General features: G+C 37.0%; 1 protein-coding gene across 2 annotated transcripts; it reads right to left on the bottom strand.

Annotated features, from left to right (window-relative positions):
* Positions 1 to 10,830: 10,830 nt before the first annotated feature.
* SLC13A1 (solute carrier family 13 member 1) lies at positions 10,831 to 118,293 on the bottom strand. 2 transcript variants are annotated; one of them, XM_036863693.1, is made up of 16 exons: positions 118,169 to 118,293; positions 98,391 to 98,519; positions 96,317 to 96,453; positions 93,944 to 94,131; positions 93,274 to 93,331; positions 93,147 to 93,195; positions 72,061 to 72,212; positions 61,312 to 61,431; positions 56,958 to 57,056; positions 56,440 to 56,541; positions 53,209 to 53,315; positions 51,023 to 51,132; positions 45,519 to 45,680; positions 43,873 to 44,010; positions 41,958 to 42,123; positions 10,831 to 11,206 (listed from the first exon to the last, which is right to left on the bottom strand). In XM_036863693.1, the coding sequence occupies exons 1-15, from the start codon at positions 118,265 to 118,267 to the stop codon at positions 41,986 to 41,988; spliced, it is 1,788 nt and encodes a 595-aa protein (XP_036719588.1). In that variant the 5' UTR covers positions 118,268 to 118,293; the 3' UTR covers positions 10,831 to 11,206; positions 41,958 to 41,985. The 2 variants fall into 2 exon arrangements, with proteins under 2 accessions (XP_036719588.1, XP_036719589.1); XM_036863694.1 differs by lacking the exon at positions 10,831 to 11,206 and having other exon boundaries at positions 41,639 to 42,123; positions 118,169 to 118,274.
* Positions 118,294 to 129,024: the final 10,731 nt, after the last annotated feature.

Here is a 129,024-nt window from a genome sequence, read left to right as displayed (position 1 = left end):
TGGTTCTAAACACACAAGTACACACACACTCAAATATAGACTGTCTATACCTGTATTCATACCTATGTGTGTTGTGCATCTGCACTGTAATAAACATTTGTATACTTTGCTATATATAATAATATATTATATAATATATATCTAAACTGGATAATTTTCAAGGTAATAGAAGATAATTTATTCATTTTTTTCAACAAATGTTCACTGAACACTCACAGTGATTCAGATACTGTGTTGGGTGCCAGGAATATAAGTCAGACAAGGTCCTTCCTCACATGGAATCTATTTTTCAAGTTTGGGGAGGCACAAAATAAATAACAATACAAATTAATTCCAAGTAATAATAATTGCTATGAAGAAATTAAAACAGAGCAATATAATTGGGAATGTCTGGAGTGAACTGAGCAGGTTAGGCAAGACCTTGCACAGCAAACTTTTATTGAAATCTGAATAGTAAGAGTCCAACCATACAAGTGTCTGGAGGAGACAGATGTGCAAAAAGTCTGAGGCAGCATTGAGCTTGGCCTTTTTCAGGAACTGAGAGAAGCCTCCGGAGAGGAAGAAATTAGTGAGAAAGTTGAGGAGTTGAGGTTAAAGAGGTAGGAAAAGTCAAGCCACTCACATTTTGCAGACAGTTACAAGGAGGAAGGATTCTATTTTCACAGCCATTAGAAGCTACTGGAGAGTTTGAAGCAGGGGAGTGATACATTCTTATTTATGTTTTAACAAGTAAGTCCTTCTAGGTGTTGCCCAGATAGGGTAGAAAGAGTGGAATCAGGGAGATAGCCTTTGGAGTTTGACTCACCAAATTAGAGGGGCTTGGGAAATATTTTGAGCATTCTATATATACACCAAACAAAGCATAAGAGCAAGCCTTTTCAAGTTCAAGGTGATCATCCTATAATTGAACTGTCTATTCACAGGAAGATAACAGAATCCAGAGTCTCTACAGTCTATCATCCTCAAAGACCAGTACATAATAAAAAATTATTAAGCATGCAAAGAAAAACAGGAAGCCATGACTCATAGTCAAGGGAAAAAAGTCATTAATACCACCACCCACACCCCCCGCCAACAGCCCACATATTGGATTTAAAGTAAGATTACCAAAAAAAAAAAAAAAAAAAAGAAATTATGTTCAGATAACTAAAGAAAAATATTTTTTTCATAAGGGAACAAATAAGAAATCTCAGCAGAGAAATGGAATCTATAAAATATTGCAAATTCTAGAACTGAAAAGTGGTAGGGTAACTATCAATACAATGGAAAATTCACTGACTGGGCTTAACAGAAGATTTAGGGGGGGGGGAAGAATGAGTTAGTGATCTTGAAGATATATCAATAAACATTTTCCAGTCAGAAGAATACAGAGAAAAAGATTGGAGAAAAATAAACTGTGCTTCAGAGATATGTGGGACAATAGCCAACAGTCTGAATGTTACTGAAGTCCCAGGATAAGAAAATGAGAATAGGTAGGAGAAAATATTTGAAGACAATGACCAAAAGTTCTCAAACTTGATGAAAACCTAAAAATGGATCAAGCCCAGTGATGTAAAGCAAGATATTCTTCCAGCTGCTGATTCAACAGTATTTATTGAGTGCTTATTCATTTACTATTTATCGAGTAGTTGCTGTGTTGGGCAAGAGGGAATATACATCTAAATATGGCACACTGTCTGCCATAGATCTATAATACCCAGTTCCCTAACCACTAGTCACCTGTGACTACTGAGCACATACTTGAAATGTGATAGGAGGATAGTATAACGTGATGAAATGACAATGTTTTCAATTAAATAATATATATAAATTAATTTCATCTGTTTCTTTCTATTTCTTTAAACTGTCTTAATAGAAAATTAAAAATTACACGTGTAGCTTGCACTATATTTGTATTAGAACTGATCCAGGCAATCATAACCTAGTTGGTAAAGTAGGGGTCATACATATAAATACAAAGTAGCTAAGTCTCAACTCAGATACATTGGGACTAGATACTTTTTGTTAGTATTTGTTATTTTATTATCATTTTGATTAGTATAGTTTTGTTTCCTTTTGAACTTGTTAATTTGTGTTTCTGGAGAGGAAGCAGAAACATAGTAGGTATCAGAAAATATCTGTCCTTAATCATTAACAACAGATTATTCTGAACTCACTATAAGACACTTGGGGTTTTAAGGTTATCAGTTTGGACAACTTCAGCTCTTTATCTCATGAGCCACATCAGTAAAAGGAGGTATAACTTGGTCTGCTTAGTACGTATTTCACATGGTTCTCTCAAATATAAAATGAGGAACATTAAAAATGTTTTAAAAACTCAAGTGTTATGTACAATAGAACTTAATATACAATTTGAAATAGACTTCATTTTTATGTTATACTCTTTGACATCCTTTTTTACTTTTATTTGGTAGACATTAAATTAAGGGAAAACATTTTACCTCTAGTCATTAAAAACTGTCCAATAAAACATTTGAGTTAGGTTTCATAGGTATTATTACACTATTAAAGAGAAAATATTGAAGTGATTGATTCATTCATTTGAGCATGTGCTGTATGCCAAATAGTACATTAGACACTGGGACACCACAGTGACACAATCTGTGTGAGTCTTCCCCTGAAGGAACTAATAGTCCTGGGCATGTTATTTCCTTTGCAGAGTTAGGTTTTCTCCTCCTCAAATGCTGTGCTAAAGTTTGGTCTTTGATCTTATAGATTTCAACTTTTAAAAAGTGAGTAGCATGAAGTTCTCTCTTTGGGAGCTTCCTCTTTTGCCCCATCAAATATGACTCTCTCTCCCCAGATGCAGCTGTGGGTTTGCAAGTTAGAGCGCCCAAAGGGCAGTGGGGCTGGGGAAGCTAGCAGGTGGTGAGATGGCTCAGAGAAAGAGGGTTCCTAAAATCGATCAGAATTAGCAGGGGCTCAAAGGTTCATGCTGACAGTTTGCGTAATGACTAAGATTTCCTTGTAGTTTGCCAAACTGAGATATTCAGGAAACCACCACTGCAGGTCTTGCTGTCCCTGGTAAGATAACAAGGTCATACTTTCACTAATATACCTTTGCTGGGGATATTTTGTTCAAACAGACTTTCTCTTTCCAGCTCCGCAGCATGCTGTGGCCCAAACAGTGTCTATTTCCAGCAATACACATATTTAAAGGACATTGCAAATCTGCTGCTGTAGTACCCAGAACTATCAAATGTGTTCCCACAGGTGCACAAAGGTAGGAAAAATCTATAAGGAAAGTATCTAAATAGGATTAGAATTTGAGTTGCTCTAGGAATCAAAGTGTTATATATAAGACATTCCTGTAAATTTGGGTGGAAAAAATAAGCAAAGGCATCTTTCTCTTACATTCCTAAATTTCCCTCAAAAACACCAAGGGGATGTAAAATAGTATTAAAGCCAATAACTGTTAGAAACTAAGAAGAGATATCATCTGTGTGACAGAAACATCCAAGGAATTCTGCTGGGTATAAATGCTACATCTACGCGGTTATTCTGAGAAACAGTGGCGTCAATGGAAAGAAATAAAGGAGACTCTGTAAGGAAACACCCACACTCCCTGAGGAGCAGACACTATATGGACCCTAATTAGCCAGTATTCAACACTGATATTTGAAAACAAAAGGCACCGAAGGCCCAAGTTTAATTATTCCAAGCAGGAAGTTTGGGTATTGGTAACATCAAGCAGAGAGTTAGTGTGGGCTAAGGGATCGCAAAATAACTGAAGAAAAAGCCTGTTGTATATCCATACAATGGAATATTATTCAGCAACAAAAGGGGATGAATTACTGATACATAACACAACATGGATGGAAAGCAAAAACATTGTCTGAAGTGAAAGAAGCCAAAGGCAAGACACTACATATTGTATGATTCCATTTATGTGAATCTACATATTATATGATTCCATTTATATGAAATGTCCAGAAAAGTCAAATCTACAGAGACAGAAAGCAGATGAATGGCTGCCTCGAGTGGCATTTGAGATGAAGATTGGCTGGAAACCTGCAAAAGTGATCTTTTTGGGGTGATGGAATGTTTAAAAGCTGGATTGTGATTATGGTTGTACAGTTCTGTAAATTAACTAAAAATCATTTAGTTGTACAGTTAAAACAGGTGAACTTTATGATCTATGTAATATATCTCAATAAAGCTGTATTGGAACAGCTTTTAAAAATGGAATGCAAATGTCAAAAATTATCACTAATAATATGCATGGTTTAAAAATTCAAATAAGTATCAACTGGCTCTGAATTAGTAGAGTTTAGGTGGATAACGGAGGGTAAGAGATGCTGACACATGTATAGATTTCCTCATTTTACACTGAATGATAGAATAATCCTGTTTTTATTGTTAGATTTTAAAAAATAGGTAACAGCTGTTAACGTTTAAACATTGTTTTAATTATGTAAGTAGTATTTGAAATCAGTCTGTTTGTCAACATAATTATGCTTTACACATGAGGCTAATGTGCCCTGTGCCCACCGCTCCAATCCTTGTCCCCTTTGCTACTGTCACCACTTTGCTGTGTATTTTTCTAAGAACTTTTTTACATTTACGAATGTAACCATATGATATATAATTAGTCTGTTTTCTTCTTATGTTACTATAAAATGTGTGTATCGAGATAATGTTGGATTCATTAAATGAGTTGAAAAACCTTCCCTCCTTTTCAAGTCTGTGGAATGATTTATAAGATATGGAAAATAACCATTCCTGAAAAGCACAAAGTCACCCAAAATACTCTTCTTGCCTAAGGAGTTAAAAATATCACCCATCTATTATTTTTTTTCCTAATTCTTCCCTCTATTTATGTTCTCCCCTTCATCATCAATCAACCATGAATGCTGAGAGGGTAGACTAGGGCAGGAGGCCAGAGTTTTGCCATATCATACTGCGGGAACTGCAAAGCTTGCACCTAAGGGAAGGGAATGGACTGGGGCTTCCCAGTCATGGCCTTGAAACTCCACGGGGCTTCTCTGTGGTACTGCTTTATCCTAGAGCACTGGCTCTAGGTGTGACGGGCAATAGGAGCTGTGCACCTGCTACTGATGACCCCTGTCTGGGCTAGTTTTCTCCAATAAGTGCTGTACTGGGTCTGGTACATATACTGCTGGGTCATAGTACTTGTTTTTTATTTAAATGCATAGTAAGGTTTATTTATGAATGTTTATTGCAGAAGTTTTTTAATAAAAAAATAAATATTATAAATGTCCAACAGTTGAATATGATTAAATGAGTTACTTATATATAGGATAAAATATGACAAAATGAATATAAATCATGTTTTTCTGAGGGAAAAAACTGCATTTTACTAATTCTATAACTCATGTACCTTTTGATCCTTCTTTCCTTCCTTCCTTCTTTCTGACCAATTTTGTTATTAACATTCAGTAAGTTATTTTTCCCATGAAGTATGTGTCATGTTACTTTAAGGAATTGATAATAATATCTAATCTTATTAAAGTGACTCTATTTCATGATTTTTCACCGTATCTAAAACCTTCAGTGGTCTCTCTCATTTAAGATTTTGATCTCGTAGACTGAATAAGACTGCAAATGATTTGGTATTAACCAAAACAGCCCCAGACATCTGCTCTGCAGAGGTGAAGTTGAAGTATTTCCTTCTGAATAGATGGCCATTATCCTAATTATTCTGGAAATGTTAAGACTTGAGTTAAGAGTAAATGTGGGCAATCAGAGTTTTTAAAACGTTGCAGTCTGGGTTCACCTAACTCAATTGAGTAACCAAACATGTGCCAAAGGAATAGAATCTCCTCTCAAGAAAATACATGGGGTGTGGGGGAAATAGGGAGACATCAGTCAGTCAAAGGGTACAAACTTTCAGTTGTAAGATAAGTTCTGGTGATCTAAGGTGCAGCATGATGACTGCGGTTAACAATACTGTATTGTGTACTCAAAAGTTGAGAGAGGAAATCTTAAATGTTCTCAACACACACACACACACACACACACACACACAAAGGTAACTATATGACGTGATGGAGATGTTAACTAATATTATGTGGTAATCATTTCACAATATATACATATATCAAATCATCACCTTGGATACCTTAAAGTTACACAATGTTACATGTCAAGTGTATCTCAATAAAGCTGGGAAAAGAAAAAAGAAAACACATAGGAATTCTAAGAAACCACACCCCTTAGAAAAAAGCAGTTCTGTGAGTGCTTGGCTCTGAGCAATCCCTAGAGAAGTAGCAATTACAGCAATATTCTAGCCTTGAGATTGGGTTGTTTTTGATGGCGGCTGATAGTAGCAGAAATATTACAGGGCACAATTTGTGCAGGTATGGGTGATTAATCCGAGCAGCGGCCTTGTGGGTGAGTGTTAGGAAATCAAGATCCGACTATTGGGGAGTGAGCTTCATTCTAACTTATACTTTGCTTGTATGATGATAAGTATGATTAGAAGTACACAGAGAGATTTATATACAGAAAATTATTCTTTTATTTGTTGGGACTGATGTTCCAATTGCAGGGATGAGAGTTGATTTCCATTCATAAGCAATTCATTTCAGTTTCCATTAACCAGCCTAGAGCCTTGTTCAAAATGCGGTTAATTTTATTTATGTGATGCTTTCTGGCTTCTAGGTGCCTAAAGAAGCATAACTTAAATCATGTTTAAGAGCAAGATGTTAAATAAACTTCTCAACTTCAAAAAAAATGCCAGGGGTGTGAGTTGGGAATGAAAACAAAAGTCCTTAATTTTTATAAGAAAGTTGATTCTGTGGTGTATTCTGTGGGGAGAAACTAAGAGCTTCATCATTGCACATCATTAAAAAGAAGAACAGGGTCTAAGGATTTCTCCTCTATGTTTGAGCATAAAGCAAGTGCCCAGAAACTAGCTACTATTTCTTCAGGTCACTTAAGCCATATGGTGACTTGACTTTTTGAAAATGAGTTTTGTGCTTTAATCGCAATAGTCAGGAAGGCTCTGGAAAACCATGCTGACATCATGTAGTTTTCAACAGTTACTTGGGTGGAGATCTGACTTACAGGAGAAACTTCCCTCAGTGAGGTCATTCTTTGGCCAAACCTTCTTTTTTTTTAATTAATTAATTAATTTTTATTTTATTTTTTTAACATCTTTATTGGAGTATAATTGCTTTACAATGGTGTGTTAGTTTCTGCTGTATAACAAAGTGAATCAGCTATATGTATACATATATCCCCGTATCTCCTCCCTCTTGCGTCTCCCTCCCATCCTCCCTATCCCACCCCTGGCCAAACCCTCTTGTATGGAGTTAAAAGAAGTCCATTTTCCACCAAGTTTTGTTTTGTCAAAAATCATACCGTGGAGGCACTCTAGTTCAGCAGTACCTAAAATATCTTTAACATTCCCCTAAACTGGCCTGACTTTAGACAGGCTTCTTCCTAACTCCAGGCTCCTCACCTCCTTTTTGCTTTAGAAAACATGTAAATTCTTTCTCTGCTCCTTTGAGATATAAAACTTTTAGAAGCTTCTTGCCAGTTTTACAACCCAGGGAGGCCTTTCTCCAGGACCTGGGAGTCATCCCTTTGAAATGCAGTCACCACGGAGATCAAGCCCCTATCTCTCATTTTCCGTTGGAGAGTGGGAGCCTGACTTCTAACATCTATGGGTGCCTGATGGTGGCGTCATCACAGAGAAAAACATATATTTGCAAACTGAGGAATAACTCAGTGGCTTCAGACATCTCGTTAACCATCCTTCTCCTTGGTTAATTGGGGACCTTCCCCCAGTGTCCTCCAGTACTCTTCCACAAGTTCACCCCATTGCTTAAAAACTCTCCTGCCTTTTGCTTCAGTAGTGATGAATTCAAACCCAGTTCTGGCCTTGCTCCCTTATTTCAATAGCTCGGAATAAAATCGTCCTTACTTGTTTAACTTTGGTGGGATTTTTGCTTTGACACCCAAATGTGAATGTCTGTGGTGGGCATGAAAGCCTCTGATGTCCCTATAAGCTGCCTCACAGAACGAGTGTGGTTAACAGGTTTTTTGGTGGAGGATGGGGAACAGGCTGAGTTAAGGGAAAAATTTATTTGCATGTAGTGATTGGTTTCTACCACTTCTTCATCTATTCAGTGTTACTGAAAATAACAATAAAACCATGGATTACATTTGTGTAGCTATCTTATCACAAGTAGTTTGACAGTTTCTGGTATGAGTAATTTATTCTGTTTTGTTTTAGTTTCTTTCAGGAATATTATTGTCTGGAGCCTAGAAGAGTGTTTGTACCCCCATATCCTATTGATTGTTGGAGAGAGATTGAAAGAGAGAGCGAGCAAGCTGTGTTGGTGCACCCTCATTCTTGCATGCTTAAAAGAAATCAGGCCAGACTCATGGGGAACCCTGAAAGCAAAAATCAGGGACCAGAGCAAAGAAAGTTGCAAACCAGGGGGCACTTCCTGCCCTTGTGTTAATGCAGACTTAAGGTAGTGACCCTAGGGAGTGTTATTTTTGGAAAACATCTTTGGGCTTAGAGAAGATCGTCGTACACATTTGTAGGTATCTGGTAGCTGTCCATTATGAATTCAGCTCCTTGAAATTTTTAAAACTCTAAATTAAAGATTTTAAAAGTGTTAAATACATCAATAATTGAACTTTCTGTTTTGAGATTTTAAAGTATTGTTTATCTTACAAACCATCCCCTGTCGAACGTGCTTATACCAAAGAAAAAGGAGTTTGGTTGTGGCGATAGAGGCACTGGTGTTAGGAGAGGAGTGGAGTGTAGAATAATACAAAGAAAAAAAATGGTATAACTGTAATCCCCAGTCATTGCCTAATTAGGCCGTCCTACTCTCTTGGAAATGATGATAGCATGATTTAATAACTTTATTTGAATGTCGAAGATCCATTTCACAGATAACTAGGAAATTACCTACATCTCTACTGTTCTAAGTAAAGCTCCTGAGTTAAAGCCAGTTTTTCTTGGTGATGAAATACTTTCAGACTTCTGGAAAGAACAGAGGGAGGCTATAAAGTGGGTTTGGGGGGGAATAAGATACCAGAGACTCTTGTTTATGACAAAAGCAAACTTTGATCCCCCCCCAAACTAAACTGTTTTCCCTAAATCAATAGCAAAGCAGAATCAGATGCACACTGATCTTTTGCAGAACTCATAGATGTCAGAGCTGTAACTGTTTTGAAGGACTTCAGCTTAAACTCAGTCAGAGGCTTTCTCTGAAGATCTGGTTTGAAGCAGTTGCTTCCCCTTTTGGAGGTTCCTGTGATTTCAAGACCCTAAACTGTATCACAGATTAAACCTAATCCCTGGCACATCTTCAAGGTCAAAAGTCTTTCACACGTATTCATTGTCTTGGAGAAAGATCTCCAGGAGCCCCACAGGACTGGGAATTTTCAAGGTAATGTAGCTTCTCTGAGAGGTGAGGGTAGAAGGTTGAGGTTTACAGACATCCTTCCTCTGGTCCCACTCAAACTTCTTTTGATTCATTATTTTTAAAAAGACCAACCTTTATCTTCCTAGTGCAGACACCCCAACTCCATTGCGAAGTTCAAACATGTTGTGAACGTGCATCGCCAGGGATAGGTGTGGGTGGGGCCTGGGAGCCCCTGTTGCTCAGGTTGCTACAGAAGGGAATTCCCCAACTTCTGAGCAGATTCACTAAATGCTTATAGGATTCGTTAAGAATTCTTCTACATTGTTAACCCATCTGTTTTTAGACTCATATCCAACAAGTGTTAAAAATATTGTTTTCAAAACACTTTATTTACTGATAATACCTTATATCTCTACAGCACTTAATCACTTAGAAAATATTTTATACAAACATTATTTCAACCTTATTTCACAACCACCACCCACCCATGCATTTTTGTATTTCTTCAATCAATATATAATTTTGAGTAATTATTAAGGGCCAGATGAAACCATATAACTACATATTTATAAATGTCTTTTGGGATTGAGGAAATTGAAGGTGAGGGAGATTAAATGACTAGTTCAGCATCACAAAAGAATAATTTTTAGATGCAAGGCTTGCACCCAGAGAGTAAGATGAATCCAGCACCCTTCTCATTACTCTTCAGTTTGGGAAGGTGGTTTATTCCGGCAGTGCAAATGACTAAGACCTTTTGTTGCTAGGTTAGGTTTCAGCTTTACAGTGTGTTTCCGCCCCCCCCCACACCCCGCCCCGAGAAGTAAATCTTCCTTCCATGTAGGTGGCAAGGCTAGCTCAGGAACTAGAGAAATATTGTGATATCTGTGTTTTATCATTTCTAGAAGGAGAGGAAGTAGAAGAAAGATAAGTCAGGTATGTAATGTCAATTTGTGTCACCTTGTGGTACATTTATGGGTCTAAAATATGTAACCACTACTTCTTTATTTGTATGTGCCCTGGAAGATCAGCCTCAAATAAAACTTGTGATGTTATTTGCTAAGTACTTTCTTTTGAGAAGCTTACGCTGTTCAAAAACTTATCTTCCTAATTTTTACACCATTGTGGTAAGAAAATAGTGGCACAGGGAATTAAAATTACTTGGACAATGTCAGAAAAAGTGTGAAACAGAAGAGTTGTGTCTGTACTCAGAAACTGACTTAAATACATTTGAATTCAGTCAAAGCATCAAATAACAGTGGTAATATTAATATTAGAACTTTATTATATTATTTATTATATTAATTCTGTATTCAACTTATTGTTCTTTTAGAGAATCCAACCATGTTTCATTAGGATATAGTTGCAATCAACTTTCCTTGCAGTATTTATGTAATGCCAGCAAGGAAGCACTGGCATATATATTAGTCAGGATAAACTAGGTTATGCTGTGGTAAAACATTAGCCATGAATTCTGGTGGTTTAATACAATAAAGGTTTATTCTGTATCAAGTTATATGTTCAAAGCTGGACAGAGGCAGGATCTGCTCCACTGAGTCACTCAAAAACTCTGATTAAGGGGGGCATTGACAGTTCAACATGAGGTTTCAGGGTTTGCTGCAGTAGAGGAAGGGGGAGACTGGAGAATTGCACAGGGAGGTTTTCACTCCCTCACCCTGGAAGTGACATAGTCCTCTCCATTCGCATTTCTTCGTCCAAGACTTAGTCACACTGGCCTGCCTAACTGCAAGAACTCCTAGGAAGTTTAGTTTCCCATGTGTCCGGGAAGGAAGGAGAGCTGAATATGTAGTATTTATCTCAGCATGTTTGTGATACTCACAGCACATATTTGGGATCTGAGAGTAGTGAAGATGAAAAATTGTGTAAAATAATAGTCTGAATAAAAGAAAACACAACTGGCTACTCAACACTGTGTATAATTCTGCTTAGATCAAGGTATATGTTTATCAATCCATCTTTCTACATATTGTTGATACATCATATATCATTTCTTTACATGCTGTATTATTCAGGGTTCTCCAGAGGAATGGAACCAATAGGATGTGTGAATGTAATTTAGAAAGAAATTTATTGTAAAGAATTGGCTCATGTGATTATTGAGGTTGGCAAATCCGAAATCTGTGGGGTGGGCTGGCAGGCTAGAGACCCAGAGAAGAGTCGATTTTGCAGTTCTAATGCACAGATCATCTGCTGTAGAATTCCCTCTTGCTCAAAAGAGGTCAGTCTTTTGTTCTATTCAGGACATTACCTGATTGGACAAGGCCCACCCACATAATGGAAGGCAATCTTCTTTATTCAGAGTTCCAGTTTAAATGTTACTCTCATCCAAAAGCACCTTATAGACATATCCAGAAAAATATTTGTCCACTTATCTGGACACTATGGCCCAGCCAAGTTGACATATAAAATTAACCATGACACATTCTCAAGTAGAACTCCACCCACCAGCTATGAGAGAAAGGATGATGGACTTGCCCTTATGACCAATAACCTCAGCATGAAATATTCTTTAATAGCCACATCCAGATATACGATTCCTTGAGAATCATCAAATGCTTTCATAATAATCCCTTCAGAATTACTGCACAATGTTTTGCTTTCAAACATTAAGCTTAGAAATGAAGTCTAGTGAAGTCTAAAGCCTAATGGCATTGTTTTATCCTGATTAGTTTAGTGATTCCTTTACAGCATCAGTTTTTTTTGGAGGATTCTAAATTACTAAACCACTACAGTTTTTTTAATAAAAGTTTTCCTTAGAGTTTCATTAAAGCATGAACATATTTCTACCTGCCCAAATAAAATTTTAAAATGTATATTAAAACTAGATTCCTTTCTGTTGCTAAGAATTAGGTACTTAGAATTCAATAGCATGTTAAAAAGAAGGAAGAGTATTTTTGCCTGAAAAAAAAGTCCAACTTTTATAAGCAGAAGAAAGGAAGAAACGATCAACTACCCCAAAATAGCTGAAACACAGAACTTCGTGAAATATGTTTTTCACTACTTTTTCTTTTGTAATGAACACTGATAAAACACATAATCTATCTCTGAATTAAAAAAACAAGCATAATCAAGTTGTCACCTATTTCTAGAGCATTGGATCAGGATTAACAAGATAATATTGGGGGAGATTTGGATTGATATATATACACTAATATATATAAAATAGATAACTAATAAGAACCTGCTGTATAAAAAAATAAAATAAAATTCAAAATTTGGGTAGAGTCACCCTTTAAAAAAAACCAGGATAACGTTGGTAAATTGTTTTGAGATTCTCAGATAAAGGTCATTGAGTAAGAAAGTAGCTAGCTAAGTACTGATTATAATACATTCATACGCACAAACACATGCATACATTTGTGTGTGTGTGTGTGTGTGTGTGTCATAATGGGCGCTACATGTCCCTGTGTTATGTGGAGCAAAGATTCACAGCCTGGGCACTACTGACATTTTGGGTCAAACCGACTGTTGTGGAGGGCTGTTCTGTGCACTGTGGAATGTCTACCGGCATCCCTGGCCTGTATCCAATAGACGCTAGCGACACCCCTCACTCTAGCTGTGATAGCCAAAAGTGTCTCCAGACATTGCCAGATGTCCCCTGGAGGGCAGAATCGCCTCTGGTCTAAAACCACTGACTTACAGGTTATGACAGAACTAAAGTGAGGGAGTTTGAATATGATAAAATTCATAAATTTGGCTAAAAGGAAGCTTTCACATTTAAAAGAATAAAAGTTATTTTTTAAGGTGATAGCTTAAAGGAGACTTTTTTTTGAACTTTACAGGCTGACCCCCAAATTCATATTGGTGAACAAAAAGACAAGAATAAGATAATTTTGAACAAAATTGGTAGAGGAATCGCTCTTTTGACTAGTTGTTATTTTGATTAAGGCAGTGTGCTATTGGAATAAGAACAGACAAATAGACCAATGAAACATGATAGAAAGCCTAGAAACACACACAAGACACACCTAACATTTGTGGGACCTAGGACAAGGGTGCAAATGGAGGTCCATATATCACATGTTTAAATATTTAATCAAGCTAGCAAACAATTAAAGAAAAAATGTTCTATATTTTTACCTTGACATGTAAAGCTTCATAATGACCTGAAAGGCAAGTTTAAATTTATGGTTCTTGGATCCCTGGAGTTCTCTGAAAGAAGGTGATGGCGCAGGAAAAGCAGGCCTCAGACTCCAGCTCCTAAGCCTTTGCCCAGCCCTGTTCTCTTCCCATTCCCAAAGGTCTCATGCACTTATCTGTGTGGACAGCAAGGCTTTAGCCTGTACATCCAAGATCTTTCCACAAATCCTTCAAGACAGCTTCCACTTGGCCAGCCTCATGCTTATTGGTGGTATGGTCTGCCTTTGAGGGAAGCAGACTGTGCAGGCCCCATAAGCAGGCTCAGAATTGTTGGGCAGAAAATTCTGGGATCCAAAATATCTACCACTAGATAGGCTTAAACTTGGAACATGGGCTCTGGGTGAGCAGATCCTTTGCCTGGCCACCTCCTCTCACCATCGAAAGGGATATGGCTGGATGGGAACCAGAAAAGACCCTTTGAAACATGGATCCTAAGCTAGAGGCAATTCTTCTTGGAGTCCGTGGGTGGTATTGCACCAGTGTATATGGAAATATTTTTATATGACAGAGTTTCAAACCAGTGGGGAAAGACAGGAACATTCAGTATTGGATTGAATTAATTGGTTATCCATATAGAAAAAAAATAAAATATCTTTTCCTTACAGCAGCACAAGATAAATTCAAGCTACATTGAATACCAAGATACTAAAAGCAAAGCTGTGATCTCAGGGAGAGTATCATGTTAGACCATAGGGGAAAGCCAGACAGGTAAAACACAAAAACTATCAGCACAGGCTCATAATTGATATCCTGTTGAGAAATTTGAAGGAATATTAAGTTATTCTGTAAACATTCACTGGAGTGCAGTTTAGAACCTCAATTCAAAGTCTAAATTTGTTTCAATGAACAATATAATTGTGGTGACCACCCCACTGAGGCAGGATTAATTCTTTCCTCACCCCTTTCCCTCCCAAATCTGGTTCAGATATCTGGCTGATAATCCACAGAAGCACCAATGGGGTATGAAAAGTTGTATTACTCACACAATGAAGCTTTCTGGGGAGAGTAAGACAGGCACCCAAGTAGATAAAAAAGTCTGTGGAGCCCCAGTCTAATCATGAGAAAAACATTAGACAAATCTCAGTAGAGTTACATTCTACCAAATACCTGACCAATACTCCTCAAAACTGTCACGATCATTAAAACAAAGAAAATCTGAGAAACTGTTAACTAGAGGAGCCTAAGGAGAGATGACAACTTAATGTAATGTGGTCCTCCCTATGGGATCCTGGAACAGAAAACGGACATTAAATAAAAACTAAGGAAATCTGACTAAAGAATGAACTTCAGTAAATAATGTATCAATATTCATTCATTAATTGTAACAAATGTATCATACTAATGAAGGTGTTAATAACAAGAAATTATGTGCAGACCATATGGGAACTCTATATACTATTTTTGCGTTTTCTGAAATCTAAAACTATTCTAAAAATAAAGCTTATTTAAACTTTATTAAAGCTTTATTTTAAACAACTAGGACCAATGGATCAATGAAAGAGAATACAGTCCCCACACAGGGATTATTCTCATAACGGAATTTGGCATGTGAAAAAGGTAGCTTTACCAATCACTGGGGGAAATGTTAGATCTTTTAAGTAATATTCCTGGGGCAACAGGTTTACACATACTGAAATGTTAAAAATAGATTCCTAGTCTCAGTATTTACAATTTCATAATAAAATGTTGGGGGGAAATTCTAAATATTTATGTCATCAGTTTTTCTCAAGTCTTGGAAGAAAGACCATCCATACCTAAGATAAATGATTCCAGAGAATAGAAGAAGTAGAAAAGATACTCAACTCACATAATCAGGCTAATATAACCTTAGTAATAAGATTGGACAAATGCAAAAATAAGAAAAAAATTTATAAACTAATTGTATGTATGAGCATTGCTGCAAAACATAAGAGAATAGCTTTATGACATTGTGGGCAGGGACATGCTTCTGAAGTAAGTTGCATAGAGTATATCCATAAGGGGCAAAAAAGGCAAAAAGCACAAATGCTAAAGGAAAAAACACATTTTACTATATTAAAATTAACAATTGATTCAAAGATAATACGTCATGAAAAGATTAAAAATAAAAACAATCTGCCAACCAGAAGAAGGATTATTATCTAAAGAATTACTATAAATAAATACTAAAAAGAAATAGAAGAAAATTAGGGAAAATATATTTACAGACAATTAAAAGAATATGAAATTCCAAGGGCTAATAAATATATGAAAAGATGCTCAGCCTCACAACACATTAGGGAAGTGTTAAAGTAATATCAAGATAAAATTTCTATGGGAATAGCAAGCACTGAAATGTCTAACAATATATGTTGACATTGGATGTGGACAAATGGAAACTTTCATACATTGCTGTCAGGAGTATAAATGACTGCAGCCACTACTGAAAGCAGCTAGGCGATATCTAGTAAAATTGGACGTGTCCGTACTCTAGAACTGAGCAATATCAATTACAATCATCTCCTCTAGAAAAACTCATCCATGTGCACAACAAGCTATGTACAAGGTTATTACTAGGAAAAAATATATTGTCCATCATTAGGAGAATTGATAATGTTGTCCTTTAAAATAAAACCTAATGCTTTAGAGAAATTAAAATGAATAAACTAGATCTACATATATTAATACCGGTACTAAGAAAAATATATTGTAAAAATATACCCAGAGAATAATAATTTTATAAAACTTTTTTTAAAATTTATGCTTTCATTTTATTTTTTTATACAGCAGGTTCTTATTAGTCATCAGTTTTATACACATCAATGTATACATGTCAATCCAATCGCCCAATTAATCACACGACCACAACCCACCCCACCGCCGCTTTCCCCCCTTGGTGTCCATACGTTTGTTCTCTACATCTGTGTCTCAATTTCTGCCCTGCAAACTGGTTCATCTGTACCATTTTTCTAGGTTCCACATATATGCATTAATATACAATATTTGTTTTTATCTTTCTGACTTACTTCACTCTGTATGACAGTCTCTAGATCCATCCACGTCTCAACAAATGACCCAATTTCGTTCCTTTTTATGGCTGAGTAATATTCCATTGTATATATGTACCACATATATACAATGGAATATTCATTCATCTGTCGATGGGCATTTAGGTTGCTTCCGTGACCTGGCTATTGTAAATAGTGCTGCAATGAACATTGGGGTACATGTGCCTTTTTGAATTATGGTTTTCTCTGGGTATATGCCCAGTAGTGTGATTGTTGGGTCATATGGTAATTCTATTTTAAGTTTCTTAAGGAACCTCCATACTGTTCTCCATAGTGGCTGTGTCAATTTACATTCCCACCAACAGTGCAAGACGGTTCCCTTTTCTCCACACCCTCTCCAGCATTTGTTGTTTGTAGATTTTCTGATAATGCCCATTCTAACTGGTGTGAGGTGATACCTCATTGTAGTTTTGATTTGCATTTCTCTAATAATTAGTGATGTTGAGCAACTTTTCATGTGCTTCTTGGCCATCTGTATGTCTTCTTTGGAGAAATGTCTATTTAGGTCTTCTGCCCATTTTTGGATTGGGTTGTTTGTTTTTTTAATATTGAGCTGCATGAGCTGTTTATATATTTTGGAGATTAATCCTTTGTCCGTTGATTCGTTTGCAAATATTTTCTCCCATTCTGAAGGTTGTCTTTTCATCTTGTTTATGGTTTCCTTTGCTGTGCAAAAGCTTTGAAGTTTCATTAGGTCCCATTTGTTTATTTGTGTTTTTATTTCCATTACTCTAGGAGGTGGATCAAAAAAGATCTTGCTATGATTTATGTCAAAGAGTGTTCTTCCTATGTTTTCCTCTAAGAGTTTTATAGTGTCCGGTCTTACATTTAGTTCTCTAATCCATTTTGAGTTTACTTTTGTGTATGGTGTTAGGGAGTGTTCTAATTTCATTCTTTTACATGTAGCTGTCCAGTTTTCCCAGCACCACTTATTGAAGAGACTGTCTTTTCTCCATTGTATATCCTTGCCTCCTTTGTCATAGATTAGTTGACCATAGGTGCGTGGGTTTATCTCTGGGCTTTCTATCTTGTTCCATTGATCTATATTTCTGTTTTTGTGCCAGTACCATATTTTCTGGATTACTGTAGCTTTGTAGTATAGTCTGAAGTCAGGGAGTCTGATTCCTCCAGCTCCGTTTTTTTCCCTCAAGACTGCTTTGGCTATTCAGGGTCTTTTGTCTCTAAATACAAATTTTAAGATTTTTTGTTCTAGTTCTGTAAAAAATGCCATTGGTAATTTGATAGGGATTGCATTGAATCTGTAGATTGCTTTGGGTAATATAGTCATTTTCACAATATTGATTCTTCCAATCCAAGAATATGGTATATCTCTCCATCTGTTGGTATCATCTTTAATTTCTTTCATCAGTGTCTTATAGTTTTCTGCATACGGGTCTTTTGTCTCCCTAGGCAGGTTTATTCCTAGCTATTCTTTTTGTTGCAATGATAAATGGGAGTGTTTCCTTAATTTCTCTTTCAGATTTTTTATCATTAGTGTATAGGAATGCAAGAGATTTCTGTGCATTAATTTTGTATACTGCAACTTTACCAAATTCATTGATTAGCTCTAGTGCTTTTCGGGTGGCATTTTTAGGATTCTCTATGTATAGTATCATGTCATCTGCAGACAGTGACAGTTTTACTTCTTCTTTTCCAATTTGTATTCCTTTTATTTCTTTTTCTTCTCTGATTGCCGTGGCTAGGACTTCCAAAACTATGTTGAATAATAGTGGTAAGAGTGGACATCCTTGTCTTGTTCCTGATCTTAGAGGAAGTGCTTTCAGTTTTTTTCCATTGAGAATGATGTTTGCTGTGGGTTTGTCGTATATGGCCTTTATTATGTTGAGGTAGGTTCCCTCTATGCCCACTTTCTGGAGACTTTTTATCATAAATGGGTGTTGAATTTTGTCAAAAGCTTTTTCTGCATCTATTGAGATGATCATATGGTTTTTCTTCTTCAATTTGTTAATATGGTGTATCACATTGATTGATTTACGTATATTGAAGAATCCTTGCATCCCTGGGATAAATCCCACTTGATCATGGTGTATGATCCTTTTAATGAGTTGTTGGATTCTGTTTGCTAGTATTTTGTTGAGGATTTTTGTATGTATATTCATCAGTGATATTGGTCTGTAATTTTCTTTTTTTGTAGTATCTTTGTCTGGTTATGGTATCAGGGTGATGGTGGCCTCATAGAATGAGTTTGGGAGTGTTCCTTCCTCTGCAGTTTTTTGGAAGAGTTTGACAAGGATGGGTGTTAGCTCTTCTCTAAATGTTTGATGGAATTCACCTGTGAAGCCATCTGGTCCTGGACTTTTGTTTGTTGTAAGATAATTACCTGTGATTGGTCTGTTCATATTTTCTATTTCTTCCTGGTTCAGTCTTGGGAGGTTATACCTTTCTAAGAATTTGTCCATTTCTTCCAGGTTGTCCAATTTATTGCCATAGAGTTGCTTGTAGTAGTCTCTTAGGATGCTTTGTATTTCTGCGGTGTCTGTTGTAACTTCTCCTTTTTCATTTCTAATTTTATTGATTTGAGTCCTCTCCCTATTTTTCTTGATGAATCTGGCTAATGGTTTATCAATTTTGTTTATCTTCTCAAAGAACCAGCTTTTAGTTTTATTGATCTTTGCTATTGTTTTCTTTGTTTCTATTTCATTTATTTCTGATCTGATCTTTATGATTTCTTTCCTTCTGCTAACTTTGGGTTTTGTTTGTTGTTCTTTCTCTAGTTCCTTTAGGTGTAAGGTTAGATTGTTTATTTGAGATTTTTCTTATTTCTTGAGGTAGGCTTGTATTGCTATAAACTTCCCTCTTAGAACTTCTTTTGCTGCATCCCATAGGTTTTGGATCATCGTGTTTTCATTGTCATTTGTCTCTAGGTATTTTTAGATTTCCTCTTTGATTTCTTCAGTGATCTCTTGGTTATTTAGTAACATATAGTATAGCCTCCATGTGTTTGTGTTTTTACATTTTTTTCCTTGTAATTGATTTCTAATCTCATAGCGTTGTGGTCAGAAAAGATGCTTGATATGATTTCAATTTTCTTAAATTTACTGAGGCTTGATTTGTGACCCAAGATGTGATCTATCCTGGAGACTCTTCTGTGCGCACTTGAGAAGAAAGTGTAATCTTCTGTTTTTGGATGGAATGTCCTATAAATATCAATTAAATCTACCTGGTCTATTGTGTCATTTAAAGCTTCTGTTTCCTTATTTATTTTCATTTTGGATGATCTGTCCATTGGTGTAAGTGAGGTGTTAAAGTCCCCCAGTATTATTGTATTACTGTCGATTTCCTCTTTTATAGCTGCTAGCAGTTGCCTTATGTATTGAGGTGCTCCTATGTTGGGTGCATATATATTTATAATTGTTATATCTTCTTCTTGGATTGATCCCTTGATCATTATGTAGTGTCCTCCCTTGTCTCTTGTAACATTCTTTATTTTAAAGTCTATTTTATCTGATATGAGTATTGCTACTCCAGCTTTCTTTTGATTTCCATTTGCATGGAATATCTTTTTCCATCCCCTCACTTTCAGTCTGTATGTGTCCCTAGGTCTGAAGTCGGTCTCTTGTAGACAGCATATATATGGGTCTTGTTTTTGTATCCATTCAGCAAGCCTGTGTCTTTTGGTTGGAACATTTAATCCATTCACGTTTAAGGTAATTATCGATATGTATGTTCCTATGACCATTTTCTTAATTGTTTTGGGTTTGTTTTTATAGGTCCTTTTCTTCTCTTGTGTTTCCCACTTAGAGAAGTTCTTTTAGCATTTGTTTTAGAGCTGGTTTCGTGATGTTGAATTCTCTTAGCTTTTGCTTGTCTGTAAAGCTTTTGATTTCGCCATCGAATCTGAATGAGATCCTTGCCGGGTAGAGTAATCTTGGTTGTAGATTCTTCCCTTTCATCACTTTAAGTATATCATGCCACTCCCTTCTGGCTTGTAGAGTTTCTGCTGCGAAATCAGCTGTTAACCTTATGGGAGTTCCCCTGTATGTTATTTGTCATTTTTCCCTTGCTGCTTTCAATAATTTTTCTTTGTCTTTAATTTTTGCCAATTTGATTACTATGTGTCTCGGCATGTTTCTCCTTGGGTTTATCCTGCCTGGGACTCTCTGTACTTCCTGGACTTGGGTGGCTATTTCCTTTCCCATGTTAGTGAAGTTTTCGACTATAATCTCTTCAAATATTTTCTCTGGTCCTTTCTCTCTCTCTTCTCCTTCTGGGACCCCTATAATGCGAATGTTGTTGCGTTTAATGTTGTTCCAGAGGTCTCTTAGGCTGTCTTCATTTCTTTTCATTCTTTTTTCTTTAGTCTGTTCCGCAGCAGTGAATTCCACCATTCTGTCTTCCAGGTCACTTATCCGTTCTTCTGCCTCAGTTATTCTGCTATTGATTCCTTCTAGTGTAGTTTTCATTTCAGTTATTGTATTGTTCATCTCTGTTTGTTTTTTTTTTTAATTCTTGTAGGTCTTTGTTAAACATTTCTTGCATCTTCTCGATCTTTGCCTCCATTCTTTTTCCAAGGTCCTGGATCATCTTCACTATCATTATTCTGAATTTTTTTTCTGGAAGGTTGTCTATCTCCACTTCATTTAATTGTTTTTCTGGGGTTTTATCTTGTTCCTTCCTCTGGTACATAGCCTTTTCATCTTTTCTGTCTTTCTGTCAATGGTTGAACATGGTTCAACCATTCTGAACATGGTTTTTGTTCCACAGGCTGCAGAATTGTATTTCTTCTTGCTTCTGCTGTCTGCCCTCTGGTGGATGAGGCTATCTAAGAGGCTTGTGCAAGTTTCCTGATGGGAGGGACTGGTGGTGGGTAGAGTTGGCTGTTGCTCTGGTGGGCAGAGCTCAGTAAAACTTTAATCCGCTTGACTGCTGATGGGTGGGGCTGGGTTCCCTCCCTGTTGGTTGTTTGGCCTGAGGCAACCCAACACTGGAGCCCACCTAGACTCCCTGGTGGGGCCAATGGTGGACTCGGGGAGGGCCCACGCCAAGGAGCACCCCCCAGAACCCCTGCTGCCAGTGTCCTTGTCCTCACGGTGAGCCACAGCCACCCCCTGCCTCTGCAGGAGACCCTCCAACACTAACAGGTAGGTCTGGTTCAGTCTCCCATGGGGTCACTGCTCCTTCCCCTGGGTCCTAATGCGCACACTACTTTGTGTGTGCCCTCCAAGAATGGAGTCTCTGTTTCCCCCAGTCCTGTTGAAGTCCTGCAATCAAATCCCGCTAGCCTTCAATTCTGATTCTTTAGGAATTCCTCCTCCCATTGCCGGACCAGGTTCGGGAGCCTGACGTGGGGCTCAGAACCCTCACTCCATTGGGTGGACTTCTGTGGTGTAGGTGTTCTCCAGTCTGTGAGTCACCCTCCCAACAGTTATGGGATTTGATTTTACTGTGATTGTGCCCCTCCTACTGTGTCATTGTGGCCTCTCCTTTTTCTTTGGATTTGGGGTATCTTTTTTGGTGAGTTCCAGTGTCTTCCTATTGATGATTGTCCAGCAGCTAGTTGTGATTCTGGTGTTCTCGCAAGAGGGAGTCTAAAACTTTTAAAACACTCTAAACACAGTATTATAAATTGCTTTTACATACATACAAATGTAGAAAAACTATGAAATCATGCATAGATGGGGTGATACATACCACATTGTGTGTTGTGATTACCTCTGGGGGCAGTAATGATTTGGGAGGGTTTAGTTGTTTATTTCTTTTGGGAAAATATATGGAACAAATACTTAAATTTATTAATTTAAAATTATTAATTAATTAATTTTTTAAGTTATTAAGTTTTAAAATTTGCACAATGGGTCCATGGGATGGTGAATACACTGGTGATGTTAATATTATGTTCTTTAGCTTTCTGTATGTTTTGAGTATTTCCTAATTAAAAATTAAAAATAGATAAAAAGGATTGATATACATGGAATATATTCCTAAGACTATGATGTTCATTCTCTAGATAAAACATTCAGAGTCAAGCCTGTCAGATATCAGACACCTGAAACGCAACTGTGGCATTTCTCCCCCACTCTACCCTTACTGCATGTCAACTCACCTCCCCTACCCCTCTCCTCCACCCCAGCTCATAACAAGACCTGCTTTCATAAATGATGTTTTGTCCTTATTCTATGGGCTTTTATTATAGGACATTCTAAGAAACAGTTCAGGAGCTTAATTATTATATTAATATCATTAAGGATGGGATCTTCTATATCACCAAGGTAGAAAGGCACATGACAATATGGAGAGTATCATAAATATACTGTAATATATTTAGCTTAGACTGATTTTCCCACATTTCTCTATGCTGTTTCTTCCTCTGTTTTCTTTTAAAATTTTTCTCTTTATTTTAATAGCTATAATCCAATTGAAATCCTTCTTGAGATAAGTCCCGACAAAAGTTTCGGAATAAAGAGATTAACAGAAATTATCAAGAGGGTTCAAAAAAGGATTTGAATCTCTAATCCTTCTCTTGAGTAAAAGCAATTATTCATACAGGCAAAAACTCATTTTATGAACAATACTAAAATTGTAAGGACTCTTTATTTAAAAGTGCTTCCTAAAAACTAAATATATGCATTATATCTTGTAATCCTAATAGTTAAGTACTATTATTATGACATTTTACAGGCAGGAAAACTTAAAGAGTTAAATAACTGGGCCAAAATAATGCAACTAGAAAATGGTAATATTCAAGCTCTGATATTTCTTACTCCAAAACCAGGCTGTTAACTGGTTTTTCTTTATTATATTACCTTACTGAAAAAAAAAGATTTAAATTGAGGTGACATTGGTTTATAACATTATATCATTACATAAGTTTCATGTGTACAACACTGTATTTTGACTTCTATATACACTACAGCGTGCTCACCACCAAAAATTTAGTTTCCATCCATCACCATACAGTTGACTTCCTTTGCTCATTTTGCCCCTGCCTCTTCCCATCTGGTAATCACTACTCTATTCTCTGTGTTTTTTTGTGTTTTTGTGGTTTGGTTTTTGTTTTTCAATTCATTTTGTGTTGTTCGGTTTTTATATTCCAAATATGAGTAAGATCATACAGTATATTTGGTTTTCTCCGTCTGACTTATTTCACTTCACATGATACCCTCAAGTTCCATCCATGTTGTCACAGATGGCAAGATTTCATTCTTTTTTAATGGCTGAGTAGAATTTCATCATACGCATGTACATATGTGTATACATTCATTTGTCGATGGGTATTTAGGTTGCTTCCATATTGTCCCTATTGTAAATGATGCTGCAATGAACAAAGGGGTGCATATATCTTTTTGAAATAGTTTAACTCTTATTCTTTACTTTTCTAATCTTAAATTAGACAATGCTACTCTGACAATTAACCTAAATACAAAGGCATTTTAATAATATTTTGATAAGATTGTACAAAAATCTTCCAACTGTACTCTTTAAATAAGTCTCTCTTCACCTTACTTCCCCACCCCCAGGCTTCCACAACTCTACTCATACAATCAAAACATCAGCCTGGTATATCTTCCTTAAAATCAACTGATTAATGAATGAGCTTTTCATATCAGATCTTTATGAGCTCATATTTATCCAAAAAGTGAAAATGTGGACTAAATGGTCTTTTTCAGAATAGCATGGTTGATTTTAATATTTCTTCCTAAGAGGGATAGGAATATATATTACAGTGACGCATTTTCATGAAGAAATCCTAGAACCCCTCACAAGGTCTTGCTTTGGAATTAAGCTTTGTATTGATACAATGGGCTGAATCAGCCCACAGCTAATTCTAACCTCTGAATAAGGGGAAATAGCTGGTTTTCCAACTCTTCCGATAATTCTTGTACTTTTGTAGGAATTCAGAACAATACTTGAGAGACAGAGGGCACTATTAAATCATCATTTGTTATATTTTTTAAAGAGAATTTTTTAAAGGGATTAGAAAATGTCAACAAGAAATTTTTGGAAAATCTCCTAATTCACAAGCTGATATTTCTTCATGGAGAAGAGTTAGAAGATATACTGGAGATGACTGCCTTGATAATTCTGATATTGTTGCTTTGCCTCTGAGGGAGCACTTAATCAGACTCTAATAAAAGTGAACAATCTGAAAATTCCTTGAGAACATGCAATTATGGTGTGATGCATCTTTCAATTCACTCACTGACATTCCGAGTGCTTTAAAAAGGTACTCCATCAGCCATTCAGATAGTAGAAATTAAAAGTAGATGGATTGTGAAGAATAAAAATTGGAAGAGAAAAATGAGGCTCAATATCTCTCCTGCATGTGCAGAGTATTGCTTCCATCTCTTCAGTTTACCAAAGCTCAGGTGTAGCTGGAAAGTTATATCTGTACCTCAAAGAGCCAATCTGTCTGGAACAGAGATCTTAAAAGGACCCAACTCAGTGAAAAGCAAAGATGGAAGGCTATAATTTCTAATTAGCAATTAATAAATAAGGTTGAATGTCCAGGAAAATTTCTGCAAACCTTCAAGCTTTCTACAGTCTTCTTTATGTTTTCTCCATTGATGCAGACAAAGTACAAGGGTACACAAAATATGCAGCCTGAGTTGAAGATATTTTAAAGACATTAGACATCCTATTGCCTCAGGAATAACTGGAAGTAACATTTTAAGTACTCTCAATAGGTATGAGTTTTTCCTGTCTTGACACTCAAAAATGTATATTTTTATTACTTTTTAAAAAGCATTCTCACCACACACACACACACACACACACACATGTGCGCACATGCACAGGCAAAGTTAACTATGTGAGGTGATAAATGTGTTAATTATCTTGATCTTGGTAATCATTCCACGAAGTATATAAAAATCAAATCATCACATTGTACACTTTAAAAATGTATTTTTTAAGTTAAGCTTTTTTACTTTGACATAATTACAGATTCACATGCTTAATACAAAGAAGTCTCCTGTACTTTTTACCCAGTTTTCCCCATCTTGTAAAACTGTAGAACATATCACAACCAAGATATTGACATTGATACAGTCAAGATACAGAACAGTTCCATCCCCATGAAGATTGCTCTTGTTGCCCTGTTATAACCACACCAACTTCCATGCTGTCCTCACCTCCTCCTTAATCTCTGGCAACCACTAGTCTGTTTTCCATTTCTATAATTTTCTAGTTTCTAGAATGTTCTGTAAATGGAATCATACAGGTTGTAACCTTGTGAGATTGGATTTTTTTCACTCATCATAATTCTCTGGAGGTTCATTTTAGTTTGTAATGTATCAAAAGTTTGTTCTTTTTTAATACTGAGTAATATTCTATGGTATGAATATATCACAGTTTCCTTAATGATTCACACTTTGAAGGACATGTGGGGTGGGTTGTTTCCAATTTTTGACTTTACTAATAAGCTGCTATAAACATTTGTATGTAGGTTTTTGTATGAATAACATTTTACATTTTCATTTCTTGGGATAAATGCCCAGGATTGCAGTTGGTGGGTCAGATGGTAGTTTCATGTCCAGTTTTTTTGTCAAGAAATTGCCAGTCTGTTTTCCAGACTAGTTTGTACCACTTACATTCCCACCAGCACTGTCTGAGTGATTGTTTCTTCACACCCTCACCAGCATTTGGTGTTGTCATTATTCTTTATTTGGGCCATTCTGACAGTTGTGTAGTAATATCTCATTGTGGTTTTAATTTGTATTTACCTAATGGATAGTAATGTTGAGCATCTTTTCATGTATTTATTTAACATCTGTATATGCTCCTCTGTGAAGTATATCTTCATATCTTTTGCCCATTTTCTAATTGGATTGTTTATTTATTGTTTTAAGAGTTCTTTGTGTATTATCAATATTAGTCTCTGCGGTTCGCAAAAATGTTCTCTCATTCTGTTGTTTGTTTTTTCATTCACTTAATGGGGTCTTTTGCTGAGAAAAAGTTTAAAATTTTGATGTCCAATTTATTAGTTTTTGCTTTTGTGGACTATGCTTTTCATGTCAAGTCTATTAACTCTTTGCCAAGGCTTAGATACTGAAGATTTTCTTCTATACTTTTTTCTAAAAGTTTCATAATATTATGTTTTACATTAAAGTATTTAAGTCCATGATCTATATTGAGTTAATTTTTGTATAAGGTATGAAACTTAAAGGTCAAAGTTTTGTTTTGTTTTGTTTTCTTGTTTTTATCTGTGGATGTCCACCTCTCTTGCATCATTCATTAAAAATCCAACTTTCCTCCATGAATTGCTTTTTTACCCTAGTCAAAGTTCAGTTAGGTATATTTATGTGGTACTACTTCTGGGTTCTCTATCCTGTGTCAATTATATGTGTCTATTCCTTTGCCAATACCGTACAGTCTTGATTACTGTATCTATATTATAAGTCTCAAAGTTGGGTACACTAGTCTGGCTCTGTCTTGTCACTGAAAAAAAAAAAATTAAAGCCTACTTTAAATGTCTTTGAATGCTCTTATTGTATCCACAGAATCACCTAAGTACTGATTCAATATCCATAATGTTTGGTGAATAGATTCAGAGGAGGTTGCACAAGATGCAATAGCACATTATAGCAACTAGTACTTCAGTGTTTAGTTATCATGTCTGCTTTCCATATAAGTTCTTCCAGGAGAAATACCAAGGATTACTAGTTTAAAATACTCTTTCTTGAAAACTTGCTTTACATTTTGTAGAGTACTTGACTATTATCAGATTTTAAAAGGTAAGCTACTAGAAATGCTCAAAAGCGCTTTAGGAAATCGTATAGAGTTTTGTTTCTTTGCTTACATTATTTAGTCAAGTGAATATATGGAGATAAAGAAAACAGATGTAGGAGATGGAATGTAAATAGTGGCCAATGAGACTTCCTTCCCCATGGGAAGACTGAGGTTCTTTATGACCTCACAGTTCTGGCTTTCAAAAAAAATAGGGAAGTAAATATAAGTGACACTAGCCTTCAGAAGTATATTAACTATAAAGCTGGCCTTAACTCAAAGTATAAATTATCTAGCACATTAAATCTCACATATAGTCTCAACTACAGTTGCAATAATAGAGAATGTCAACTTCCAGTTCTGAGGATGGATTCTGGCCCTTTTCAAATTCTAAGGAGGACCCATGAGTAGGTTCTATATGGAGGAAGATCAGGGCATCCCAAAGCAACCTACCAGATTCCCTGAGGACAGGACTGTTCACACCCAATAGACCCCCAACTCTGACTGGAAAACAGTCGGTAGACCCCCAGTTCTGACCAGAAGTAATTACTTTCCCAGCTGAGATGGAGATTAAAAGTTTATGGAGAGGAAAGTCAAGGACTGTAGTAAAAATGACTTCCCAGATCCTGAGGAATAACCTGCCATTAGTTATTATTCATTTAACATTTGTTAGATGAACCACAAAAAGCCCTGTGACTGTGAAAATAAAATATTCCTGTCAGACTGTAGCTTCTGTCAGAGACCTGCCTCCTCAGGTTGAACTGACTTTGAGGTTGAATTATTTTCTAAACAATTTTTCCAAGATTTAAACCTCTACATCCCCTAATTCTTTTTAGATAAAACAAGAAAGTATAAGTTATATCTGTCCCAACATACTTTCAAATATGGCCATGAAATCTTGAGTTCTGAATTAAAATAATAATTTAAAATTATATCTTTCATTCATCTGTCAATGGACATTTAGGTTGCTTGAATGTGTTGACTGTTATAAATAGTGCTGCAATGAACATTGGGGTGTGTGTATCTTTTCAAATTATGGTTTTCTCTGAATGTATAAAGATGTGGTATATTTATACAATAGAATATTACTCAGCCATAAAAAAGAATGAAATAATGCCTTTTGCAGCAGCATGGATGGACCTAGAGACAATCATACTAAGTGAAGTAAGCCAGGCAGAGAAAGACAGATATCATATGATATTGCTTATATGTGGAATCTAAAAAAATGATACAAATGAACTTATATACAAAACAGAAATAGATTCACAGACATAGAAGACAAACTTATGGTTACCAGAGGAGAGAGGTGGAGGAGGGATAAATTTGGGATTTGAGTTTGGGATTACCATATACACACTACTATATATAAAATAGATAAACAGCAAGGACCTACTGTATTGTAAGCACCTCCTTGGCCTTAGAACTTAGTTTTACTTTAAACTCTAAGCCTTTACACAAGACAAAATAATAATAGTCATTAAACAAAGTCAAGGACCTTTAGTTACTCCTCAAGGGCTATAGATAATATTCTGAGCCATATCCTGTGAGATGTTTTGCAGATAATGAAGCTCCTACCAGGTGGAGGAAGATGACCAAATTGTAGCCATGATAGAAGCAACTCCATTTCATAGAATTCCTAGAACTGGCCTCAGAGAAATGGGAACAAACCCTGGAACTGAAGATTAACTGTACTTAAAACAACCAAGATGATGCTGATCAGACCACCACATTACTGATTTTGAGATTACCCTCAGAGCTGGCTGTGCTCCTCTGCCTCCTCCCTCTGCCAATACACCCCTGAAAATCCCCTTGCCACCTGAGTGTCAGTTGGGAGTTGGTTCTTGGACATGAGACTACCTTATCCCCTGGCTGCTGGCTTCCACAACAATGCAACCTTTCCTTTCCTACCAATACTCGTCTCTCGAGTATTGGCTTTTGAGCGGTGAGCAACTGGACCTGGGTTTGGTAATAGTGTTGCACAGGGAACTATACTCAATATTTTGTAATAACCTATAAGGGAAAAGAATCTAAAAAAATATATATGTATATATAACTGAATCACTTTGCTGTACACCTGAAACTAACACCTTGTAAATCAACTATACTTCAAATAAAATAAATATCAAACAATTTAGGATATGAATATTATGTAGCTATCATAGTGTTGAAGTTGAAAAAACAGTTTCTTACACATTTTTTTGTATGTTCTGGACTCACTTCAACTTATAGAAATATTATATTTTAAGCTAAAAATGAAGGTCTGACCACTGTCCTCAGCTTCACATTTGGATCATTCAAGTGAGTTTAGTCAGTTCTTCTTGACTCTCTCATAAGTGCTGAGTAAATCTCAAGGTCAACAAATTCAAAATTGCATTCACAGAAGAACCTTTTCTACTTCCCAATACCACCAGAAAGGCTCCTTATCCACTCTTTACTCTCTTATTTAAGATCTGCACTACACACCAGTGATTAAAATTGGAGACTTCAGAACCATCCAATTAACTCAGCTTGTCCTGATTCTAAGTTTACTAGGGGGAGAAAAGGATGATGATTAAATTTGACTCTTCTAGAGACCTCCACTCTTGGCAAGATGCAGCATTAGGAAAAGGATTTACTCTTCTGTCTGAAACAATTTTTAAAAAAGGAAAAATCTTATGAAATAACAGTTTTCAGACATTGGATATCAGGCAAAACAGGACAGTGGTCTCTGAAAGGGAGGAAATAGTTGAGGCTTATGATTGCTCCAACTCATAGCATGGGGAGAGTTTCCAGGCAGCAGCTCAAAAAAGGGGGAATCCAGGCAGAGTCTGGTGATAACCTAAGTTGAACAGATGGAGTTGGAAGTCTGGGAGAAGACAGGTGGCTAGAGTTTGCAGGGCAGAGTACCAGAGAGGAGAGACATGCACAGACAGAAAGAGCTCCAGAAATTCTGTCCCCTGTTCTCCTGAATACTGATCAACACATATCTGTCAGAAAACTACCTCAGGGTAAGGAAATAATCACTCAAAATTATTAGATGAGATGATCACAAGGGCTCACACAGGGCTGAGAATAATTCCTGTTCCAATCAGAGTGGAAAACCTCAATATTAATGGAACATCAAGTACAATACTCAGAAAAATATTGCAGCAGTGAGGCAAATGCAGTCCTAAATTAAAGGTTGTTTTAGTCTTACCCAATAAATCTTAAGAGCAAACTGTTTGCAAATAACTGTGCCCCAGAATAACACTCAATAATATTTATAGAAATAAAAATATAGATAGTATTAAACAAAGTAAAATCAGCAATACCTGGCCCTCAATTGAAAAAAATTACCGGACAGAAAAAGAACAAAAATATGGCTCCTAAAAGAGAGGAAAATCAAGCAATAGGAATGGAGGCAGAAATGACAGAGATGATAAAATTAGTAGACAAGAGCAGCAAAAGTTATGAAACCTATACTACATATGTTCAAGAAGGGAGAGGAAAAAATGAGTATGCTGAGTAGCAACAGGAAAAATATATAAGACCCAAATCAAATTTCTAGAGTTGAAAATTACAATGTTTGAGATGAAAAAATATGCTTGATAGAATTAACAGAATTAAGTTAATATAGATACTGCAAAAGAGGGAATTAGTGAACTTAAACATTTAGCAATAGAAACTATCCAAAATGAAATACAGACAAAGAAATGGGTAAAATTCCCCAGAGGTTCAGTGTACTCTGGGACAATTTCAAGTAACCAAATATGTGTGTAGTTGTGGTCCCTGAAGAAAGGGAGGTGAGAGAGAGTATTTTAAGGAATAATGGATGAAGGTTTTCCAAATTTGCTTAAAAAATCTACAAATACACAGAAACTTAATGAATGTCAAACACATAGACACATAAAGAAAATGACTTCAAGTTACCTCACAATTAAATTGCATAAAATCATGTAAGGAAAATCTTAAAAGCAGCTAGAGGGGAAAAGATACACATTACATACAGAAGAACAAAGTTAAGAATAAAAGCACATTTTTTGAACAAAAAGAATATAAGCCAGAAGTCTTGCAACATCTTTAAATTCCTGAGTAAAAAAACACTGTCAATCTAGAATTGTATTCCCAGTGGAAATATCTTTCAAAAATGAAGGCAAAATAGATATATTTTCAAACTTACAAAGCTAAAAGAAAAAAAGTTATAACAGGTATTAATTGAAATAACAAGCCTATATGAAAGGAAAGAAGAATATGGGAAGATATAAGACACTTTTTGATCTTTTATATTTTTTAATCTTTTAAAAGACAATGTACTGTTTAAACAAAAAATAATAGCAATGCATTTTGAGGTTTATGACATATGTAGAAATAAAACACATGACAGAAGAACACAAAGATGTGAAGGGAGCTATAGGTATGAACTCTTGTGAGTCTTATAATACACATGAAGTGATATAATATTACTTAAAGTAACTGTGATAAGTTAAAATGTATACTGTAAATTCTTAGACAACCACAAAAAATTATGGTAAATAAGTCAACAAACGAAATAAAATTAAATCACAAAAATGGTAAATTAATCCAGAAGAAGGTAGTACAAGAGGAAAACAAAAAAGAGAACAAATAAAACAAATAGAAAGATGGTAGAATTAAGTTCAATCATACCAAAATCACATTAAATATAAATGGCTTAAACACATAAATCAAAAGACAGAATCTGTCATATTTGACTAAAACCTAAGAAAACAAAATTCAATTATATTGGACTTCCCTGGTGGCGCAGTGGTTAAGAATCCACCTGCCAATGCAGGGGACACACGTTCGAGCCCTGGTCCGGGAAGATCCCACAGGCCGCGAAGCAACTGAGCCTGCACTCTAGAGCCCGCGAGCCACAACTACCGAGCCCACGTGCCACAACTACTGAAGCCCGCGTGCCTAGAGCCCATGCTCTGCAACAAGAGAAGCCACTGCCATGAGAAGCCCTCATACTGTAACGAAGAGTAGCCCCCGCTCGCTGCAACTAGAGAAAGCCCGCACACAGCAATGAAGATGCAATGCAGCCAAAAATAAATAAATAAATGAATAAAATTTTTTAAAAATCAATTATACTTTACCTACAAGAAACCCACTTTAAATATAATATAAAGACACAAGTAGTTTAAAAATAAAAGGATGGAAAAAGATACACCATGATAAAATTTTAAAAAGTTGTAATAGTTACATTAATATCAGTGTATTTCAGAATGAAGAATATCAACACTGATGAAAAGAGCACTGTATTGTGATAAAGGCATATACTCACAATGAATATATAGCAACCTTAAATGTTTACAAACTAATCAAATACCAGAGCTTCAAAAAACATAAAGCAAAACCAGATAAAAATGCAAGGATAATTGACAAATCCACAACTACAGGCAAAGATTTCAACATTCCTCTCTCAGTAGTTGATAGAACAAGTAGAAAGCCAATAAGGATATAGAATAATTGAAAATTCTATCAACCAACTTGATTGAGTGACACTCTAGAACACACCACGCAACAACAGCAGAATATATATTCTTTTCAAGGGCACGTGTAATATATACCAAGATATTCTTTCATAAACAAATCTCAATAAATTTAAAAGGAATCAAATTCTACAGACTCTCCCAGATAATTGAAGAGAAGAGACTGCTAACTCATTCTCTGAGGCCAGCATTACTCTAGTACCAAAACCTGACAACAAACAAACAAAAGACCTATAGGAAAGCTAAAGACCAATGTCCCTCCTGATCACTGATGTGAAAATTTTAAATAAAATTTTAGTAAATAAAATTTAACAATATATAAAAAGTATAATATATTATGCTCAAAGTTAGTTTAATTCAATGTAATTTAGCAAGTTAACAGACTAAAAAAGAAAACCATAAGATCATCTTGAAAGACACAGCAAAAACATTTAACAAATTCCAACATCTATTCCTGATAAAAACTATCAGCAAACTAGCAATAGAAGAGTTTCCTCAATCTGAAAATTCTACAGCTAACAAACACTGATAACTAATGGTAAGAAAAAAGAGGCTTTACTGCTAACAGAAGAAAAAAGATAAGGATATCTTAAGGCAGAATAAGAAATAAAAGTATCCAGATTGAAAAGCAAGAAATATAAGTGACTTTATTCACATAAGACATTATTGTTTATGTTAGAAAATCCTATGAAGTCCACAAAAAAGCAGGTAGAACTAATAAGTAAGCTTAGCAAGGGTACAGAATTTAAAAAATCAATGTATTACTAAATCCTAGCAACTATCAATCAGAAATTGAAGCTGAAAAATAGAGACTTCCCTGGCGGTCCAGTGGTTTAAGACTTTGCCTTCCAATGCAAGGGATGCGGGTTCGATCCCTGGTCGGGAGCTAAGAACCCGCATGCCTCGTGGCCAAAAAACCAAAAACATAACACAGAAGCAATATGGTAATAAATTCAATAAAGACTTTAAAAACGGTCCACATCAAAAAAATCTTTAAAAAAAAAAGAATCTGAAGCTAAAAAATAATACAATTTACAATAGCATCAAAAAATGAAATACAAAAAAAGAAATACAATAGCATCAAAAATATGAAATACTTAGGAATAAATCTGTTTAAAGATGAGCAGGACTGTATACTGAAAACTATATAGCATTGCTCAGAGAAAGTAAAGAATACTAAGTAGAGAGATACAGTGTTCATGGGTCAAGAGAATCAAGATTTTTAAGGTGTCAACTCTTCCCAAGTTGATTTATTGTTTATGACTAGAGTTTATTGAGTCCCTGTTGTAATCTCAAATTTTTTCACTTTTGGTATACACTTTAAATTGTCTAAGGTGATAAAATCCATAAACTCCCTCAAGAAGTGTGAAGGAAGGAAGGATCCTGGAAGCTAGTCTGGAAATCCAACATCTAAAAAATATAATATTGTTTGAAGAAGGGGAGTCTTCACACTTGAAACGGATTTTGTGGCAGTCAGGTTTAGATGGATCAAACATGCTGTCTTTAGAACATCTCTTCTGCCCTAAGCTTTTCCACCAAAACTCTCTCCCACTCTCTTTCAGGATCACTTGGAGTTTGAAAACCATTGCATAAAATAGAAGGCATGTCATTTTCAAGCTTTATTTGAAAATGTATTCCAAGGCCATAGAAGATGAAGTAAATGGAGAAAGCTATGTCATTTCTTTATGTAGGAGCACTATAAGAGGCCACTATTCTTAGAGGCTCTAACAAACACAGTCTCTGACTCTTCTGAAGAGTCCAAGCATATCTGCGTCTCTTAAAAAAAGATATTGTGTCAAGAAAAAAAGTTGCACTAAATAAAAAAAGATAGAATTAAGCATTAGAATAAATAAGGAAAATAATGGAAATGTCAGCTATAACATGGATGCAAGAGCACACCACTTTTCTTTGAATGGAGAGGCTATCTGACTTTTCTGGCATTTTGGTGATCTTCAGTACATACTTTTTACAGAATAATAACCACAAAGGCATAGAGTCTGATTCAGTGGCCCAGCCATAGACTTGCCACTGAGGAGAGGTCAAAGGGTAGGCTCAGCTCAGCAGGTGTGCAGAACTACAGTTGTCCAGATTCATCCACAACCCTGCAAACAATGCTCCAGGGAGCCCTGACAATCTGGGGTGGGAGGGGATTGAACTATCTAAAAATCCCTGAAGTGAAAACTAATAATGAGAATAGTTTAATTGAGTTAGAGGCTCATTTGATACCAACATACCACATTATTCCAATAAGGTATTGAACTTGTTTTTTAGTATTGTATACAGTGTCTAAATTGTCCTGTATTTTCTTTGTGTGCTGAATTCTGTAAAGTGAAAATGCATTTTTAAAAATGCACACTTTGTTCACTGTTTTACCTTCAGTGTGCTCTCTCAACCAAAGAGTAATTGGGTAAAAATTAAATGATTCTTTGGAAATGTCTGTTTAGGTGTTATTACTAAGGGAAACCTTTTACATTTAAACAAAATTAGCTTACCTAAGGTTTCAATGAGATTCTGGCTAAGAGTCTTTTGAAGAAGGAGTTTGACCAAGCCTGGTGACTGTGTGTGAGCAATTACTTCTGGTGATGTGCTAAGGAATGATAAGAAAATAACAGTAATAAGAATACAACCTAATATTGAGCTTTTATTATGGCCAGTCACTGCCCTAAGTGTTTTTTTCAACAGTTTTTTTTTTTAAACAATCCAATTTATTTATTTATTTATTTATTTATTTATTTATTTATTTATTTATTTATTTATTTATTTATTTATGGCTGTGTTGGGTCTTCGTTTCTGTGCGAGGGCTTTCTCTAGTTGCGGCGAGCGGGGGCCACTCTTCATCGTGGTGCGCGGGCCTCTCACTATCGCGGCCTCTTGTTGCGGAGCACAGGCTCCAGATGCGCAGGCACAGTAGTTGTGGCTCACGGGCCTAGTTGCTCCGCAGCATGTGGGATCCTCCCAGACCAGGGCTCGAACCCGTGTCCCCTGCATTGGCAGGCAGATTCTCAACCACTGCACCACCAGGGAAGCCTGCCCTAAGTGTTTTATGTGTATTAATTCATTTAATTCTCATAACCCTATGAAGATATTCTTGTGTCATCAGTGGTCCATTTTCAGATGAGGAAACTGCAGCATATAGAGGTCAAATTACACATCTGAGGATGGTATGGTGAGTTGTGGAGCAAGCATTCAATCCTGGAAGTCAGCCTCCAGATTCTATGCTCATAAGCACTGCTCTAGACACAATGGTTTTGGTCTTCATTTGAGCTAGGCTGATTTGCTCTGTTCTGTGGCTATGGGTTACATCAGTTATTTTTGCCATGAATTTATTAATATACTGACTCTTCTAGGTGAAAGATGTGAGCTTCAGGCTCCGTCTCTCTTGCACTTAACACGGAGCTCTGCAGTAGAGTTGGTTATTGGCAAGGAGTGTCTAATACAGGTGGGCCTGAGATATACTTTCCTCCCAGAGGATCCCAGAGAGGTTCAGAGGGCATCCAAATTTCCCTACACCCTTGAAGTGGTGGGTCAGTGGGGCTTGTGGCTCTGTTGAAGAGATGTTGATTTTAGGCATGACATGAGAGATACATGAGCCAGGGAGCATGAATAGATCTTGGAATCAGAAGTGAAAGATAAAACCGATAGGAATCATACATTTCAGAGGATTGTACATCTCAGTGGAAGCCAACACGGACAATTGCTGATCACAAAGACCAGATGCATCTCACTCATCCAGTGCAAGTTTCATATGTAAGGTTCACAGAACTTAGATAAAAACCTGAAGAAGAAAGGAACAAGAGAGGGGATCTAAAAAGCAAAAACCTAAGTTGACTAAGTTAAACTCTGAAATCAGAAAAAACACTGAAATGACTAAATTGACTTTGATTTAAAGTGTTCCGCTGTTGAGAAAAGTGGAAGCTTGAGAGCTAAATTAGAATACTTTTCTTTGAACTTATTTTATGCTTTTTCAGTATTAATTCTAGTTTTTCTTAACCCATATGTTTACCAATTTGGTTACTCACCATTTCTTGTCATGTCACGGAACTCCTGTCTTGAATTGTTTTTCTCTTTTCCTTTGTTACATACGTTAGACGTACCTTTATGAGCTTCGGTTATTGGTAAACTCTCTTAGTTTTTATTGGTTTGAAAACTCCTTAGTTTTCTTTCATTCTTGAAACATAGACTTTCTAGATGTACAATTTTAGGTTGATAGCTCTTTGTTTTAGCACTTGGAGATTCTTCACTGTTTCCAATTGTTCTTGAGAAGGTAGCCTTAGTCTAATTATAGTTCCTTGTATGTAGTCTTTCTTCTCTCTCTCTCTTTATTACCTTTTCTTTCTTTTGAGTGTTCTACTATTTCACTCTCATGTAGGTGAGGGCAAATTTCCCTTTTAAAAATCCTGCTTTGGATTCATTATGCTTCCTGAAAATCTTGATTGTTTTTTTTCACTAATACTGGAAAATTGTTACCCATTGTATCTTCAATGATTGTGTCTCCCTCATTCTTTTTACTATATACTCTTGGAATTCTGATTAAATATATGCCACATTTCTCATTCTAGCTTGCATTTTTCTTAACTTCCCCTTCAGAGTTCTGTCTATCTCTGTGTTGTATTCTAAATAATTTTTTAAATGTGTCTTCAAGTTCACACACTTTCTTTTCCAGTTTGTATAGTGCTATTTAACCTATTCATTAAGTTTTTAATTTAAATCATTATACTTTTTCTACTTAAAATTTCTATTTGACACCTTTTCATATCTTTTTTTTAACATCTTTATTAGAGTATAATTGCTTTACAATGGTGTGTTAGTTTCTGCTTTATAACAAAGTGAATCAGCTATACATATACATATATCCCCATATCTCCTCCCTCTTGCATCTCCCTCCCACCGTCCCTATCCTTTTCATATCTTTCTAGTCACTTTTCAGGGTGTCTAGTTCCTCATTGTATTTGTTTTCTATTGTTGCCATAACAAACTACCACAATACTTATTATTATCTCAAAGCTCTGTAGATTAGCAGATTTGTCCAATACAAGTCTCAGTGGACTAAAATCAAGGTGTCTTCAGGGTTGCGTTGAGGACAGTCTGTTTCTAGGCTTATCATGTTGTTGGCTGAATTCAGTTCCATGCAGCTGTAGGACTGAGGCCTCTGTTTCCTTGCTGGGTTTCAACCAGGGTCATTCTCAGTTTCTAAAGGCTGCCTGCATTCTCTGGCTTGTGACCCTTTTCATCATCAAACCCAGCAACACTGGGGGGTCCAGTTCTCATGTTTCAAATCTCTCTGACTTCCCATTCTGTCTGATCTCACCCACCTGACTCTTCTGCCTTTCTCTTCTGCTTTTAAGAGCTCATATAATCACATTGGTTCCACCTGAATAATCCAGGATAATCTCCCTATTTTAAGGTCATCTGATTAATAATCTTAACTACATCTGCAAAATCCCTTCATAGTAGTATCTAGATTAGTGTTTGAATAATTAGGAGACAGAAATCTTAGGAGGACATTTTTAGAATTCTGCCTGCCATACTTATTATGTATTTCCAAGACCCTCTTTTATATTTTCTAACATTATGAGTCTTCACTTTATATTCTTTATTTAATAATTAGAGTATCTGTTGTCTCTGCACTTTGGATTCTATTTCTTCTGTTTATGTTGTCTCTTGCACAAAATGCTTTATGTCTTGGCAGAATTTATGGGTTTTGATTATAATCTTAGAAATTCTTTGAGCCCCGACTTGAAGAAAGTGTTCCTTTGTTTTGGCCAGGTAGTTGGGGATATTCTCAGCCTAGGACTGTTTTAAAATTACGTTTCAGATTGAGGTCCCTACACACATTGATATTGAGACTTTAGGCCCCTAACCTGCATGGTTATGAATTTTCAAAGTAGATTTTATCCCTCCACCAAGTGCATAGGCCAAAACATGAAAATTCCCTCAATGTTTCCGTCCACAAGGTGGGTTTTTTTTTTTTTTTTTCTCATTTTCACTGAGAGTATAGCCCTTGGAGATCCTAACTCTATGTCATTTTCCATTCAACCTCTAACTTGCTTGTGTCCTAGCTTGGTCTCCCATCCTTCGTACCCTGTGTACTTATTAAAAGAAAATTTCAGTATCTCTAGGGACTAGCAGTTTCTATCTTCAGTCCTTGCTTAACTCTCTGGACATTTGCTGGTCCTTCTATATATTTCTCTTCTTAAGGACTTCTTTTTTTTTTTTTTTTTTTGCCTACATGGTAATGTATGTTATACAATATTTATTATTATTTGGCCTTAAGAAGATCTCCCCCACCTCTAGCCTCCAATGTCTATACCACCATACTGTCATTAAGAAAAGCCCTTTTATTTCTTTTTTCAAACCCCACATCTTTTTGTTCCTAAACAAATGAAGGTCCTCATATTTGGAAAACCTTTTAATTTTTACTTTATTTATGTGCTGTTTTTACTATTTACTCCTGGACTAATCTGATCTTACTCTGCACTTGGGACATTCCCAGTGCATTCCCAAAACTTACCTAGTATATTGTTATTTTGACTAAAATACTTCGTTTGGGAATAACATGGCTGATGCTGCCCTGGGGTAACAATTTAAACTATTTTTATTTTTATATTACATTACAGTAATAAAACTGAACGTTTGTTTGGGTTTACTGTTTCATTGCTAGTACAGTCCTCTCCCTCCTGAAAATAAAAATATTTAATTGGGAAAAATCCACACACAAGTAAAGATAATAATCATTCAATAACTAAACCAAGAAAACTTTGGAACAAAAGTATCATCACAAAGATTCTTATCAAACATTTAGCCATGGCAAAGATATAATAAAATATCTAATAATAAACTTTGACATATAATAATATGTAGTACACATGTCCAGACACAATTAATGTGTCACGATATTGTTTTATCAAATTTTGCTAATAAATTTAGTTAGTAATACTGGCTAAAAGTGTACCTTCCCACCTCCCAGGCTGAAAAAGGAGAGAGCAAAGCCTTGGAGACCAGGTAGGGTGAAAACAGTGCACACATTTGCAAGGAAGGAAATCTGAATTCTAGAGGTGCTGACATGTACAGTGGCAGTTGTGGTGAGTGAAGGATACACATATGCTGCGGAGCCCTCTAAGCACTTGCAAGGAACAGACAGTAAATAGGCACTTAGTGAAATTGCTCCTATTATCTAGACAAGATCCAACCCTAAGCAAGATACAGGGATTTAAAGTGACAAAGCCTTCTAGTTAACTTCTAAGTAAGGGTCAATATAAGAACAAAAACACTGTCTACCCTAGAGTGGGAAGACAAAGATTTGTCTGATCATCTGTTTAGCCTGTCTTTTGGAAACTTTCAAAGACAGCGGTGCACCCCTCAAACTAAAAGAGCTTGAGAACTTTGATGTAAATGGGACAAATGTGAAATGGATGAGTTAAGTCATTTTTGATACATCAACTAAACATCAAGATGTAACAAGAGAACCATATGGCTCACTTAAACAAATTTTAACAAAGTATCATTTTTCCTGCACTCAGCTGGCAGCTGTTGGAAGTAATTCTGTTAAAATGATTCAAGCTGAAATGTTTATATTATTTTCTTGAGAGCAAAACTTACTCATTATAATCTGAAAAGTCATTTCATTTTTTCATAATGAAAATATATTCATCATATAATTCAGCACTGATAAATTGAATGACTAGAAAAAAGCAGAAATGTAATAAATACTATGGATCATAAATAAATGTGTAACATATGATAGGGAAGGGAACAAGTGAATAGGGTGAACATAGATGATATACACAAAGCAGCAATATTATATTGTCAGGCTTAAATAGACACATTTTTTTTCATGAAAAAGTGGTTAATTTTGCATTGAGTAATTAATAAACAGACAAATAATAAACATGGGCTATCTATTATATATAATTTTTTAAAGAAATGTATAACTTTAAAAAACCCTCTTTACCATATTTAATTTTCAAGAATAACTTTATAAATAATGTCATTTGCACAAAAAAACCAAACCAGGTCTGATGAGCTCTATGAAAATTAAAGCTATTAAAGGGGTTTTTTAACCTTGTCTTCCATTTTATTTTTAGCATGAGAATTGCTCTGTTTTAACTTCTCCATATTTTCCTAACTGTACACATTTTTTTGTCTTTGTCAATTTTTTCCCTTTAGTCTAATTTTGGAATGCCAGTAGACCTTACAGTTTAACATCCTGAATGCTAGGAGACTATTTTCTTCCTACTTTTGTTTGAATGTTCAGTTCTTTTTTCTTTTTGGTTTGCACATAAATAATTTATTTTTTTCTTTTGCATATATATCAACAGTTTCAATTTTTTATTCTTTATTTTCCCTCTGGTATTCCATTTCAATGTTGATGCAATGGAGTTACATGACTTTTTTCTGTATCTGCATACACAGTGATAATTCATTTAAATTTTGGAATTTCTTGTTTTTATATATTATGTAGTTCTGAAATAAAATAAACATTTAAGCAAAACTGTTATAAAAATCCACAAATGTGTTAATAATTTTATACTGTTTAGCTTTCTTTCCTAACTATACTGTGCTAATAGTGCAAGTCATAGCAAGCCTTATCCATAGCTCTACAAAGTGCATTTCTCAGTGCACCGAGATCATAAAAGTATGAATTATATTATCAATACTTTAACCATAGGGTCAAATAGAAATTAATCCTTATCTATTTTCTGTTGTTTAGTGGATTCAGCTATAATTTTGCAACTACTACTTTCAATTTTTATACTATATGGATATTTCAAGAGTAATCTGATTGGAATATTTTTTAAATGAGGGAATGTATATTTTATTTAGATTAAACTTTTCTTTTGCACCACCAGATGACCACAGCTTTGATTTTTCAGAAAATTCCCTTGGACAACACTACACAAATGATTTATACAAGTAGCTAATTAACTTGTATATTTTATTATCTATTTCTACCTTCATGGAAAGTTTCTGAAATAACAAATTGACATTTGAAATGTTACACTGAACCCAAAGTGTTAAGATGAAGCAAATGACCTAATCTCTTGAAGGTCAAGTTATAAATTATTCTTATGATGAAGCAGGATGCATATGGTCCATGAGCAAAATCTCAACTGAGGGCTTCTTCATGAAGGCACATAGATGGTCTTGGTTGCATCTCAAAGCAGGTTTGGGGTGTTTTACAGCAGCTACGCCAGGACTAATTTAAGTGTCATCAGTTTTCTGGAGCCAAATTTTGTAGTGAGTTCTTAGTGGTTCCCAAAACCCACCACAGGATAGTCAGAGCATTCATGCTTGTCATGGTATGGTCTCATTACTAACTGCAGGAGCCCAGGAAGGGTAAGTGTGGAGGTCAAACATGGGTACAATCCAGGTAAACATGCCAAGCATCACCACAGCAACACCCACAATATTAACGCCAAGTCCAGCTTTAACCTTGAATACGAAAGAGCATGAATGTCAGTCTCAAAAACAAACAAACAAACAAAAAAACCCAAAAACAACCTATGGGAGAATTGGAATACTGTTGAAGAAGGCATGTCAGATTTACATGCATCCTAAATGATTAGTATCAATGATTGGTTTCATAAGACAAGGGGTCCTTCCATTCATGTCAAAAAAGAATCTATTCCCAACTAAATGCCATTTAGGTGGAGAGTCTCAGAGAGGTTCCTCTTAGAATATACTGAAGTCATTCTGATTAGAGAAAAATCCCTTTAAAAATCTGCCATTTCATGTCAAATCAGGATTTGAGTTTTGCGGTTTTGTATTTCAGTGAAAATAAGGTTCAGGTCACTATATGAAAACTGAATCCTTCATGTTCACTCCATATTATTTCTAGTTTAGCCTTCAGTATTCTCTTATTGAGATTTAATACCTCTTCTATTCATCTTTCTTAGACCTCCCATTTTTCTAGTTCTGATGTCATTATTCTGGTGGCATTAAACAATCTCAAATTGCTTTCTAGCTATTAAGACAGAGGTTGGCAAACTACTGCTCATAAACTGTTTTTGTAAAGAAAGTTTTGCGGGACCACAATTCTGCCCATTTGTTTACATGTTGTTGTTGGCTGCTTTCATGATTCAGTAGTTGTGACAGAGACCATATAGCCCACAGAGTCTCAAATATTTACTCTCTGGCTCTTTACAGAGAAAGCTTGCTTATCTCTGCATTCTCTGTATTAAAACATGGAGCCCCAAGGCAAAATAAACATTATAGAGGCCTCCTGTTCTGTCCATGCAAGCCTCTCATTTATTTTAGAATCCTGTTTTTTTTTAACATTCACATACCTAGCACACTGTTTATATTGTCTATTATGCTCATTTTCTTTACCCAAAGGAGATTATACGACTTCTGCATGGAGGCATTTCCAGAATTTTTACATTACAGGGGTTTAGGGACAGCAATCTGTCTGGAAGAAAAGAACCTGGAGCTTAACTTGGAACTACATTTGCACAGCAAACTCACTGAATTGCCTTTAGTTATAGTCTTGCTTGGTTTGTTTCGGAAGCTGGTGATCAAGATTGAGAGAAGAGCAGGATATTCTCAAGCTAGTCCTTCTCTACCACTCCTTTTGTAATTGGCCAAATGTGCACGTTTTGTCACTTAAATTTTCTATTATTACTTGCTTGTGCTAATTTCATTTCATTTCACTTCATTTCATTTCGTTTTATTTCAGGTGCCACTGTTAGAATCAGAACAAGAAAGATGACTTTTCATCAGTCAAGCACTGAGCCCAACATCTTATTCAGAGCAAATGTCAGTTCTGTAAATATTCATGATAGTAAACCACAGTGCTTGATTGCTGAATTTCATTAACCCTCTTTCCTCCTTTTGCCTAGGTCAGGTTGGGTCCTGATGTTGACATGTAAGCTTAAGCCATTGTGTTGAGCATATTCTTTGCTCTCTTCCTCTGCCAGCATGTTACTGATGCATTCAGTATCTCTGTATTTGTGACTGTAAATATTAATGGCATGTTTGCTTCTGGTTATCATGCTTAAAAACAATTCTATGGCCAGTATCACTCTTAAAAACAATTCTATGGCCAGTCATGCGCTCACCTTCAGAAGTAGTACTCAGGCTATGCATTTCCTAGCAGTTGACTAGTGTATAAAAGGATAGACAACCCAAGATATCACAAAATAATGTCTATTGGTCCTGATAACATTCTTTCAGCTCACTTACCATGTCAGTAACTTTTAGATGGCCATATGAAAAAACAATAGCATTGGGTGGATTTGCTACTGGTAGGAGGAATGCAAATGAAGTACACAGAGTAGAAGGTAACAAAATATAAAGAGGGTTGACTTGAATGGCTTCAGCCTGTTGGAAAAGATAAAAAGGAGTCTAAGTAAAATTTTGAGATAGGCATCAAAATGAGCAAAATTATTATAATAAACTTTCCCAGAAGCAGATTGAAATATAAAGACATAAAATTATATATACATAAATGCAGTTATAACTGGAAGAATATTTTTTAGAAAACGTATCTTCCTCTTATCATTGTTTATATGGTGATTGGCGTCCATTTAAGCATTATAGCTCAGTTCATTTAGAAAATAAAGTATCATTTATTCCAGAAACAAAATTAAAACAGCAGCTGCTTATTACTGATCTAGTGCTAAGTACTGTGCTAAGTGTATATATATATATATATATGTTATATATGTTATATATATAATATATATAAGATATATGTAAAATTTAACATATATATAACGTATAACATAATAACTTTGTATATTTATATATATAATTTAAATTTCACTACAACCTTAAAAGATCATAACTATAGCCCCAAATAGCAGATGAAGAAACTGAGGTCCATAAAGGTTAAAGTAACTGATCCAAACACATAGCTGGCAAGCAGTAGAGCTTACGTAGGTCTCAGGTCCCTCTGGCTCCAAAGCTTCTCATCATTCCATTAACTTTACTACCTCTGTGACATATATAATTTAAAATTTTCTTAGGGATCATCACAGAAGAGTTACTACTATTCTTAATTTATCACATGATTTTTTAACTGCTCCATGTTGAGAAATAAAAACCAGAAAAAACCCAAAATTGTATTTTACCAACATAACCTGCCTGCATTTCTTTTCTAATTTGAAGCAGCTCAAGAATGCCAACATCTGCCCCTTGAGCTGGTAGCAGAACAATTCCAGAAGGGCAATCCTTCTTCATCCAAAGTGCTTTCCTTTCACCAAACTCATCTGTCCCAATAAGAAAAACATTTTACTTGAAGCTGTTTCTTGTAATTGCCAGCTAGTGGTGGAGAGGAAGAGAGACAGTCTTTCCCTCTCTCTCCTTGCAAATCTGCTTCTTACTTATCTTTTTAAATTCTTCCCTGGGCTGTAGAGAACTGCATCTAAGACATTTAAGCTTGAAGCCAGAAGTGTAAACATAGCTTTTTATTCCCTTGCAAATTACTTATATGAAGCACTTCTCAAAAATTCAAGACATCTTCTGGAGGGAGAAGTATCAGTGTTAGAGATCTAAATACTAAAGTTGCCAGGAAGCACTGAATCCCAAAGTCTTCTAGAGCTGGAAAGGATCTGGGCTGACCCTCCCGTTTATCTGCAAATGAAAAATATGGGCAGAAAGAAGGTAGAGGGTTCACTTAAGATCATGCTGCTTGAACATGGAAGAAAAGAGTTCTCCTGAGTTGAGGTCTCCTAAGAAAGCATGAATGCAAATAAGGACCACTCTGTAAGTTACGTACAGGGGGACCATTTAGGACCCAAATGATTCCACACTGCAATATGAGAACACACAAAGTAGAACGCTATTCTTTCAATGAATCGTGTAAATAGGATAAATGAGATACTCACCAATGGAGACAGTATTGGAAGAAGGAGGGTAATGGTAGCTGGATTGCTGGCTACCTCTGTTAAAGATGTGACGAGCAAAGAAGATATCAGAATTATTAGCCAGACTGGTAATGAACCTAGAGGAGATAATTTATTTCCTATCCATTTAGATAGTCCTGACTCCTAAAAGAACAAATTTGCGATATTTAGTATTCATTAATAAGTCATTTAATCAGACATTTAAATATATTAAAAAGCATTATTTGATCTAAGAACTCAGTTTCTAAAGTATAATTTTAATCTTTCATGTTTTTCTGTGGTTTGTTAGATCTAGGTGGGTTTGACATGGAAAAGTTCTCAATTATTCTCATTTTAATATACCAATATGCTTTAGGAAGTTTGAATTGTCTTCCTACATCTTCGCAATTAAATTTTAATTATATCTAATTAATATATGTGGGTATAACAAGCCATGTAGTACTAGAGGGCTTTAAGAAAAGAGCAGCCTTTCTGGTCTACCTCTGTCCACATTTGTGTTCCCCAGAGGCAACAACTTTCATCTATATTAGCTATTTATAACCATGTTTATGTGTTGATAGCTATTTTACAAAATTCTACTTTTTCATCTTTCTAAATTTTCAAATGTAGACATTATTTACTGATTTCCTAATACGTGCATGAGAATTCAGCTTTCTAACACCTTCCACCATACATATATTCCCTGTCCCCACCCCCCATTCCCTTACACTCATATATCAACATTTTTGGTTAAATCAATATTTAAAGTTTGCCATTATGATTATATGGATATCGTTCACAACTGAGCCACTTAGTGTACTGTGATTGCTTTCACTTTTTTGTTTTACTTTTTGTTTATTCGTTTTTCCAGGAAATAACTTCCCTGTTCTTTTGTTTGCTTAGTTTTCTAAGTATCTATCACTAATTCTCCAGTACACTCTCCAGTAAAAATGGAAAACTCCTCACAAGTAGATAAAAATTTCAGTTAATTGTTCTTTTTCATTTTCCCTAATGGAGGTGTCAATTTTGTAGTATTCCCTTCTCCTGCTCCATTGGGACTAGTTGCTCTTTAGATCTACTTTACTGTTATAAAGAGACTTCTCTTCACTAGCATACTATGGATTCTCTTCACCTCTCTCTGATGTGGGAATCCTTTCTTCTTAACTTCTTTGTGTTGGTGGGCCACAGGACCACATCTTCTGTAGCTTCCTGTTAATTGGTGCATGGGAAGTAAATTTTTTTAGTCTCTGCATGTCTGAAAACCTCTTTCTTTTCTTTTCACATTGCTTTGATAGTTTAGCTTTTGTAGAATTCTAGACTTGAAAAAATTACCACTCCAGATAATTATTGCTCCACTTCCTGTGGCTTCCAGTTGGGTTCTTTAGAAGCCGGATAATGTTCAGATCTTGGATTCATTGTACATAATACAGAAAAATCAGCCGCAGTCAAATTAATAGGTATATTATTCTATTTTTCTCCCACAAATGGAAGGGAAAATCCTCCATTTGTGAGATTTCAGTGAGCTGCTGCATGTGTGACTCTGTATGCTCATGACAAAGTAGGATGGACATCAGAAATGCTCTAATTACAAGCAGAATACCCTCAGATCAGAAGTTGACAAAAACATTGCCAGATGTGATAGCCGGATATTATGTATATTATTTGCAGTTCTGACTTACGTTTTTGTTTGTTTTGGGTTTTTATTTTATTTTTTATTATTTTATTTTTTATTTATTTATTTTTTTGGTCACACTGCGAGGCATGTGGGATCTTAGTCCCCTGACCAGGGATGGAACCCATGCCCCCTGCAGTGGAAGCGCAGAGTCCCAACCACTGGACCACCAGGGAATTCCCTGGGTTTTGTTTTTTAGATGGAAAAAGGCTATTTACCATTTAAATCAAATTCATCTTTAAATATATTTTAAGAATGGATTTTATCTACATCTGATTAGATACAGCTGGAAAAGATTACACCACATATTGTCCCTCGTCTCTGGAAGCCACTGGGATCATATCAAAATCCTGCATGAGGTGGTTTGGTACTAGGTTCTCAGTAGCTCTCTCTGTCCAGAATCTCTAAGTCCTCGGTTCTGTGAAATTTCTTATGTTATTTTTGGGAAATGGCCTTCTATTTCTATTTTCTTTCTTCTTTTTTTCCCCTTCTCTTTCTGAAGCTATTATTGATCAGATGTTGGACTGATACTCTAATTTTCTTATTGTTTTTTAATAATATTATTTTCTCTTCATCTTTCTGTTCTATTTTCTGGGATAAGTTCAAACTTCAATTTCTAACCCTGCTACTGAATTTAAAAATTCCTGTTATTCTATTTCTTATTTTCAGTGGCTCTTTCTTATTTTCTGTCTAGTCCATTAAAAAAAAAAAATTACATTCTGGTGGGGGGGTGGTGGTGGTGGGATGAATTGGGAGATTGGGATTGACATATATACACCAATATGCATAAAATAGATAACTAATAAGAACCCTCTGTATAAAAAAATTAAATTAAATTAAATTTAAAAAAAAGTTTCCAATGCATCCCCTGTGGAAATAAAATAGCCTATGTTCACAGAATTTTTCCAAAAAAAAAAAAAATTACATTGTTTTACTTTCGTGACTTTAATGTTTCTGATATCTCTTTGAAGCATCAATGAAAAATTCTGAAAGTTTTCTTTTACTTTATACATTTTCCTTGTCCTTTTGGTATTCTTTTTCTTTTTGCTTATTTTGTGTTACTGGTTGTTGTATCAGAGGCTTTCCCAACTGTCTGGTGATCCTGGACTACCTATTTATGTTTAAAAGGGAGGCGATAAAATCACGATTGGAAGCTCTTTGTGTCTCAGTGAAGACTGTTGACAGGAAGACGTTACTATAGGTGACTGAACTGTAAGCCAGTGTCTCAATGATTCGATTTTTTACAGAGTAAATCTAAATTTTCTACCAGGGAGGAGAGAGGGCAGTTGTCTCTCTGTTCAGGACTGGAGGGAGTGTCTGGAGGCTTACACCTCCCTACACACTTTTTAGACAATCTTCCATTTTTAGTGCTGGTTTGCCAATTTATTGGCAATTTGCCAATTGCTGCTTCCAATTCCTAAACTCTTCCAGAATCTTGTGGATGCATGTTAGTTTCTTTTTGGCTCTTTTTTTTTTTTTTTTGCAGGCCGTAGATTGAATCTTTTTCTACTTCTTTACTGTACAAAGTCATTGACCCCTCATGTATCTTCTTTCCATCTTCTAAATTTTATCAGTATCTCTTGTTATGTTATTGTTCCTGTCATTTATTCTTTGTCTTTAGAGATTGATACTTTTTTGTTATGCTATTTCCATTTTAGTGGAGACCTGAGTCAAAGTGTTAAGTCCTCCATATTTAACTTAATAGAAAAATTTTGAGGAATGTGTGAAAATGGGAGAGGAGGAGTTGTCCACTGATAAGATTTTGAAGGTGACTATCAGTTCGTGAGAGTTCAATCATGTTGAACCAAAATCAAGGGGCATTTAAGAGAGAGGAAATAGCAATGAGGTGAATGCTTTAGGAGCTGCAATCTCACAGTTCCCGACTAGAAGGGTTATCTAGTTCTAGGCATTTGCCAAACTAATTACAGTTTGGAACAAAATTTTTAAAAAGTAACTGTCTCCAAATCTTTGTAAAACCAGTTTCTAGTGGAATAATTGTCCACAGCTATATTTTTGAATCTCATGGCTTCGAGCTGACCACTCAGAAATAGGGTGATTTGGGGTATCCCACAGAAACCTGATTCTTTGTACTAGGATTTTCACAGCAGAGTCCCTCCATGGTTTCCCTCATTCTTCCAGTGAGAGAGCCTAGTGCATCAGACTAAGTCCACACCTTTTCATTGCCTTCGATTTTGCTATTCTAGGGTCTGGCCAATGCTTTTTTTTTTTTTTTTTAATTAATTAATTAATTAATTAATTTTTGGCTGCGTTGGGTCTTTGTTTCTGTGCGAGGGCTTTCTCTAGTTGCGGCAAGTGGTGGCCACTCTTCATCGCTGTGCGCGGGCCTCTCACTGTCGTGGCTCTCTTGTTGCGGAGCACAGGCTCCAGACGCGCAGGCTCAGTAGTTGTGGCTCATGGGCCTAGTTGCTCCGCGGCATGTGGGATCTTCCCAGACCAGGGCACGAACCCGTGTCCCCTGCATTGGCAGGCAGATTCTCAACCACTGCGCCACCAGGGAAGCCCTGGCCAATGCTTTTAAAACCACTTTGAGTGACAGATATTCTGGGAAGGAGAGATGAACAAATTCACGTCAATGCTAGAATTGCTGATTCTGATTTCCTCACAATTCAAATTAGCAGACATAGGAATAGAAGTTATTTATTCTGAGAAACCTGATCTCATTACTACTGAGCTAGTAGAAAAGTGTATTTGTCTTCTATTTCTATCATTTATATTTGAACAGTCTATGAGGCAAGCCAAATCTAGACCTAAAATGACATTGTAAGGGGCACTCAGAACTGAGACAATTTCTAAGACTTTCACCTATTACTAAATTGCTGAAAACTCAGTATCCAAATATCATACAGAAGAATTGACAATGAAGTCAGAAGTAAAAACCCAGTCTTCCCTTAGATTGTCAAGAATAGAACAGAACAGATAGTTATTTGTCTTGAAAAGTATAAAAATATAACTTTTCAGAAACTGAAGGGCGTGACATGATATCTCTCTCACCATCGTTTTTACTTTGATGACTGAATAAGGAAATGGAATGTCCATGAGTTTTGAGTGTTTCACAGAAGGCTACTAAGTCCCAAATAATTAGTTAAAGAGGAGAGGATTTCCATGGACTTTTTGGAGAAGATACTTTTCTTCTAGCAACCCTATAATGACCAGGGCAATTTCAAGGGACAAAGGCTTCCCCAGACTTCTACTTTATATCAACTGCATAGATGACAGGCCAAAGAAATAGCCAACTTTATTTCTCATGGTGATTTTGTTTCTTCCTACAATTAGACATAATACAATATTAAACATGGTTATGTGAAATTCTTTCTGGACTTCATTCAATAAGCATGTATTAAGTACCTTTAATGTATTTAATATGTAATAAATAATGTAATAAAGTACTATTGTTTCTCATTCTTCTTTGGCAACATTAGGACCATGATATACTGCAGAGACATCTGAGAGCTACTTAAATTCATCATGAAATAAGGTGAAGGTATAAACAAAAAAAATATGTACATATGATTTTTATATAAGATATTTTTCTTACTAAGCTGGTCTTCTAATATTATTTCATGGATTAAGAATTCTAATTTTCTTTTTTTCTTTTGATATGCTGGGACATCATAAACAATGATGTTTTATGCTTATAAAAATTCTTGAATTCTGAACTTACCTCATCTGTGTGGTACAGTTACTGCATGGCTACTGAAATCTGCATCATTACAATGAAAGGATGAAGTCGAGCATACCAAAAGCTTGACTGTCTTTGCGTTCTTCTTTCGAACAGTCTAGTTAATTGCTAACTATCTTAGACACAGAGTATTACCTCACAGCCATCTGCCAAGGCAAACCCTCCACCAACAAGAATGGCTATATCCCAGGGCATGAATGACTGGAATTCTTTCCAAGTAATCAGTGGAGAGTAATCAGAAGCAACTGAAAAACAAAAGTCCTACAGTTACACATTGCTTAAAATATGGCAATATGACATTGCTTATTATCCTAAATAGCCATCTCACAAGAAGTGTTTAATATTCTTGTATTGTTCTTAGATAGGAAACTTGATCTGGACTTTGAGTAATTTCCATCTGGCCTAGGTATAACATTATATTATAAAAAAAGAAAAATATCCATAACTTGTAAAAATCCTTTCTATTTTATTATAGAATAAATTTAGATAAATAACATTGTCATATATAATACTATTCATTCATTCATTTGTTCATTCATTCCACTAACATCTTTGCCTACTGTGAGTCACAAGTGCATTGGGCTGTACTGTCCTTTGCTATGTGAGATGTCTGTAATACGCCATTGGTTCAACAGCATCAGTGGAACATTATAATTATTATTCACTCATATCTATTTGAATATTTTATTGTTTTTTCAAATCATGAGGAGGGTCATGATAGATTCACCAGAGTTTCTGTTTAAAATAATTCGAAGTTCAGATTTTAAAATTTATGTATTATTCATGAGACCCTTAAAATGCTCATAAAGCAATAATCATAAGGATTTCTCTTGATATTTGGGTCCTGATAGCTCCATTGATTTGCTTAGAAATAACATCATCCACGAACACATTATGCCCATTTAACATTTGTGTGTAACAGGCAAGCTTCTACATGGTGAGGTTTTAAGGTTACTAATAAGTCCCCTTCCTGTCTCCTTATCCCAAACCTAAACCAAACCTACCCTCACTGTTGATGGAAATTTTGCTATTTCCTGCTCGAATTAAAGCCATATATCCTGTCAAAATGCAAACATCTCTGAATGTACCTCTCATCTAAAACTGAACATTTTATGTCTTATTTGGCATTTAAAAACCTAGTGTGAATGAGTTTATCAGGGAGAAGAGGAGCTGAAGAATGAGAAGGGAGAGGATGGTGGGTAGGGCAAGGCTCTTTCTGAGAAGGGCACCCAGATGTGGGAGCCAGAGGAGTTAAGCCAAGCATAGCACTTGCCACTGCAAGGCCTTAGGGCTTTGATTGCAATGGTCAGAGTCCTCAGAGTCTCACAGGAATCATTGCTCTATATTACAACACCTCCTTATAACACATTTGAGATATTCTAGTCTCAAGTGAAGAACAAAAGGCATGTATTCCTACACTATACTGTTTACGTATATCATGTCCTGGAAATGTGACCCATTAGTCATTTATCTATTCTGACTCAAGGAGGCAGGTGGGCCAACCCAACTGCATGACTCCCAGTTCCATTCCAGCAGATAAATAAAAAATAAATAAATAAATAAATAAAGGATGAATGAAAAACCAACAAAAACCTACAACTCTGCTAGGCCATTTCCAAACAATCTTAAACCATTTTCCCATATTGACAACATATGAATCTGACTACCCAAAATATGCTGTGCTAGTATAAAGCGCAGGCATGGATGGATCCTGTGTTTAAGAAGTGTGTGTGTGTTGGGGACAGGATGGGTATACGCACATAAACACACACACTTTGTTGTCCATGTGTTATAAAGACAATGAATGCTCCCACTGAATGTGGTTTGTTTCAACTGTGACACTAGGTTATGGCTAAGTGTGGGCTTGATTTGCATTTTCTCCAAGGCTACTTATGAGGCTGTAAATACTCTTTCCCTTGAAACTCCTCACCTTTTTAGATCCTAAGTATTTATTACCAAGGGCCCATCTCGAAGTATGCCTTCCAAGTTCTTTTTCCTACGTTTGCCAATAGTAAGATTAATTCCGATTATGACCGGGGAAGTGGGTACATGGCAGACCAAATAGTATCACCCATAGCAGAATCCTAAATAACCATGGTGCATAAGGAAATCTACTTCTAGCTTCTGCAAAATAAGATAATCCTTCGTATAAGGAGAGGATGTGTGCCGTCTGTAGGGGTTGCAGTGTATAAACAGGAGATGTAAGCCAGGGGGCTGTGTCCATGTCCATTCCTTCTGTTCTACGTGTTAACTGAAACCAAGGGAATTTTGTATTTTTGCCCTTCTGTCAAATTCATTCAGAATTATAAATAATACTCAACCAGTTTCTCCTGTAGGTATAGTTTTGGTCAATCTCTTAGCTGGGATAAGAAAGAACAGGAGTCCTACAAGTAAGGCAACAGTTGAATCTGTAGCAAAACCGGGATACCTGAAAAAAGACACGTGTGTGCATTAAAAAATGCCATCAAGAATTTGTATGAACTAAGCACCAACTGATTATGCTGATAGCATACAAGTAGAAGTGGTGGTATTGCTAATTTATTCTGGATAATCTGCTCTAAAATCTATAATTCCTAACTAAATATGTAACTTAGTGGGACTGAAAATCTCAGATCACATTCCCATTGTTTTCATATATATCTCCTTATTTTTAAAACCATGTATACATATGTTGATATACTAGGCCAAGAGTTCACTTTTAGGTAAAGCTGACAGATCTGGTAAATAACTTCTTTGAATTATTTCTTTAATTTTATTGGTAAAGCATTGAGGTTGAAACAATAGGCCAAATCCTGTATAACTGATTTATAAAAGACTACTATTGAATCGTGGCACGGCATGGATATTTTGAGTGTCCTTTAAAACTCTTCTGTAAATTGTGAAAAGGAATTGATCTGTTTTTCTAAGATATAACATCTGCTTCTGTGTTTATAAGCCCTGGCCATATCTTACAAATGAAATCACCCATTTAATGCTTTGCACCCTGTGAAACTCAATCAAGGATATTAATTATTAGAATGGCTTTGAGGTACTCATAAATGATCACTGAACAAATTAAGAGTTATTCAGGAACAGATGGGGTCTCAGAATCACCAGGCCATTCCAGCAAGTAAAACAGGTTCCCAGAAGCCCCAACAGTTAAGAAGTACCTGGAGACCAAATATGAATGAAACAGGCATAAATAATTAGAAATCAGTTTAAAAGTTAGCATATTAACTAGTGAATCTTTGTAGTCTGAAAAGAAGTACGTACACCCTAAAAATTATTTTGCTACCTTGTAACTCAGCAATGCATACATAGTATAGAGACTCTTTATTCCTGTAATTTATTTGAACAATTTACATAATCAAGGAAATGCATTATTTTATTCAGTCTGACAATTTTATAAAGCAGTCTGTTTTCCCCAAATACAGATTTTCTTTATTTCATCGTGGAGTAAAAAGCTGCCTTGGTGTAATTTATTCAGCAAACTTAACCCATACTTATTATTTTATTGTTCCTTATTTCTCTTATTTCAGTTATAATTTTGGTTGAATTTTTGCCAAATTAGGTCAGGCATCATGTAATCTGATTTTGCTTTATATGAAAAGACATATTGAATTCCTTCCAGGTTCAAACAGATGGAATGAAAACATGAGGTGGTAGCTATAAATCTAGATTTATCATTCTAGCTTTGGAAACTCTAAATGCCTAAAACCTCTACATTACAAACGTATTCTACAGAATATATACTTTAAATAAAATCAAGCCATAAATACAGAAATAACTGCTTTTTAAAAGACTTTTAAAACTACTATCATTTTATTTATTATTAGTTTATTTTATTTTGGTTTATAATGAACTAAGTTTGTCTCAGTATTACAAAATATTAAGCTTATGCAAATTTTATTTGCTTTGGCAATTTATACATCTGTATATCTTCAAATCCCTTCCTCTTTCAAAGCTTTGTTTCTTTTCTTATTGTTTTCTCTCAGAATTCTAGATAACATGAGCACCTCCCCAAAGCAAGTACGCCTTGTTTTCCTGCTACAAAAAAAAGTCTCCTGAATTACATTTTCCTCCCATAAGGAGTAGAAATTAGAAGCTGATTATATTAAATTTCCTATTGGGATTTCTGCCTGGTTTTTATTACCCATTGTCTGATTTCATTTGGTTTTTACATACTGGTGTTTAGAGAAGACTCTCCCTCTCTAGAATGATAGGAGTGGGATTTTTAAAAGGAGGAAGAATTATTTTTTCTGTTGGTCTAGGTCCAATTCCAAAACTGTAAAGTTCGAATCAAACTATTAAACAATAGTTTGCTTTGAATAGCTTGCTTTGAATGATTGGATACTGCCTTTTGTTTGGACTTCTTGAGATGAAACGTTTTTGTCCTAATGGAAATAAAAAGTTTATAAAGCTGCAGCTGATCCTTTGAAACATGTACCACACTGCATTGCTGCACTTGTGTGCTCACTAGGAATTGGGACGCCGACTTGGCAGCTTTAAAAAAATGTTGGCAATGCCTACATAAGCAGAAGGCTCTGATGCAAGAATTTCTTCATTCCATGTGGGCAGAATAGATCTGACTCAAATGTTTTTGGTTTCTACCCCCACTACATGGATTTTTGCTGGGGGATGTGAGACAGGAAGTTCAAATCAGAGATCTGCTGAATTTAGGATCCAGAGGACTTCAGTGAAAGACAGATTTGGGAATGTAAATCTCAAAACCGAAGTATTTATATTGACATGTAGGATGGTCCTTAATTTAGAAAATTATGCTACAATCTTCCCCCTCACTTCACATGACTCAGCAATGTCTGCTGGGATATTAGACACTGAGAGATAAAATTAACTCTGACCCAGCTTCTAACATTAGTTTGTAAACTCAGTCTTATTGCTTACTCAGGAATTCCTTATTTATAAAATAGGGGCAGGGATGGATTTATAGTGAATTAATACAAAAATGGACATCAATAGAGGAAAAGACAAAATATGAACCAAATAAATAACCCTCCATAGAAATAAAAAAATTAAGCCAGCAAAAATCACAGAATATGAATTCATATCAGGTTACTAAGAAGCATTGAGTGGCATTGAGTTCACATAATAAACATTTATATTGCACTTCCTGTGGGGAGAAGCGCAGCACTATTCTAATTAGCGCCATTTTACAGATGGAGAAACTGAGAGGTAAGTGACTTGCCCAAAGTAAGTCGAAGAGCCAGGAATGGAACCCAAGCAGTGTGGCTCCAAGGTCTATACTCCTGACCATTTTAAAACATAGCTTTCCTGCAAATCATATTTCTAATTTTGTAAAGATGAAAATAGCCTTGTCTGAAGGAGACTTATCTTTAGTTACAGGGTAGTTTGGTTACCTTGTTTGCTGCCTTACCCTAGATTTCATTCCTTATCTTTTTTTTTTTCCTGAAAAGATTAGAATTAAAAAAATCTTTTTGATGGAAAGGAAGAAAAAAAAATCTTATACAGTTTTTCAGAGTTATAGGAACCACTTAGGAGAAAAGCATAATATAAAACAGGAAGGGTTGACAAACATAACATGTAATGCTTACTCTGAAAAAAGCACGGACCAACCAGGCATAAACCCAGGATCTCGGCTGAACCATAGCAGGGCCATTACAATGAAGAGGACTAAGGTCACAATTTCTTGATACCTGTGGGAAAATTCCAATCCTTTCATTTATTTTTCTCAGTCAGGACATTTGTAGAAACTCCCTGAACTATTGTCAGAAGTAGTCTTAGCAGAACACTAAGCACTGTAAAAACCTGATGTATCAAGTATTTAAGGGAATTTGCAGTTAGAAAGGGGCTTTACTCCTCTGTGGGCCTTTCAGCTTCTTGTCCTAACACCTGGTAAGTTTTAGTTAGACAAGGTATGTATTTTATCATGTTGAGTTATATTCACAAAGGTTAGAACATTCAGGGCCCTTATCAAGTGTAATAAATACACTAAGACAATTATGCACATATTTGCCTTTAAACAAATACTTGCAGTATAAGCAGCATCTCTCTGTGTGTTTGTTTGCTTGCGTGTGTGTGTGTGTGGTGTGTGTGTGTGTATGTAACTTACCTTATTGGTCCAAGTTTTTGGTATTGTTGTTTAATAACCTCAGCACAAGCTTTTTGTTTGGCTGTTGCGGTTTTGCCACACCGTGCCATCTCCTTAAAGCTGAAAAGAATAATTAAGCCTGTTAAGCAAAGAATTCTCCCTTTATAGAAGATACTTGTGTCAAAGCGTCAGAAAATACACATCTCCCCGCTAATAACAAAAAGCTGTGCTTTTTGCCTATACCCCTATCTCCTTTGAATTTCTTCTCCCCTTTTTTTCTGTTTTTTCCTGGTTTGCTTAATTTTCAATGCTTAACTTTCATTCCATATCTTCCATGACATCATCCACTGATCTCTTCCAAGTCCTTTTGTACCACTGGAATTTTGCTATGTACCACTCATCTCTAAGTTAATACTTCATTATATACCTGATTGTTATATATTTTAATATATTTCTTAAGTATCTTGATTGTTAATTTTCACACATGTATAAGTTTTATCTCACTAGTGAGGAAACAAATTATTAGGGGGCAGGGGCAGTATCATGGATTTTTTTTTTGGCCCAGTATCTCTAAACACTGACATACACAGTAAATAGTTGATTCATTAACTCAGTACCTCTGTCAAATTTATGAGATAGTTGGTTGTTAGATCCATCAGTTTTCACAAAATATGCTAAACTCCAGTTATACACTAGGGCACAGAAGTCACATACACTGAAGATGAACAGAGTTCAAACTAGGTCTATTCTCAGAACTAAAACCGATTCTATTAGATTTTTATTTTTTGAGTTTCTTTACTCCTTATGTCCTAATAGCATCAACCAGATAATTTTCCAATTTACTTCTAATAGTAACTGTCAGTCTCTATTTCTTTTAGCTGCTTAATTTAGTGACCTCTTTCTCCTGTGACTAATTTTCCTATCCTGAAGTCCAGGGTCTTCAAAACCTTGAACAGTTTTTTGTGAAGTGCTGCTCTAAACCTTGATTTAAAAAAAAAAAAAAAAATCCCTCCAGAGGAAGAAACAAATGGGAAAATGGCCAGATTCTTACAGATTATCTCTTGGAATGTATATGAGTAGCTCAGTTAGATTATATGCTGGTATAGAAAGGACTTCCGGGTATATATCTAAAGACATTGACATCTAGATCTTGAAGAGATATCTGCATTCAAATATCCATTGCAGCATCATTCACAACAGCCAAAATATGGAAACAACTCAAATGTCCATGGATGGACAAACGGATAAAGAAAAAGTGGTGGTATATACATATAATGGAATATTATTTACTTATAAAAAGCAATAAAGCACTGATACATGCCACAATATGGATGGACCTGGAAGACATGATGCTGAATGAAATAAGTCAGACACAGAAAAACAAATACTGCATGATCTCACTTATATGTGGAATCTAAAACAGTTAAACACATAGAAGTAAAGAGTAAAATGGTGATTGCCAGGGGCTGGGGTAAGGGGAAAATGGGCAGGTGTTGGCCAAAGGGTACAAAGTTTCAGTTATGCAAAATAAGTAAGTTCTGGAGATCTCTGTACAAAATAAAGCCTATGAAGAATAATACTGTATTATATACTTAAAAATTTGCTAAGAGGGTAGATGTTATATGAAGGGCTTTTACTACAAAAGGAAAAATGAAAAAAACCCAAAAAGCAAAGGAGGTGGGAGGAAACTTTTGGAAGTGATGGATAAGTTTATGGCATTGATATTGATGATGGTTTCATGGGTGTATGTTTATCTCCAAATACAGTAAGTTTTGTGTACATTTAATATCTACAGCTCTTTGTATGTCAATCATACCTCAATAAAGCAGTTTTTTAAAAAAAGAAATCAGGGACATTTTCTTCTGTAAAATTGCTGGGGTAAACATTGATATTTTGGGGAAGGCAGCTATCACACAAAGACACATTTCATTTATTTATTTTTCTGTAACTCTGCTACTCAGATTTGTTTGGACTGTTACTCCCTGTGAAGGATCAGAGTTTCCTCAATTCGTAAGTCATCCATCCTACATATTCATAATCACCCTCATGCACACACAACCCCCAGTGAACATGATTGGTTGTTGTGTTTAAGTTCAATGAGGTAATACTTAATTTTTATAGCCTCAATTCAATTATGACTAGTGCCAGTCTTGAAGTTTTTCCCTTTGTCACAATATAAATCCTACCATTAAAAAAGAAACTGATCCATGGACCGCCTTGAGAACCATCTGTAGAATTAAAAAGTAGAGTTAAAGAAAAAGATGAGTCTCCTTAGAAACTGTTTTCTACCCAGTAGACTGCTATGTATTTTGTCACTTTGGTTGGGGATAATCAATAGTTAAGTCAAAAGCCATACTGGCTTTGCTACAAATGAAGGTTAATGCCTTCACAAAGGAACAGATGAAGCATATGACAATGCATCAACCTCTCCTTTTAAATGAATTCCGTGGCACTGATAGATGAACTTCACTTCCCGAGTAGGTTGGGGTCATTTATGATGGGTGAGTTAACTGTGTTAACAGCCAACACGCTAATCAGAATGTATGGTGGCCTGCCAGGGGAGGGGCTGATAGTTTCTGTTTGTCAATCTAAAACCTCTGGAGGTGAACAGCCTGGCAGACTGAAAAGGACACTGAAGAATTAGCTGGAGCATGAAACTGTGCCATGTCTAACCAACAGTGGACTGCCAGGGGACGGTTTCAACATGCTCCTGATCATGATTTATGGACTTGGCCTAATATATGCACTTCACAGGATGTTTTTCCTCATAGGGAAACACATTTCAGTACATCTGCCCTTTATCTTCTTGATTTCTCCTTTTTAAGTGGTGGACGACTTCAGAATAATGACAAGGGTTGCATACATATTTTATAAAGTCATTATATGCAGCAAAAAAAGAACGAAACAGCTGTGGGTCTGAGACCGGATGCTTTCTCTCTTGGTTTGGGATTCCTGTCCCCTGCATTCTGCTTTGCTACCTGTACGATTGAATAGACCCCCAAAGGCTTGGATTTCCAGGAAAGGGCATTTAGTATGCAGCTAGCCTCTCCCCACTAATGCCCACCTGCGGAAGGCGGTGACATTTCACACATTTGCTTCATCAGGAGGATGACCTCACACTGCTCCCACAATCTGGACAAATAGATTTTTCAAAAAATCATCAGTACCATCTCCCCACTACTAACAGAATTGTGGCAGTTCTGGAGAAAAACCAGGAAGAGGAACGGAGAGAGAAGAGTATCAGTCCTTACATGACTAAGCTTGGAAAATTTGGGCACAGGCATGGAATACGACCTGATTGCAGTATTTTGCTGTTCAAAGGAAGTACAAAAAGCTGACTGCAGTCTCCCCTGCTTGGTGGATAACACGTTTTTTCATTCATAGGTCCTTGAAATTATTTAAATAAAACCCTATGAAAATGAAGTTGAATTTTTTTGGTTTTTTTTTTTTTAGAAAAAGGAATACTCAAGGTTTGATATACAGCCCTTTCCCCTTTCTTTTTGGAGTATTGTTATATATGTTGAATCTGTGATGCAGCATTTTAGATTTTGCTGTGGAGCCCTGTATAATTTTAAATGCTGGCTGTCATTTAAGTCATGTAACTCATTGGTACTTATGAACCACTGACTTCAGTCCCAGCCGAAGAAACACTTGCAAATTCTCCTTGAATGCATATATTTGACATTTTCCAGCTCTTGATTGATCAGTGTTTCCTACCTTGACTTCTCTGTATTCAACTAGGGCCCATCCGTGTTAGAATTACAGCATTGGAAGTGATCTTGCTGATCTTCCAGTTAAATTCTATGGTATTTAGTTGAAGATACTGAGACTGAGAATGGATCAGGACTTGCAAAGATCACTCATCCGGCTCGTGAGCAGCCACAGCTTTGTCCCTGATCTCCCGATTCCCAATCCAATATTCTTTCGTTTTTCAAGGGCAAATCAATGTTGGTACTAGGATGAAGCAGGAAGCCCTGCGTATTACAGTTTAAAGTAACTCGATAACCTGAGGAAATCCCCACATTAAACCAAGAGGAGGGACAAAACTTCTTAAAATAACACTTTAACAGGTTGGACTGGGTCCTCACCATAATGAGCTTCATATGCCCTTCTGGTCTATTAATGTCTTAATGGGTTGGGATCAAAGGAGACCAAGATGGATTTTCTGTCTACAAACTCTCTTCCACAGTCAACACTGGTTAGGTGATATTCTAGAGGGTCCTTAATGTACGTGTTCATACGTGTCAGTTTTGTGGACAAGAGAAATGCAGAAATGCAGCACTCGTGAAATAGGTGTAAAAGCCTTGGATGAGGGGCTGAGAACATGGAACCCAGACACCTTTATTTATCTGATTAACATGGAATATGTACTCACTTGAATCCTAAGAAAAGCCACTGAAGCCAGATCCATGACAAGAGGAGAATAATAATAGCAGCCGGGAAGGACATCAGAAACCATGATCCAAAGTTGATGCAGTGACAATCAGGGTAGCGCCTGTGTGAAAATATGGAAACATGTTCACAGAAGGAGTACAAGTGGAATCCTTTCTGATGGTCAGTGGGAAGCAGCACTTCCCATCTTTCCTGTGCCACCAGCCAAGAAGGAAGATGTGGGAGGTATTCACCATTAAATATAGAAGTTAGTTTTACTCCTCATCTCTTGAGTCTGTAACTGCATAGTTATTGCTGCTTCCCACAAAAACAAGAGTGGGCATGGTATGACTTTTGCTCCCTTTATTCAATCTGTAAGGAAGTGTTTGTGAAGGAACCTACCACGGTACCTGCTACTCATGGAAATGCACAAGAAATGGGTATGCATGGGTGTGTGCGTTTTGTTGTTCGTACTCAAATCATCAGTATATGAGTGAGGAAAGACAAATAAGCAGACTTGGGAACAGATGAGAATTAACTTAACAAAACTGAATGTGTCCATTACCATTTCGTCTTGGGAGCTGACATCCCAGACTCGGAAGGAACTCAGACCCCACCCGCCTTGTCTCTCAAAGCTGTTTCCCTCTCTGTTTCTTCTGCCCCAGAGCAACTGCAACCATCTTACCAGACATATTCTAGCCCTTTCTTCCTAGAATTAAACAGTGCTTTGGGGCTCAGTCAAACAGAATAAATCAGATAAAAATAATTAAAAGACCTGTGGAAAACATCAATTTTTTCCTTTCTCTCTCCTACTTATTTTCAGCTTTTTAGCTCACATAATAAGAAGACAATAGCAACAAAAAAAGGTCAGGTACAAGCACGGTTTCTTTGGTAACCTCACATTCATTGTTTCAAAATGTAGTCTAAATTTCATATAGTTATCTATTTTATGACTGTGTGGGAAAAAAAAAGAAAATTTGAGAAACAGTTGTCTTTAAATTTTCTTCTTGAAGCAGTAACACAGAGTCAGAAATTGGAAAAGTACAGAATATAATACAGAAGTAATAAAAACACTGTTAACATTTTTAAAAATTATTTTTGAAATCACAAAATATAGAGAACTTTATAGAAATGACAGATTTTCAATATTTTTTTTCTATTTAAATCGTACCTTGTATTTTGCCACTTAAAAAAGATCATGTAAATAAATGAGAAGATTCATGCTACATGCCTCAACATAAGCCAAATTTATTTATTTTAGAGCACTCCTTCTATTTTAGAATGGTTCCTAAAAAATGCAAAGGCTGTTTTTAAAAAAACAAAATTAAGCTTTCAAAACTGCAGATTTCTAATGTTGTCTACAGTTTCTTTGAGCTGATCTCCCTGGGTCCTAGAGTTATCATTGGCAACTTGAGTATGATTCTATCTACTTTGAAGAGATCCTAGGATTAGCTTATATATTTATGCCATTAGAAAGTGACAAATGATAAGTAAAAAAATGCTACAGAATACAGAGAATTGATGAATGGAAAAAAATGCTTTACCATGTCCATGAGGTTCTACTGAGAATTGCCTGCTTAAAAAAAAAATGTTGTTTTCAGTTGGAAAATAAATTAAGTGGGAAAAGGCTTAAGCTTTTCTCCCATCAATTTATTAGACTTGGATTACAGGTCAGTGGCCTATGTTATTTTGTTCAGCCTGAAGACATTGAGAAATGCTGCTTGGATTAGGTTCAAAACAATGCCCCAAACCCAATTTCATTTTTCACCATCTGTAGCTCATACCTTGAAATCAGGCTGCATTGTTCTCCCCACCCACTGCAGAGAGTCCTGTGAGATTTGACTGAAGAGGGGCTTTTCAAAATTTTTGCCTGGAGGGATAGGTCATTTAGAAAAATGAAAGCTTAAAAAAGCTGAACTCTGGGGGTTGTTTTGTTTGTTTTGTCTTTGTTTTTTAACTCAGTAGTCAGAAAGTAAACACCACGCAGGTGTAAATATTTTGAATGAAAGTGGAATGAGTGGCATACTCGGGATTAGTTTCACTGTGGTAGTTCTTTTCCCACTTCCTCATATCCTATAAGTGAAGGGACTGCAAGTATCTGCCTAAAGCAGATATAGATTTCTTCTATCATAAACTATGTTAAGTACATTTAATTCTAATAGAATCCTTTTCTTTCACCCAACACTGTGTTTTGGGTGTCTACCATGTGCCGGATAGTCTCCTAGTTTTGGGGATGTAGTAGTGAATTAGATGGACATAGTCCAGGCTCTCAGAGTTTACATTAAATGAAGAACACAGGCAATAAACAAACAGGTAAGCATATAATGAATCAGAAAATAAAATAGAATAATATGATAAAAAGTTATTAGGTGGAGGGAGAAATTTTACATAGTGTGACCAACAAAAGAGATAGTTGAGATGAGATCTAAGTGGCAAGAAGGAGCCAGTCATGTAAATAACTGGGAAATAGCATTCCAGACAGAGGAAGTAGCAAGTACAAAGGCCCTGGGGTAGCAATGAGTTTGGAAGACCAGTGTGGCTGTGGGTAGTGAGCTAAGTTTACAGTCACATGAAATAAAGTCCAAGAAGTAGCCAACAGGGGTCAGATCATATATAACCTTGTAGGCCATCAGAAGGAATTTGGATTTTAATACTAATGCAATTAGGAGTAATTGGAACATAGTAAGTAAGCTAGTGACGTGATCTAATTTAAAATCTATGTAAAATTATGAATTTCATAAAACATGTTATCTAGGTGGATTGTCAAGATTGACCGTAACAAGAGTGGAAGTCAAGTGTGGTAGGCAGAGTTCCAAGATGAACCCCAAGAATCCTGCCCCTGGTATATATGCTTAGTATATTCCTTTCTCCTTCTGTGTGGACAGAACTTGTAAACAGGGCGAGATGTTATTCCTGGGATTAGGTTCTTTTATGGCTAAAGTGAAAGGATTTTGCAGAGGTTCCCACAAATGGACTCTGAGTTAATCAAAAGGGAGATTATCTTGGGTGGGCCTGACTTACTCAAGGGAGCCCTTAAAAGAGAGATTTTCCTGCTGGCCTAAAGAAGTGAGCTTCCATGTTGCCGAAGGAAGGGGCCATACGGCAAGGATCTAGGGGTGGCCTCTAGTTGATGAGAGTGACCTTACGCCAATAGTCAGCTATAAAATGGGCACCTCAGTAATTCAAACACAACGAACTGAATTCTCTCAACAGCCTGAATGAAGACCCTGAGCTTCTGTGGAGCTTGCAGGCCCAGCTGACACCTTGATTTCAGCTCAGCAGAGGACCTGGCTGAACTGTGCCTAGATGCCTGACCCACAGAAATTACGAGGTAATAAATTCATGCTGGGTTTTTTTTCTTATTTATTTATTTTTAAATTTTTATTTTTCAGCTTTTAAAAACATTTAAAAAACAGCGGAGTTGAGTAGATTTTAGCTTAATTTACATGAGTCGCAGTGAAGATGAAGAGAAGGCAATAAATTTTACAAATGTTTGGCATGAAATATACGAAACTGGGAAAAGGTGCTATTCATTGAAATGAAGTCTGAGGGAAGAACAGGTTGGCAGAAGGAATGATGGATTAGGAAGCTGCTGTGGGCATGTTAATGTGAGGTGTCCCTTAGTTTCCCCAAGTGGCCATGGTGGATAGGCAGTTAGACAAATGAGTCTGGAATTGAGAGGGCAGGTTAGAGATGTAAAATTGGTGGTTACCCACATCCAGGTGGATTTATAAACCATGGAAATGGGTGTGATAATTTCGGAAGTAAATGGAGGTGAGCGGAAGAGGAAATGCACCTGGGACCCCCTATGTCTTAGAGGAATGAGCTAAGTGCATTTAATTCTAACAAAAATCCTGTGGGCAAAGCATTATATTTTCATTTTACACCGAAAACACTGAGTCTCAGAAGGTTAAGTGGATCGCTCAAGGTCACAGAATGCAGTCAAGCTGGATATTTACACCCAGGATGAATGTTGAAAACACAACCTCTCTTCATTAAAGCCTAGTGTCCTCAACACCAGCTCCCAGGTGAAAAGAGAAAATTCCATATATATTGCAAAACATCCATAAGCTAGAGTACAAACTTGATGTTTTAAGGACATTTTAGAACACCATATAGGCGTGATGGCACCATAGGAGAGACATGCCTTGACCTAAAGCATATATGTGCGTCACTGTTGATATTTAGGAAGATGGTGTTGTCGATGCAGTTCTTATGCCCATGTACAAAATCACAAATCATACTAACGAAATACACAGTACTGGTCTCAAAAGAATGGGTGCAGTTGTGGACGTTTACAGCCTTGAAACAGATTTTGGCCATTAAGAGTGTGATCAGCTGGTATCCACGCTGATTATAGTCCTTTTGATTAATGACTGTTTTGATGATTTCTGAGTCAAAGTCACTTTTCAGTTTTGTATTTATGTACTTCCAGAGGTTTCTTTTGAAATATTAATTACTCGTTACTCATGAGCCAGGCTTAGGTTTCTAACAGCAATGGCAAAAGTAGAAGCAGCAGCAACAACAAATGGTTAGGGTTATTGACAATTTCCTCCCTGCCAGGCCCTCTGCTAAGGGCTACGGATGCACTATGCCATTTAATCCTCATAATAATGTTATAAGTTCTAGTCTTGCCTCCATTTTACAGATGCAGAAACTGATGTTTGCAGAAGTTAAGCTAATACATGGCAAGACTGAAATCTGAACCAATGTCTAAGTCCAAACTCTGCAATATACAAATTTCTTCTCTAGTATTTGCCAGAGAAATTCTTTCTTAGAAACACACATTGCTCTTTTCTGCAGGGGGGAATCATGGTAGGTTTTGAAAGTGGCTATTGCTAAGTAACTGGTTTGCCTTCTTCCTCTGTGATTAATCGAGAAGGGAGGTTAGGGAAGTGGGCTTTGAATTTAGGGTGCCTATAAACACATTTCTTTTACCATTTCTAGGTTTGTGAAGCTATAATAGTTATTATTTAACATATAATTAGTAACAGTGACTGTGCTAATCATTGATAATTCAGCTTCCTTCCAAGCTGTTTTGTATACCCACATATTTCACTGCTGACACCTACAAGCTGAATAATATACTTTGATAATCAGCAAACTACAAAATTTTACTTGTGATATCTTCCATTCTTAATCTGATAGATTTGCCTTTTATGTTATTAATAGCTGTTGCATTTGTTAAGTGATATTGATGCATCAAAACTCCTCTATTATGAAAGCAGTAATTTCCCTAATAATATTTCCCTTAATAGCTTTATTTTAATATCAAAAGATTATTCAGTTACTTAGATGATTCCCAGGAACAGTCAGCACTTCATTTATGTCTTGGTACAGTTCATCGCAACCAACGTTTATTGATCACCTACCTGTGCCTCTTGTGGGCTAAAAGATGAAGAAGACAATAATTCATGAAGCCTTTAGAAGTTTGCAATCAGGGGTGGTAGTTGTGCATAAGACAACTTGTGTGGATAAGACAAATTTATAGAAATGTGAGTATAGTTTATAAGAGGAGATAAGAGGAGAATGGGAATGGAAGTTCTGGAGTAACTGAACAGAGTTTCAAGTGATACAGCATCCACACAAGGAGAGAAAGAAATTGGCAGAATTAGCGGGTCTTTCAAGAACCAGAGTAGAAAGAAATGGGTTACTTACAGGGTGAGATTTATTAACAATAGTGTTAGGAAAGGAGGAGATTGGGTGATGACTAGAAGGGTCTATCAGTGGAGCAGAAGGGTCAGGTAGAGAGCATTGAGCAAGCAGGATTTCCCTAATGAGAAGAGGAAACAAAGACTATTTCCAGAATGCCCTATTCCAAGGATTAGTCATAACTAATGGTGAATTAATCACAAGGCAGTCAGAATTCAGGTGTCACAGGTACTAGATTCAAAGATTAAGAACACAAGAAATTTCATACCTTATGGCTGAGTTAGAGAATTGGCTTAGTCTTCTTAGTATTGTTCTGAAAATCACTTTCTTAGCTATACATCAGCTTATGACAGTAAGGGAGTGGTTCAGTCAAACTAGCCACATTCCCAGCTTTGCAACTCTTTCAAATAATACTTGTTATGTGTGCAGGTTTATATTTTATAAAAAGAAAATGCAACGCATGAATGCAAATACCCATGCAGTCTTTACTTGTCACTGTCAGCAAACTTGCTTTTTAAAGACTTTTGCCAACATGGCCCCCTCACAGATGGTCAGAGAGGCAATGAGGCTGCAGAGTGAAAAGGGCACTGGGACTCAGGCCAAGTGCCTCCACTGACTAGTGATCATGATTTAAACTCTTGGAGCCTCGGTTTCCTCATCTGTGAAATGAGGGCATGTATACACGTGATTTGAGAGATCTCTGTCTTCACTTGTCCCTTTTCATTATCACTCAGCAGAACACATCCTTCTTTCCCAAGACTGACATTTCTACTCTTGTTTCTATTCCATTCCACTTCTACCTGACTCTTAGCCAATCAATATATTCTCTCTCCCTCTCTCGCTCGCTCTTTTTTCCCCAAACTTCACATAGCTCTGTTTTTACTGTCTCCTTCCCCTGAGTGTAAAACCAGACTGACATTACCCTTGTTCTAAAGGAACGCTCTACCTCTGGTTATACCATGCTTGTTCTTTTTTCCTTTTCTTTGTCAAACTTGAAACAATCATTTAAACTAGCTGCCTTGCCCTCCCACAATGTCCTCACTCCTTAACTCTCTTCAGTCCGAGTTCTGCCCCAAACCCCACTGTTCCACTGCACCTGCCCTCTTGGAGGACCCTGATGAGAACCAAAAGCCTCTTCTCAGCCATCATCCTACTTGACCCTTGCACAACATTGCATGCTCCAGACTCATCCTCCCTTTGGAAAATGGTCTCCTCTGTCTTTCAAAATCCCATGTGCTCCTGGTTCTTCACCTACCTTGATTAACTTTTCTCATCTTCTTGTTAATATTTCCTATGAATCTATCCAGGTCTCAATTCTTTGAACTTTTTTTCTCCCTATATGACCATTTCTATAGTCAAGATTTTAATATCTGTGTTTATATATAGAGAGTTCCAAATTTATAACTAATTTGAACAATGTGTTTGCAAATGCCTGCTGAAAATCTCCTTGTGGATAGATTCTGAGCAGGCCACTTCAATATACTCAAAATAAAATTTATTTATTTCTCTAATGAACCTGCCATGACTTCTCTAGAAGTTCATGACATCACTATCTATACAGCCATATTGTCAAAATTTCCCAGAGTTGCCTTAACCCCTCCTGACCCTTACATCCTCACACCTAGTTACTCACTACCTTCTGACTGTACAGTGCCCTAAGTCTAAATCCCCCCATCACTTCACAACTGATCTACTTCTGCCTCTCATCATTTGTCAATACATTGGTAATAAACTCCTAACTGGTCTCCCATCCCCAGACTCTTAGAACGCCAGTGTGCACACTGCTATTCTCAACTGTGCAAAGACACGCACAGACTATTCCACTGCCTCCTTGAAAAACTGATTACACGATTTTTGTGCTTTGATTTTATGGATTATTTGCATTCATTTTCTCCATAAACATGGTGTTTACCTCTTTTAAGATTGGGCCAGGTTACACAGACAAATCTTCTCTACTGATCAAGGGGTGCTGCACAAAGCTAGAGTCCTCTTTAAGGATGCACGTTCAACTGTCTCTAGGAAGGTAATGTTTTAGGGAGACAGACTTTGGGGTCTGACTGATCTTGGTTTGGTCTTCAAACTGCTAAGCTGAACGTCAACTTTCTCAACTCTACTAATAATAGCCAACATTAATGGAGCACATGCTTTGTGTTTGTTAGGCACTGTTCTAAGTGCTATTTATTTTATGTAAAACTCAAAACAACTCTCTGAGAGAGAGAGAGATCTTATTATTATCTTCATTTTTTTTTCTGGCAAAATAACAGGCTTAAAGACATTAAGTAATTTGTCCAAGAGCTGGTATTTGAACACAGACATTTTAATCTCAGAGCCTATACCTTTAATTACCACTGTATACCACTTCCACAGCAAGGATATATAGGATTCGTGTGCACTATAATATATGTAATTCATCTGGCAAGGGCTCAATACATGTCACTTTACCTTCTTCCCTATATGTCAAAAAGCAAATGTTATTATGTTTTAAATTTTTTCATGGTTTCCATATATGTATGTATTGTCTAGACAATGAGATAGAATCTTCTTTCCAGTAAGTTTTATTTTTTGCATTTCCCGAAAGAATTCAAAACCATGCCTTGCACATTGTCAGTCCTCAACAAATGTTTGTTGATTGACTGAGTGAATAAGTGAAGATCTGTTTTTTATTTGCACAGAATAAAATTTAGCTTTCTCAGAATTCATTGTTCTTATTTCCTTTGTGTAAAAAAGAGAACAAAAGACGTCACATGTATAATATATAAATATATTTTATGTATAAGTAAATAGATAGATAGACAGATAGATAGATAAGGCTTTTAAATGTGTTATCCAGTCTCTTCCTCCCATAGTTTATTTGTAAGATAGCACCTTTTTCTAAATGTCAAAGGCAGGAAATCATTGACTCTCATGCTTATGTACCCTTTGGAACTTGGCAAGACCCAAAATGAATCTGTACAAAATGATCGTTGGTATTGCTCAAAAAGATGGCAAGCAGTGTCAAGAGAAAAGGTGAGATTATTGTAGTTGTTTTGGAAATAAAGGGCGATTTCTCTCTGGCTCCAAACATCTGAACATAGAAAATAAATCTTTTTTATTTTCTGCAGTTTTAAGTTTCTGAAACTTTTTCCAGTGAAACTGAAGGCATTTCATTCCATTGTTGCTTTGGGTTGCTGTTGTATTTTTTAGGGTCAATATTTAAGAAAACATTTATTAAATATCTAGTTTGTTTAATAGTATCAATTATATTTTGTTACATAAGGTTGTTTTCCCCCTTCTTTTTTAATATTTTCTATCAAGAAGGGATTCTTTGAGTTTTTTCCAGTTTTCATATAACTCTTAATGTTAAAGAAAACTTGAAGAAAAAAAATCACTAAATTTCAAAGTACATTTTAAGTATTTTCTAAATTTAAAGAACATTTTGGCCAAATTCCCATGATTAGGAGAATTAGAAGATTAGACAATTGGGGAAAATAGTTACTGAGACATTTTGCTCAAAGTGCTACAATGCTCTCAATCTGTCATTGCAAATGGATGAATGCATTCATAGAGTCAAAGGAACAGTTAAATAAAAGAAAATTTTGTCGATACATCGGGCAAGAACACAAAGACCAAGGGCAAACTCAATATGGTCATTTTGACAATACCAAGTAATTTCATGGGAATGGTGGAAACCAGCAGTTCTCTAACACCAACAAAGATAAAAAATAAAAAATTGGTCTAAATTTTAGAAAAAGAGATTTGCAGAGAGGACTGAAACATGGAATCTCTTTCTTTGGGGGATTCGTGTGAAAGGACAGAAGTCTAGCTTTCAGAAAGGGATCAAGTACATTTTCTATCTTGAATTAGGAGATATATGGGATAAATCCTCTCTGCACTAGGAATTTCAGAAGTCTCCCACTTATAAACCAAATGTCTTTCTAAGGTTCCTTTCTAAGTAGGCCGTTGGAGTACACATGATGGTTGTGTACTAATAGAAGCAATAAGCGCACATGGAGGTCTGTGTTATAAATTCCCTAAACTGTTCTGTTAGTGTTCTTTTTTGTACATAAGTTCTCATTCTTTCCAGAACGGAGGGTGACATTTTTTGAATCTTGGATTTCTTGGAACATCTTGCAAATAATTTCAGAAAGTTCATAGAGTTTGTGAATCTGTTTCCTAGAGTGTGGTTTTCCTAAATATTTCTGTGAAAAGGACCTAAATCATGTTCCAGGGCATCCTCAACACTGCCCACCTTCCAGGCACTCTGACAATTATCTGTCCTATTAGTCCTTGAAAATATACCTTGGGTGCAGGATCAGATTGAGCTCTCACAAAAAAGCGTGGACTTTCAGACTATTGCTTCAATAGTTCTTACATGTTACCAAGTATTTTTACATAGTCTACTTCATTTAATTCTCCCAATAATCATATGAACTGTGACTATTTTAGGTATGAAAAAATTAAGTCTTGGAAGAGTTATTTACTTTTTATTGTTCAAATTCACAAAGTAAGTGACTGAAAATTGTGGAATTTTTAACTCAAGTGCTCTGACTGTATCCAAGGTTCCCCAATTTCTGCACTGGAGTAACATCACAGCATTAACTTATATGCAGATTCATACATCTGTCCTTAGAATACTTTATTACTGCTATTTTTGGTAATTGCACAATCCTTCAAATCTTTTTCAATCTCAACACCAAATTTTCTGTAATGAGCAATTCTGTTTCCTGCTCATCATTTAAGTTCAAATGTCAGTTGCAAAACCCTACATAAATTGTCCCATGTAAACAATCCCCTTTCTTTTTAGGTAACTACCATTTGCAGTATTATTTATAATGAAAAGTGTCTTCTGTGTTTGGTGAGCATGGTCATCCAGGAGTTGTTTCTTTTAAGGTGACCTTGCAATCTGCAAACACCTGTCAATTCACTATGTCCTACATATTTAACTCTATGGGAACGAGTAGAAGGGCATGTTTCTAGACATATAGAAGTCCTGATGGGGAACAAAGGAGAGTTAACTCAATATAGCATCTCTGTCTTTGGATTCTCTGAAACAGGTAAGAATAATTCTTATAATTTGTGTGCTGTCCATTTATTAAATCACCAGTCCAACAATTTTACTTACGTATTGAAATGCTCAGCGAAGATCAAGTTGGTGGAGGTACCAGTGATCGTTGTCAATCCACCAATGGTAGAAGAGTAAGCAATGCACAAGCACATAAGTTTACACATCATGTGGTCCTTCTTTGTTCGATATTTGTTTCCTGTGCCTGAATTCTGTTCAACAATAAAATGTACTATGAGAACAGCTCCATTTGTGGTCATAACAAACAGTAATAGCATTTGTTATGGGCTGAATGTTTGTGTCCACCCCACCGCAAATTTCATATGTTGAAGCCCTAACCCCCAGCTGGATGGTATTTGGAGATGGAGACTCTGGGAGGTAATAGGGTTAGATGAGGTCATGATGGTCCGGGCCTTGCATGATGGGATTAGTGCTCTTGTAAGAGGAGGCACCAGAGAGCTTGATCTCTCTCTCTCTCCGCCATGTGAGATCACAGAGAGAAAGCAGCCATCTGCAACCTAAGGGGAGAGCGCTCATCAGACACTAATCCTGCTGGTACCTTGATCTTGGATTTTCAGGTTCTAGAACTGCGAGAAATAAAATTCCTGCTTTTTAAGTCACCCAGTCTATGGTATTTTGTTATGGCAGCCCAATAATGCAACATTTATCTTTCCATCAATAGAAATGTTAACAATAAAAATACATAACCACTGAAATACTTTACACAGTTTCATTCATTCATCCTTCTTTCTTATTCCTGAGCCAACTCTTACTTCCTTTCTTCCCTTCTCACCAAACACTCCCAAATCTTTCCAGGGTTTTCCCTCTGAACTGGTGGTACATGGTCAGTGAATTCCGAAACCTCTTTTTGGAGCGTTTCTTTATTTTGGCACTTTCACTGATCCTCCCCAGAGGATACCACTACTTCTGAAATGGAACTTTTCAACCCCTTATACTTCACTGTTGAGAGAGAGTCAGTGTCCTTGTTCCCCACCCTCTTCCAGGACATTAATCCTCTACTGACATGAAAATAAATCGATTTTTCTTTAAGGCTCATATAATTTGGCTCTTTCTCTGCCTATTCTTTTGAACAGGATGTTCTGATCTCCCAATCACCCACTGCCATCACTTAAGATGACATGCCCATCTGGCACACAACATTCCTCATCCTGCAAATCCTGTCAGCATCTGGATAACTATACCATCTTCATGAGTAACTCCTTAAATATCCCGGCTTTACACATTTTTTAAATCTCATTTCCAGAGACCTTCAACTCTGCTCTTCCTGTCACCCTCTCCTCTAGTTCCTGGACAATAGCACATCCTCAAATGGCTCCATCTGAAAAAAAAAATCACTATTTCTAATGTTTCTGTTTAAGAATAGAACTCCCTAAGGTGCAATACAAAAGCAACTTCATTCCTTCTCTCACCTGTGACCCATTTAACACACTCTGTTGGTCTGATTCTTGCTATCCCTGGGGTGAAATCTGGGGTAGAATCTATAACATTTTTGGTCACTTCATTTAATAAAGAGTCTTTCAGTCATGTTTAGTTTAAAAAAAAAAAGCAACCTCATTTCAGTAGCTGAAATAAAGAGTCCTCTATCTACTAGCAAAAGTCCAAACTTTAGTAAAGTTAAACTTTTGCTTGTCCCCTAGATCAGGCTTGCTGAAAAGCCCATAGTTGGAAGTAGGTTTGTGGGTTTGTATTGTTCTCTCTCTTCTAGCTCCAATTTCTCCCACCATTTGCTAGTTCTAGTTTCTAAATCCTCCATATTTGGAGTGGCAAGGGATGGACAGTATCGGGAGAGGAGCAGTAAGGATTAGGAGAGGATAAGATACGATGTTAGTACTCTTTATGTTTTATTTTTAAATATCTTTATTGGAGTATAATTGTTTTACAATGGCATGTTAGTTTCTGCTGTATAGCAAAGTGAATCAGCTATACGTACACATATGTCCCCATATCCTCTCCCTCTTGCGTCTCTTCCCACCCTCCCTACCCCACCCTTCTAGGGGGACACAAAGCACCGAGCTGATCTCCCTGTGCTATGTGGCTGCTTCCCACTAGCTATCTATTTTACATTTGGTACTGTATATATGTCCATTTGCATAGCAAAGGAAACCATAAACAAGACGAAAAGACAACGCTCAGAATGGAAGAAAATATTTGCAAACGAAGCAACTGACAAAGGATTAACCTCCCAAATATACAAGCAGCTCATGCAGCTCAATACCAAAAAAAATAAAACCCAATCCAAAAATGGGCGGAAGACCTAAATAGACATTTCTCCAAAGAAGATATACAGATTACTCTTTATGTTGGATGGATGTTCCAGATGGCCTCATCTGGTGGGCGGTATTATGGATTTATGCGTCATAGTGCTTTTAGAGATTCCTGTCGCCCAAATGAGAACATCAGGTTGCTGCTCCTTCTGTGGAGTAAGGCACCTCTTCCACTTATGACACCCTGTGGTTTCTGCATGTGATGGTCACCCGATCTCTTGATGCAGAGGTCGCCTTGCCCTGTCAAGAAGCTGTCTTGGGGAAAGTTGCTTTTAAAATGACCCCAGGGCTTCCCTGGTGGCGCAGTGGTTGAGAATCTGCCTGCCAATGCAGGAGACACGGGTTCGAGCCCTGGTCTGGGAAGATCCCACATGCCGCGGAGCGACTGGGCCCGTGAGCCACAACTACTGAGCCTGCGCGTCTGGAGCCTGTGCTCCGCAACAAGAGAGGCCGCGATAGTGAGAGGCCCGCGCACCGCGATGAAGAGTGGCCCCCGGTTGCCGCAACTAGAGAAAGCACTCGCACAGAAACGAAGACCCAACACAGCCAAAAATAAATTAATTAATTAATAAAATGACCCCAAATACCACTCCTCTCATACATCTGGCTCATGGGAAACAGGCACCTCTGCTCCATTGGCAGTGAAAGTGCAGCTGACTCTCCATTAGATAAGGAGACTCAGCAGTGACTTTCACTTTTAAATGTTTCAAGAGTATGTCAAATACTAGTCCACTGATCTGTAGGAAACAGAGTCTCAAGTTTTCCAAGTGGTGATTTCTCAATATCTATTGCACTGTCTCGAGGTAAATGGAAGGCTCCCCTGCCAAAAAATTGATCATACAAGTTGGAGTTTAGGAAGATATTCTAACTTTCTCCAAAGGTAGACTGTCTCTCAACCTTCTCATTTTCAACACTAAATTTAAGAGTCTAAAACTGTTTTTTGGTCACTTGCTTTGCAAATCCTGTGTAAGTAAAACACAGGAATACTTATGGTATGTGCTTGATATGATAGTTCTTCAGGGATAGAAACAGCCTCGTTTTACCACCTCATTAACCAAGAATTCTGCAGTCACAGCTTCTTTTCCAACTTCGCTGTTGAATTACTTCTGTCCCTGTTGTCCTTTGACTCTATTGACAAGTCTTGGTCACTAAAGCATCTAGTTATTATTCCCAATAGTTTGGTCCTCTCCTTTCTACATTTCCTTTCTTATCCTGTTTAGATTCCTTGGTAAACCAATTCAGTAACTTTCTTTTTTAAGGCACTTTTTAAAACATCTTTATTGGGGTATAATTGCTTTACAATGGTGTGTTAGTTTCTGCTTTATAACAAGGTGAATCAGTTATACATATACATATATCCCCATAGCTCTTCCCTCTTGCGTCTCCCTCCCTCCCACCCTCCCTATCCCACCCCTCTGGGTGGTCAAAGGCATTTATTTTTAAAGCCACTTTATTGAGGTATGATTGACATGTAAAATGTTGTACGTATTTAATATATACAACTTGATGAGTTTGAGGATAATTATACACCCATGAAGCCATCACCACCATCAATAACTTTCTCAACAAAACCCTAAACTCTCTTGTCTCTCTTTTTTTTTTTTTTTTAATTTTTATTTATTTATTTATTTATGGCTGTGTTGGGTCTTCGTTTCTGTGCGAGGGCTTTCTCTAGCTGTGGCAAGCGGGGCCCACTCCTCATTGCAGTGCGCGGGCCGCTCACCATCGCGGCCTCTCTTGTTGCGGAGCACAGGCTCCAGACGCGCAGGCTCAGTAGTTGTGGCTCATGGGCCTAGTTGCTCCGCGGCATGTGGGATCCTCCCAGACCAGGGCTCGAACCCGTGTCCCCTGCATTGGCAGGCAGATTCTCAACCACTGCGCCACCAGGGAAGCCCTCTTGTCTCTCTTTAGAATGATAGTTCTTTACCAAAATTTTAACTTTGGATGAACCCAACAATTTACTTTCTCTGTGTCACGTCTGACCCTGAGCAGCCAAGTTCTGTTGGTGAAAATTACACAGAGTAGGGCTTCCCTGGTGGCGCAGTGGTTAAGAATCTGCCTGCCAATGCAGGGGACACGGGTTCGAGCCCTGGTCTGGGAAGATCCCACATGCCGCAGAGCAACTAAGCCCGTGCGCCACAACTACTGAGCCTGTGCTCTAGAGCCCGTGAGCCACAACTACTGAAGCCTGTGGGCCACAACTACTGAGCCTGCGCTCTAGAGCCCGTGCTCTGCAACAAGAGAAACCACCGCATGAGAAACCCGCGCACCACAACGAAGAGTGGACCCCGCTCGCCGAAACTAGAGAAAGCCTGCGTGCAGCAACGAAGACCCCACACAGCCAAAAATAAATAAATAAAATAAATAAATTTATAAAAGAAAATTACACACAGTTGAGGAGAATAGGCTCCCAACATTCATGGTCACAACCTTCAACTGCTTTGTTACTGCTGCACCTCTACCCTGCTGTGTTTCTCTCACCAAATGATTCTACCTGTCTCCACAAGAAAACTTAAAACCTTCCCACTTCTCGTTACACCTCCCTCATAATGCTCCCTCCTCTCACTCTTCACGGGTAGCTCTGCCTCCTATTCCACACAGAAAATAGAAGCTGGTAGAAGTCTCACTGTCAAAGGTAGAAACATACTTGCATCTGCCCTTCCTTCCGTATTCTACATACAAAGAGAGTAAATCTCCTCCAACTTGTTTCTGAACCCCAATCTCTCAGGCCTTCTCAGAAACCTTATACAATAGACTTCACTAGAATTTTCCCACCAAAGTTTAATCATTTTCAAGTCATCTTTCCAAAAGAAGAACAGAAGGCCTTTTAACCCCCCTCTGAATGAAACTACTGCCCACAGCACATCCATTTTCACAGCCAAACTACTGAAAAGAGTTGTCTGCATTCACTGACTCCATTGCTTTAACCTCTCCAATCTGGCTTCTGTCTCTTCAATCCACCAATACGTACTTGCTATGATTATTGATAACCTCCATGTTACTAAACCCAATAGATATTGTTCAGTGTCAGGTTTGTAGACCTCTCAGCAGCACCTAAGAGAGTTGATCACTCCTTCCTGCTGGAGAACTCTTCTTTGGGCTCTGTGATATCTCAGTCCTCTGGGTTTCTTCTACATTTCTGCCTGTTCCTCTGTCTCCCTTGCCAGTTCATTTTCCTTGATCCTTCCTTAAAACTGGAATTTCTTGAAACTCTGTCATAAGTACTTGTCTCTTCTCATAGTAATATTTCTTCTTAGGAAATCTCATATGTTTTCATTGTTTTAATGACAGATAAAACCAGACCACCAAACTTGTTTTCAGCCAGACTTCTCCTTTTAGACCTATCAATCCAATTGTCTGTTCGACATAATTTGAATGTCTTAAATAAAACTCCAATCCCCAAATGTTCAAAACCAAACTCATTATTTCCTTCCTCAAACCCTGTTCTTCTTCAGGATCATCTATATAAGATAATAGCAATACCATCACCACAATTACAAACACTTAGAGTGTGCCTAGTATGCAAAAACACTGCTTCAACTTAAAATCAAATAAATGATTTAATTCACATTTTTCTTACAACACAGTGAGGGTAGTACTGCTAGTATCCCACTTTACACATGAAGACATGAAGCACAGAGAGGTTAAATGGCTTCTCAAGGTTATAGAGCCTGGAAATGGTAGACTTGAATTTTGAGACCATGGAGGGCTCATACCCTCAGCCACTACACAATATTTCTCATCCTCCTTGAAATCATTCTTTTCCTCATCCCACCAAATCCTGTCAATTGTATCTTCTTAAATACATCTGGAGTCTGTTGGGTTTTTTCCATCTCCACTATCATGTTTGGTCTAAGTCATCATTATCTCTGATTTGAGTTACTGTAATCACCTCTTTATAGGTCTCCAATTCTTGCCTATTTCAGACCTGTCTTGCACACTGAGCCTTTTAAAAAAAAAGAACTGGATGTATTTAAGAAATATGCAAACAGAAGAATTTCCCCATTTCATACATATAAGCATGCTGTGTGTGACACTGGCACTGAAAGATCCTTCTGAGAAATCATGATAGGAAAAAATGTCTGCTCACTAAAAGCCATCATGGATGTGGGAATGGCATTTAGCATGGCAGGGTCAGGACATTGGACTGTAATTTGCCTTTTACTTTCTAATTAACTTAAAGGTTAGCCCCTAAAGGTATCTACCCTTCACCCCAAATAAATTAATTTACAAATGTCTCCTTTTGCCTTATATTTCTTACATGGGAATGATTTGTATTTTCCACATGATAAAACTTTCCATTGAAAATTTGAAAAATAAAGGATATGTAAGTAAAAGAGTAAAATAAGTTTAAAAATTCTTATGAGTGATACAAAATGACAAACGAAATTTAGGGCTTAACTATTAGCTATTTTATTAAAGGAAAGACTTCAAACACAAATCAGAAAGTGATATATAATTTGGATATTATTAAATTGATAATAAGAAATGGAAACTTAAAGATGTAATGTGCATGTAATTTCTCATCATCACATTAAAACTTTCAAAAATACAAAGAAAAAATTGGATTTCATAAAAAATTGGACTTCATATATGTATATATGCAGTCATATATATAAAATAATGATAAAACTGCACTGGCAGATATAAAATTAAAAAAATAGAAAAATATTGACATATTTGCATGCTTTAGGCCTTATGGACTTCTCGTACTTTTTTCCTATATAAAGACTTTAAAACATACATGAATGCTACAGCACAAAAGGTGATGTTTCTGCAAATATCGTGGACAATTTAGAAAAGCATTACAAATTCAAGTTAAATTCAAGTCCTGCAGTAAATGGTAATGGCAATATATCATAAAACACATCAAGGGTTAAGTGGAGGTCTTTGGGAGGTGGCATGGGGTGCACCACTTGCGTTATCTAGCCAGTAAACAGGAATCCCAAGCAGTCAGCTCTACTGTTATTTTTACTTAGGGCATGTGATTGCTGGACTGGACTAGTTTGAAGAGATGATACTGCAGTAAGGGGTAAAAGTTGAGGACCAGAGGGATAGTAGTAGAGGGCAATGGGCAGGAAAATACAGCTCTTAAGTCTGAGATGAGCCACTAATTAACCCAACGATTGGTACAGAAACTATAAAAAGGAGTGGGGGGGAGTCCTTAGCAAATTAATCTTCTGCTCAAGACAGTAGTTTCAACCTGAGACCAAGTGTTTGACCCTAATCTGAGAGGGTGTTGGAATAAGTCACTCAGGGTAGAAAGTAAGATTCAGACCCTAAGAGCACATGTTTGCAGATTATCAGACTAATCATTACTATGATTTTTCCATGAGTGGAGGAAGAATTGGGGGGGGGGTGTATTTTCTCCTAGGAGTTCGGGAGAGAAAAAAAAAAAATCCAAAGTAAAGAAGGGAGAAGCAAAGTGTCTAGAGGGGTGAGGCTGGAGACAGTCAGGGATGAAGTGGCCAGAGAAAACCTCTTGTGCTGATGACCAAAGGACACTGCCGTGACTATACTGTGAACGGGAAAGTGCTTGTTTTATGTTTCATGATGGGAGACTTATGTGAAATTAAATGTATAGAATGATGTAATTTTTTAAAAAATAAAAAATATATCTACATACACCTATGTGCCTAGAAATAAGACTGAAATGAAACATGTCAAGATATGAGAGTACCTGCTACCTTCTTGATACTTTTTGTATCTTCCACAATCATAAAAAAGTTTTTTAATATATAAAAGAATCATAGACTATTAGAACAGATAGGTATTTAGAGATAATCTGGTACAAAGACCTAAATTTTCAGAAGAGCAAAATCTCAGCGTGACATAATGGTCACAGCAGAATTGAAGCAGATTTCTGTGTATCTGAGTTCCCTCTCAGTAATTTCCCTTGTGTCATCTTGCCTTCCAGAACACTTTTTATTTATGTGAGTTTTTTAACCTACATCTAAAACTTTACATTTAATTACATTTCATATTGCTTAGCGTGTTTTTATTCAATCCCAATTGTCATCATACATTCGTACTTCCCACAAATATATGACATCTAAGACCTTGTGAGTATGTCTCACAACTTCTTTCAAGTGACTGAAAACATTTTGTCCAGGACATGACCAAATTCAAAATCCTAAGATAAGCTGGTGCTGCTCAAGGGACATTTCTGAACAGAAATCCTGCAGGTCCAGCTATAACTCACTATTGCCACCTGGTGGTAGTGATTGCAGACTCCAGTGATTAGCACCAACCCCGGGTGCTAATAATGCATACATGAATCACCACGAACTAAACCAGTGGTCTCCACTGCACTGTACAAAATAATTCATTTGGGTGAGTGTGGTATAAAAAACATTAGCGGTTCCATTTATATTTCGATATTTATGCAAGGCAAATTGCACAAAATATTAGTTCCTGCTAACCATTTTCTGCTTGCCAAAGACAGCCAGTTTAAAATCTTCCAGCTCTTTTTTGACATTTATTTGCACTTACTTTAACAGTATTCATATGATACCATCTCTTGATTTCTCAGTTGAAGGCATTACAGTTAAAATTCCACTATGTTAGATGATGAGAATTTAGCTATCTTTCACAGCATCCTCCACTGAACACACTTACACTTTTCATGTCTCCATCGCTCTCCCATTATGGCTATATCATAATGCTGCTTAGAGCAGAGTTCAGTGTTCAGAATGTTGTCTAGATATCTATTAACAGCTGAGCAATGGGATTTATATTACTTTTCCTGTTTTGTGTCCCCTGCTTACTTGCTTAGCTTTCTAAGTGGATACCACTAAATCAGCACCAAATATTCCCTGGTTGTTTAAATCTTCCCTTTGAACAATCAGGTGACAGGACGCCTAATCTACATCAAATATTCTACCAATTCCATTGTCTTAGAGACATCTCTTCCAGGGCTTTTCTGCTTGTCCTACATCTAGTCATTTTCTTCTTCTAAGACCTGCAAAGATCTATCTAGACTTAAGTCTAACCTCTCCCTTCATTGGTAGTTTGGGTATTGATTTCTAGATTGGAAACAATGTTACTCAGAATTTTGAAGCCATTTCCTCCTTACTGCCTGGGAGTTCCCAGTGTTGCTATAAAGAAGTCTTCTGCCATTCATTTTTTTATCTTAAGGAATCTGTTTTTCCCCCTTTCTGGAAACTTTTAGGGTCTCTCTTCATTCACCGTGTTCTGAACTCTCATTGTCCTTCCCTATGTGCATCTGTTTCGTCAATTTTGCTGGCACCCTGTGGGACTTTATGTCATAAAAATTATATGCTTTTATGGAAGTTTTCTTGAGTTTTGATGTAATCTCAGTCTTCTCTATTCTTTTTCTGAAACTCCTATTATTTTCTTATCTTGTTTCTTCCTTTTATACTAAAATTTCCACTTATGTTTTATATCTTTACATTATATTGATATTTTGTATTTTATATATTTTCTATTTTATTTATATATTTATTTTTTGCTTCTCGTTCCTCTTTTATAGAATGTCATTCATATTTCATGAACGCAATTTCTTTGTTCACCTCTCTGAATATATTAATGATAGTTTCTTCTCTTGTGTTTTCAACTTCTTGCACAGTCTCTGTTTCCTGCAAGTTTCTGTCTCCTTTTTGTTTGTTTGGGTCTCTCTCTTTCATGCCTGAGGCTGTCTTCAGATATCCAGGAACTTTGGTGGTTTGCTCCTATTTGAGGCAGTGGAAAGCTGGTTGGAAGTCCTGTACATGTGCTTTGGGATTTGTTGTTGACTGTGGGCACACATATAGTATCTGACTGGAGCTTTTTTTGAGAAAACCCAGTGCTGTATATTTTCATCTTTTCTCTTGTGCTGATTGCATTCCCCAAAGCAAAACCTCCTGGTCCCTTGCCTACTGTCACCTGGAGGGAATAGGCCTGGCTATTAGGGACAGTGGGGTGGAAGGTGGGGTTCTCACCATTCAACATATTAACTGTCACTCAGTGTCCCTGTTTTCATTGTGAAATCTGTTCTTGACCCTGAACTCCTTCCCGTCTGCTTTACCGTGTCTAAAGACTACACTTCCGTTTGGTGGAGGAGGAGCAGCTGCGTCCATGTAGAGGTTGGGAAGAAATCTGTGGATTTTACTGTTTCATAAGCAATTTTTTTACTTACCCTCACTTTTCAACATTTTTAAAAACTCTGAGGGCTGCTGCTAGGTAAATTAGATTGCTTATTTTTTTTTTTAAACATCTTTATTGGAGTATAATTGCTTTACAATGGTGTGTTAGTTTCTGCTTTATAACAAAGTGAATCAGCTATACATATACATATATCCCCATATCTCTTCCCTCTTGCGTCTCCCTCCCACCATCCCTATCCCACCCCTCTAGGTGGACAAAAAGCACCGAGCTGATTTCCCTGTGCTATGTGGCTGCTTCCCACTAGCTATCTGTTTTACATCTGGTAGTGTATATATGTCCATGCCACTCTCTCACTTCGTCCCAGCTTACCCTTCCCCCAGCCCGATAAAGAAGATGTGGTACATATATACAATGGAATATTACTCAACCATAAAAAGAAATGAAATGGAGGTATTTGTAATGAGGTGGATGGAGTTAGAGTCTGTCATACAGAGTGAAGTAAGTCAGAAAGAGAAAAACAAATACAGTATGCTAACACATATATATGGAATCTAAGGAAAAAAAAAAAAAAAGGCCATGAAGAACCTAGTGGCAAGACGGGAATAAAGACACAGACCTACTAGAGAATGGACTTGAGGATATGGGGAGGGGGAGGGGTGAGATGTGACAGGGTGAGAGAGTGTCATGGACATATATACACTACCAAATGTAAAATAGATAGCTAGTGGGAAGCAGCCGCATAGCACAGGGAGATCAGTTCAGTGCTTTGTGACCACCTAGAGGGGTGGGATGGGGAGGGTGGGAGGGAGGGAGATGCAAGAGGGAAGAGATATGGGAACATATGTATATGTATAACTGATTCACTTTGTTATAAAGCAGAAACTAACACAGCATTGTAAAGCAATTATACTTCAATAAAGATGTTAAAAAAAAAAAAAGAAGATGTGGTACATATATACAATGGAATATTACTCAGCCATAAAAAGAAATGAAATTGAGTTATTTGTAGTGAGGTGGATGGACCTAGAGTCTGTCATACAGAGTGAAGTAAGTCAGAAAGAGAAAAACAAATACCATATGCTAACACATATATATGGAATCTAAAAAAAAAAAAAAGGTCATGAAGAAGCTAGGGGCAGAACAGGAATAAAGACGCAGACCTACTAGAGAATGGACATGAGATTGCTTATTTTTGTAATTTACTGTTGACTTAAGAATTCCACTTTCATGGGATAACTGAGGCATTTTCCACCCATTCTTTAACTTTCCAGCTTCGAAAATGATTTTGCTGTCATCTCCTCTCTTGATAATTTTATAATTGTGACTTACGACTTAAAAGTCTATTCTTGTTTTAATGGAGATTTGGGATAGAGTGAAGGTAAATGGACCTATTCAATCTGCTATCTTGTTGGAAGATGCAATATTTCTCTTTTTACATTAAAAAAAACCCCAAGAAATAAATGATTCTTGACTAATAATTATTGCACACATTGACTTTAGTGCCTTCATGGCCATACATTGGTGGATGATGGAGGTAAAGGGAGAGGAGAGGAAAGTTCCGTGTGCACAGAGGGACTGACAATAGGGCCCTGCCCACTTTGTTCACTCTCGGCATATTGAGTTTATATGGGCTTGGTAAGTGGATAACAAATTATCCTTTCTAGTTTTAATTAAACTAGCCCTCCCATAATGTGCTTACAGCTGTAAATGACTTCTACAGGAAATGACTTATGTAAAAAAAAAACAAAAAACCTAGAATGAAGATAATACAAGAAAATATAAGAGGATATCCTTCTCCTACTTGTGATATGAATTCTTCATGAAGATCTGGAGAAGATCTAATTAGCAATAACCTGAACAACTCAGAAGAGCTGGTAACAAATTTGAAGTTATCAATAAGACTCCTTGAAATAGGATTTTTATCCACTGTAGTTAATAAAGAATTATGATGCATATTGTGAATTGGGATATTTGTTTATATAGTAATAGTATAACAAATAGATATTCAAAATTTAGCACTCAAGACAGGACTTTTCATAAAAATTCTATGTTTCTAGCAATGTCAAAAATCAATTGAATCCAGGATTTATTTTACAAAATGTTATATCCTAAATGTTAAGTATGTAGATACTTCCTTTGTAATTTCTTAGTGAAGAGCAAAAAATCAAAACATACATGCTATTAGAAAAAAACCCCGTTCTTTTTATAGTGGTAAAAATGACTGAAATGATATATAAATAATATAGCAGCATAGGACGTCAGTATAAGTGTGTGTGTGTGTGTGTGTGTGTGTGTGTGTGTGTGTGTGTGTAGGATGATATAAAAAATAAAGAACAAAAAGAAAATTAAAAAATGCAGGAAAGAGAGATGGAAAGAATAAATATTTAGAAAAAATAGAAATCTGGCACTAAAAATTATTCTAAATTTATAAAGTCACAGAAAGTTCAAGGGGATCAAACTTGTCAGGCAAAAATTTCTAACCTGGATAAAAATGCAAAAGCCAACAATATGCTTTTTATAAGAGAAACATCTAAAGTATAAGGACATAGAACTATTGAAAGTGAAAGGATAGAAGTAATGTCAGGTAAACACTAACCTAAAGAAAGCTGGCATTGCTATTACATTATCAGCAGACAAACTCGAAGACCCCAAAACATTACCATAGATTGAGAGGGACACTGCAAAATGGTAAAAGTGTTAATTAACCAGGAACATATAACCATTCTAAACATTATTATGTGATAGGGATAATAACATAATCTGAAAATATATAGAAACCAAAATTGACAGAACTATCAGGAGAAATAGATATAGCCACATCATGGAGGGAGATTTTAACAAAACAGTTTCATTAATTGCTGGCTTAAGCAGACAAAAAATTGTTAGGTCACAGACAATTTGAAAATCACAACTGGCAAACTTGATCTAATAGACTTGGAAAATACTGCACCCAGTAAGTTGAAAATACGCAATCCTTTTTTAGCGCAAGGAAATATTTATCACAATTGGCCACATGCTAGTCCACAAATCTGCCTCAACAAGTTTAGAGGAACTGATGTCATACAGACCAGTTTCTGACCACAGTAAATTTATGTTAGAAATAAAAAAACAAAAAGTAGCTACAGAAGACTTATTTATTTTAAAATTTAAAACACATGTCTAAGCAGCTCATGGATCAAAGACTCTAGCATAATGGAAATCAGAAAACACAAAGAACTAAAAAATATGGAATACAGCTAAAGTGGAAGAAATGGAAGAAAATTTGTCTCCTCAAATTCTTACTTTGGAAGAGAAGAAAAGTTCAAAAAAAGTAATGCAAATGTATACTTTTAAAAGTAAATGAACAGAAACTAAATGCAAGGATAAAATAGACAGAACGAAGTAATAAAGAGAAGAAACTAATAAAGTAGAACATGAAATAGGATCGAAAGAGCCCAAAGCTGGTTCTTTGACAAGACTTACAAGACATAAAATCGACATACTTTTGGAAGAATTATTCCAAAAATGTTTAAAAGCCTAAGTAAAAATATTAGGAATTAAAAGATACATAACTAAAAATACTGTATAAATTAAATAGGTAATAAGTGAATATTATAAACAACATGCTAATAAATTTGAAATGGAATGCATAAATTCCTAGAAAAATATAACTAAAACTCAAGGAGAAATAGAAAATATGAATAATTCTGAATCCAGGAAAGTAATAGAATAATTGCTAAGTATATGTATATGCCTTCTGCTTTCTCCCTTCTGTTTCCTGCTAGCTGGAACAGAGACTGGATAGAGGGAGATGAGGCAGCCATCTTGAACCATGAGGTAGCCATCAAGTGCTGATGATGGCAGAGCAAGGATAGAAAGAGTCAAGGTCATCATGATTGTGGAGTCACCATACCAGCCTATTTCTATCTTATTAAAACTATTGCTATTTTTGGTCTTTGTTGAGATGAAGAAGTAACTAATATAAGTGGTAATACTGAAAAGAAAATAAGAAAATGATTAACATGAAATTCTGGACTGTGGCTACGTTGATAAGGGGATGGATGTGATGGTGTGAAGAAAGGAGATGGAATCAGAGAAGAGCTCGTGGAGAATTCTAGAAGTTGTTATGTTCTATTTCTTAAGCTGGGGTGTTGGTAAATACCATTTTATTCATCTTATTATTCTTTTAAATTTTTGTTACATTCTTTAAATATGTATATATTAAAATATTTCATAATCAAGATATATGAAAAACAATTTGGGGACAAAATAAATGTATTCCTTTGTTAGGAAATATCACTGGAATATGAAAAGAAAAATATTGTTGAAGATTTTAGGAAACAAAATACAGTATTAGAATAAATGTTATGGTATGGGAGGTTTATTGTACAGTTAGAGGAAAGTACAGACGCTTCCAACATGGCTAAGCTCATGTTATTTGCTAGATAATATTTTAACAATATAAAATGTGAAGAACCACATTTTTGTGATTCAAAAATTAAAGATATATGGAAGAAAAGGTATCAATAGTCAATCATTTCTTTAATAACAAAATGTTTTGTGGAAACCTAGTTAAGTAAACCAATGGAGCCCAGCTAGGGCTTTGACTACAATAAATATTAAAATCTCGAGTGAGGTCGTGTTTACAGGTTGCTGCTATGATTCCTCTCTTTTTTTAATGAATATTAAAATAAATTATTTACTCAGAAGTGGATTTACCCCACCAACTGTTGCCACCCGCTTCTCTCTTCTTTCGGAAGATACATCTGGCAGAATTTCACGTGGATCGGGTTTGACCTGTTTGCTGATACCCAGGCATTTACCTTCACTTTAGTGAAGCCTCTTTGTGGGGCATATTGGATCCCCAGTATATGTCAGAAATATCATCCTTTGTTCAGATTTAATACCATTGATAATGAGGCTTCCAAATTCTCAGTTGAACGGAATGAGTTCTCATAAATTGGATTAGTGAGTAGAATAGTTACAATTTCTTTTGAAAGTTCAACTTCATCTTGTATTCCCAGAGGCACAGAAAACTGCCAAGTTAAAAAAAGACCAAGTAAAGGGTACAAACTTTCAGCTATAAGATGAGTAAGGACTTAAGAGCCATCGCAAAACATGGTGACTAGAGTTGACAACACTGCACTTGACAACTGAAATTTGCCAAGAGAGTAGAACTCAAATGTTCTCACCAAAAAATAAAAAGGAAAAGAAAAGAAAAGAAAAAAAGATAAATATGTGAGGTGATCAATGTGCCAATCAACCAGATGGGGGAAACCATTTCACCATGAATACTTCATCAAATCACCACGATGTACACTTTAAATATCCCATGATCTTTTTCAACTTTATTGAGGTATAATTAACAAATAAATTGTAAGATATTTAAAGTGTACATCATAGTGATCTGATCCACATATACATTATGAAAAGATTAACCCCATCCAGCCCATCAACACATCCATCACCTCACCTTTCTTTTTCTTTTTCTTTCTTCTCTTTCTTTCTTTCTTTCTTTCTTTCTTTCTTTCTTTCTTTCTTTCTTTCTTTCTTTCTTTCTTTCTTTCTTTCTTTCTTTCTTTCCTTCCTTCTTTCTTTCTTTCTTTCTTTCTTTCCTTTTTTTTTTCTTCTTTTTTTCTTTTTTTTGGTGAGGCATTCAAGTATCAGTCCCCTAGCCAATCCCAACCATACAACAGTATTATCAACTCTAGTCCCCATGTTTTACATTAGGTCCTCTGACTTTATTTATCTTATAGCCAAATGCTTATACTCTATTACCAACCTCTCCCTATTTACCTACCCACCACCCTGCCCCAGCCCCTGGCAACCATTTTTCTACTCTTTGTTTCTATGAGTTTTACTTTAAAAAAAAAAAGAAAGATTTCCATATATAAATGAAGCCATGCAGTATTTGTCCTTCTCTGTCTGGCTTATTTTACTTAGCATAGTGCACTCAAGTTTCATCCATGTCATTGCAAATGGCAGAATTTCCTTTTTTGCCATGGCTAAATAATATTCCATGGTATATACATACCACATCTTCTTGATCCATTCATTCACTTAGGTTTTTTTCCATATCTTGCCTACTGCAATGAACATGGGAGTGCAGATTTCCTTTGAATATATACCCTGTAGTGGGATTGCTGGGTCCTATGGTGGTTCCATTTTTAATATTTTGAGGAACCTTCATACTGCTTTCCATAGTGGTTGCACCAGTTTACATTCCCACCAGCAATGAACAGGGGGCTCCCTTTTCTCGACACCTTCAACAACACTTGTTATCTCTTGTCTTTTTGATGCTGCTGTGATTCCTAAAGGGTGTGTAATAGGCTCTCTCTCTCTCAATCATTCTCCCTCTCTTTCTGCTCACCTCTCTATAAATCTCAGGGTTTGGCAGGATGAGTAAAGGAGACCCGTGAGTTGTCTCAAGTGAGGTCTGAGAGGCATTAACAATTGGCTTTGCTGCCGAATTTCACGTGGTCTAAGAGAAGGCAAGAGTAATCAAGAAGAACTTTTGTTTGTAGCACCTACTTGATCTAATCTAAAATTCCTTTTCCACATTTGATCTAGGGACCAGATATTCTAGAACTGATATCTCCTTACTCGGCAGAACTAATGCCCCTAGTCCCTGACATTATGACCCATGCTAATTACTGTAATACGGTTCTTAGAATTTTTGGAGAATATTAAAGAGTGCCCTCTTACAGAATTTGATTTTGAATAATAAGAATTTCACCCCCAAACTAAACAACACGTAATTAAAAGCAAAATTCAATTTGTTCAAGGAAATTTTCCTTTGAACTTTTCCCTTTGGGGAAGAAATTATATAAGATGAATGGAAAAGAATTATTTTAGGCCTTTCATTAAAAGTGTACTGATTTTTCAATTCCTTTCGTTCAAAGATGTCTGGAGGTTTAGAAATTGAGCTAGTGTAAAAAATCTGGGGTATCTCTTTGATTAATACTAGTGCTTGAAAGAAGGAAAAAATATAGCAACTTGATTCTTCTCTTGGTATGTAAAAATAGACTTTTGGAAACCTGGAACTCATTTCTTATGGAAATAATATGAGTGATGATTGGTCTCCCAATTGCTCCACTGGAACCTGACAAATCTATTCCCTCATGTATGTCAGTGTCATTTTGGGGTCTTCCTTTCTTCTTGTTCCTTTTCTTCTCTAAACATATTTCAGCTACTTTTGGAGTACTATGGAATTTATGGGCTAAGTACCTACCCACCATTTTTATTCTGGGCATGAGTAGGGAGTTCTGCTAATGGGTGGGCCATTGCCTATAGTGAAAAGGGAACTTGGTGAGTCATGGAAGACATCTCTTTTTTAAGTATGCAGCTTAGGAATATGACTCTTAGATAGGAGTGCTCCTTAATCAGTTCCTGGAATCTGAGGAACCGCTGAATATCCATCAGCTTCAAAACCAGCATATAATCATCACCATCAGCTGCTGCAGCAGCAGCAATGGGAAAATTATCATCAAATTATCATCGTTATCATCTTTACCAAAACTTTGCAGTTCTATTAACAATAATTTTAGGACTGATAAAGTATATAAAGAACTCATACAACTCACTAGCAAAAACATCCAACCAACCAACCAAACAAAAATCCCCAGAGAAGCCAATTGAAAAATGGGCAGAGGAACTGAATAGACATTTTCACAAAGAAGACATCCAAATGGTCAACAGGTACATGAAAAGGTGCTCAACACCACTAATCATCAGGGAAATGCAGGTCAAAAGTATAATGAGTTATCATCTCACACCTGTTAGAATGGCTCTTATTATAATAGCATTATGCTAAGTGAAATAAGTCAGACAGAGAAAGACAAATACTGCATGGTATCATTTATATGTGGAATCCATAAAAGCCAAACTCATAAAACAGAGAGTAGGGTGGTGGTTACCCGGGGCTGGGGGTGGGGGAAATGGGGACATGATGGTCGAAGGGTGCAAGCTGCTAGTTTTAGGATGAATAAGTTCTGGGGATCTAATGTACAGCATGAGTATTATAATTAATACTATATACATAGCTGGAAGTTGCTAAGAGAGTAGATCTTAAATGTTAACACTGCAATAAAGGAATGGTAATTATGTAATGTGATGGAGGTGTTAAATAAAGCTATGGTGGAGATCATTTTGCAATATGTAAGTATATCAAATCAACACGTTGGTGATTCAGATGTGTAAAAACATGGCAAAATGGTGCAAATTACTAAAAAATCTATGCCTTTCATTTTTTTTCTCTTCTTTGAAATTTATTTTAAATCATCCCCTCTCAAAAGGAGTAATATTTGGATCTTTTTTGACTTGTAGTTCACATTCAAAGCCAAACCACACAGGATTTATTTTAATTGAATAAAATGTCCCACCAACTTCCTGAAAAAAGCAGAAGACTAAAACATTATGAATATAAATATTCCTTCCATTTTATAGCTAGATTAAGTAGATATAGATTCTTCCACATGATCAGTTAATCTTAAATTATCTAGTTTAAATCTAGCAAAGAACAGGTGCAATTTATTATAATTATAACACAAACTATACAATATGTTTATATCTGAGAAGAGATTTGTAACTGCTAAAAATCAAAACATATCTTAAATGTACAGTATGTAAAAAATACTTTCATGTGATCTCTTATAAATAGCACTATTACAGAGCAAAAAGAGATCCCTTAATTTTTCTTTTACACCAAGCTAAATTTTTATATATAAAGTTCTAGAAAGACCATAGAATCATTGTTCAAAGGTCTTGCTCTTCTCTCCCAAACTCAGATCTTAATCTTTACTGCCTAAAATATACCCAAATTACCTTACTTCTCCCCGTTGAAAACTTATTTCCCCTCAGTGTTTCCCATCTCAGTCCGTGGCATCACCATCTGCCTTTACCTAGCTTACTGTAGCAGGGGCATCTTCTATACTTTTCTCTCTCTCATCCACAAAGTCAGATTAATCAAAAAATTCAGTTAGGTCCATACCCTCTGCCTTTCACATTGTTGCCACAGTAAGCTTCTCAAAGGGCAGAATTTAACATGCTGCCTCCTGGCTTCAAAGCTCTCTATTTCCCTTAAGATGAACTAAACTCCTTTGCATGGCATGAACAGCAATTTTTAACGTGGCCCAACCTATCCAAACATTTCACTTTCCACAGCTCATTCCTGGCACCTGCACTGGAGATGTTTCCCCAAAAAAGCCCTGCTCTCGACATTTCGGGGTCTTTGAATTCATCATATTCTCTGATTATGTTACCTCTTCCTTTTTCTCTCCTTCGTTAATTAGTCAAGATAAATATCTATTGAATACCTACTCTCTGTCAAACAATGGAATGTGCTAGGGGATTATATGCTGGACCAAGTGGACACAGTCCCTGCGCTCATGGAGTTTGCACTTCCCTGATTGCACACGACATCTTGCTCCAGACTCAAATTCCTTTACCTCACATTCCCTCTGGCAATATTCCTAGGTTGAGCTAGTTGCTCCAGCTTCTGGGAGATCTGGCCTCTGTGTGCACCTTTGCTGTGGTATTTATGTCACGCATTTTTTTAAAGTCCATCTTCCCCATTAGACTCTGAGATGCTTATGGTTAAGGAGCAGGTCTTTTCATCAACAGACCTTCCTACAATGCCTAGGACAGTGTTGGATGTCAAATCCATTGGAAGCCAAAATTTAGGCATCACACCAGAAAACTGGGTTTGTAAAGATGACCACAAGAAAGTTACCGAGTGCAAGTATATCCAGCAGTTTGTTTTTTGTTTTTTGTTTTTTGTTTTTTTTATCTAGCAGTTTTTAAAGCTTATTTCTAATGCATTCTTTTGTGATGCAGCTGGCATACTGTTGATTTTCTATGTTTTAAAAGAATTACTTCTCTCCCTAAAGATGATAATGTTTTCATAAATATGTATTCAATTCTCGTCTTAAAAACCCTTAATATACCCTGTAGCTAGTGGTTTAAAACTTATCTTTGTATAAGTTTTCTCTTTACATAAAAATCGCTCTTTCCTTGAAGATTTCTGTAAATAACAAGAAAGTTTTCTTTTTCCTATTGAGTTGCATGCTAATGCATTATAGCCTGAGGAAGGAACATATGCCCCACTCTCATATTTCTAACGCCATGGTTACCGTCGGACTATTTCTATGCAGGATTATTTTTCAATGGTCTCGAGATATATTGCTCCCAATACAACCTAGTACAGTATTTTAAAATTGATTTATTCTGGGGAAATGAATTCTACGGGATAGTTTACAAAAGTCTCTTTCCTTCCTTGAATAGGCAGAATAGCTACAACCCCTCCATCTGTGTTTGACAGTAGTGGCTCATGAATTCTGCATTGAATTTAGTGGTAAGGAAGACACTAAAGATAACTGGATTGTAACTACATGAATAGGAGTTGCTCTAAGTTCATAACCTGGAAGAAACAGGATGAGCCTAATAAAAAGGCAGCAAGATTTTAATAAGAAAATGAAACAACAATCTGAGACTAGCATTATATTTCTTTAAACTACAAACGCAAACTGCCATCACCATGAACCTGGTAAAAGGAGAAAATGAGGCTGATTTTCAGAGCCTAAAATGTTTCCTATCAGGATGTTGATTTCAGTCCATCCATGAAGCTTATCAAACCATTACAACATGCTTTGATGTAAGCAAGTAAAGTAGTTTATAGACAAGGAAGCAAGTAACAGGTTTTAAAATGCGTACATATCTAACTGCAGATCTAATATAATTTTACATATAATTATTCAGAGAGAATCAAATTTAATGTACCTTTTCTATCTCCATCTTGCTTGAAATTTTCCCTGCATCATTACTGTATCTGAAAAACAAATTGACCCAGTTTATAATTTTATTAAAATGTAATTCAGAAAATCCTAATCAAAATAATATTCTTTACCCTGGAACTGGTTTTGTTTTCTCTTTCCTCTCACTTGTTTCATGTCCATTAACATTTTCTGCAAAACATTAAATAGAAAAAAATAATAATTTAAATGAAGGGTTATCAGTGTGTGTATGTGTGTGTGTGAAGATGGAAGCATTATTAGAAACTGAAAATAAACAAATTCACCTTGTACTGACGTAACAGTCATCATAATAAAGTATTTTACAAACACCAATATCCTCCCAACATTTTTTTTCACTGCATCAGAGCAGTTTATCAGACCAGAAATAACCAAGGTAAAATGTGATGCTGTTTCCAAATAGAATATGAGAATTAAAGGTTCCCAATATTATGCAGGAAAAGTCATTTCAGTATAAAAGAGTAACCTGGAGGTCTACTGATAAAGGCATGAAAGACAGAGTTCTAACAGACTGGCTGGAGGATAGAAAAGTCATACTTATTCTTTCCCTTTTGGCAGAGAATGTAAATTCAACCATTAATTGAAAGTAAAATATTTGGGTAAATGTAATTCCCTTGTATAAATACTGGAACATAGAGAAAGAAGAAGGTTAAATTCCCATCATGCATGTATGGACAATTAGTTCAAAATATAACCCAGAATTCTTGAGTTTATTCTATTGCCCAAATGACTAGACCCCACTGTGGCCAAATCAACATTTGATACCATCTGTTTCCAGTCCATAATTGGTTGATCCACTGATATAAGTCATCTGAGTAGCCTCAACCTCTGCTTCAGCACTGATGATCTGCTGGGCCACAGCCTCCACGATGGGCATCACCATGGCAGCAGTAGAGGTGTTGCTAAGCCACATAGATAAGAAGGCGGTACTGCTCATGAATCCCAAGGTCAGCCTGAAATGAGAGGGCCTTTATTATGAACTGTACTCTCTAGCTTCACTAGCTCTGTATCACTTAACTGTAAAAGATGTTGTTTATGAGTTGTGAATTAATTTTTTCAAAACATAGAAGGTTAAGATTCCTCCCAGATGAGGAACTCTGAGGATAGCTATAGCCAGGTAGAAATCAAAATGGCACATGTAAGGGCAGATTTCTTATGAGGTTTGTCTCCCTGAAAACCATAAGGATCTTCTCTCCGAAACCAGAAAAATGATAAAACTTATAATCAAACTGCAAGTTGGTAGATGGTGTAACAGCTTATAATATTACACCAATATTTGTATGCCCTTTACAGATGACACATCTTCAAATACTAGTAAGACAAGGTGCGGTCAGCATTTGCATTTAAGATCCCTTATCCTTTCTTTTATGTTTGGGTCGTATCTCTGATTATTAGTATATGTGCCAAGGAGGCACAAGGGCAAGGAGGGAGGTTAATATTTATAAATCTGCTTTTTACTTGTTAACTACTCTGGTTCAATATATGGTAGGTGGAAGAAATGGGTAAAGTCACTAGCTAAAATGAGGTTTCAGAATTTTCTGTAGATTCAATTATTCATGCTCTCCTGAATCTGACATCCCTGCCTGTTGTCAAGACTGGATGTATTACATTGTCTCCTCTTACAAATAGAGTAATTCTTCTCCCTTAAAAAATAACATACCTAAGATTATAGGATTTTAAACCATGTCTATAAGCTTTCAAAATCACAATTGGGAAAAAAACACGATCTCTTTTGAGTAGGAGGTCCAAGAAAATCATTCAGAAGCACATCTTTCCATATAGAGCCATTTATGAAATTCTCTGACTCTCTTTTGAAATAGATCTATAAGAAAAATTCCGCACTATAAATTCCAACTACAGATAAGGTGGATATTTTCTATGTGTAAAACAAAACAAAAAAAAACTTTTAAGAAAACTGTTTAAACAAGAAATGATTCTTAATAAAAAAAAAAAAAAGAAACAATTTTAACTTAAGGCACTGGCGAAACAAGAAATCTTTCAATACACAAAGGGTGGGAACTGATAAAACTTCTGCGTGGTAAAAATGCCTTAAATTGAAAAACCGCTTAGTGGTATAATGGACAGGACCCTTGCCTCACTGTGCAGTGCATGACCTCACCCCCTGGGGCCAGTGAGTAGGTGGCCAAGGAAAAGAGACACATTTCTACAGCACTTTAAGAGGCATGGAACACCATTTCATTGTAAGAGTGAAATACCCTTAATACATACATGTCGTAAAATTTTTAAGTAACAGATATTTTTTAAAATGTGTCTGATCTGAGTTATTGAATTTTTTTTCTATTTAACAAAACAGTTTGCTCCATAAATGATAAACACAGATGTGGTTACACCCTGGAACGAATTATGCAACATAATTCAATACAATTTTCCTATTTTTAAAGAAAAATGAGAAGGGAAGAACCACCTAAGGCTTTAAAGCATAATGCCATTAGGTAAATGATTATGACACTGGAATTTTTTTTTTTTTTAGCTCCCATCTATGTTCTTAACAAGAGCTAGAATTAAAACCAAAACAGCCAATCAATTTAATGGAAAAAAGCATTTATTTTACTGGGGAAAATCAGTCTAACGAGTGATTTCACATTCTATAAATGAACCTTCTTAATTGCTTCACTTTGGAACAGTTCATTTAAAAAGAGAAATGTTCACCTTGGAATTTTTCTGCACATATTTGTATTTTGTCAGCAATGTCTTTGGTTCTTAACATCCTCCCTGATGATCAAGGATACTCTTGAACAAGTCTTGAATGTGTAATCAGCCAAATAAACAAGATAGCACTGAAATCTACTCTGAAGTCTGTCAGTCTTGTCTGTTGAGGTTCAAGGCTTCTCTCAGCTTTGACTCCTACGGTGCATAAAAGGTGAACGAGTTGTGTGCACTTATTCCAATCTCCCTGTAATTAGACCTGCAGTGAAAGGAAAGTTTTCTTTCTTTTCCTCCTCCAACTCAAGTACCTTTTATATCACTTTCATATTTGCAAAGAAAAAAAAAGTCATGAATTAACACTGCCATACAAATGATGGCCTGGATATGCATTACTTACTTATCTGTTTATTTGCTCCGCACAAAAATGGTCTGTTTGGAATGTAAACCTGGAACGGTAAACACAGCACTTACCATGCTGGGTTCACACCCACCATCGTCACCATTCTCAGAGCAATCCTTTTGTGCAGATTCCATTTTTCTGTTGATGTTGCTAAACAGATGACTCCAATTAGCAGTAGGTGAAAATCTTTGAAATAAGCAGATGCCACCTGAAATTACAGTTAAACCCATTATTTACGTTGGTGGGGGGAAAACAACATTGCACCAGAAAGACATTGTTTCACTGCTCTTAACTTTGACCTTCAACTACATAATCTTTCTATTTTGTTGAAAGAAATGTAGATGTGTTTGAATACAAATTTAAGTAAGTTCCACATCCTTACCCAGAAACAGTAGTGCTATGAAAAAAGTATATAGAAAAAAAAAGGGTACCCATATCCTGAGTTTTTAAAGAGCTGAGCAACATCAGGCAAGTGCCTTCTGTGCCTTAATTTCTCCATCTGTAAACTGGGGTGAATTAGTTTGTGCTCCTATGGCAGAATGGCCATGACTATGATCTGGGAAAGTCTCAAGTCAAGCTTTGGCTTGCCAATATCTTTATCACCACCATTATGCCAAAACTGCAGTCACTCTTTTGTATTTTGAATGGAGACTAGGAGAGTATACAGATACTTGGGCAACCACTTGGAGCAGGATTTACCAAAGAATGCTCTGAAAGGTACATAATATTTTTCTTTAAAAAAAAAGTTTCGGGCTTCCCTGGTGGCGCAGTGGTTGAGAATCTGCCTGCCAATGCAGGGGACACGGGTTCGAGCCCTGGTCTGGGAGGATCCCACATGCCGCGGAGCAACTGGGCCCGTGAGCCACAATTACTGAGCCTGCGCGTCTGGAGCCTGTGCTCCGCAACAAGAGAGGCTGCGACGGTGAGAGGCCCGCGCACCGCGATGAAGAGTGGCCCCCGCTTGCCACAACTAGAGAAAGCCCTCGCACAGAAACGAAGACCCAACACAGCCAAAAATAAATACATAAATAAAATTTAAAAAAAAAAAGTTTCTGTGGTCAAATAAGTTTAAAAAACAGAGTTTTCTAAGATTCTAGAATTTTCTTTCTTGTAGGCCTTCTCAAAACCTTTAAACACTAGTGTATACTATCACTCTCAAAGTGTGGGATACCCTACACATATTTTTCAAACTTATCTAATCATAGAAACCTTATTTAAAAATACCTCATGGTACTGATATTCAAGAGACCTGACTTTACGAAATGCTTGGCTTAAATTGAATCACAAGGCTGTGGTAAAATCTTCTCCCACGGAAAGGGGAAGAAAACTGTATCATGGGTATTATGGGTTAGTTAATAAACAGAAGTCTCCACCCACTCTACAGGACAGATGAGCCTCATGAAAGCAGTACTGGGCCCAGGCAGAAGATAGAAATCCAAAGGTGATAAATTGCATGGCCTGGCATCTTGAACATGACATCTTGCCTGAGAATGTTTCAGCTGTGGTTTTAGGCAGTTGTGTGCTGGGTGGCTGAAAGCTGCATGGAGACAGATATTCTGGTTTCAATGCATTTCATGCTTTTAATGGGAAACTGAATCCACTTTCTTCAGATGGGTACCTTAGATTGTATAAAGGTAAGAAACACCTCTCAGCATGAATAAACTCTCAGCAAGAACAAAATGGAAATACATGTGAAAGTTAATTGGGCCTTATCTTCTGAAATGGCAGGTGTCTAGAAAAGAAAACAGGGAAGCTTTTTCTTCATTAGAAACAAGAATTGCTTTTCCAACACTGTGTGAGACCGAATTCTGTTGACTAGAAAAAGCTGATGCAGGACGTGAAAGAATTGGCTCTTTTCTTGGGAGGTAGGCACCGGGCGTGGATGTCAGCCTGGGAAGATTGGACACACATTTCTCCTACTGACACACGTGACTCAAGAAGCCACTGTCTGTGTTTTGTTTTTGTCCACCTGAAGGTGGACACACATGCACAATTCTAGAGGCAAGAAACAGCTGGAAGTTTGGAGGACTTATGTGGAAGGTTTATCAACAGGATTATTGCTCCTTTTAAATACAGCTTTCTCATTGGAAGTAGCAGCACAAAGTAGGGAATCTAATTATGTCAAACATTCACAGGAGAACTTACCTTCTTGGAAGGTATGATCCCAAACATAGGGAACATTAAGCCAGGCAGCAAAGCTGTTACCGACAGAGGCAAAGCTTCTGTCAGCCAAAAAATGGCAACGACAAAGAGGATGTAGGCACATTCTGCTTCCTGGACAGAACAAAGGCAAAATGCCAGGTGAAATAACAAGGCTGGGAAATTATCATTCAAATCAGAATCACATTTGCTGAATAGAGTCAAGTCACAGAGAAAGTTAAGAAGAAACTCTGAAGGTCCCTGCCCCTTTGAGCTGGGCAGCAAATGGTTATTTCTGAGGGGTTCCAAGAGTCAAAATTTAATACACACGAAAAACCAGTGACATAAAAACATCCTTATTTGTTATGTTTCCTTCACATTTTCTTCAAAACAGACAACAGCATGTAGTCAATTTTCTGTGCTCCTGTCAGCGTATATAGTTGTTTGCCGTCACCTTCATTTGGCCTGTAAAATGTACTCCCTCCCTTTTCACTGCATTTCTTGGTTGGGTGGGAACCATGCACACTGACCTTCCTCTCCCTCTACTAAAAAGGCAGATCAACCTAGAAGAAAATTATTGGTGTACTTTTTTACGGGGAAAGAAGGACAGTGCCCTGTTACGTGCATGGGTAAGACTGAATTTGCTCCTAAGTGACACAGACCTGGAGGTGAAGAGCCTCTGCTTTGCTTTTTAGAAAGATAGCTGAGCTCCTGGGAAGACACAGGGGAACTCAACAGGATGGAGACTCTTAGTAGAATCTTCTGCTTTGCTAGGTATAAAACTGTGGGTTTCTATTTTAGGGCATTGTTAAGGAATGGTTGGAATTTGTCATTATGTTTGGCTTATATAAATAATTTTGATGTGAAATCACCCAGGATGTACTAAGTGATCAGTAAAGGTTAGCATCTCTTATAGGCTTTGTTTTGCTCTCACACTGCTTAATCTCTGCAAATCCTGAGCTGCGTTTGAAAAATTTACAAATTTACAAAACCTGCTGTCTGAGTTTAATGAGGTCTTTTATTTAAGGCTTTCCCAGGACAATAACATTTCTAGCTCTGCTGCCCTCTGATTCACCTACCTCAGGGTGAGTCCTGTGGGCCTGGTATTTACTCATCCAGCAACCCTGTACTTTCAGTGGGTTTCTAAGAAATTCTTAATAAGCCATGATTGTGTCATGTCTTTATTGTGCTTTTTCAAGGAGAAAGACTAAAGGTGTTTTGATGTTGACAATATACACAAAGTCTGCCTCTATAATCTTGACAAACAATAAAAAACAGTGAAACAAAGCTGAGCTTTGACTAAATCTTCCTGACTTGCTCTGGAGAGAATCTGTGAATATGAGCTTAATTTAAAATGCCAGTGTAGGGCTTCCCTGGTGGCGCAGTGGTTAAGAATCCGCCTGCTAATGTAGGGGACACGGGTTCGAGCCCTGGTCCGGGAAGATCCCACATGCTGTGGAGCAACTAAGCCCATGTGCCACAACTACTGAGCCTGCACTCTAGAGCACGCGAGCCACAACTGCTGAGCCCGCATGCTACAACTACTGAAGCCTGTGCGCCTAGAGCCCGTGCTCTGCAACAAAGAGTAGCCCCCCGCTCCCGGCAACTAGAGAGAGCCCGTGTGCAGCAACGAAGACCCAACGCAGCCAAAAATATTAATTAATTAATTAATTAACAAATAAAATAAAATGCCAGTGTAGAGAATGACCAGGCCTGTTTTTTCTCTTAGTTAGAACACGTGGATAACCCCAAAGCTCTTCATTATGACCCTATGTTTTCTATCATACTTAAAAGAACCTAGATTTCAAAGATAAAATGGACCTTTTTACTATCTTGCTTTTTAATCACAACCAACCAGTCTCTTGGTCCTATCCATCCCCCTGTCACTTCACCTCTAAAACCTGACCTTCTGCCTCCATTCTACTTCCTCCACTGCAGGCAAGGCTGTTCCAGAACGAGGTGATCTTCCAAAAATCTACTTTGTTTTCATCATTCCCTTTCATGAGGCTGGATTAAGGGACTAGCTACCCTGACAAGTGCCTGGAGCACCAATCTCTAAGGGACTGCAAAAACATCAGAAAAATAAACAGAGTATGGTACCAGTGAATTCTGTTCACCACACACAACCCCTGCCATAGTGCTGAAATTTCATTTCTTCATGGGTCTACTTCAGCTAGGAACTCATAGTCTGCTCAGATGGGGCAACTCTGGGGACAGAATAAAAAGCAAAATTGCAAGTATTAAATTATTTGCTTGTGTAGATGACTTTCATGTTTTAACTGGCCCAGCCCTGATTTAAAATGATCAAGTCAGTGATTTTTCAGTTGTTTATTGAAAAGAATCCAAAATCCTCATCTTGCATTCAAGGCCACCTTCATTCTAACTATAAGACTCACTCCAGGGCTTCCTTGGTGGCGCAATGGTTAGGAATCCACCTACCAATGCATGGGACACGGCTTTGAGCCCTGGTCCGGGAAGATTCCACATGCCGCAGAGCAGCTAAGCCTGTACGCCACAACTACTGAGCCTGTGCTCTAGAGCCCGCGTGCCACAACTACTGAAGCCCGCGTGCCTAGAGCCCGTGCTCCGCAACAAGAGAAGCCACCGCAATGAGAAGCCTGCGCACCGCAACGAAGAGTAGCCCCTGCTCGCCGCAACTAGAGAAAGCCCGCGCGCAGCAACAAAGACCCAATATAGCCAAAACAACCAAAAACCAAAAACCAAAAAAAACTCACCCCAGTACTTCCTGAAATATTTCTAAAGCATCTTATCTATATTCCTTCTTCATATTTGGGTTCTGATCCCTGCTCCTCATCATGCACCCTTCTAAACTCTAATCCATAATGTTCAATCAGGCAGTCATACCAGTGAGCCCCCAGATACTCTTAAGTGACAGCTTCTACCTGCGTGTGACCATACCGTGGCCTCTTGGACCCTTTGACCTAGTTTAACTATGTAGATGAAGCAGTTGCGAACTGATGGCCAAATCTAGCAAAAAATACAGTTTACTTGACTTACAATGGTATGTGTGTGTGTGCATTTAATTTGAGTCAAGATTTACAAACCAGCAGATTTCATATTAGATTTAAAATCCAGATTTCTGGCTTCTCTTGAAAAATGAAGGAATTTGGTAACATTGGAATCATATTCTTCCAGGTCAGTAATTCTCCAGACTTGAGGACTCCGAAATTTGCCTTTAGAGACTGACTTGTGCTTTTCAGTTCTGCACGGTACCTCTGCACCATCTCACGCACTCTCTTACCTGCTTGGCCTTAGACAGCATTTGAGTAAAATCTCTGGTAATAAAAATGCTGCCTACCTGCCTACCTGCTCTTCCTTGCATATCACCAAGTGAGAATCAACACTTGGATGGCTCATTTGGATTTCTCTGCCTGCCAGCTGTGTGGTCCACGGACCAGCAGCATCAACATGATCTGGGAGCTTGTGAGAAATGCAAGCATCTCAAGCTCTTCCCCAGGCGTTCTGAATCAGGATCACCATTTTAAGGTTCCCCAGGTGATTCTTACGTAAGTTACAGTTTGAGAAGCTCTGGGTTACTACCTCGTTTGAGGAGGTAACCTTTCGGACCTTCCCTTTTATCATTATCCCTGGGTCCAACTTGCAAACCAGAAACGTGCTTCCAGTAAGTGTCTTTTTGCTCAAGCTGAATCCCTAGACTCATAATCTATTGTGAAAACTTGGCCATTCTTCAATGTGAGGTTCACATTTACATCTTGTCTATGGAGCTTCCCACAAACACTTACATACATTTCATATTTCTGCATATGTGTCCCAGGAGATTACAGTTGCATCTGGCTAAGGCACTATATCTGTTGTCCCTGATAGCTACATTCCCACAGTGTGTTGGAAATGCCACTTTTTCCCATATCTTAAGGAAGCTCAAAGTCTAGAAAAGGAGGAAAACAGATGTATCCCCCTCCGAATGGGTAGGATGGCCATCTGTCCCAGTTTTCATGGGATAGTGCTGGTTTACACCTGTTGGGCAGGTATCCCTTTTGATTAGAAATCACTTTCATTCTCAAAAGTGTCCCTCTTTGGCTGACAAATTATGCGGTCATCCTATTGATGGATCTATCCTAGGACTACCTCCTTCCTCCAATTCCTGTTTTCCATTATGTGATCTTTCTTGGTCAGGCTTGGAGTCCTGGACAGGAAAATGTTCTTTCCCATTAGCACTTTAGGCCTTCAACAACACAAGGTTAATCCAGGCACAAAGTCAAGTATTTTAAGAATCTTATATTAAATATATATATATAGGATTATTTTTTTTAAATCAAAGATCTGTGGATGTTTTTGTTAAGAAAAAGAAAGAAACTAAAGATAGAGAAAAACATTTCATTTGTTATTTACATTATATTCAACAAAACTAAAATGAGGGTGAATGATTTTTGGTGAACCGGTTCTTCTGACGAAGAAGAAAACTCAGAAGTTATCTCAGTGCTCACAACTCAAAAGTCATTCTGAATGTTTGAACCATTCTGAATGTTTGTAGAACCATCTCTGAGATAGAGGAAAAAATTGCTTCATTATATCACTGGGAATTCTTAGAGTGACCCATTATCTCTAGCTCTACCATCTTTGTCTCTTTAATTTTTTTCTCTTCCCTTTCTCCACCTTCTTATCAAGCCCCCTACTCCTAAAACAGAAGGACACCACTGTAACCACCATTATACACCACAATCACCACTACTACCACCACCAGCAAACACTGATACGACAGTAAAAGAAGGCCAACTGTCAAGTAAGTTAGACTGTGGGTGAATCATTTCCCCTCTCAGTCCCTCTCAAGTCTAGTGAAAATCGTGAGTACATCTGATGTCTTTATTAAAATTAACCTTGCAACCATAACAAGTAAAAACTTGAATCAAATTCTGTTCCACAGATAGCAAAACATTTTAGTATTATAAATTCTTGAACTGAGTGAGAGCAACACAAGTAACGTCTACTTTCATTTTGTTTATTGTGAAGGAAAATATAGGAAGGAAAAAAGATTCAAAATTATGAGTAAGACTGATCTTACAGAAATATTTTTTAAGTCATGATCCCTTCTCAAAATACTATATGAAATAAAGGCGGAAAAGTCCAGAGGACTTCCTCAAAAATAAAAACACCAATTTTCTGTTAAAAAAACCTATATACCCCCTACCACTTCCAAAAGTTACACCGAGAAGTTCAGCAAACAAACCACATCCACCAGGCAGAGGCAGCTGTGCAGAATACAGATGTTGTAAATTCCATTCGATAGTGTGAGGTGTAATGTCACTTGACTGTGTTTTCCTGCCTTGTGTGTGTACGCTGTGCCTTTCTGGCTCATTTAGGGCCATCTCCCCCTTTCCTATTAAAAGCAGATTCTCTCAAACTACCAGAGAGATTACGTGCAGATGATTACCAACCAATATGGGCAATAAATTCCTGTTCCTGATTGACATATACACATTACTATATATAAAATAGATAAATAATAAGGACTTCCTACTGTAGAGCACAGGGAACTCTGATCAGTACTCTCTAATGACCTATATGGGAAAAGAATCTACAGAAGAGTGGATATATGTGTATGTATAACTGATTCACTTTGCTATACAGCAGAAACTAACACAATATTGTAATCAATTATACTCTAATAAAAATTAAAAAAAAGAAATTCCTGATCCCTGATATTTTTGAAAAAATGAAGCATAAGAAGCCTTCTAGCAGTATATGTTTTAAAAGCATTTTTTAAATTATGAAATATTAAGAACATATGGAAAATTATATAATAAACACATTCGTACACATATTTTAAAATGCTGATATTTTGCCACATTTGCTTGAATTTTTTAAAAATAAATAAAACATTCAAGATTTATATACACCACTCCACTTCCTTCTCCTCTGAAATCCTGAAAGTCAACCACTATCTAGGATGTGTATCCTTTCTACCCATGCTTTTGTGATTTTACTACATGTAGCCATTAATGCATTAATAAACATCATGTGGTTTTGAGATTAAATAAGATTTCCTGTATATGTGATTTTTCAGCTTGCTTTTTCACTCAATGTTTTATCTATTTCAAATGCATTCATGTTGATACATGAAGGCCTACTGTTAATTTGTTTTAAATGGATATAGCATTTCTTTTTACAAATACATTAGAATTCATTTGTCCGTTTTTCTACTGATGGCTGTTTATGGGCTACGAACATCTTTGTACTTAGTTCCAAAGTGAATATAGGAAAGAGATTTTCTAAGCTAGTGTATAAAAGTAGTTATCGAAATTTCTGAGTGGAAAGTATGCAAGATGGTTGTATCAGTTTATACAGTATTAGCACCAACAATGTGAGAAAGTTCCGTTTCACCAACCATTGGCATATTGGACTAATTTATTTATTTGACAATCTGATAGTATGGAAAGTTCTTCTTAATTTGCATTTGCTTGAATACCACTGAAGTGTTTTTTTCATGGTTATTGAACATAATTGTTTCTCTCCTGCAAATTACCTTATTTATAGTCTCTTTCCATCTTTCTGTTCAGTTGTTTGTTTCTTTTTATCATGAATTTGTGGAGTTATTTTTAGATTCTTAATAATATTTCTTTATAAGTATATATTTGCAAATATTTTTCTTACTCTCTGACTCATCTATGAAATTTGCTTTATTCTATTTCTGGCTGATAAGAGGATTTTAATTTTAATGCAGTTATTTTAAAATCCTTTCTGTTATATTCTGTGTTTTTACTACCTTGTATGAGAAATTCTTTCTATATTCTATTATATTCCGTATTTTTTCCTAAAACTTAGAAAGGCTGTTTTCAAGTGTAGGGCCTAAATTTATTTGTAGAAGAATCTGATGCTTTTTTTCTAAATGTATAACCAAAATGCCCTGGCTTTTTTTATTAGATGGTCCATCTTTGGTCCATCTAATTCGTGTTGCTATATTATTTCCTGTGCCAAATCGCTACAAATGCAGGCACATGTGTTAATGGACTCTGTTTTGTCCCTCAATCACCTACTCCTCCCATCGCCTTTCAAACATCAACTCTTGCAGAATTACTAAACTCTTTTAACTACTATAGCTTTTCAATAAGTTTTACAATCTGTACCACAAGTCCCTTATCTTACATTTTTCTCAAACTTGCCTTTATAGTTTTAGGCTTTTACTTTTTGAATTTTAGATTTTTATTGAAATTACACAGAATTTATAAAACAAGAAATGGCCTTAAAATATTCCCATCTATGAACACTTTCATTCATTTAGCTATTCATTAAATTCCTTCTATAACATTTTGAAGTTTTCTCCATAAGGGTCATGTAAATCTGTACTAGACATCTTCATTATTGTTGAAAAAAATGAGAAATTAATCTAATTATCATCCTTTTGTATAATTTTTTTTCTCTTTACTGTTTGGTAGCTTTAAAATTTTCTCCTTATCTTCGATGGTTTGAAGTTTCATTTATGATGTGTCTAAACATGGACTAATATTTAATTAAATTATTTTGTGCTTAGAAATGCATATTCTGTCTGAGGAGTCATATCTTTTTTAATTCTGAAAAATTTAACCATTATTACTTTGAATATAATCTCTCTTCTAGTCCCTGTTTTTTCAGGAATACCTTTTACATGTATGTTGGAAATTCTGAATTCATCCTTCAAATTATTCTTTCATGTAAAGCATATTTATTTATTTATTATTCTGTCTGATTTTTAGGTGAATTCCTAGTATTCTTTCTTATCAGTTCACTGATTATGTCCTCAAGTGTATTCAGTTTAAAGTTCACAGTTTATTATATCTTGAGTTTTTAAAATTTGATTTTTTTTTAAATTTCAGAGACTTTATTTTTCATTTCCAAGACTTCTAACTAGTGTTTTTTTTTAATATTCACCTGCTCTTGCTTTATATTTCTTTAAAAAAAAATGAGGATTAATAGATACACAAAAAACTGCACATATATATTGTATACAATTTGCTGAGTTTTGGACATATGCGTATACCTGTGTAACTATCACCACGATTAAGGTAACAAACATATCCATCATGTCCAAAAGTTTCCTCAGGCCCCATTCTGGGTTTTGTTTGTTTTTGTTTTGTGTGTGTGTGTGTGTGTGAAAAACACTTAACTTGAGATCTACCCTCTTAAAAATTTTAAGTGCACAATACAATATTGTTAACTATGGTTACTGTGTTGTGCAGCAGATTTCTAGGACTTACTCATCTTGCATAACTGAAACTTTTACCTATTGAACAACTCCCCATTTCTCCCTCCACCCAACTTTTGGCAACCACCATTCTACTCTCTACTTTTATGAGTGTGACTATTTTAGATAATTCATAAAAGTGGAATCATGCAGTATTTTTCCTTCTATCACTGGCTTATTTCTCAGCATAATGTCCTCCATGTTGTCGCAGATGACATGATTTCATCCATGTTGTCGCAGATGACATGATTTCCTTCTTTTTCTTTAAGGCCGAATAATATTCTGTTGTCTATAGATAACCACATTTTTCTTTATCGATTCATTCATTGATGGACATTTAGGTTGTTTCCATATTTTGGCTATTGTGAATAATGCTGCAATGAACATGGGAGTACAAATACTTCTTCAAGATCCTGATTTCAATTCTTCTGGCTATATACCTATAAGTGAGACTGCTGCATCATACTTATGGTAGTTCCATTTTAAAATTTTTGAGAAACCTCCATACTGTTTTCCATAGTGACTGCATCATTTCATTATTCCCACCAACAGTATACCATGGTACCAATTTCTCCACATCGTCACCAACACTTACCTTTTTTTAAAAAAATAAAAGCCATCCTAATAGGTGTGAGGTGATAATTCACTGTGGCTTTGATTTGCATTTCCCTGATGATTAGTGATATTGAGTACCTTTTCATATGTCTGCTGGTCATTTGTATATCATCTTTGGAGAAATGTCCATTCAAGTCCTTTGCCTATTGTGTATTTTTGGTACCCTGGTCAAAGATCAGTTGACTACATATACACGGGTTTATTTCTGATTTCTCTATTCTGTTTCATTGGTCTATATGTCTGTCTTTATGCCAGTATGATACCGTTTCATTACTGTAGTTTTGTAATGTATTTTTTTTTTTTTTTAGAAATTCACGTTCTTTTTTTATTTATTTATTTATGACTGTGTTGAGTCTTCGTTTCTGTGTGAGGGCTTTCTCTAGTTGCGGCAAGTGGGGACCACTCTTCATCGCGGTGCGCGGGCCTCTCACCATCGCGGCCTCTCCTGTTGCGGAGCACAGGCTCCAGACGCGCAGGCTCAGTAATTGTGGCTCACGGGCCCAGTTGCTCCGTGGCATGTGGGATCTTCCCAGACCAGGGCTCGAACCCGTGTCCCCTGCATTGGCAGGCAGACTCCCAACCACTGCGCCACCAGGGAAGCCCTGTAATGTATTTTGAAGTCAGGAAGTGTGATGCCTCAAGCTTCATTCTCTTTGCTCAGATACCTTTGGTTATTCAAGGTCTTTGTGGTTCCATATGAATTTTAAGATTGTTTTATCTATTTCTGTAAAAAATGTCATAGGAATTTTGATGGGGATAGCACTGAATTTGTAGATGCTTTGGGTAGATGGACATTTTAGCAATATTCAGTCTTCCAATCCATGAACATGAGATGTCTTTCTATTTATGTGTGTTTCCTTTAATTTCTTTCATCAATGTTTTATAGTTTTATAGTTTTCAGAAGGTGAAACTCCTGGTTAAGTTTATTCCTAAGTATTTTTTTCTTCTAGATGCTATTGTAAATGGGATTATTTGAAAAATTTTCTTTTCTCATAGTTGTTAGTGTGTAGAAAACAACTGATTTCTTGCATTGATTTTGTATCCTTCAACTTTACTGAATTTGTTTATTATAACAGTTTTTTGTAGAGTATTTACAGTTTTCTACACATAAGATCATTTTACTTCTCCCTTTCCAATTTAATGCCTTTTATTTCTTTTTCTTGCCTAATTGCTCTGGTTAGGACTTCTAATACTGTATTAAATAGAAGTGGTGAGAGTGGGCATCCTTTTCTTATTTCTAATCCTAGAGGAAAAGCCTTCAGTTTTTCACCATTGAGTATGATGTTAAATACTCAGGGCTTGTCATATACATCCTTTATTATGTTGAGGTTCATTCCTTCTATACTTAATTTGTTGAGAGTTTTTCATCATAAAAGGATGTTGAATTTTGTCAGTGATTTGTCTGCATCTATTGAGATGATTATGTGATTTAAAAAAATCCTTCATTCTGTTAATGTGATACATCACATTAACTGTTTTGTGTATATTGAATCATCCTTGTATCCCAGGGATAAATCCCATTTGGTCATGTTGTATGATCCTTTTAATGTGCTAATGAGTTTGGTTGGCTAGTATTTTGTTGAGGAGCCTGTGATTTCCTTTCATTGTATTGTCTCTTTGCCTGACTTTGGTATGAGGATAATGTTGGCCTCATAAAATCAGTTTGGAAGTGTTCGCTCCTCTTCAATTTTTTGGAACAGTTTTAAAAGGATTGGCATTAATTCTTTTAAAATATATTTGGTAGAATTTACCAGTGAAGCCCTGGTCCTGGCCTGTCTTTGTTAGGAAGTTTTTGATTACTGATTCAAGCACCTCACACTCATTATTGGTCTGTTCAGGTTTTCTGTTTCTTTATGATTCAGTCTTCATAGGTTGTATGTTTCTAGGAACTTATCCACTTTTAGGTTATTTAATATGTTGGTGTGTAATTGCATATTGTAATACAATATTGTAATATTGTATATTTCTATATTAAAAATAATTTGTCATCTATTGTGGATTTTCCCCCTTTCCTCATCTATTGATTTCCCTGTTATTTTCATTTTATGTGGAGTGTTTTCATCTCTGTGTTGATTTCATTGTCAGACTTTCTTGGTTGTCTTATTGCCTTTTGAAATTGTATTTCCAGATTTACCCTGTATGGTAGTTGTTTTGTTTTTGTGTTTTTTCTTTCTGTACTCATTATTCACCATCTAGAAGTTTTACAGTTGCCTCCAGCCAGTCCCTAGCTCATAGTCCAGAATGTGCCTTATCTTGTCAGCCTGAGGTCCTGTCCTCCCAGGACAATGCAAATCCTGCCATCTAGCTGGATCAGGAAGCTTGGATCAGCCCTGCCTGGGAGGCTGGGCAGAATCTGCTTCCTCTGAATGCCACCACAGACAGTGGTCAGTCTAGCTTTTTTTTGGGCCTGTCATAGTTGCCAAGAAAACCACTCTCCAGCCCTTAGTTTGTGGCACTAAAATTAACTCTGACCCTAGAATGATGTGGGAGCACTTTAGACCACAGGTTCTCACATTTGCTCTGCTTGTGTGCTTTTCTGACCCATTCTGGTCTACAGAGATGTTTATTAGCTTTGTGTTTATGGTGGAGAAAGGGATGAGGGAGGTCTTAATTGTACAAACTTCATCTAGACTGCTAATCACAGGCTTTAAAGATAGGAAATCTTATTTAAAAGGTGAAGATATTTGCCAAATAAATAGGCAAATCTGTTTTTCTGACTTATGACTAAGTAAGAGGAGGGGAAAATAACATTTGTGAATGCCTGCGACATGCCATGCCAGATATAATACTTGTTTTATGTAGTCCTTACCAAAATTCTGTAAAGTAGGTATGGTAATTCCATGTTGAACTTAGGATCAATAATCATATTGCTAGTATGTAGTAGAGTTCAATCCAAGTATATCCATGAGAGCACATCTTGTTTCATTTACTGCCTTATTCCCAGCACTTAAACCAATGCCTGGCATATAGTAAGTGCCCAGTAATATTTATTAAATGAATGAAGCTTTTTTCGCTTGGTGTCTTTTCTACAGCTGTTTTTATTCATATATCTTGAGCCCTATATAAAACAATCACTCTACTAGGCATAAATTCTTTAGCCTAGGAATCTCTTTTCTTTGCCTTGTTCTCTTTTCTGTTTTCTCTTCTACTTGCCTGGCACTGGATGTTTTGACACTCATCCCGGTGGATGAATTGTCTCTCTAGTTCTCCTGAGGGTCTCACCTCTCTTGCTAATAAGCTGGAATTGGAACTAAAACTTTTACTTGCATAGGTCACTTCCCAGTAGCTGCCACTCTCCCACTTCCCCATTTCACAATATTAGTCATATGTTGTCTTAACCGCCCCAAGTAAGTGCAGCCAGGAACTTGCTACCGAGGCAATAAAGGCAAATGACCCTATGACTAGGCAATGTGGATAATGACTCCCCCCCACTGAAGTTCTGAGTGACAAATTATCTTGGGAAATGTGGCTGATTATATTTAAAAATCACGTTGGTTCTCTTTGAAATTATAGTTCCGGATGGAATTGAAATATAAATTAGGCTTTAAAATATAGTTTTTTTCACCTCTTCTCCCCCTTTTTAATGACACACTGACTGATATTATGGAATAATTTTACTGATGAATTAGTACATATGTGGGTACGATCTCTCAGCACAGCTTGAGAAAAGCAGGACCAATCACAGGCCTCACTCACTGCAATTGATTTTCGAAAAAGAACGCAAAGCAATTAAGACAGGAGAAGAGTAATGCATTCTAAATCTGTGTGCTACAAGAAAAACACTATTATTATTTGACAGAACCCGTAAAGGGCTTTGTATGGTTCGTGACACACCTACCCCTACTGCTGCAGGAAATTCTCAAGACTCAATCCATATTAACTGCAAAGCTTAAAGTGACTCCATCTTGGAAGATGGAGAGTAAGAAGCTCAACTACAAAGTCAAGGAAAAATAATTAGCATTTCTAGTTAGTTTTCAGCCCAAAATGGGTAGCAAGGAAAGGCAATTGGTGGCTCCACTATGTCAGTTACAAGGGAATTTTTAACTCCTTTTCATCTAACTTCTGAAAACAATTAGCAATGGAGACATGCTGTATTCACACCCCATGCACACAGTGGAACTGGACACAGCCATAGAGATCATCTTGTTCTCCAATCTGACAATGCACCAGGGTGTGATAAAAATTCAGGCCATGGATTAACTGCTTCCGAATCATGATGAGTCTTTTAAATGTGCAGCATCCTGGACTTCACATCCGTAAGTACCTCAGGTGAATCTGGGGCAGCCAGTCCACAGATAACATTGAAAACTCTTTTAAGAGTCTTGTTCATTTTACAGATGAGGACATGGGCCAGAGAGTAGCATGACAGAATCACTTGGGGAGTTTTTCAGAATACGCTAGATAAATTGGGACAGCCTAGGTTATGCTGTGGCAAACCTCCCTAAATCTCAGCAGCTTAAAACAACCAAAGTTTATATCTTGCTCACATTATTTGGTCATCAGGGGTCATGGTTGCTCTGTAATCCAGGCAGTGGGAAACCTCATCTCAACATGTGTTTTGTAATTACAAATGCAGCAACAATGGTGCACGAGGTTTTCAAAATCTGATATAAATGCCATTAAGGAAGCAATAGCATCGATGGGCTTGGGAGCCAGACAGCTTGTCTTTAAATCCTCCCACTCCCCTGAGAGGCTGTGTGACCTTGGGCAAATTGCTTAACCTCTTTGAGTGTCTGTTTGCTCATCTGTAAAATGGGGATAATATTGACTATTCTAATGGTTGTTAGGAGGCTGACAGTAGACATTCACATATACTATTGTTACCAACCAAGGTATAAATATGTATCATGAAAGGAAAAGAAGAGCTTCATGGAAGAGACACACTCCTGTTACACCTACATTCTTGTTCTGTCCCTTAGTCGCTCTCTACACTCTATTTGAAGTTCTTTCCTTTCATCGTTTCCTTTCTCCTGTATCCTATCCCTCCTACAAGATCTAGCTTAGGTACCATATCCTTCTGCCGCGAGAGGTCCTTAAATCCATCCGTTCAGCACAGTTATCAACTATCTAACTGTGTGACAGGCACTGTGCTTGGGCCGGAGGAAACAAGTTAAACAACATGTTCTGTGTTCTTGAGGTGTCTGCAGTTTAGAGGGGGAGGCAAAGATAAAGGCAAAATGGAATACAGACTACGATGGAGGCCGACATCTCCACGACTGTGCAATGAGAGCATGGAGGAGGATTCTGTTTGTATCACAGCCCAAGCTGCCTTTCCCAAGAAGGACGGGGCGAGAGGAGTGGGCGTTCCAGGAGGAGGATGCAGCATGTGCAGAGAAAGAGAGGGAAGAACAACCATGGGTCTCCTAGGGCGGCAGATAGTGAAATATTGCTCCCATGGGAAATGTGAATGCAGTGCGGGAGATAGGTATTGGGGGCTTTGGGGAGGGCTGTTAGGAGGAATAAATGGCAAAATCCCAAAGATCCATCAGTATATACATGTTTGGTTTAGATATTTTCCCCCTGTCTGCAAAAGGGAGCCATGGAAGATGTCTGACCAGTGGTACAATAGGACAAGGTTGACATTTTAAAAATAGTTCTCCGGCAGGAGACTCTGGGGGGAAGAGTGTGAAAATGGTCTATGAAAGAGAGAGGAAAAGACAGGCTTGAGGAGAGCAGTGCCAGCAGGAATGGAGATGAAGACACAAATGGGAAGCGGGTGGATTCAGGAGGTAAAGCAACATAGACTGAGGGATGAGGGCTTAGGAATATCTGAGGGATCTGACATGACACACAGATTTCAGACCTCGAAACGGGGTAGCAGATTCTCCGAGACAAGGAAAATAGAAGGAGTAGCAGGTTGTGGGCAAGTGGGATGTGTGTGGTTGGGGGGATGGAGGGGCTGAAGAATGATGAATCCCTAGAGGTATGTTCACCTTTTAATTACACGTCTATAACACAAATCATTTGTTTCCATCATTTGGCATGGATTTATATACAACCTTATTTTGTGATGAATGTTGGCCGTGGTATATATTGACTTTTCAGCAATTGTGCAAGCTACTTGAAAGCAGAAACATTAAACTGCGTAATATGCCACTGTTCACTGAGCACAGTACTTTGGGCCTAGCAAGTTCTCATCAAATATTCATGAAATAAATATATATCACATTTGGATTTTCTGGTTTTGTTCATCTCCTACCACATTAATTAGCATGATTCCATGCTTTCTTTTTCTTGCCCTCCATCATTCTGATGCTCTTTTGTATCTAAAATGTTCACTTTCTTGGAGTTTATAGCATTTCCCCCCTTTATCTTAAATCTCTACAGCAGTTTAGACCAACATTAAAAACAATATCAACTGTTTCATTACTTGATTTGCCCCTTTAAAAGTTCCTTATGTTTTCTCAGAATTCTGCCCTCCCTCTTCTCTCACTTGTGGTCTTTTTAAATTTTCTCCCACTCATTTTCCTTTCCTTTGTCAGACTTCTCAACCTACCACTTTCCCCCTTCCATCAGAGCCTTTATCCCTTTAAGGTTTACATTTCTTTACAAGAGCTCTCTTTCTGCCATCTGTTTAGTTTTTCTAGATGGAGCACCGTAAGACTCTCATTATGTATCATTTCTTTTACTTATTATAATTTCTATTATAACTTTGAAGTTTACGATGCATCACATGCATAGATTGGGAAGGAAACAGAAGCAGCCCACGACAGGTGGCCCTCCCAGCTGTGTTTCCTCCATCCCTAACCTGGGGCCGGTCCAGCGCCCTAAGGCTCTCTGCTTGGCTGACTCTTCCCCTCTCCTCTCTTCAAGTTTCTCCTGGTGTAAAATATTTTCCAGAGAAATCCTGAAGTATCTGACAGAAACCTGAAATCTGGTCTCGGATTTACAACCAGTCAACTAGGGAATGCTGCTCAGTATCCGTGTGGCTGTTTTCCTGTCTCCTTAACTGAAAAAAAAAAAAAAAAAAGGGGTCCATAATGAATGGGTAAATTAGATGGAGTGACACACCTGGAAGGATGCTCTCTACAAACAGAAAATATTATTGTTCAGTTTTCTCCTCTTAAAACTCCTCAAACAAACCTGGCCTTCTTTTTATCATTTTGTTCCATCAAAAGAAATACAAAGAAAAGCCAAGAAACTAGAAAAATAAGTAAAGAAATAGTACGGAGTTCTGAGAAGTAAAATTAACAAGCTGCTAGAGATAGTCATAAAAGAACAAAGTTGCACTGTGGATATCACTGGGACTACGGCATGTAGCCTAGGCCAATTTTAACCGGTTTTTATCTGGGAATATTTAAGATATTCCCTCTCTAAAAAGAAAAATGCAGTGCAATTATTAATTTTACTCAAATATTTACATAAATATCAATTACACCACAGGCTTGTTTTACTGACCACTAACTACTAATTGGGAAAGGGCTAGGACTACCCTTATACTTATGTGATGATTAAAAAGACAGTATTTTTGAAGTTTCAGTGTAAAGCAATAAGAAAATACAATTCCTTTAGTAAAGTGACATTTACACCAATGTGTCAGGAGTATACTTATTACCCTCGGAAGCTATAAAGACACAGATATTCAGTTGTGGTTGAGATCACTGGCTCTAAAGTCAGACAGATGTTGATTGGAAACATCTGTAGAGCCACATTTTGGTAAGCTATTTGCATGTTTCTATCTCCATTTCTAATCTGCAAAATTTGACCAATTACAATACCTAATGCATAAGGATTCAATTTGAGCTTCTGTTTGACTTATGCTCATAGGCTTCTGGGGTGATATCAGTACATATTTTCTTTCGCTATAAAATATTATTTCCATGAAAACACTGAAATACACAGTTCCAAGGTCTCTTCCAACTAGAAGATTTTAAGATGCCCACTAAATGCCATGACTCATGGTAAACATTTGGGCACACGTGTGAAGGGAAGGGGCACCATATCTTGACAAGCTGATAATACAAGCTTGTATAGCTGGGACTCTGGGACATTCAGCAAATGACACACGAGACCGCTGCTCCAGTTCTCATAGGTCTGCCCCCAGTGGTTAGAATCACTGCAATTTTCTACCTTAAGGACATCGAGTTGCATGAGGTCAATTGAGGAAATGGCAAAGATGCACCTCTTCTCTGGTCTGACCTGTCTAAAGCATTATTGTAAAGAGTTATGCCTGAGTTGTTGATAAATGATTATCAAGCCACACTTTATGTGACTCCTCAAAATAGAGGGTAAATCTTCAAAAGTACAAAATATAGAAAAGAGTTAAACAAAACCACTGTTAAATCATGAATTCTGAGTTCTGACAGAACCTGAGTTCAAATCCAGTTTCAATAGCATCTGTGTGGCCTTTGTTGGGTCACATGTCTGCAAAGCGAAGCCCTTCCCCTCCCTTTTGAACATTACATTGCAAAGCCACTTAGGGGCTCTCATCTTTGATGCTACATTTTTGAATTAAGGTAAAATTAGGGTAAGGGTTAAGGCTGGTCTATAGAAACAACTCAGTAATCAGAAGGAAAATGAAAAAAAATCAGCCAATAACTTATTGTTTGTTGGTTCTACATCATGTAGATTCACTGTGTTTTTATAAAGCAAAATTGACTTTGTTTTGCTTGACTATTATTGTGGGTTTGGAAGCAAGCATAGGGTTCTCCAGTTTGGTAACATGAAAGTTACAATAAATTGATTTGCATTCATGTCAAAGTAAGCCTCTACCTAACTTTTAAACACTCCAAAGACCCACATCCTCTGAAACAAAGTTTTGCTCTCCTTGTAAGCAAAAGTTAAAATAATATTCTTTGGGTTTGATTAGCGGTTGATTGAATGGTTAAGTATCCATTTAGAGTAAACAAAAAATGAAATCATGTTACTGTACTAGAAAGAAATCCTCCCATTAACATTAACTGAGTTTTAACAAATGAGTTGATTAGAGGGAAAGGAAAGAGGAACACAGTTTGTCAAATGCAACTTGTTGCCAGGTTTCCCCACAGACCTAATGTACACTTTCTGGTTAATGACTCATGCATGGAGAACGTTGCTTTATATTAATTTAATTGTTCTTCCTTTTCAAAGAGTTTATATTCCCTTCCTCCGAAAATTGTGGAAGATACTCAAAGTGTCATATGCATATATGTCAAAGGAGCAGCACAGATGATACGCAGTCATGGCCAGAGTTTGTCTTGACTAGTTTAACTTATTTTCTCTGCCATAAGTAAGGACTTACGCTGAGACTAACCCAGAAAAATTAAAGTAGAGCAGGGGTCCAGGTATGAATCAGGATGTACTCATGGTAGGAGTCAGCCAGGTCTGGGGCACAGGTAGGACCAGGGGAATTGGAAGAAGGCCGTCCTGCACACTAGATGGAGTGACGAGTCTTCGAAGCAGGTGGCGGTGGGCATTCAAATGAAATCCCTATGCCTGTGATTCACATTGGTCCTCTAGTGGCTGCCAGAGACTCATAGAAGAGTCCTCAGAACTAGCGGGGGTGGGAGGGGCAGGGCGAACAGGGGAGGATTAGTCACAAAGAATTTGCAAAACAAAACCAACCAAACCAAAGACCACGGAGTGTGCCTGCTGTTTTCACTAGACATTCTCTAAAACTTTGGGGGTTCAGAACAATATTTGATGAGAAGTGGGAGAGAGTTCTTCCCTCCCTCTTCGGGGCACTGTGAGACCTCCGTTGCCCCTCCTGCTCCCGAAGGAGACACCCCGCAGCTGTGGGCAGCAGAGGCCAGATCCCTTGCCAGCTCTGCAGGTAAAGGAGGCCTTGACAGAGTCAAAAAAGACTTTTCCGTAGCTGACACGACTTTCCTTCAGACAGCGGCAGACTTCTGAGGGAGGCTGGAGTATTATAATTACTGCAATTCTATTTTTACCCAGACTAGTATAACCTTGGTTAATGCTTGTGAGAGAAGAACATCAGAAAGGTTCTCTTCTACTCAGAGAAAAGGCATCATGGGGTGGCGGGAATTGCACAGCTGTGGGAGCAGCAGATTTGGGGAGATTCTCACTAGCCCACTTACTGTGTGCCAGCCACAGCTCCAAATAAGTGCTTGATGAGTGCTTATTTATTTAATCCTCACAACAAGCCCGTTACTCTCTCAGTCTTACATATGAGACAATGGAAGCACAGAGAGGTCAATTAATTTGTCCAGGTCACACAGCTTCTAAGTGGAAACCTGGGACCTAAAGCAGAGAGCCTGACTCTGGTGACTGTCCTCTTACCACCAAGAGACACTCGTCGTGCCTGGCATAGAGAAGGTGCTCACTAAATGTTTGCTGATACAATCATTTCCCCAAGGTATTAAAAATGCATTGCGTTTATTATTCTGGACTTAATAGACTGACCACACTTAAAAGGAAACAGAAAAATCCCTACAAGTACACCAAAATGATATAAAATCTCACATGATCAGAACATGTACAATTATTTATTAGACTTTTCTGATTAACCAAGGAAAATTACTTCACGCTTTCAATGAAGCATAAGGAAACTAAATTTCCAGAAGGTTCCATGGCCTACACCAAGCCACGGAGCTGTCAAGTAAATTAGTTTGCGCTAGACCCTCCCTAGGACTCCCATGTTTTCTTCTAGCTCTTTCCCCCAGTGTCACATTGCTGCCTAGTCTCAGGGGAAGGGATTGTGTTAACCCAGGATGCTCTCTGGAGATTGATAACTAGAATGACAGGATCTCAAGGGCTGTGATTCTTTTGTTCTTCCTCTCATCTGGTTGCCAGGCAGAGAACAATTCTGACTGAATATACTATTTAATTATTGCAGTTAATCATACCGAGAATCAACAACATTAATCATTAAAAAGGAGAAAAAATGGACAAAACACAATGTATAACCATCCTGATTTCAAGCCCAAGGTGTCACCACCCATTCAGCTCTGAGCCACACAATTACATAGCAACAATAAAGGACAATTAGATAAATCAAAAACCTACCAGCCCATTCTCCGGGTTCACTTACCTTGGTGCGGAGGATGAGTGGCAGGGGCAATAAAATCAACAGAGTGAAAACTACAAGGAGAAACCGGCGATAAACTAAAATATAACTGAAGAATTTCATTGTCCTGAACAGGTGCTTTCAATAGTGTTCTCCTCAAAAAAAAGGCAGACGTTAAATAGCCAACCTGGATTAATATTTCTCTAGCCCATCATCTTCATTTACTGCCCCAGACTCACCAACACGAGTTAAAATTAAATCTCAATTTTTATTGTTTTACTGTCACAATTCACATGGAGAGATAAGCCCAAGAGCGTTTGCGAGAAATCAAAGACCATTTTCTGTTATGTTTTTGAAGGGCAAAACTGTCCTTATTTAGTCTGTGCACATTAACTGGAATATGAACTGGCCAAGTCTAGGAGAAGGCAAACCATGAGTCTGGTTGAGTCTGCCCACAATGAGGCCCCTCCCTACCTTCTGATGTTCCCTGAATTTGAGGCGCCACACTTGCGTGGTGCCTTGAGCAGGTCTTTACTGGGTGCCTCCAGTGCCCTTTCCAGGGAAGCTCATTTTCAGTTTGTGAATCGAAATAGCAACCCCAGTAGTAGGAATTCCAGTGTGAAAAGGCAAGTTTTTGCTACAGATGGGTTTTTCTGGGACTTCTCAGATAAGGTATTGAGGCAGCTAAATGCACTGCCTTTGTGGAGTTTGGCTCAGAGGAGACCTCCTGACCGCTCTCATTTAGGACTTCTCTGTTCTCATTCAAAAGATAAATACCACTGCTTCTGAGAGTGAATAGTATTTTTCTCCACAGTAGCACACTCAATTGCACAATAATTTCTTCACTGTTCAAAAGCAAAGTTCCGTGTTTCTTGAACCCTATGGCCTCTTTGGATAGGAAACCAAAAGTTACCATAAAGTCTTCCATAAGCCCTCACCTGTAAGACTTTTTCAGAACTGAGTTGATACTATTGTGCTGATACTGACTATATTGACTAGGTAATTATCAGGGAATTTGTACAGAGATGAGTCATTACGGCCATTCAAGAGGAGTGTGTGTACGTGTGCGCGCGCGTGCGTGTGTGTGTGTGTGTGTGTGTAAACGGGAACTGTTCTGACAGTGACATTGAGGATCTGTTTTGAAACACCTCAGGGCTAGGGACTCACTGGTTAGTTTCTCATTGTGTCGTAAATTAATCATCCAACAAACCTCAACTAAACAACTACTATGCACCTAGCCCTAGGTATAAACAAAACACATTTCCTTCTATAGTCTATAGTCAATTTCCCTAGCCACAAATAACCTTAGTTTTATATAATCTGTGGTTAGCATTTAGACCTTATTTCTAATTCCCCATTAATGTAACTCTGCCTTCTTTTCCCATCAAGAAAGATAATTCTTTCACCAACACTCACCTCGCTGTACTGTTAATGTGGATGAGAAAACATTTTTTCCCCTCTAAAAGTCTAAATTTCTAAAGATATATCATATATAGTGATTCAGGAAAATCAGTAAACAGAAAAAAAGTCTCCAAACCAGAAAGGCACATTACATCTTGAATTTCTCAGGTGAAAAAATGGGAGGGTAATTATAAATAATAGTAGTAAATAGCGAGCAGTAATAAATGAGCAGTAATAATAAATAGCGTTAAAAAACACATTAAAGGAGGAGAGTTATTTAAAGCAGTTTTGATACTTTTTTTTCTATATAACAGTACAGTTCATTGCATGCTTTTTTTATATATATTTTTTGAAGAAACCATGTCTGTTCTCAGATTTCCTTCAGCCACCTGGTGAGACCATCTGAGCCTCACTTTCTCATCTTAGAAGATCTTACTCTGTGAGACGATACCAAAAATGAAAAGGTATTTGTGTGATATTTAATGGAAATGAAGGCCTATGCATGCAGGGAACAGTGGCACTCAAGCCAGACAAAGGCTAAAGGTAAAACAATTGACATTTTGTCAGGGCCTCCTTTCAGTGCACTGTTTTCTCTATTCTGGCTCCCATTTCTCACCAGATCAAGTCTTACAGGTCCCTCCTATTATGGCCTGAGGTTCTAGCCAGCTCCATCTTCTGTGGCTGCCCTTTATCACAAAATGGTTCTACCTTTTCTTTACGTCCAGCCAATCTCCTTTTCCTCAGGGGTTTTCTCTCCATTGTTGTTGAGATAAAAGATCTGAGAAAACAATTCACACTAAACACAAAAGACTAATATGAGCGGCACACCTCTGCAAGAGCCAGCAGGGAATGAAACTCTAATGGGAGACTTTGGGCCCCTTGGAAACACATCTTAAGGTATCTATCAAATCACATCACGGTGCTAACCGGTACCACAGTTGTCAAATTTCATCTCTTATTTGTATAGAAAAACATAAATCTCTCTTACTACATCACAATTGTGCTGTTTTATCTATCTGACCTAAAATGAATCACACCATTGTGTAACCATGCATTAGTCCATTTAAAACATCTTCTCTATGAATATAAAAATATTACAAATACTGTTCATCCATTTACAATCATCTACTTTGTGTCAGGAAGGTTACCACCTCATTTAGTCTTCAAAACCCAATACAATTCATTACTATACACTAACAATGAAAAATCAGAAAGAGAAATTAAGGAAACACTCCCATTTACCATTGCAACAAAAAGAATAAAATACCTAGGAATAAACCTACCTAAGGAGACAAAAGACCTGTATGCAGAAAACTATAAGACACTGATGAAAGAGATCAAAGACAATACAAACAGATGGAGAGATATACCATGTTCCTGGATTGGAAGAATCAACATTGTGAATATGACTGTACTCCCCAAAGCAATCTACAGATTTAATGCAATCCCTATCAAGTTACCAACGGCATTTTTCACAGAACTAGAACAAAAAATTTTACAATCTGTATGGAAACACAAAACCCTGAATAGCCAAAGCAATCTTGAGAAAGAAAAAAACTGAGCTGGAGGAATCAGGCTCACTGACTTCAGACTACACTACAAAGCTACAGTATTCAAGACTGTACGGTACTGGCACAAAAACAGAAATATAGATCAATGGAACAGGATAGAAAGCCCAGACATAAACCCACGCACATATGGTCACCTTATCTTTGACAAAGGAGGCAAGAATATACAATGGAGAAAAGACAGCCTCTTCAATAAGTGGTGCTGGGAAAATTGGACAGCTACATGTAAAAGAATGAAATTAGAACACTCCCTAACACCATACACAAAAATAAACTCAAAATGGATTAAAGACCTAAATGTAAGGCCAGATACTATAAAGCTCTTAGAGAAAAACATAGGCAGAACACTCTATGACATAAATCACAGCAAGATCCTTTTTGACCCACCTCCTAGAGAAATGGAAATAAAAACAAAAATAAACAAATGGGACCTAATGAAACTTAAAAGCTTTTACACAGCAAAGGAAAACATAAACAAGATAAAATGACAAACCTCAGAATGGGAGAAAGTATTTGCAAATGAAGCAACTGACAAAAGATTAATCTCCAAAATTTACAAGCAGCTCACGCAGCTCAATAACAAAAAAACAAACAACCCAATCCAAAAATGGGCAGAAGACCTAAATAGACATTTCTCCAAGGAAGATGTGCAGATCGCCAACAAACACATGAAAGGATACTCAACATCACTAATCATCAGAGAAATGCAAAACAAAACTACAGTGAGGTATCACCACACCAGTCAGAATGGCCATCATCAAAAAATCTACAAACAATAAATGCTGGAGAAGGTGTGGAGAAAAGGGAACCCTCTTTCACTGTTGGTGGGAATGTAAATTGATACAGCCACTATGGAGAACAGTATGGAGGTTCCTTAAAAAACTAAAAATAGAACTACCATATGACCCAGCAATCCCACTACTGGACATATACCCTGAGAAAACCATAATTCAAAAAGATTCATGTACCACAATGTTCATTGCAGCTCCATTTACAATAACCAGGACATGGAAACAACCTAAGTGCCCATCGACAGATGAATGAATAAAGAAGATGTGGCACATATATACAATGGAATATGACTCAGCCATAAAAAGAAACGAAATTGAGTTATTTGTAGTGAGGTGGATGGACCTAGAGTCTGTCACACAGAGTGAAGTAAGTCAGAAAGAGAAAAACAAATACCATATGCTAACACATATATATGGAATAAAAAAAAAAAAAAAGATTCTGAAGAACCTAGGGGCAGGACAGGAATAAAGATGCAGATGTAGAGAATGGACTTGAGGACACAGGGAGGGGGAAGGGTAAGCTGGGACAAAGTGAGAGAGTGGCATGGACATATATACACTACCAAATGTAAAATAGATAGCTAGTGGGAAGCAGCTGCATAGCACAGGGAGATCAGCTCAGTACTTTATGTCCACCTAGAGGGGTGGGGTAGGGAGGGTGGGAAGGAGACACAAAATGGAGGGGATATGGGGATATATGTATACGTATAGCTGATTCACTTTGTTATACAGCAGAAACTAACACAACATTGTAAAGCAATTATACTCCAATAAAGATGTTAAAAAAAAAAAAACACACAATGAGGTTATCACCTCACACTGGTCAGAATGGCCATCATCAAAAAATCTAGAAAAAATAAATGCTGGAGAGGGTGTGGAGAAAAGGGAACCCTCCTGCACTGTTGGTGAGAATGTAAATTGATACAGTCACTATGGAGAACAGTATGGAGATGTCTTAAAAAACTAAAAATAGAACTACCATATGATCCAGCAATCCCACTACTGGGTATATACCCTGAGAAAACCATAATTCAAAAAGATACATGTACCACAATATTCATTGCAGCACTATTTGCAATAGCAGGACATGGAAACAACGTAAATGTCCATTGATAAACGAATGGATAAAGAAGATGTGGCACATATATACAATGGAATATTACTCAGCCATAAAACGGAACGAAATTGACTTATTTGTACTGAGGTGGATGGACCTAGAGTCTGTCACACAGAGTGAAGTAAGTCAGAAAGAGAAAAACAAATACCATATGCTAACTCGTATATATGGAATCTAGAAAAATGGTACTGATGAAGCTAGTGGTAGGGCAGGAATAAAGATGCAGACGTTGAGAACAGACTTGAGGTCATGGAGGTGAAGGGGAGGCTGGGACATTGTGAGAGAATAGCATTGACATATATACACTACCAAATGTAAAATAGATAGCTAGTGGGAAGCTGCTGCATAGCACAGGGAGATCGGCTTGGTGCTTTGTGATGACCTAGAAGGGTGGGATAGGGAGGGTGGATGGGAGGGAGGCTCAAGAAGGAGGGGATGTGGAGATATATGTATGCATATAGCTGATTCATTTTGTTGTACAGCATAAAATAGCACAACACTGTAAAGCAATTATACTCCAATAAAGATGTACAAAAAAAAACCCCCAATACAAGGGATTGGTACTGTGTGTATTTTTAGAATTGTTTCTGTTTACAGATTTGGAAACTAAAAGTCAAAGAGGCCAAGTAAAATTCCCAGGTACTAAGTGGTATGACAATGATATAAATCCAGTTATTTCTGGGACCTAAGGCAATGTGGGTTTTTTTTGGTACTATGTCACGTGTCTACCATAATGACTATTAGTTTGACACTACACACTAAATCCTCAAGCCTAGCATTTGTATATATGTACATGGTTTGGTTGGGTTAGGAACTGTAGCTCTAGGGCTTGCTTTCTTAATGTCCATTGAGACTTATGATTGGACATAACTTATGTGAAAAGCAGGTTCAGCCACAAATAGATTCCTTCTTTATATATTCTGCTTATTCTCATAAAGACTTTAGATACTTAAGTTGTGTAGACAATCAACATGAGGGGAAAGGAAACCAGATTTTATGTGCCATCCCTGAGAGATCCCAGGCTTCTCTCAGGCTTGTTTTGTGGTTTTCTCTTTCTTATGCCATATTTACTCTCAAATTTGTGCTCTTCTTCAGGCCTTTCCCTCTTCCAAGGAAATGCTTCCCTTCTCTGTCTTTAAATCCCACCCATCCTTGAAGTTAGAGCCAGTAGACTCACCTCAAATCTGCTGCTTTCTATAAATCCATCCTGACAATTCCTGACTTTCCATGGACCCAACTGGGAAGCTTCTTTGGCCAACTGTGTTCAAATAACCTGGAGTGTTATTGACACACACTTGACAAAAGTGCAGAGTCCCTGCCCTACTGGGTCAAAATGTGGCTTCATGTTTAGTTGGCTCCCTACATAGTTTTTATGCACACTAAAATTTGAGAATCATTGACATAGTATCTGTAAGATGCATTTTGGCCTGTGAGTAGACACACTGACATTAATTACTGTTTTAAAAATGCATGTAAGTCTTAAATTCTCAATAAACCCTAGCAAAGCAACAAGTGACTACTCAGTGAAAAATTTCTCTAAATTTGCCTATAAATATAGATAAATGGGAACAAATTAACCCCATTGCTTATATAGTATGGGTTACAGGAGCAGTTCTTCAATTAAGTATTTAGGTTTTCAAAGACGTATGGCTTGTTCAATGGGGGAATATTTGCTCCATTCCAAATGTACCCATAAATACTTAGATGAGAAAGTGTATATGCTGAGTGTATGCTTTGACCAAGGAAAAAAAAGTCAAAATGCTTTTACTGTTGGTGAAAGCAGCGAGGCACATTCGTATATAAAAAGACCACATTGGCTTCATTCTTGGAATTGGTGGATGCCAAAGTGCATGCCAGTTTGACCTTGATTGCTATTGCTGAGACTATTGAGGCAGGAATGTAAGACAGATTTTCTCTTCACAGTCATTTGTGTCTAGGCCTTGACTAGTCCCTAATTCTGAAACTCACTCATCGTGTATCCCCATTTATATATTCCAGTTATCAGCATAAATTCTATCATTTCCAGACACTGCACTGTAAAGTGTTTACTCCCTGAGTTCCGTATGTGAGCTGTGCCCTAAAACCTTTTCAGATACTATGAAAACTAAGATAATTTTTTTCCCTCATAATTAGCATCCAGTAGTCATTTACTTCGGCACTTTTTAATATCTTCGATTTCTTCATGCTCACTGTTCTTTTCTTTAAGGTGATGAATTCTCTTGACGAAAGTGAAATGTACAGATAATGTATGTAGTGCAATTTCCAGGCCCATATCAATGAACTGTATCAGTTTTTATTTTCATTTCCTAAAATAAAGGATAAAGGCATTACCTAGGGTAGGATAATCTACCCTAGAGACTCCAGGTTCATGCGCAACTCCCTAGACAGCTAAATTGGTATCATTCATTATTAACCACAACTTCAATAATCATTCCTCCAATTCCATGAAGTAAATGACTGACTGAACAGAGAAAGACTGAACTGTGTCCTATGAGGTGGTGACCTGAACTCCCATGAACCGAGAAGCAAAGCAAATTCCACAAGAGGCGGATCTATTTTTGGCAAGAACAGCAGCTTCCTGGACACCTTAGCACTCCTGCCCAGACACAACTGGTCACACCCTCCACCGGGGTGCACGGGATGGTTTTCTCTTGGCCAAGCCTGACCTTGTCTTTATCTTGGGCTCTCTGGGGATGAGAGGGGAAAATTCAGGGATGGAGGAAGGAAGAGGGGGATGTTGGGGAGAACGGAAGAGAAAGGACATTCTGGAGCACTTAGCACATTGTTAGAAAAGGAAACTGAATAAAGCTACTCAAAAATGTCTAGAACTCTGTTTACTCCCGCTCCCTGCTTGTCTCTCACCCGCCTGCCCAGTTGCCTTATGAAACAGTCCTATTCCAGCAGCGTTCACACAGGAGACAGTTTGGGGCTCCTCATGAGAACTTTCAGGGTATGCAGAGGTGACCCAGGACTCCCAAATGTAGCATTTATTGTCAGCACCTGCGTGGGAAAGCAGACCAGAGTTTAAGGTGCTCTGAGAGGATTGCTCTGACTCTAGGACTCCAAAAAATAGAAGCTGAGGACCCACAGAAACAGATCACATAGAACAACCCTGTGATCCCAGCTGATCCAAGTGGTCACTTCTTTTCTAGGGTCAAAAGGATTTCACAGGGTCCAATTAGGCAATCAGAAACTGTTTTGGGTATAGCTCAAGAGACCAGTTTAAAGAAACTAGAAAGGTAAAAGTTTTCCCCTGGAAATCTTAGTGCTGCTATGAATTCACTGTTTTGTTGCTCATAGCCAAATGGGTCCATTTTTCTCCCTCAGAAAAAAATTGGTATTTCTCCCACCATTTTTGCTACCAAAAATATTGTCCATTTGAGCTCGGTACATCTCTTGTCCTTGATGACAATGAAAAGAAAAAGTTTCTAATGGTGATTTCATTTTAAGTGTAGCAAGTGGCATTGACACAATCCAGCTTACTGTCAAGCTGACCCATCTTCCTTGGAAATTAATTTTTACCTAAATGTGGAATATTTCACAATATGTCATTAACATGAATACAGAAAGTCAGCCGGGGGCCCTCTTGCAGTAATTTTCTGCTGGCATAGCTACAGCATTCACTACTCTTCACCACTTGACTTCTTTGTTACTATTTGGGTTTGGTGGCTTCCGGTTCAAAATGGTTGCTTATGGAGGCAACGCATCGTTTAAGGGAAGGAAATGTGTGCCTCGTGACTACTTACAACCTTATGAAGAAAAATACCAACATTTATTCTGACAAGTTATTTATGCTTTCATTTTTGTCCATTTTCTTTACCATAGACTCACAGAGGTACATTTTGAGAACAATATTTTCTTCTTCATTTGTAGGACTGTACAGTTAAACCACATTAATGGACAGACCATGAGGGGTCAGCTTAGTTTATGCTTTTGGCCTGGATAAACATGACATAAAATGATAGGGGTGAGGAATAGTTTGAATTCTGGGAGGTTTTAAACGAAACAGCGCTAATAAAATAGACTCTTGTAGTGATTGCATTGATGTGAATAAGATACTGTGCCTTCTTCACAAGGGACCTTGCCATCGAATGGGGAAGACAGCACGTATACAGCCAAGAACTCCTGGTGGCTTCGTAGAGCATAAGACAAGCGCTATGGGAGGGCAATTAATTCTAAGCACTCTGTTGTCTTTCATAGTCCCTAAAATAACTAATTATAAAATTTCACGGCAAGAGTCTTGATCTAATATGGTTTTCTCTACTTTTAGAGAATCGTAGCATCTCTGGTTTGGAAAATTGTTCTAGCTCCCCCCCCCCCACCCCCCGCGGAAATATCGGTGCCCAAAAGCCCATTCTTTCCCAGCCCATTCTTGAATGACTCATCCCTCATTCCATATTTAAATATCCCCTCTCTTCTCTGTTAGATTTTTTTTCCCTGGAAGTTGAGCCAAAATTTGTCTTCCTGTAGCTTCCATCTACTGTTTTAATTCTGCTTTTTGGGATCATTGGGGGGGAAATCAAGCTGCTCTTCCACATGACAGCCTTTATATATTTGAAGTCTTCCCTTACCCGTTTGCTTCAACTATTTCTCACGTCTCAGATTTTAAGTTTCTTCGCAGTCTTGGGAGCTCATCTTAAATTAAGAACAGGGACTCGTTTTTTTCTATATCCCTGGCTGGTGCCTGAGTTCAATGCTCTATTGCAGATGCTGTTTGGCAGACAGGAGCAGAACCGGACTATCATCTCCCTGGTTCTGGATGTGGTTCCTATAGCAATGCCGGCTGCATTTGCCCCATGACATTGCTGAAATATTTTGAGCTTGCTATCCCATAAACTTTGAAAATATTTTTCTATGTGCTATAGCTAAGTAATCTCTGTCTTGTCATCTTAATAAATACGGCAAATTTTCCCTACTAATTTTCATCTTGTTAGATTTTTTACACATGCTTTAAATTGCCGTGACTTCTGTAATTCATCACATGCATGCTAGACACATATTTAATGAGTGTCCACCCCATTTTCATTCAAAATCATTGATAATGTATTCAGCAAGCTCCCTTCTCCAAGTACCTCCCTTCAAGTTGACACTCTCGCATTAGAAAGTAGCTTTTGGATACTATCATTCACTCAGGCCTACTGAATCATCTCCCTTTCTAGGCAGATACCTCACTCTCTGATATACATACAGTTAATAGCAATGACTTTTGCCCTGTTGACAATCAGGATGGTATTTTCCTGTCTTTGAGCACAAATTCACATTTCCTATAAAATTTTTGAAATATACCTTCCCAGAAACTTAGATTACACATATGATTATGTCCACCTTTCCACTCCTTGGCTGGCAAAAATGCCAACAAGGACATAAACAGTTTTTTCTAAGGCATAAGTTACTTTCAACTTCACAAACCAATTCTTCTTCTATACTTCAAAATACGCATTTGTCTAGGTAAGAAATGTTAGTTATTATACTTATTGTGGCATTGATTTCTTCAGACAAAGAAGGATTATCCATCAATCATTATTTAAAAATTAGAAATGTTCATTTTTTCTAGAAAGGAAATGCTGTCAGTATTAAATATGTATGAATGCCTATGTGTGACTCTATAAACAGTCAACCAGGAAATCACCTGTGGAGTTAGTGTGAACCTATTAGTACTGGAAACCACTAGCATATTTCCTCCAGGCCATTCTTTCCTTTCTTTTCTCCGGTAGGGATGTTACCTCCCGGGCAGATTCAGCACCAGCCACTCAGCGATCTTGGCAGTCTGCTGGGGAAATAGAAAACCTGGACCGGGAAGCAGCAAGGCTGAAAGAGTGGAAGGACCTCAAACGCTCCCCTCAGGGGAAGGAGGCATCCCCTGAAATTATAAAGACCCAAGGAAAGAAAAATCAAATTACTGATGGCTAGTATTTTGTCATACCCTTGATTTCCAATGGCAATCTCATTTTTACTGATGAGGCTTCAGGAGGTTAAGTAACTTACTTAAGGTCACTCAAACCA

The sequence above is a fragment of the Balaenoptera musculus genome, chromosome 9 (genome assembly GCF_009873245.2).
Source record: "Balaenoptera musculus isolate JJ_BM4_2016_0621 chromosome 9, mBalMus1.pri.v3, whole genome shotgun sequence".
Classification (NCBI taxonomy): domain Eukaryota; kingdom Metazoa; phylum Chordata; class Mammalia; order Artiodactyla; family Balaenopteridae; genus Balaenoptera; species Balaenoptera musculus.
The sequence above is the reverse complement of the archived record's forward strand: the minus strand, read 5'-3'. Positions and strand labels throughout refer to the sequence as shown.

What these genes read in the sequence shown, in the direction of transcription:
- SLC13A1 (XM_036863693.1), bottom strand. Translation starts at nt 118,267, where the DNA reads ATGAAATTCTTCAGTTATATTTTAGTTTATCGCCGGTTTCTCCTTGTA. An exon ending in CACTCATCCTCCGCACCAAG is followed by an intron (nt 98,520 to 118,168) that starts GTAAGTGAACCC and finishes TGTTCTGTCCAG; the next exon opens with GAAGCAGAATGTGCCTACAT. An exon ending in CCTTGGCAGATGGCTGTGAG is followed by an intron (nt 45,681 to 51,022) that starts GTAATACTCTGT and finishes TTGTTCTTTTAG; the next exon opens with GAGTCAGGACTATCTAAATG.